The 137,792-nt window shown below is 54.6% G+C and overlaps 1 protein-coding gene and 1 long non-coding RNA gene across 2 annotated transcripts; one reads left to right on the top strand and one right to left on the bottom strand.

Moving 5' to 3' along the window:
• Positions 1-37,502: 37,502 nt before the first annotated feature.
• Positions 37,503-118,528, top strand: LMX1B (LIM homeobox transcription factor 1 beta). Its single transcript, XM_027614701.1, has 11 exons — positions 37,503-37,514; positions 37,821-38,069; positions 38,168-38,252; positions 38,825-38,983; positions 39,088-39,274; positions 112,278-112,510; positions 114,346-114,527; positions 114,740-114,817; positions 114,961-115,027; positions 117,190-117,354; positions 117,651-118,528. The coding sequence occupies exons 1-11, from the start codon at positions 37,503-37,505 to the stop codon at positions 117,806-117,808; spliced, it is 1,575 nt and encodes a 524-aa protein (XP_027470502.1). The 3' UTR covers positions 117,809-118,528.
• LOC118356172 lies at positions 65,799-68,021 on the bottom strand. Its single transcript, XR_004819506.1, has 3 exons — positions 67,587-68,021; positions 67,218-67,265; positions 65,799-66,409 (listed from the first exon to the last, which is right to left on the bottom strand). It is a non-coding gene; the product is annotated as an uncharacterized LOC118356172 (long non-coding RNA).
• Positions 118,529-137,792: the final 19,264 nt, after the last annotated feature.

Genomic DNA, 137,792 nt, shown 5'->3' with positions numbered 1-137,792 from the left:
GTGGCCCCAAGGAAAGTGGTCCCCCTCTGGGGCTTGAGTCCTGTAGCCCCATCCACCCCCTGCCAGTCAGCCAGCGCATCTGACGCCCATGTGTGTGCTCCTCCGACCAGAGGTTTGGGCTCCTTGTTTTATGGCTTTCTAATCCTTACTTGGCAGAAAGGAAGCGGTGGGTCCGCCTAGCCACGCAGAGAGTGGCCAGGGGATCCGCAAATGAAAGATTCATGGACCATCAAATGGGACTTGTACCTCTGAGGCTGCCCCAGCCCTTCACAGGGAGATAAATCACCGTCAGGGAAGGAAGATAAAAGGTGCCGGGATGCAGGGTCTGTCTTATGAGAAACAATGTGCTGAGGGTTTTTTTCCCTGAGCTCCTGCAGCGTCGGGCTGGTGATGTCCCAGGGGCTCCTGAGACCTGTTCCTCACACACCTGCTCCAGACCCAAAAGTTTTTGGGTCCCAAAAGGTATGCAACCTGTACAGTCACACAGAGCCTCCTACTTAGAAGGGCCCCATGCTTGGCTTAATGCTCTGCTGTTGCCACCTTGAAATATGTAATAACTTTTGAGCAGAGGACCCCACATTTTCATTTTGTGCTGGGTTCTGAAAATTAGGTATCCAGCCGTACCTGGCCAGGAGTGGCTTTGGGCACTCTCTGGTGGGTGCTTATCTGGCTCAGCTTGCACACCTCCAGAGACAAGGGTGGGGCTTGTTCTCCTGGGGTGGCCCCCGAGTCTGCTAACAGGCAACTGAAGCTCAGAGATCTTATCTCACGGTGGTTGAGGGAAGGATTCGGGTCTAACAGTCCTGGCTCCCCACTGGCTGTGTGACCTGGGGCATATTATGGCACCTCAGTTTCCTTGTCTGCAGAATGAGGTTAATAATAGGGCTAATGTGAGGGTCCAATGAGATGATGCATATATGATGCCTGGCACATAGTGCTTCGGCACTTCATCAGTGATAGCTATTGTTATCTGCTATTGGAAAAGGCCTCCTTCTCTCGGGTTGGGATATGCGGGCCTGAAGAGTGGTTAGGGGGAGGAGGTAGAAGACAGTACATGCAGCACATGAGAGAGAGAGAGAGAGAACACACACACACACACACACACACACATCCACACACAAGCACCCATGCTCTAAAGTCAAACCTGTGAACTTCACCTGGGCTCCACCCATCAGGTACCTTGTTCTCTGCTGCCATCTGCTGGCATGAATCAGGCACTGCATCACATCCCAACTGGGGCTGCTGGACACCAAGTTGCATTCGTTCTTCTAATAATTAGAAGATAATCAAATCATTTGACAGTTTACAGAAGGCCTGCTCTGTGCCAGGCATGGGGACTTTGCGGTGAACAAAAGACAAAGTCCCTGACCTCTTGGAACTGACATTTTTGTGGAAGAAATGGATAAGTAAGGAAACCAATACTTTGATTTCCGCTGGTGATAAGCACAATGGAAAGGGGGGGTGGCAAAAGGTGGGGCGTAGAGCCAGTGGGCTCTCAGTGGAGCCCGAAGGACAAAGTCCATCCTGGAGCAGGGGCAGGAGGGTGACAGGCTGAAAGGCAGTCAGGCAGGGGGACATGGGGGTAGGCTCTAGGGTTTGTCTGGTCCCATCAGCCTGGCTCCTCAGCCCTGCCCCCACTTCCTGCGTGGCTCCGGGCAACTTCCTCCCTGACCCAAGCCTTAGTTTGCCCATCTGGAGGATGGGGAGAATCACAGCCACTTCTCAAACTAGTGCTGTTGTGAGGATTCAGTGGGATGCTGGAAGAGAAAACATTTTGTGAATTATACTTATTCTTTTTTTTTTCCTCTAAAGATTTCATTCATCTACTTGACAGAGACACAGTGAGAGAGCGAATACAAAGCAGGGGGAGTGGAAGAGGGAGAGCAGACTTCCCGCCGAGCAGGGAGCCCGATGCGGGGCTCGACCCCAGGACCCTGGGATCATGACCTGAGCCGAAGGCAGACACCCAACGATTGAGCCACCCAGGCACCCCGAATTATACTTATTCTTATCCATTATAATCTTCTTTTTGTTAGCTAACATTTGTTATGCACCCACTAAGGAGCTCTGCTAAGCTCTTTCATAAATTACCTCAATGAATCCTTTAAAAAAAAAAAAAAAAGAGCCCCTACTAGGTAGGGACTGTGATTACTCACCGCTTACAGCAGAGGAAATTGAAGCCCAGGGACACCCAACCCAGTGGCAGTAGAGGGGCTTGGGCAAGTGACAGTTTGGGGACAAGGCCTGCGAGGCCAGTGTCTGGTGTTCTCCAGAGTGTCACCTGCACCACCCTTCGGTTTTCACCACCCTGAGGGGAGACGGTGGGAAGAGAAGGTAGGACCTCCCTCATTGCCAGCAGCCCCGGGGGCTCCCACCTCCACTACCCAGGGAAACACTACCTGTTGGGCACGACGCTCCCACACAGCGCCACCCTCCAGACTCGGGTGATTTCCTGTACCCGTGCAATTTTGTCATTCACTCTAAGCCACTCCATCCAATCCTGGATAGGCTGCCTGTTCTCTCCAGCCTCGGTTTTCTCATCTGTAAAGTAGGAGGAATCAGCAGGATCCCTGGCAAGCTTGTGAAGTGCCAGAGTTGAGAGGGGGTGGCAACTGTGAAGTGCGGTGCACACAGGCCCCCGCCATCACTACCCTTTTCTAAGCAGCACGTGAGGTACTTTTCATCCTCACCACAACCCTGCAAGCGACCAACTCACCCTGCTATGTCTGGAACTTTCCAGGTTTTAGCACTGAAAGTCCTGCATCTCAGGAAACCCCTCAGTTCTGGGCAAACCTGTAAGACAGAGAATATTTTTTATGTGTTCCAGGTGAGAAAATGGCGGCTCAGAGTAGATACACACTTGCTTGGCATCCCATAGCCAAGAAGGGGCCCAGGTCTGTGCGCTTCAGAGCTGTCCTCTAACTAAGGCACCTGGCTGGTCCCTGTGGACAGCAGGAGCCATGGAAGGTTCCGGGCAGTGGCAGGCTCATGCCCAGGAGCTCACTGCCCACCCAGGCAGGCCTGTGCTGTGCAGCCATTGAGGTGTCAGCCAGTGATACACTTCAGAGGAGGACAATCTGAACGAACAGCAAAACACCCTGTTACACTCCCTTCCTTGTTTAGGTTTCGACTTTGAAGACACAAATGCCTCAAATAAGTTCAACATGGGCTCGAGGCCCAAGAGACTCAGGCCCCAATTGCTTCCAAATGGAGCAGTAGACCTCACCTCCCCAGAAGCTGTGGTTGACGTACACATGGTTTCAGAGGACTGAGTGTCTCTAGCACAGCAGGATGGGGCCGCATGTGCTCCTAGAAGGCCGGGCCATGGAGTGGGAAGGGAAAGCTCAGACTCAGGGTCGACAGGCCGGGGGCAAACCCCAGCCCCGAGCTTCTATTGTCAGCCACCATTCACTGAGTGATCACTGAGTAAGCCCATAGACATCACTGGATTCTCACTGTGCCTTGGTGAGGTAAGATCAATTATCCCTATTTTACAGATGGAAAAGCTAAGGCTGAGAGACCACATGACTGGTCCCAGGTCCACCCAGTGGTAAGAGCCTGAGCCAGCGTCACCCAGCCTGAAAGCCCCACTGTTGGCCTCCGTATCCTACCTCCTGCCTACTTGAGGTGTGACCTGGTTGGGTCTCTGCCCTGTGTGTCTGGGTTGCTCATCTGGAGGATGGGAGCAAGAGCCCACATCCAAGTGGCTGTTGAGAGGACTCAAAGAGATTGAGATTGTAAAGCGCTCAGGAGGGATGGGGTCATGGCAAAGGCACCACTGACATCCGGGGACAGTTATCTCCAAGTCCAAGTACATGATTTGCTACTATAGTTCTGCTGCCTCTGTGGCACCTGGGAGCAAGGAGGGCTATTTACTGAGCACTTACTATGTGCTGGGTCCTGCTGCATGATGTCTTGTATCATGTACATGATTAACTCATGTAATTCTCACAACACCCCCAAGATAGGCACCCTCAGTACCCTCCCCGGCAATTTACAGGTGCAAGCAGTGAGGCCCTAAGAGAAGGAGCTTATTTGCCTGCACTCACTCAGCTGCTAAGTGGTAGGGCTGGGATCAGAATGCAAGCAGGCTGTGTGGCTCTACACTCCAGGTTTGATTCCATAAGACAGAGGCTTCTGGAGGCTGCTGGGGCCCCAGGGACAAGGGCAGGAAGTTGGAGGCCTCTGTCGGGGCGCCTGGGGCACTGTGGACACTGAGGTTGGCCCACTGTCAGCTGCCGTTGGTTCCTGGGAAGGTGAGGATATCCCCATCTGTTTTCCCTGTAAAGTGGAAGGTGAAGCCCCAAAGGCAAAGAAACCAGGGTACAGCGATGCAGGGTACGTGGGTGCCGGGGGATGGGAAGGAACCGTGTTCTGTCAAGCAGTCAGGACAACCTCACTGAGGGGTGGCACACACACTGAGGCCTACAGGTTGAAATGGAGACAGACCTAGGAAGAACCAGGGATAGTGCACCTGCTCACCAAGCCTCAGTTTCCCCATCTGTAAAGAATGCAGGTGGAGTTGTCCCTGCCCTAGAGGAGGTCACAGACTGGAGACAGTGACTTCCCATCTGTGACTCATGTGATACAGGCAAAGGCTGGGCTGGGCAAGTTCAAGGAGGGAGGGGTGGCCTTTGCTGAGAGGGTCAGAAGGCCTGCAGAAGGGGCCCTGGGACCCAGCCCTCAGGGAGCTAGAGAGGTTGACCAGGGAGCCTGAGAGGTTGAGGGCTGGGTCGGGGCCAGTGGACAGAAGGAAGACCAAGGAAGGGGCTGGGGGCAGGGGCAGGGGCTCAGGGCATGCGGGAGGCTGCTGGCAGGGTCCTCAAGCACAACTCCGAAATCTCCCCTGGAGCTGGAGCCAGGCTGAAACGACAGGACAGGGCCCAGACAGGGGCCAGCGGGCAGGGAGCGGGGGAGGGGCCACAGAGAGGAAGCAGGTGAGGGGTGGGTGGGAGGCAGGAGACAGATGAGGCCTGGACAGGGAGGAAACAGAGAACAAGATGAGAGAGAAGATTTCAAAGGCGCGTCAGACGGTGGCAGCGACAGAGCATGAGGAGTAGCGCCGGGTCTGGGTAAGGCAGGGGTGGGGTGGGTGGGTAGCGTGGAGAGACCTGGGGGGGGGGGTGGATAGGAGGCCTGGGAACAGCTCTAGAACTAGGCTCCTCAGAGCCCTGTCAACACCACTGTGTCCCCTAGGACTGCCCCACTAGAGAGTCCTGTCTTGCTCCCCCCCAGCCATACTCTACTCCTTGACTCAGCCCAGTGGAGAATCATGCCTAGTACCATCCCCTGCATCCCCAGCCACCGTGTGATCTCAGCCTTTCCCCGTCTGTGCCCCCATGGCACTGGTCATGCCATCTGCAGCACCCCTTGCCCAGGGGTGGCGCTCATGCTCCGAGCAGTCAGCATCCCTATGCGGTGAAAGAGGAAGACAAGCCCCGACCTCACTGGGCAGGCCATGGGGGGCTTACCCTTGCTCCTGCAGCCCCTACCTTGCAGAAGCAGACGGAACCCAAAGGGAGGGGCAATGGAAAAACCCATGCAAAGCTGAGTCCCTGGGAGCATCTGGAAGAGCCTGGACATACCTTCACCGCCACCGCCCCCGCCCCCCAGGCCTCTTATTCGCATCTCCTCCTAGGTGGCCTGCAGGTGGCTCTGGGGATGCGGGCGAGTGCAGACCCTGCAGTAGCCCTGACCTGCGGACATCAGCCCAAAGCCCCCGCTTCCCCCCCACCACCGGCCCCGCACGTGCTGGCACGATGCAGCCCAACTCCACCTCGTACTTGCTGGGAGCCCTTGGGCAGGTTGTCTGTGCACCGGGGCTCAAGTGGGGGGACTGATGGCAGTGCCTGCATCCCGGGGTTGACGTTAGGAGACAGCGAAGGCACAGCACACAGCAGCGCTTTGTTGAATTGTCATCTGATCCCCTCCCTGCAACCCTGCAACCTCTGTGGCCCTCCTGGAAGTAATGGAGTACGAAGAACCCAACTGGAGGAGAGGATCCTGGGGTGTCCGGTGGCATCAGGCAGTTGGAACCCAGAGCGGTTGCTGACTTACGCCCTGGGTTGAATGACAAGTGTCACTGTCCTGCCGGTGCCAATTTTGCAGCCAACCAGCGCCAAATCCCTGGATGAATGGGTCCCGGGTGAAGAAAGACCCACATCGAGGGCCACTCTGGACTTTCGGTAACCATGACGATGATGCAGCGAGTGAACCCAGTGCATGGAGCAGGGGAGGACCTGAATCTTAGCCAGTGAATCCAGTGTGGGTCAGGAGTTTCATTTGTGGAACAAGGACAGCTTGTGCCCAGGAAAACATAGCCTAAGCTGTGCATACAGAGGGAGGCAGGCCTTCAGGAAGCATTTACCCAGTCCTGCAATGCACCAGGCACTGTTCTAGGGACACAGCAGGGAGCAACACAGGCCCATATCCCTGTCCTCGTGGCACTCATGTCCTAGTAAGGCGGGGACAGGCACCAGACACAATTAATAAGCAAAGAATATTATAGGTTAGATGGTGCTGGGTGCTCCAGGAGAAACAGAGCAGGGGAGGAGGTGAGGAGTGCTGGGGGGGTAGGGGGGTGCATTACAAAGAGGTTACAAGCACGGAGCCAGTTAGGAGGCCACTGCTGTCCTTTGAGCAGAAGGTGACAGTGCCCTGGACAGGATACAAGTGAAGTGGTCAGGGCGTGGGAGACGTGCTCTGAGTCAGGATATACTTGGAAGAGATTGCTGAGAAGGTTTCCCAATGGAGTGGAGGGTGGAGTGAGAGAAAAAAGCAAGGCCTTTGGTCTGAGCAAGTAGCAGGAAGGACTCCCCATTATAGAGATGAGGAGGCTGTGGAAGGACCGGTGAGGGAGGGGGATCTATGTTGATCTTGAACTTCACACACAGAGAAGAAGATGGGTGCAGTGGAGGGCAGGCTTGTGCGGTGGGTGACAATTTGCAGTGGTTGCAGAAATGCCACTGTCTGTGTGCAGGCAGCATGGGCAGCTTGGGCTGCGCATCACGGCAGAGGGGCTGGACCTCTGAGCGCAGGCGGACAGAGAGCAGCGCCTAGCACAGCCGGTGTTAGGATGTGACCGCCCCGAGGGGCAGGAGAGAGAAGCACAGAGCAGAGGCCAGGCGGGGTGGCTAGAGCCGGCAGGACAGGCGTGAGGGTGGAGAAGGCAGCCTCAGCGTGCTCCTTTGAGGGTCCTGGGACCCATCAGGCCAGCCTCTGACGTCAGGGCGAATGGAGCAACGTGCAGAACCTAGAGTCAGGCCAAATCTGAATCCAGCCCCTCAACTTCCGAGCGGGCAACGCTGGGCAACCCCGTCTGAGACATCTACAGCAGAAGAGTCTATGCTCAGTGATAGTGCACTGGGAGCTCTCAAGCCTCTGCTTTCTGTGCATTAGAGCAAATCCCAACTCACTTTTGTAAGTAACTTTACCTTGGTTAATGTTTAGCAGGTACGTATTACTCGCCAGTCATCTGCTAAACACTGTATGAATCATCATGTTTAACCTTTATCCTAAACTTAACCTTCACCCTCTGTCATTTAAATACTAGTCACTGTAAAATAAATAAATAAAATAAAGACTCATCACTGTAAAGCACTCAGAGCCTGTCTGGCTATGAGCCCTGGGACTTCTACTCAACCATCCAAAGCAGAACGGCTATGAAGGGCCCACCGCGTACACGCGGACAGCCCCCGGCTGCAGGAGGTTATCAGCTAAGTCACAAGATGCCGAGTACGACTCAGCAATAAAAAGTAAGGAGCTATGGATACAGACAATTACTCGGATGCATCTCCAGGGAATTGTGCTGAGCGAAAAAAGCCAGTCCCACAGAGTCATGTCTCCTATGGTTCCATTAATATTTTTGAAATGACAACATTTTAGAAATGAAAAATAGATCAGTGGTTGCCAGAGGTGAAAATGGTAGGTGCAGGAAGGAAGGGTCATGGTTATAAAAGGACACCAGTTTGGTCCTGTGGCAAGGGAACTGTTCTGTACCTTGACAGCGGTGGTGGATACACATGTCTACACATGTGATAAAATTGCACAAAACTAGACACACACCCACACACACACACACACGAGCACAAGTAAAATAGGGGAACTTGAATAAACCCTGTGGATCACAACAATGCCAATTTCCTGGTGGGGATATGTTACCACTGGAGCAAAACTGGGGAAAGGGCATAGGAAGATCGCTTTACTATTTCTTACGTCTAGAGCTAGGCTGTCCAACAAGAGCCACTAGCCACACAGAGCTACTGAACACCTGAAATGCAGCCAGTACCTACCGACATGTCCTGCCAGACACGCCAGATTACATGCCAGGTTTCAAGCACATCATATAATTGAAAGAATATAAACTGTCTCATTAATTTTTTGTATTGACTACATGTTAAAATGATAGCATTTTTATATATTAAATTAAGTAATAAATTTTATTAAAATGACTTTCGTCTGTTTCTTTTTGAAATGCCTCCTAGACAACTTTAAGGTGCGTATATTTTATGCATTTCTATCGGACAGCACTGCTGGAGAGCAACGAGGGAGATGAACGAGGGTGTCATCACGGCATGAAGGTTCCAGCTGGAACTCACCCCCGGGCTTACTCACTGCATGTCTTTGGTTCTGTGTGGTATCAGAAACCAGCGAGGCTCACCAGGCTTGGCCCAGGGTCTCCCCAAAGGCCAAGACGTGACCAGTAAATGCACAACTACATGTTCTTTCTGATGGTAACACAAATCTAGTGGCTACCACTGCATAATGTACAGAATTGCTATGTCGTGTGCCTGAAAATAATATAACATTGTATGTCAACTGTACTCCGATAATTAAAAAATAAAAAATAAAATACTCTACCTTTCTGAAACTCATGGCAAATAAAAAAATAACACTTTTATTTCTTTCTGTCCAAAAAAAAAAAAACCCTACAACCATACGTTCTTTCTAGGTGTCCTCACAGGCGGCCCCGAGGGTCAGGCACACAGCTGATTCATTCTCGCCTTCGGTCCCAGCCCAAATGTCACCTCCTTAGAGATGCCGTTCAGACACCCTGCAGCACTCAGGCGCCAGTGTGCTCTGCAGCCTCTATTCTGGCCCCACAGGGACGACGGGACAAAGCCTCCCTCGAACGGGGCCACGCTTTGCTCACTTCTGACCTTAGCTAAGGCTTCTCCCCGCACACTGTACAGTGAAACCCACTTGGAACTCATGCCTCTGCGACACAAGTGTGCAGGAAGAGGGAACGCCCAGTGGGGTAAACCACTGAGCAGTGAGTGGGCTGAGCCTTTGACCAATGGGGGCTGATGCAGCAAACACACGACACCTCCCCCTGTCCTGCAGGACTGAGCATATGTTGTCCCTTAATGACAGTGCCCAACTTGATGACACATCCTCATGCCGGCTTTCCCTCCTCCCTGATTCACGCTGCGTTCCTTGCTCCCATAAAGTACTTGCACTGAAGCTCTGTCTCAGGCCCGTTCTAGAGGGGCCCTCCCAGCCCCCCAAGTCCCTCCAAGTCAGCACTTGCATCCTCTTTTCACAGAATCTTCTATGATCATGCTCAAGTTCCATGTGCGTTCAATCTCCAACACCTGAAACTGGGCCTAGTACATCCTTGGTGCTCATTGAAAGGCCCTGCCCAAGCCTGACTGCTCCGCTCAGAGCAGGAGGCTGGGAAACCCTGACTCTCCATTTGTCAGCTGGGACCAGGCACTTTTAGCATTGAACATCTAGTAAGCTCATAGGCCTTTATTCTGGGGAGAAAAGATACTGCTCTTCTTAAAAAAAAAGATTTTACCTTTTGGATCCACCCAGACAGGTGCCTCACCCTTGAAGGTGTTAAAGGTCAACAAAGAAGCAACTCTTACAATCCATCAGTCAGCATTTTGAGCCATTCTGGGTACAGTTAACTGCCTCCCACCCCAGCCTGGATTGCCTGGAGCTTCTAAACCCCTGGGATATTAGGAAGTATCACCAGGCCCCAGGGAGCAGCCTGGGGGAGCTGACAACATGGACTTTTTCTTTTGCAAAGTGGCAAAGGTAAGCTGCTCAGGTACGCAGGTGCTGAGCTGCTGTGATCTCATTGACCAGCCTCACAGCATGGGTTTCTCGGGCTTGGAGTGAGGAACAAATAATGCCATAGGCAGGGGCACCTGTCACATGCTTTGTCATCACCATCATCTTCACTGTCCCCCTCTTATGACCCTGAACCTTCACTGTCACAACTAAGAGGCAAGCCCCGGTCCCCTCACACAGACTACCTCTGCCACAAAAGGAGTAAATCCACAGCGGTGGTTCTCTACTGAGGGCAACGTCAGGGCACATGTGGCATTGTCCAGAGGCATTTGTGGTGGTCACAACTGGAGGGAGGTTCTACGGGCATCTAATGGTAGAGGCCAGGGATGCTTCATCCTTCAGTGCATAGGACAGCTCCTCACAATAAAGACTTAATCAGTCCAGTCCCAGATGAAGGGATAAAGAGGAGGTCACACACACACACACACACACACACACACACACACACACACACACACACGTACACACACACGTACACACACATAATGGAATATTACTCAGCCATCAAAAAATGAAATTGTGCCATTTGCAAGGACGTGGATAGAACTAGAGGTTATTATGCTAAGCGAAATAAGTCAATCAGAGAAAGATAATTATCATACGATTTCATTCATATGTGGAATTTAAGAAACAAAACAGAGGAGCATAGGGGAAGGGAGGGCAAAATAAAACAAGACGAAATCAGAGAGGGAGACAAATCATAAGAGACTCTTAATCATGGGAAACAAACTGAGGGTTGCTGGAGGGGAGGGAATGGGGGGTGGGGTAACTGGGTGACGGGCATTAAGGAGGACATATGATGTGATGAGCACTGGGTGTTATGTACAACTGATGACTCACTGACCTCTACCTCTGAAACTAATAATACAGTATATATTAATTGAATTTAAACTTAAAAAATAAATTAATTTCAGGGGTGCCTGGGTGGCTCAGTCAGTTAAATGTCTGCCTTTGGCTCTGGTCATGATCCCAGGGTCCTGGGATGGAGCCCCACATCGGGCTCTCTGCTCAGTTGGGGAGTCTGCTTCTCTCTCTTCCCCTTCCTCTGCCCCTGCTCGTGTGCTGTCTATCTTACTCACTCTCTCTCTCAAATAAATATAAAATCTTTAAAAATAAATAAAATAAATTAATTTTAAAAATAAAAAAAAAAGAATTAATCAGTCCCAAATGTCAGTGAAGCTACGGTTGAGAAGCCCTGAGTTAGCGGGTGTGGAGTGTGTATGGAATGTGTCCTCAGCCCCCTCCTGTACAGGGCAGTGTGGTGGCAGGACCCCAGCAGTCCTGGGTTTGAAGCCCAGATCCCCCTAGAGTGGCTGCATATCCCAGGGCACATGAAGCTCCCCCTTCTGAGCCTCAGCTGTCTCAACTACAAAACGGACAGGACAACACTGACCACTTTAGTTTTCAGGAGGACTAAATGAGGTAATGCACTGCGTTCTTCACAGAGAGAGCTCAAGGAATAGGGGCTGTACTGGGTTGGACAGTAACCCCAAATTCACGTCCAGCAGGAATCTCAACCTGTGATTTTATTTGGAAAAGGGTCTTTGCAGATGTGTAATTAGTTATGCTAAGATGAGGGCACACTGGGTTATGGTGGGCCCTGAATCCAACGACTGGTGTCTTTGTAAGAAAGGAGAGGGACGCAGACCCAGACAAGACACACAGAGGGAGAAGGCCATGGCAGACAGGGGCAGAGATCAGAGTGGTGCAGCTACAAGCCCAGGAGCGCCCAGAACTTCTGGCAGACCCAACGAGAGAGGCAGAAAATAGATTCCCCGGGGGCCTTAGAAGAAACCAATCCTGGGGCGCCTGGCTGGCTCAGTCGGAGGAGCATGCGACTCTTGATCTCGGGGTTGTGAGTTCGAGCCCCACATTGGGTATAGAGATAACTTAAAAATACATAAATAAATCATAAAAAAAGAAAGAAAGAAAGAAAGAAATATAAAGAAAGAAAGAAATAAAGAAAGAAAGAAAGAAAGAAAGAAAGAAAGAAAAGAAAGAAAGAAAGAAAAGAAAGAAAGAAAAAGAAAGAAAGAAAGAAAGAAAAAGAAAGAAAGAAAGAAAGAAAGAAAGAAAGAAAGAAAGAAAGAAAGAAAGAAAGAAAGAAGGAAGGAAGGAAGGAAGGAAGGAAGGAAGGAAGGAAGGAAGGAAGGAAGGAAGGAAGGAAGGAAGGAAAGAAAGAAAGAAAGAAAGAAAAAGAAGGAACCAGTCTTGGCAACATCTTCATTTCAGACCTCTGGTCTCCAAAAACCGTGAGAGAATGAATCTGTTATCTAAGCCACCTTGTTGGAGGTAGTATCTCACGGCAGCCCCAGCAGGCTAAGCCCGGGCAGTGGCCGTCCTGTGGCTGTCATCTGTGGCACACTGAGGGGATGTACCCAGAGAATCAGGTCTCCAGGACACCAAGAGTCCCTGCACGCATTTGCCCTCCAGCATGCTGCACACAACTCGAACACCCAGGATGTGTCTGGAGCTCAGGGGTTTTCTCCACACACTGGGGAGAATATCGAGGTCTCCAGCTACCCAGTTAAAGGGCATGGTCTGTGAAGCCCGAGGAGGATCTCTCGAGCCTCTGGGCTTTACCTACGGTATGCTGTGTGCACCGTCAGCACTCCCGGTGTGCACCGCCCCCGGGTGTGTCCAGGGTGGCACGGTGAGTGTACTGACCCAGCTCCCCACGTGCGTCTGAAAAAGGCCAGCAAATGTGGAAGGACCCAGCCACAGCACACAGAAGCCTCCACCACACACATGTGCAGAGGGAACAGCGGGTGTGACCCACCAACGGCATCCCTGGATGGAGTTTACAGCATGAAGCGAATCTACGACAGCCCGGTGCATCCCCAGCAAGCTGGGGATATCCGCGGCCCTGGGAGGATGCCTCCCCGCAGAGATGGCTCCGAGGACTCAGAGCAGCTATGGCACATGGAAAGCAGAGGAGGAAAATCCATTTGGGGCCAAGAGCTCTGTCTGAACTTTGTCCTTTTCTCAAGCAAAAGAAAATATTATTTCACCCTCTAAAGAACCACACATAATAACAGGCGAAATGTCAAGACCAATGTTGATATAAACCCCCAAGGAAAACAAACATCTCCGTACCTTCTCCGCGGCCTCCCCACCTCACCCTGCTCAGCTAGTTTAAACAGATCTAGCAGTGGGCAGAGGGGAGGTGGGGGTGGGGGGGTAGCAGGCAAAGGCTGCCTGGCTGGGAGAACTATGAGGGAAGCTGAGCCTCACCAGGACCAGGAGCCGTCTGGGCGAGCCTGGCCTGGAAGGACACACAGACCAGACCAGCTGTTAAGAGCCTGGCCTGCTCTCAAATCCCAGCATCTGTCACTGCCTGTGTGACCTTGGGCAAACAGCCTGACCTCTCTGAACCTGAGCTTCGTCACTGGCAAATGGGGAGGACAGGATGGTAGAATTCAGGTAGGACACTGAGCACAGTGCCCGGCACAAGTGGTAAATAAAAGTAGCTACCATGACTGATCATTACCCTCTGCCAGGCCAGGTCTCCCCGGGGGAAGAAGCGGAGGCCCCAAGACTGCATGACTGTGTGAAAGAACATCTCCCGAGCACCCACTAAGTGTCGGCGCTAGTGCAGCTATTAGCCACCTTATTGGAATCCGTGCAGTCCTGGGCCGATGGCCATCCTCCAGCTGCGAGAGGGGAAATAGGTTTAGAGAGGTGAAGGGACTTGCCCAAGGTCATAAAGCTGGGAAGAGGGGCTGAAATTTAAAACCAGGTCCGTCTGGCTTCAAGAGGGGTGACTCCTAAACTCATCCACAAAGCTGGAGCCCCATTTCCAGTCCAAGACTCTGTGGGACTCTCCATACCCCAGGATGGGGGTGAATGTTACGATAGAATAAATGGGGATGCACTCAGTCTGCGGGGCAAATGGGGTGTCCCGGTGAGGACACCAGCAGGCCGTTGGCTATGGTAATCTGGAGGGAAGCCAGGGCTGGGGTGCAGGTTTGGACACTCCCCCCAAGGTCACAGTGACTGACACTTCCCAGGGAGGATGGGGCAGTGCAGGGAATGCTGTAGGCCTGGTTTGGAACACTAGGGCATGCCAGTGTTTAAGACACGGAGCAAAGGAAGAGGTGCCATAAAGTAGCTAGAGAAGGAGCAGCCGGAAGGTGGTGACCCAGAGAAGAGGTATGAGGTAAAGGCCTGACTACCTACATGAAGGCCATGCGTCCCAGCAGGGGAGGGGCGGAGACAGGGGGCAGAGGCCCAAGGGCTGCGGGGTGGGTGCGGGTGAGGAGATGGGCACAGACGGGAGCCACACACTGGCCTTTTAAAAGCTTGGCAGGAAATGGGAAGAGAGATAGAAGATGGTAGCTAGCAGGAGGCTCAAGGTCAAGGAGCGTTTTTATTTCAAAACGGGACACTTCAAGAACCGCTATCAATTCAGAAGTTCACATCCCAGGAGCGGGCAGGTCACTGGAGGCAAGGAGGTCCCGCAGAGCCCGCCGGGTGGAGGGCTGGGCCCATGGGGGTGGCGGAGCTTCTGCACTGCACACCCCATTTGCCCCTCAGACTGAGTGCATCCCCGTTTATTCTATCGTAACATTCACCCCCATCCTGGGGTATGGAGAGTCCCACAGAGTCTTGGACTGGAAATGGGGCTCCAGAGACAGGGACAGAAGTGATGAGTGGGGAGGGCCAACCCGGCGAGAGCAGAGGGAGAAGCAGCGCGGCCGGAGATGGGGGATGTCAGCGCCAGGGCAGGCTGAGGAATCCAGCGGTGCGGCAGGAGGTGGGGAGGCACAGGCTCTGGATTCAGACTGACCTGGGTTTGCATCCCAGCCGCACCACTCGCCAGCTGTGTGACCCTGCCGTCCCCCCACGTGGCTGTTCCCTCATCCCTGAGACCAGGATAGCAACAGTCCCTGCCCCGCGGGAACAAATGCACGAAAGGCATTCAGCACAGGACCCGGCAGCAGAGGACCGCGATAAATGTTAGCGCATAAGAATAATAAATAATGAGGAGCTATCGAAGGGTTTTGAAGCCGGGAAGTGACAAGGTCAAATCTGTATTTTAGAAAGACCCCGCTGGAGGAGGAGGTAGCCTTGGGGAGAAACTAAAAGGTCGTGCACTTCTGGAGGTATTTCTCTGAAGTCTGTGGGAAGTTTGTAGTGTCAGGTTAAAGATTTTATTGGTTCCATGTTTGGTTTTTGATTCGGCTGTTTCCTCGGGTCCTCACACGTCAGATGCTGGTCTTAACTGGCGTGCTCGTAACTGGCCTGGTGAATTGGGTCTATTTGTGGCTTCAAGATGTATTTCAGAAGTGAAATAAACTAACGGGGCACGTAAATAAATAAATAACGTGGAGGGAGGATCTGGGGGAAGGCCTGGGCTGGGGCTGCCAGGGGGACGGCTAGTCTGGTGGTGGCCCGCTGCCCCATGAGGAGAACGCAGTGCGGTGAGGGGTGGTGGCCAAGCAGGGTGGGGCTGGGGTGAGTCCCTGTGAAATCCGGTCTATTCCTCAGGGAAGACCAGCAGCAGGATTTCAGACACCGGTTGGCCCTCCTCTCAGATGCCCTGCAGCCTGGGCAGAAAAAGCTTCCATTTGGGAATAGCATTGACAGGTCTTACAGGAGACTCCTGGAGCCCAAGGCGAGCCCGAGGGTTTAGGACTGCGTGGGATAGAAGGGTAGCAGTAATAATAATATTAGCAATGCTGACGAGTGAGTTCTTACTCCTAATCGATATGCACAGCCCTCTGATGAGACACACGCTGTTATCAACCCCACTATGCAGACAAGACTGAGGCTCAGAGCACACTACTTGCCTAAGGCCTCGGCTTGGATGGGAGCCCCTGGAAGAGAAACCCCACTCTTCTCCACCCTGTTTCCCAGATCCTGGCCTGTGTGGAGCCCTAGGCAGTACTTCCTCCAGGAAACCCCTAGAGAGACTGAGATCCTCTGCCTGTATCTCAGGCATAAGGCAGAAAGAGCCCAGGGGGAACAGTGGCCTCTCCTTCCAGTTCTCTGCTAACCGGCTGTGTGACCTTAGCCAAGTGGTTTCCCTCTCTGCACTGTGGCTGCCTCCGCCTCTGTCAAGTGTGATTCAGAATCTAATCCCTGGGGCTGCTTTGTGGAGTCACTGGCCCCTGCCTACTGACCCCAGCACATAGTAGGCACTCCACAGAGGCTCAAGCCCTCTACCAGGTCTTCCCTGTCAGGCCCGATTATCTCCATGGAATCCACGCTGTGAAAATAAACATGAACTCAAGTGGCCCCAGTCTCCGTGGCAGCCAAGGGGAAGCTAGATCCCCAGCCTGTGTCTGTTCTGGGCAAGAACAAAAGTTTCCCTGTGAAGTTGCCCCCACCCCCGCTTCCCTTCTGGAGCCAGCTGGGATGGTGGGGAGGGAGAGAGAAGGGGGCCAGGCCTGCAGCCCAGTGAGCCCAGTTGCCTGTCAAAACCCAGCTTCCCCCCCACCCAACCCTATCCCAACACCACCCAGGGTGGAGGCAGGGGAAGGGTCTCCAAACTCAGGAGCCCCAGGGTAGAAAGCTGGGTCTGGTAGGAGGTTTTAAGGGAGAAAAGCTTCTCCCGGATGGCCCTGGGGACAGAGTGTGCCAGGACTGGGGCCCAGGCATGTGGATGGGGGAAGCTGTTGTCTTTCTTACAGAGTGCCATGCCATTGACCCCCCAAACACTGCGTCGCCCCCTCCCAGCCTCCCTGTTCAGAGCCTCTTAGACCCTGGGTTTCAGAACCTGGCGGGAAATGGTTGGCCCTGGAAGACACAGCAGAACCAGCACAAAATTCGACGTCGGAGAGAAATGGCACAAATTCTGGCTCCATCATAACTTGCCGTGAGACCTTGGGCAGGTTAGGTCCTCTCTGAACCTCCAGCTCTGCACCTGCACCACCTAACTTGGGCTGAGGGGTAGCCACATCCAAGTTCAGCAACACACTTCAGTTCAGTAGCGATTCGTGCCCACTGAGGACCAGGCAGCGTCCTGGGGTGGATGCGAGGGACACCCAGGGCAGGTTCAAACCTGTGACAACCTGAGGGAACAAGGGAGTTAGGCAATGGGAGCATGGCATCAGGGAGGAGCAGTGACACCTGAGGGCCCCTGAGGGAGAAAAAGAACCAGACTCAGGCCAGGGCTTGAGGAGCAGATGTAGGCATGGGCAGGATGCGGCTGCTCTGGATGGCAGTGTGGCAGTCCTCAGGGTGTGGACACAGATCTCCCGCCAATCTGTGATGTGACTGCTCCCTAAGAAGGACAGGAGCTGTGTGGAAGAAAGGCCCTCTTTACTAAACTCTAGCCTTTCGTGTGCCCAAGCAGCCCTGCAGTGGGGCCCCTAACCAGGCAAAAGCCAGAGGAGTGACCTCTCTTCCCCCTCCAGGGCCATCAGGAAGCCCACCAGGAGAGTGGACGGTGGGCCCAGGTGGAGTCCTGACATGGCCAGGGGCCATGGTAGTGAACTTTGTTCAACAGGACAGTGGCATAGATGAGGGACGATAGAGGCATTGTCAAATGATGACCAGGACTTATGTGAATTACAGCTCAATAACGCTGTTTAAAAAAATTTGTGATTGTTCATTGCTAGTTTGTAGGAATACAATTGATTTTTGTCTTTTGATCTTATATCTTGAAATCTTACCAAACTCACTTATTAGCTTTTTTGTAGATTACACTGGGTTTTCTGCATAGATGATCATGTCATTTGCAAACAAATGCAATTCTAGTTCTTCCTTTTGAAACAAGATGACAACCAGGACTTACCTGTGGGTGCATGTTACACACCCCTTGGGTCTCCCTGAAATACCTGTAAAAATGGGGCTCTACAAGGTGCTAGGTCTCCTGAGTGAAGAGGCTGGTGCTCAGAGCTAGAAAGATCCAGCTTACTGTCACCATAGGCTGATGAAGTCAGTTATGGAGTCCTTCCCCTACAGGAGGATCATAATTCATGACATCAGAACTGTACAGTATCTGAAGCAGAGTAGGACTTGGAGCCCACAGAACTGTGCTCCCTGTTGTCTGGAACAGGCATTTAAATGTTTGATGATGTACTGCTATGGACTGAGTGTGCCCCCTCCCAATATTCATATGTTGAAGGCTAATCCCCAATGTGATGGTATTTGAAGTTGGGGCTTATGAGAGGTGATCAGGCCATGAGGGGGAGCCCTCATGTATGGATTAGTGTCCTTATAAAAGAGACCTAGAGAGTTTCCTACCCCTTCCACCTTACGAGGACACAGGTGTTTGTGAACCAGGAAGCATGTCCTCACCAGACACCAACTCTGCTGGTGCCTTGATCTTGGACTTTTCAGCCTCCAGAACTGTGGGAAATAAATTTCTATTGTTTATAAGCCACTCAGTCTCTGGTGTGCTGTCTTGGCAGCCTAAAAAGACTAAGTGAGACATGTATTTTATTCAATGCAAGCATTTCAATAAAACCTACAAATGTACGTTTTTCAACCTGTAAAACTCTCAATCCTACTTTTAGAAACTGATCATTAGGAAATTATGAAATGCACAAAGATACAGATCAATCGATTGACAGATCATGGAGAATGGCTTCACAACACCGTTTATACAAAAAACAAAAATAACTCAGGGATAATCTGAGTACTCAGCAAAACCATAAAATTCTATGCAGCCACTACGAATGACAGCACCGTGCAGAGATATCTTTATGATGTGTTTGATTTGTATCTGAGTGAAATAAGGTACAATACAGTATTAGAGGAGAATCTCATTGTGGATTTTATAAACACATACACATAGGAAAACGTCTGGAAGAAAATGATTTCAAAACATTTACCTGATTATCCCTAAGGGATGAAATAAAGAATAATGTGCACATTTCCCCTTGATTCTCCTTTTGGTTTCATCTGCATTTTCTTGCAACAATAATATAAACAACTACCATGTATTAAGCATGCTCTTCGTGCCAAGCACTGTATCGAAGGTCTTTCCATACATTTCCTCATCTAATCTTCAAAGTAACTCTGGGACACAGATACTATAGTTTTTGTAGGCAGAATTCTGGCTGTTTAAAGTGACAGAATACCCAACTCAAGCTGATTTTTTTAAGCAAAGAAAGAGGATGAATTACCTTATGTCAGTGGAAAATCATGACTGGCATCATGAAGGGCTCAAAAGTTGTCCACCACAGCTGGGGTTTCTCCTGGGTCTACTCCTCTGGAGCAGGCTCTCATTAGGAAGTTAAAAAAAGGCTTTGCAGCAGGGACACACCCATTCTCACAACCGCAAGGCTATGGAAAAGAGGTGGTTCGCACAAGCCCTAACGGCACGCCATTGGACTGGTTTGGGTCACATGACCACCCGCCAACCAATAGCTGGTCAGGTGATGGATGCACAGATTGGCTTAAGCCCAGGTCACGTGCCCCGACGCACACAGCCCGGGAGTGAAATCGTGGTTCAGAGGGGGCCGGAGTTGGTTCCTCCAAAGCGAAATCAAAAGCAGTGTAATGGATGCTGGCTGCGGATAAACAAACAAAACAACCATCCACTGCAATTATCATCTCCAACTTACTGATGAAGAAGCTGGAGTTCAGAGATGGGAAGTAGTTTGTTCAGAGTCATATAGATAGTAAGTAAGGGCAGAGGGAGGATTTGAACCCTCATTGTCTAACTTGAAAGACCATACACTTATTTACTACGTGTTACTGCTTTCCGTGATTGCTTGTACATTATTTTGATTAATTCAGAAACAAAATCATAAGCCCCTGTCGGTGGTTTTAGGGTCCCTGGCTGCGTAAGGTGCAGATGGGGTCAGAGCATGCCTGAAATGCTTGTGCCAATGCTTCCTTCCAAGATGGTGACCATCCAGTTGCTTCGTACCTTTCCATCAAGACAAGTTGCCAAGAGCAGCCCTGACATCAGCAAATGGCAAGTGCAATTCAGAAAAAAGAGAAAACGCTCCAAACACAAGTTATAATAACAATATCTGATATTTATTGGTGGCTTATCATGTGACAGGCATTGTGCTCTTGAGTCCTCATGACAACCTGTGGACGTAGAAATCGTTGCTATCTTGTGTTAAAAATGAGGGAACTGAGGGGTGACTGGGTGGCTCAGTCAGTTAAGCATCCCACTCTTGGTTTCGGCTCAGGTGGTGATCTCCCATTGTGGAATCAAGCCCCGCTTTGGGCTCCACTTTCAGTCCAAGTCTGCTTGAGATTCTCTCTCCCTCTCCCTCTGCCCCTCCAGCTTGTGTGCTCTCTAAATAAATAAATAAACAAACAAACAAATAAATCTTTTTTTAAAAAACTGAAGGACCTGAAGCACAGAGAAGGGAAGTTCCTTGCCAAGGTCACACAGCCATCTTCGGTAGAGCCAGGATTAGGTTGAGTCTGACTCCAGAGCCAGCCCTTAATCACATGATCTGATGCCTGTCATAGTTCCTCTGTAGCCAATTTTAGTACCTGCAGAGATCAGAACTGTAAAATGCAAATAATAATTTAATTCCAAGTACAAAAGGAGCCAGGTAAGGCTGATGCCTGCAGCTAACATCCTCATGGCATTTCCCTGGGCATTCGCCAGGGAAAGATTGTGCAGTCAGGGCTGAGGCACAGTGCACAGCCTAGAAACCTGCTAAATATTCTTGTTGTTGTGACTTCAGCCTAAATCTTGAGTTTATAATTATTGTATATGGTAAAGAAAGTCATCACCAGTAAAAATAAATCCAACCTTAAGTAGACACTTAAGTTTAAAAGGATGTTCAAGGGCGCCTGGGTGGCTCAGTCGTTAAGCGTCTGCCTTCGGCTCAGGTCATGATCCCAGGGTCCTGGGACCGAGCCCCGCATCAGGCTCCCTGCTCCACGGGAGGCCTGCTTCTCCCCCTCCCACTCCCCCTGCTTGTGTTCCCTCTCTCGCTGTGTCTCTCTCTGTCAGATAGATAAATAAAATCTTTAAAATAAATAATTTATTTCAAATTGGGTAGGTTATGATGGTGTACCAAGTCTGGAGTCAGGCCTTCCTCTGCAGCTATCTGGAGCTTGCCTAGAAAGAAATTTGGTTTAAAATTTGGAGACGAGCATGCAGACTAGACTTCCACTTATCTAAGAAAAGAAGAGGCATTAAATTTTAAAATGAAAGGAAAAGCAAAAAGTTGAAGCAGCAAAAGTTACGGAAGGGGAGAGATAGAAGCTAGGCTGCTCATAATAGTCCATGTTTTCTAGCACTGACTTGGAAACCAGGCGAATATTTCACACAATCATGAAACAATGTCAGCTGTTTCAAAAAGAATCCCAAATATCAAAAGCAAAACAAACAAACAAACAAAAAGCTAACCTATAGTAAGTTGTGATAAGCACATGCAGAGGAATTGCTCCATGACTAAAGCCCAGTAATTTTGACTCTGTCCCTAGTAAGATATTCCCTAAAGGCAAAGCAAAAATGAATAAATAAACTGCAAAAGAAAAAAATCAGTAATTATATTGTTGGTGGTATTGGTGTTCTTATCTGAGAATGTTATGTGGTAGCGGAACTCAGTAAGGATATTTTTCTTCACTGGGAACTGGAGTAAAAGACACCCAGTATGGAAGAAAGGATATACAGCTTTAAAAAAAAAAAAAAACACAGATGTAAAATGGATGAGGTTAAGTAGAAACATTGTAGTCTTGAGTTTGAACTAGAAGTATCAATATGAGGGGCGCCTGGGTGGCTTAGTTGGTTAAGCGTCTGCCTTCGGCTCAGGTCATGATCCCGGGGTCCTGGGATCCCCACAGCATCAGACTCCCTGCTCAACGGGGAGCCTGCTTCTCCCTCTCCCCCTCCTCCCACTCTTACACTCACTCTCTCTCCAATAAATAAAATCTTTTGTTAAAAAAATATTAATATGACCACATGATGTATTTTAATTTTGAGCAGTTTTAGGTTTACAGGAAGTACAGAGAGTTCCCATATCTCCCTTTCTCCCCCAGGTTCCCCTTTTATTAACATCTTGCATTAGTGGGGTACTCTTGTTACAATTGATGAACCAATATTGATATATTATTATTAACTAAAGTCCATAGTTTACATCAGGCTTCACTCTTTGCGTTGTACCTCCTGTGGATTCGCACATATAATGACACGTATCCACCACTGAACCACTGAAAATAGTTTCGATGCCCTAAAAATCCTCTGTACTCTGCCTATTCATCTCTTCCTCTTCCCACCCCTGGCAGCCACTGATCTTTTTACTGTCTTCACAGTTTTGCCTTTTCCAGAATGTCATATAGCTAGAATCATACAGCATGTGGCCTTTTCAGATTGGCTTCTTTCACCTAGGAATATGCATTTAAGATTTCTCTGTGTCTTTTCATGGCTTGATAGCTCATTTCTTTTTAGCACTGAATAACATTCCACCGTGTGGTTGTATCACAGTTTATCTGTTCACCTACTGAAGGGCATCTTGGTTGCTTTCATGTTTTGACAATTACAACTAACAAAATAGTCTATCTTTAAAAAAAAAAAAATGTATTTCCAAGCTCTGTCCACTAAAACTGCCCAGAAACAATGACCAACCCAATAGCAATGAGCATCACTTAAACCTCAATTGTGGTCTCTAAATACCACTCCCCACTCAAAGAACCAGGGTTTCTTGGAGAAATAGCTGATTCCAGGCAGAAAAGAGCTGATTCCAGGTGAGTCTGGGGCATCTTGCTATTCCAAAAAGCAAGGAAGTTATCAAAGTCTTCTGGGGTCAGAAGGCTTCAGGAGCCAACCTAAAAGGCTCTCTCTGGCCACATGAGATCATTTGAGCATTAACAAGAAGAATAACTGCAGAAGATTTAAAAACAGCAAATAACATTAAATCCCTATGTTCATCATGATACTTTCAAAACTCAATAAAAAAAAAAATAACTCCAAGGATGTTAAAAAAAACCAACTCATTATTTGAAAACTATTACAGAGTCAAGGCTTTGTACTGCCTCCATTGTCCATATTGAGTGATATTCAGGGTATCGTACCTCAGGGTAACTAAAGGGCTGGGGAGAAGTTCCCAGTCCAACTAATAAATGAAAAAGGAAGATAGAATTAGGTCATCATTTTGCCATCCCTAATGAAATAGTGAATCTAGGCAATGAACATCAACAACTGCTGACATCACAAAGATCACAGACATTATGGGCCTCCTGACAGAAGGACACAACACCTCCTGTGAAGTATTATGGTCAAAAATTGGGGGCACCTGGGTGGCTCAGTTGGTTAAGCAACTGCCTTCGGCTCAGGTCATGATCCTGGAGTCCCGGGATCGAGTCCCGCATCGGGCTTCCTGCTCGGCAGGGAGTCTGCTTCTCCCTCTGACCCTCCCCCCTCTCATGCTCTCTCTCTCTCTCTCATTTTCTCTCTCTCTCTCAAATAAATAAATAAAATCTTAAAAAAAAATTGAACCTGAATCTGATCAAGCCCCTGGATCTAAGTAGAGGAAATACAGAGGAATGGGAACACTTTAAAGGACCCCTCAGGAATACAAGCAGCATAATCCACACTGGGGGATACTCTATAGGACACACAACCAGGTCCCTCCAACAAATAAATGGCGAGGGGGAGAGGTGAGGACAGAAGGAGGAAGAGAGAGAGAGAAGGAGGGAAGGGGAGAGAGGGAGACTCCAGATTGAAAGAGACTTAGACACATACCGTCTTTTTTTATAAGGCGTAAAAACATTTATGAGATAATCAGGGAAATGTAAACATTGACTAGGAATGTGAGATGATCATTTCTCCAGGTGTGATAATGGTGTTATGGCTATATTTTTTTAGATATCCTTATCATTTGGAAAGATACACCAAAATAGTTATGATTGAAATAGAGTCCAAGATTTGCCACACAATCCATTGGCACATTATTCTCTTTACTTTTATATATGTTTGAAATTTTCCAGAATAAAAAAACTTTACCAAAAGTAAAAAATAAAAGCGCCCCTTAACAAAGGCAGAAGCAGAATCTCTTGTGTCTCTGACGTTTTTGTGTGGTCACCTCTGTGTAAATGTGGCCTGAGTGGCTACATTCTTTCCAGTACTCCTTCTTCCTTCTAAGTGCCTGTTGGTGAGTTAGTTCTAACCTGCCTAAGCAGAGGGGAGGAGGGGCCATGGGCGATGTCCTCCCAGCCTATCAGCGAGGGAGTAAGCACCCTGGGAATAAGCACCAACCACTGGGAGTAAGCACCCTGGGAATAAGCACCAACCACTGGGTAGAGGGAACAAAGCTGGGTTTGGGCTCCAGCACTGAAGCCAACTTTGCATGAGTGAGGTAGGAACATTATAAACCCAACCTTTCAGGGCGGGCTCCTCTCTGGGTCATGTGCAGTGCTGGGTGCTCACAGCCAGGTATGAACCAGGTGGATAAAAGCAGGGTCACGTAATGATTAAGAGTCTGGGCTCTGAAAGACATAGGTTCAAATCCCAGCTCCCCCAGCATGTGCCTTCACCTGGCTGAGTCTCAGTTTCCCCATCTGTAGATTGAGAACAATACGAGTACCTTCTTCATGAGGGCTGTGGTGTGGATTCATCATGAGCATGTGTGTGAGGCACTGAGCTCAGTACCCCAAATACAGTGGTTATTGCTGCTGCTACCCCTGCTGTTGTTATTTTATATTAATTATTAGATAGCCAGAATATAAAGTAGGGCCTTTCCCCCCAAATTATTCCTTATATTTGCTTCCTTACAGAGTATGTTGTATTACAGAGCACTTGCTCAATTATTTCATTTTGACCAATGCAATGCTGTTTGGGAAAGATGCATTATCCTGAAATGACCTCAATTCATGCTCATTTTGGATGTTAATCACAGTAACCCGACAAATGGGCTAAAAGAGATAAAGTAATTTTGTGTAGCTTTAGAATTTCTCCTGGGAGTGTGGCCTTGCACACACGGGGCTGGATGCTGTTGCAAACAAGGCTTTTACAGTCCACTTTATAATGTATTATAGAAACTGTACAGATTATGAATTTATACCAACAAGAAGAGTAAGTACATAACCTAGTGGCACAACATTGGGCAAATAGGTATTTGTGGCGTAGGACAATTACAGCACCACACATGAATTTGTATGTCAAGCAACTTAGAAGTGGAGACAAGTGCTTTGGGAAATAACGATGGTCAAAACAAAGGACACAGATTTAAAACTGCAGGCGAAGCACAGGCAAAAATAAAATAAAAAATAAAAGCACAAGCAAAAATAGACAAATTGGATCTGAAGATTAAAAACTTCTGTTCCTCAAAGGGCACAATCAACAGAGTGAAAAGGCAACCCAACTGCACGGGAGAAAATATTTGCGAATCATATACCCAGAAAGAGGTTAATATCCAGGATATATAAAGAATTCCTACAACTCAACGACACAAAGAACCAAGAAGCATTGACAAAAGACTTGACTAGACATTTGTCCAAAGAAGATACACAAATGGTCAGTGAGCACATGAAAAGATGTGCAGCGTCACTATTCTTTAGGGAAATGCAAATCAAAACTGCAATCAGATACCTCCTCCTGCTCATTAGGATGCTACTAGCAAAAAAATCAGAGGACAAGGAGAAATTGGAACTCTTGTGCCCTGCCAGTGGGAATGTAAAATGGTGCAGCCACTATAAAACACAGTAGGGTGGTTCCTCACAAAATTGAAATAGAACTGCCATATGATCTGGCGATCCCACTTCTGGATATATATTCAAAAGAATGGAAAGCAGGGATTTGAAGAAATATTTGTATACTCATGTTCGTGGTAGCCTTATTCACCACAGCCAAGGGATGGAAGCAACTCAAGTGTCCATCAACAGATGAATGGAAAAACAAAATGTGGTATATACGTATAATGGAATATTATTCGGTCTTTAAAAGAACTTCCAACACATGTTGTAACACAGATGAACCTTGAGGACATTATGTTAAGTGAAATAAGCCAGTCACCAATGAACAAACATGTATGATTCCACCTATACGAGATACCAATAGAGACAAGTAGAATGGTGGTTGCCAGGGGCTGGGAGGAGGAGAGGTTGAGGAGTTAGCGTTTAACAGGAACAGAGTCTCCGTTTTGCAAGATGCAAAGAGCTCTCAAGATGGATGATGGTGATAGTTGCTTAACAAGTGTGACTCTACTTAATGCCCCTGAACTGTACGCTTAAAAATCGTTGGCCGGCTCAGTCAGTTGAGTGTTGGACTCTTGATCTCAGCTCAGGTCTTGATCTCAGGGTCCTGAGTTCAAGCCCCACATTGGGCTCTGCGCTGGGCATGGAGCCTACTTAAAAAAAAAAAGAAAAGTTAAGATAGTAAATTTTATGTCACGTGTCTCTTATCACAAAAAAATAAAAAGGAGGAAATGCAAGTAAAGAACTTAAAATTAAACTAAGAAATTGCAAGAAAAATCATTTATTTATATTTATTATCTCTCTCTCTTTCTCTTTTTAAGAGGGGGAGGCAGAAGGAGAGGGAGAGAGAGAATCCTAAGCGGGCTTCATGCTCAGTGCGGAGCTCAGTCTCATGACCCTGAGATCATGACCTGAGCTGAAATCAAGAGTCAGATGCTTAACCAACTGAGCACCCAGGCGTTCCCCTATTTATTATTTTTTTTTAACCCATCTGTTGGGTTACTGTTCTAAACATACAAAATTATAATAAAAATTGTGATTATAATTTTGCAGGTAATACCCAACTCATAAATGTAATATGTTAAGTAGGCATGCGACAGTTTCAGCATCTGGAATTTATATACTCAAATTGACCAAAAATATTGGGGGGACATCTTTTCACTAGGGAAATACAACCGTGCTTCCCATCCCTTCTCACATGTTCAGGGAACATATGGAATCATCTGGCAACAGCACTGTTTCCCCCACCCAGGCTCTCTTTGGACAGCCCTGGCCCTCTCCAGCCCCTGGGCTGTTCCAGGCTCCTCCACAGCCTAGAACCCAGTGTTTCGGGCCTCACGACTCCCACAAAGTCTGCCCTACTCCCCTGTGGGATGTGTCCTAATCCAGAGAGTATGTGGTGTCTAAAAGGCTGGTGTTGGGGCGCCTGGGTGGCTCAGTCATTAAGCATCTGCCTTCGGCTCTGGTCATGATCCCGGGGTCCTGGGATCGAGCCCCACATCAGTCTCCCTGCTGAGCGGGAAGCCTGTTTCTCCCTCTTCCTCTGCCTGCCGCTCCCCCTGTTTGTGCTCGCTCGCTCTCTGTCAAATAAATAAATAAAATATTTTTTAAAAATAATAAAATAAAATAAAATAAAAATAAATAAAAGGCTGGTGTTTGCGTGCGCCTTGTAGTGTTCTTTTATTAGAAGGAATGATCTACTTAAAAAAATGGCTGGAAATAGATTTTTTATTTTTTTAAGTTTATTCACTTTTAAGTAATCTCTACACCCAACATGGAGCTCGAATTCATGACCCCGAGATCAAGAGTCGCATGCTCTCCCAATTGAGCCAGCCGGATACCCCAGGAAACAGATTTTTTAAATTGTTCCTGCACCCCAACACCCTGAAAACAGTTTTCCTTTCACAGGGTTCCCTGGGGGGGCTATCACCTTCCAATTGGCTCCACAATGAGCTCCCACCATGCGAAGCTGGCCTGAAGGGCCTCTGCTCACAAGTGGCAGACAAGGGGGCCTTGAGGGAGGAATTCTGACAGTCACCACCAGGCACTGGGTGCTTACGAAGAGGGCCAGGTCCCTGGACACATCCGCTCGTCCCCTTGCACGGTGAGACCATCACAAGGCCCCCAGGAGCTGCCATTACAGCTGCCATCAAGAATCCCGAGACCTGTCTCTCTTCCTCACCCTCTCATCCCCACCTCCAGGCCTCTTAGCTCCTCCCAAGCCCCAAGTCCCTGCTGCCTCAGTTTCCCCAGACTGTTCTACCCTCCCCTAGAATCTAGCAGGCCCAAATCTTCCTTTGCATCTTCTCTAGCATGTGCTGTGAATCCAAGCATCTTCAACCCTATCCTTAGTGCTCCTGGGTAGAGGGGAAGGCAGTGAGGGGGACAAAGGAAATGAGATGATCATTCAGGACAAACCATTAGATTCATCTTCTGCCATGAGAATCCGTTCCGTGCCTCGAGTCCTCAGCTGCTCCAAATGGGACAGGCAGATTCCCCACCACCAAGGGAGCACAATGTGGACCATGTTATATTTCAAGGGCACTTGTCTCCTCTGTGTCTTGTAGAACCCCTTCCATTGCTTTGACACTGAGTGGTGCCCTCCCACCACTCCTTCCCGATCCTTCCTGGGTTTCTCTCTGAGACTGCAGGGTGGGTGGGGGTGGAGGACAGATAATTCCATCTCACCGTGAAGGAGAAACATCCGTTGCTGAAAACATCGAGGGAAACCAAAGCTGGTCCAGGAGGCAAAAGAAGGCTTCTGGGAGGTGGTGATGTTTACACCAAGGCAGGAAGGATGAATAGGAGTAAGCAAGGAAAAGGCAGCAGAGAGAGCCTTCCAGGCAAAGAGAACAGCCCATTCAGACCCTGAAGGCAGGAGAGAGTGTACACCGCTTGAGAAGCTCAAATAAGCACAGTGTGGTTGGTGAGTGACACAGAGAGTAAAGGGGGAAGGAGGTGGACATGGTCTAGGAGGCCTTAGGGGCCACTGGGAGGATTTTAGACTTGGAAGCTTTTCCTGGGTTTGGAAAAGCTCTTCCAGGGAGAATAACTCTGCCAGGCAGATTGTGTGCGCTGAAGGGTAGGTGGAAGCCAGGACGGGGTGGGGGGGGTGGAATTTTCTCGCTTCTCTGTGCACTGGGAAGAGTTGCAGGGCTGCCTGGATCCCATGGAGCTCAAGAGCATGCCCAGCTCACCACCCTTCAGAGGCTGCGCAGCACCCACAGGTAGGAGTGTAAGGGCAGTATCTACTGACCTGGCTCTGCCATTCAATGACCTTGAACAAGGCATTTCCCCCACTCTGAGCCTCGCCTTCCCCATCTGCATAATGGGCATCAATGCCAGCTACGTCAGTGGCCTATTTTAGGATTCCATGAGACCACAGATGTTGCAGGCTTTACAAAGGGCCTGGTATAATGAGTCACCAATAAAGGTGAATTTACTATCGTCACTACTATTAGTGTTATTTTTGATGCTTGCAGTCTGTCCCAATTCCTGAACGCTGTTCTGTCTGTTGCTTGCTGGAATGTCTCGGGATCAGCCCTGGGACTGCGTGTGATGCTCTACTTCTTTGCATAAATGTGCATATTGCACTGAGGGGAGCCCCTCCTTCCACAGAGGGTCCGGCGGGGTTGCTCGGGGGACACATTCCAGAAAGAATAACTGTGTAACATGAAACCCTGAATCTGGAAACACAACCTCTATGGGAAATTAGAGGATAAGGTCTGTTCTGAGGACCGCCCAACCTCATTCCATACAAAAGGGATATTGAGACCCAAAGGCCTGGTCACTCGGCCTCCTGCCTATGGTCTCACCCCTCACCACAGCCAGAGGGATCTTCCTAAAAGAAATTAAACTTGGCCATGGCACCATGCTGTTTGAACCCTCCTGTGGCTCCCCACCATCCTCAGGTTCAAGTTTACACTCCTCATCATGACCAACAACGCCATGTGGTCAGGCTTCTGCCCACACCTGCAGCCACATTCTTGTTCTGACCCAGCCATACATGCTTCCCGTGGATCAAGTTCTTTCCAGCCTCAGGATCTTTGCCCTCTTGCCCTCCCTAACAGGCCACTACCAATCCTTCCAGATTCAAAAGCCCACAGACCTTGTTGAACCTCCAAATAGTAATGGGAAGTAATAATATCATCTCCACTTTCCAGCTGAAGAAACTGAGGCCCTGAGAACAATCGTATGGCTCCTGAAACTAAGCCCCAAACCATGCCATCCAGACTCCAGAATGTTTGGTCACGTAAGAGGAAGCACCTGGTTCCACCATCATAACAGGAGAGTGAAGGTGGTTCAGATGAGAAGGCTGAGCCAAGGAGCAGAATGGGACCGATGTGGCACAGAGCAAAGACACTAAAGTCGCAATTAATGCATTCAAAACCCAATATGGCCACTCATACACCTGTGGTTTAAGGTGAGACATCTGACCTCTCCGAAGCTCAGTTTTCTCATCTGTCAAGTGGGGCGCACTGTGAGTATTCAGGAACCACACATAGGAAGTGCCCGGCATGTGGTAGATTCTCAGCAGATGGCATGACGCCACCTTCCCTTGATGCATCTGGGGAGGCCGCACCAGTCCAGACCAGCCCATCCCAGATGAGACTTGCATCACCCGAGGTTAGGCTGCCGGGGCCTGGGAACCATCCCTGCCCTGTTTTCTGTTTTGGGTTTTGTGTTTCCCAGCGTTTCCTTTGGAAGAAGTCCAGCTTCCTCCCCACTGGAAGGAGGCAGGAGGGGATTGTTCACGCCTGGGCCTGGATGCCCAGGGGAGCTGTGTGGGGAGGTGACAAGAGCCTGGGGTTTGGAGTCCGGCCAGTCCAGGTTTGAATGCAGAATCTGACACTTAAATGCTGTGTGACCCCGGGCAAGTGACTTCACCTCTCTGCAGTGCTGATTTCCTCACCTGTTAAGAGGTCTCAGGATTTCTACCTCAGAGAGTATTGGATGCAGATGGAGGGACTGGGATGAGAGAAGATTCTGGATGTACCTCCCCAGTGTACATACAGGGATTCCTTTTGAGGAGGTGTTGAAGATGGGGAAGGAGCTATAGGCTTATATCAGGAGTTACCAACATAAACGCCGCCTGGCAAACCGCACAGGGTGGGTGTCCTATGGCAGGGAGAGGGAAAGTTTCGGGGGGAGGGAGAAAGACACAATTCAGCTCTAGATGATCATCACCCTGCTGGAATGAGGGTCCAAGATGATCACACTTCTGATTTTTCAGGAGAAAAATCTGTATTTTCATCCAAAATCTCATGATCAAGATATGGTAAGGAGCATATATTATATGATTCCATTTACACACAATTCAAAAATAAGGCAAAACTCATGTATGGTGATGGAAACCATACATGAGGTTGGTTTCCTTGGAAGAGGGGTGGGCAGCACCCTGGGAGGGAGCATAAGGAGAGATTCTGGAGAGCTGGAAATAGTTCTTTTGATCTGGGTGTTGGGGATATGAGAGTGTCCCCTTTGTAATTTTATGCTTTGTGCACTTCTCTAGGTGGATATTATACTTCAATAAAAATGCTAAAATAATTTTAGAACAAATCAATCAAGGCTGCAGTGCTGGGAGGAGTCAGTATGGGCCAAACTGAATGCACCTGCAGGTTGCATCCTGCACCCCAGCTGAGGTATGGGCACCTCACTCCTGACACCCCAAACTGGCTCCTCACCGTCCTGGAGCACCCCTGCTTTCCGAGCCACCCAGGAGGAACGCCCATCCTGCCCCGCCCCAGCTGCCTCATCTGGAGAGAGCGGGAAGCCACATCTTTGTTCAACCTGCCTATTTGGCCAGATTCTGCTGAGCTCAAAGTCTAGAGAAAACAGCATAGTCCACCACTTCAATGATAAAGCAACACCCCCAAAACACCTTTACTTATTATCCATCTGATTTCGCCAAGAATACCCAGAGGAGAGTAATCAAAAGGCAGGCAGAGTTCTGTTTCCAAAAAAGCCTTTCTAGAATCTGGATTTCACAAAGCCTGCCTCCCAGCCCTGAGCAGCTCCCCATCCTGAGCGGCAGCAAACTCAATTGGCAGCATCCCTGGCGCCCACGAGCCCTGGCCTGAGAGGGTTGGTGGTTGGCAGTGGGATTGCCCCCCCCTGCTCCGCCCCTCTGCCTAGTCCAGATATCTTAGTTTTATTTTTATTTTCACTCTCATTCTTTTCATTTCTGAGGGCCAAAAGAAGACGCACACGCCTCCTATATAAAGCGCCACTCGCCAAAACAAATGCACATCAAATGCATTTATTTGCACAGACACCCATAAAAACTTTACTAGACACCAAATAATTACAGGAAGGGGCAAAGCTCCAACTCCGCTGATCCCCAGCGTTTTGAAGTGGATTTAAGATAAAGATCAAATAGGATGGGCGCTGGCCTCTGCATCACACCCAGCCCCCCTTCCCCAGCCACGGACCCTCAGGGTGGAGACGAATGAACTTTCTTGCTTTTGTGAATTTGTGTCCAATTCATATAAAATGTTTTCCTGCAAGTTATTCTTAGTGTCCTAATGGGGCTTTTATGGCTCCAAATACAGTCCTTGGCTTTTTCTTTGTTCTGGCTCTGGGCCTCGGTAGGGGAAGCCCCTGGTTATAGATGGGTTGCTGAAATAACCCAGCCCATCCATTTGGCAAGAAACGCAAAGATTCTTGAGGAAAGTGCCTTTTAAAAAAAATAAATATAAATGGCACCTCGAGCGTCCCACACGGTCAGTTTTGATGCACTAGGCTGAAGCCCCTAATTCTGTTGCCTTCCAAAGCTACTGTCCGCCCCAGGCTCCACAGCCAGGGCAACTGGAGAAGGCTGAGGCTGTCTGTGCCGGACATCAGGGCACTGCCCGGGAAGTCTCCTGCACCCAGCCCACAGCTGCCTGGATCTGAGTTTTGCTTGCCCTAGAGGAAGATAAATGGCTCAGCTTGGCGTGTGTCTGTTTCCCTCCTCAGCTCCTGGTTGGGAGGAGGAGGAGGCAGCTGTGATCTCCCCAAGTCCCAGGGATTCCTTTTATCCAATCATTCACCAAGTCCTTATAGGGACCTACTATGCGTCAGGCACCGTAGTGGGCACTTACACTTCATCCTCTCAACAATCCTGTGGGACAGATGCTATTAGTATACCCCCTTTACAGATGAGGAAGCTGAGGTGCAGACAGAGGGCAGCACTTCCTGGAGTCCCACAGCCACAACCTGAATCAGATGTCGGTGACTCCCTGAGACCTGCTCTTGACCACTCCTAGGCACGGCCTGGCCAGTGCAAGACCATAGCTGCGGGCCACCTGGCCAGGGCACTCTCCCTCTCCAGTCCTGAGGACAGACAGAAGGCTTTAGATCTGAGCCTGAGCTCTTAACCCACCAGGGAGGAATTCCATGAGTAATGACCCAGTCTTTGCACTGAAAAGCCATGGGCCTGTGGCCAGAGACCCCGCCAGCTGGTTAAGGTGGGGCCGGGCTGCAGGAGGACAGAAGGGCCTTGCTGGGGCAGCCCCCCACATGGCAGACAGGCATGTACCAGCACACAGCCTCAGAGCTATACACACTCTGTCTCACCAACAAACCCTGCCTAAAATCCTGTCCTCTGCCACCTCCCTCCCACTAGCCTAGAAAACCCCAGATGGGAAAGAAAGTGAGAAGCCACTCTCAGTCCCGAGTCAGAGGGGCCCCAGCTTGGGCCTCTCCCCGTCATTCCTCTTCTTGGACCTCCACCTGCCTCCGGGGCTCTGTGGGCTCTCCACGGGCACAGGAAGGCCATGGAAACTTTTCTCTGGGCTGTGGGAAGGTGACCAGGTTACTTATCACATGCACTCTTCTCTCGTTGAGAAGGGGCCTGAGCCTTTGCCCCACATGTCCTGGGGTCAGGCATGCTGGGGTCCTCAGAAGAGAGTGTGGTCACCACCGGCTCCAAAAGCCGGGACACTCCACCTCTGATGTTGCTGTCCTACCCCACCTCCAGAGCTCTGGGATTTCCAGATCCCAGCTGCCACCAGGGAACAGGGGCCCCCAACTGAGGCCTTGTCCTGGGGTTGCTCTGGTCCAGTCTGCTTCCCGTGGACCTGAGAACTGCCAGGGCCAATGGTGCGGGGGCAGCATGCGATGGGTCTGAGTGCTCTGGCAGCCCTGGCAGCCCTGACTCTCCCCGCAGGGGGAATCGGGCGTCCGTGAAGCCCCTCCTCCGAGCCTTCCTGCTCTGCAGGGCTCTGCTGGGCATCGCCCCTTACTCCATCCCTGCCCAGAATCCTTGCTTCTAACTGTGGTTGTAAACTGGGAGGGGACCTGGGTTTGGCTCTGGTCAGAAGCACAGCCCAGGGGAGGACGGACCGGACTCCACTGTGGGGAGGGGATGGTTACAGGGCCGCATTTGGGAAGACCAGTAGCACAGGCAGGCGCAGGGAGCGCAGGGCCCCTAAAGAGAGGAGCAAGGGGGGTATAGGGAAGGGCTCTGTGGAGATGAGGCATCTGCAGGATTGGGAGAGCTGGGACTCCCGCTGAGCTTCCCTCTCAGTTCTTGCTTCCTTCCAAGAGATTCCAAACAGTCGGCTGGGTCTTTCCTTAGGTGGAGAAAATCTGAAGCTGTTTCTGCGGCTGAAGTCCAAGCCACAGAGAATCCCAGATAGGCGGGAGCATCCGGGTGTGAGCGGCTGGGGGCGTCCTGGGTCCGGGCCGCCGGAGGCTGTGGGGGTGACGGCGGGTGCCGGATCAGGCAGGCTCCATTGTGCGGAGCAAGATGCCGCTAGCCGCCTCTGGACAGTACCTGGCTCGGGGCCTAGGCTTCCCATTTTACCCTCCAGCTGACCGCTTCTTCAGCAGGGGAAGCGGTGGGGAGGGCGGGAGCCGCGACTGTGCTTGAGAGAGACCTGGGTGTTCTGTACGTCTGTGTGCGAAGGACCCGGGACCGCGGGCTCAGCTGGGGGGAAGGAGGACCCGGGAGCCGGGACAAAGGGCAAGGAAAAGGACTTATATGGTGATCTGGAGTGTGGGGACGTGGTGAGGGGATGACTAGACGGAGCAGGAGGACGTAGAGGGGGACCCCAGGTTTGTGGACTGAGCAGCCCCGTTCCCAGACAAGAAAGAGCAGCCAGTGCCTGGGGCAGGCATGCACCCGGCAGCCTCGGGTGACTCTGAGCACCATCCGTGGCCCTCCGAATGTCGGCCCTGGTGGCATGGGCTGTAACGTGGGAAGGGGTGTGGGGGTGAGGTACCAAGATTCTATGTGCCCCAGGACAGACCAACCCAGGACACCAGAGCAGGGCTGCTGGCATGTCCTCCTGCACTGAGACCTTGCTTTTGGGTGGCCCTGGGAACTCGACCCTGGGCACTCCGTGGCCCCGGCTCAGCCCTAGACACCAGCTTGAGGGTCACAGAAGTCACAGAGGCCAGACTGCAGGAGCCCCCATTTGGCTGAAGTGGAGAAATGCGAGAGGAAGAGGCCGGTCACAGGGAAGGTGGGGAGACAGGAAGGGGAAGATGGAACGCTGCACCCGGAATGTGGGGTCTGGGGTGAGTGTGCACGGCCTGAGACGGGAGAGGGTTCCCGAGGGCGCTCTGAAGGAGAAGGCGAGGGTCTGGGCCTGGAACCTGGACCCTCTCGCCTACAGATAGTGGGTGCAGGGACGCAACGCTGCCAGCAGAGGGCAGAATGCGCCCGGTCGGTTTGCCAGCACTGCGCCGGGCTGTGCGCGCCCGAATTTTGCCTGCCCGGCTTCTCCCGCAGCTGCCGCGCCCCCGCCCCAGACGCCGGGGGATGGCGGCCCAGGCCCAGGCCCAACCTTGGGAGCTCAGGGCCTTCCAGGCTGCGCAAGGACGAGGGACCAAGAGCGTATGAGAGAAGCTACAAATCCCCTCTTCCACCGTCCGGGATACAGACACACAAAGACGTGTAGAAATATACGGAGTCACAAAGCCTCGCGCGCGCGCACACACACACACACACACACATACACACACACACACAAAACCCAAAAAACTCCGAGAGACATGCAAGCACACAGACACAGAATCATTCAAAAACTCGAAGATACACTCAAGACACACAAAGATGACACGAAGACACAAAAACAGAAAAGTATCCCATAAACACAAAGACGTCGGCACCCACATACAACGACACGGACACAGGGACACACACAAAGACCTACAAACACACAGAAGATACAGAGGCATGTTAAGACCTGCAGATGCACACACACATGTGCACGGGAATCACACCCAGATACACAGATCATACACTCCGAGACCAGAAAGTCTCAGGCACACAGAAATATTGTATGTGCACAGACCCGGGTGCACAGGCATGCAACAAACTCCGAAGCCGGAGCATCAACGCGCGCGCACACACACAGATACCCACCGACACACAAGCGGATACTGGGATGGGGCGGGAGCTTTCTAATCCTCCACAAAGCCGGGCCCCTCCGCGGGGCCCCGCGGCACAGGGGGCCACTTCTGACCAAGCCTCCGGCAGCCTCCAAATCCGATCCGCCCTCTCGCCTCCAGCGGGGTCAGGGGACCCGCCTCCCATGCCCTCCGCCCCCGCCCCGCTCCGCGCGGCTGCTCCGTTCCGGGAGGGGCCGGGGCCGCCCCGCAGCGGCTCGAGGGGTCAGCCAGCGCCTGCCCCGGGCCCGCACCGGCCCCCCTGCTCCGGGGCGAGCCGCGCCTCTGTGGAGACCCAGGAGCCGAAGACAGAGCCAGCCTAGGCACGGTGTACTGCAGCCGGACGCAGCGGCCTGCGCACCGAGCGCGGGTGCCAGGCCGGGTGGGTGCCAGGCCCACGGGCGCGAGAGTCTGGGGCTCGGTCTTGCCGACCTTTCACTCCCCAGCGTCAAAGCCCACCTTGCCCAGTCTGAGCAGAGCTCTGTCCCTGCCAGGTGCCGCCTAAAGACCCCTAGCCGCCCCCCACCCCCACCCCCCGCCACCAAAAGTTGCCTATCCCAGCTGCCAATCCCGTTTCCATCGAGCAACCGAACACACATCGTCCTGGGCCTACAGTTACCGACCCCAGGGCCACCACCCTCTACCCAAGCAACTACAAATCCTGCGAGGCCAGGTTCTCATCCATGGCCCCCACCTCTACCCAGGGACCCCATTCTTAGACCGAATCGTCCTCTAAACTCTCCGTGCCTAACCTGGGCCTGATCCTCCTCGCCTGCCCAATGTCCCCCGTCCTTGATCCCAGGGCCCTTCCAGGATCTTTGCTCACCCCTATACCCAATCTCTGCCACGCTTGAATCTTTTCCGGACCCCTCACCCCAAATCCGGGGCCCAACCCCCTCTCCCTGGGCCAGGACCCCGTTTGGCCAGTTCCAGGCCAGCAGCCCTTCCCGCCTGACGGTCCCCGTCTCTCAATCCAGCAGCCAGCCTCTCCGAGAACCAAAAGGGCCCCGGGAAGGCGCCGCCGCCCAGGGGACGTCAACTCAGCCCGGAGCGACCTACCTCGGCCGACAGTTGGGGACCCCGGGCGGCCACTCTCGGCCGGCGCCTTCCCCCGGTGGATCCGCTGCGCTCCCCGCCGTTCGTGCAGTCTGGCCTCGCATGGGGCCACTCCTCTTAGCGCTGAAGCTTTAGAAAATATTAATAATAAAGAAAGCGAGCAAGAAAAAAGAAAGCCTTCATTCCCCAACTCCCAAATCAATTTTTCAAAGGGGTGGGGCAGAAGGATTTGTTTCGAAGGTGACCCAAACTTCTGCAAGGGGCCAGCCGGCGCTCGGTCTGGCCGGGGCGCCGGGGCCCACGCTCCAAGCCAGGCGCGGAGCGGGGCGCAAGCTGGGGGCGCGGGGAGCCCTCCCGCGGGGGGGGAGGCGACGGCACTATTTGACGTGGAGCCGCCGGCTCATCCCGGCGCAGGGATACGAGGCGCACCAATGAGTTCAAATGTCAGGAAGTTTGAGGAGGGGTGAGGCGGCTCCCGGCCGGAGTATCCCTCCGCCGCCAGTCCCAGCTCTAAACCCAGCTGCTCCTGCGGCGCACCATGGCACTGGAGTAGTGCGGGGAGCGCGCCTAGAGCCCCGCGGCCCGCTGCGCCCCGCCCGGGACCCCGCTGCGCCGCCCGCGCCCCCCCAGCCCGCGGGGCCGCCCCTGCACCCCCGCCCCCTCCCCCGCCCGCCGCCACCGCCGCCGCCGCCGCCGCCGCCGCCGCCTCCTCCTCCTCCCCGCGGCTCCGTCTGCCGCCGCCGCCGCAGCCCGGCTCCGGGGCTGACAAGCAGGTGACAGAGGAGCCGGCGCGCGTGGCTGCGAGTGCCCGGGAGAACGCGGAGCGGACGGCACCGCCCCGGCCCGCCCGCACGACGCCGGGGCCCGGGGCCAGCGCGTCGGCGATCCACGCTCGCCGGGGGTGCCCGGCGGCCCCTGCTGCAGCCCGAACCCCGCGGGGGCCGCACCTCCCCGACTCCCGGGCCGCGGCGGCGGCGAGCGGGCAGGCGGGCGGGTGGGTGAGCACCCTGGCTGGCGGGGCCCGCGGCGCGCCCCGCGTCCCATGGATATAGCAACAGGTCCCGAGTCGCTGGAGAGGTGCTTCCCCCGTGGGCAGACGGACTGCGCCAAGATGCTGGACGGCATCAAGATGGAGGAGCACGCCCTGCGCCCCGGGCCCGCCACTCTGGGGGTGCTGCTGGGTGAGTGGGGCGTCAGAACGCCCGAGTGGTCATGGGCAGGGGACAGGGGCATCCTCCCGAGATGGACACAGGCGTTCAGATCAACGGAATAAGGAAATGGTTTGCAGGACATGGGGGTGCGGGAGGACACAGACTAGACTCCTGCAGTGATTGCCAGAGGGGCAACAAGCACCCCTAAACAGGCATCGTAAGGACACAGAGGTTTGTAGGGACACCACCTAGGAGGAGGGAGGCCAGGACAGCTCCAGCTGCCACCCACCATCCTCACTGGGCCTTGGTGCTAGAGCTGCCACTCCCGAGGGGGTAGGAGGCGGGAAGCAAGAGTGATGGAGGATCCAAGGAGTCACCTTAGCAAGCTTGGGAGCGGTGCCAGGTCACTTGGTGGGGGGAGCTTCTAAGAGAAAAATGTCCCCTGGGCCACCCAAACTACAGGTTTTGGGGAGATTGGGGACAGAAGACCACGAACGCCACCGTGGGGCGTGTCAGCCAGCAAGCGCCCCAGCCTCTCACCTCGCCTGTCTTGGTCCCAGCCGGCTACCCCGCGCCGTGCCGGTTCATGTAGTAACACCAAGCGCTGGATCTCCGGAGAAAGGGAGAGTGCAGCGCCGAGCCAGGGCTCGAGACCCAAGGCCTCTCCGCGCGGGAGTCCGCGGACTGGGACGAACCAGCTGAGGCTGCCGGGGCCCTGGTGCGGCGGCCAGGGGAGCGCAGGCGGCGGGCGGCGCTCCCGGGTTGCCCTCGCCCTTGGGCCCCGGGCTGCGGGCAGCGCGCGGCCGGGACGCTGGGGCCAGGCTGGTCGGCGCTGACCGCCCGGCTCTCGCCCTGTGCGCTGCAGGCTCCGACTGCCCGCATCCCGCCGTCTGCGAGGGCTGCCAGCGGCCCATCTCCGACCGCTTCCTGATGCGAGTCAACGAGTCGTCCTGGCACGAGGAGTGTTTGCAGTGCGCGGCGTGTCAGCAAGCCCTCACCACCAGCTGCTACTTCCGGGATCGGAAACTGTACTGCAAACAAGACTACCAACAGTAAGCGCCTCTCATTCTCCTCGTTCCCTTGCCGCCGCCCGGCACTTGAGCCCGGCCACCCCCACTGCCCGGCCAGGCCCGCGTCCTCCCAACTGCCGCCTCTGCGCGCCGCTGGGCCCATCAGCTCCCAGGGCTGTGAGGGCTGCGCGACGCCGGGCAGGGACGAACCATCCCAGCCTGGCTGCCACTGCTGAGGTGGCTGGGAGCCTTTGGCGGTCCCTAGTTGCCATCTTTTGTCCGGAAACCTGCACTGGTTGGGGTACAGGACAAGGCCCTTGGCCAAGTAGGGGGATACCATCCCTCTGTGCAGGGACAGGGCCTGACCTCACTAAGGCCTAAATTGGGGACCAAGAATTCATTCCCAAATGAAAACAGTGCTTTAGGGGAGCCAGGCCCTGGTGGTGTGCTCCCCAAAAGTAGGGTTTTATGGAGGTCTGGGGTTCCTGGATCAAGGAAGTGGAGTTGGGGGTGGGTACTGAACTGGCTGAGCAGCTCAGGATGCCCCCTTCCTGCCGTGCTCCCTGTTGTACTTTCAGTCCCTCATAGAAAAGTGTCCATTCCCTCCAAACCGTTCCATGCGGGAATTTTGCACTTAACAATTTTTGCTGGCTGGAGGAGCTGTCTAGGAAGAGGACCTCAAGAGGTGGCAAACCACAGTCTGGGGCTACTGGGGGCGGGGATGAAGAACTGCCCAAATCAGCCTTCCCCAGCAGGCCCTCTTTCTTGCACACTGTTTGTGTTGGAGAGGGGGGTGGCTTGCTCTGCCCTGGTGTAGCCTAAGCCTCAGGGTTGAGTCCAGAGACTATGGGTTGAGCCCTACCTGCTGACTTTTGTTTTTAGCTGAGACTATGGATTTGTCTGGCAAGGTACTGGGACAGATAAGAGCAGATGCGGGCTTTTTCTTTTGACCCTCTGGGTTTTGTGCCTGGCAGTGTGATTGAGAGGGAGGCAGAGAGGAGCAATAGCTGAAAGAAGGGTGTGGGCACCCCCAAGCAGGCATTGCGGAGACAAGTGGGTACATTCGAGAACTTTCTAGTGAAGCCCAAAAGACCCTTTTGGATGGGACTGCAGGATGAGTACGCTCTCAGGTGGTTTGGGGCTCCAGGGGAGCTGTGTGTGCCCAAGCCTCCAGGAAAAGGTTGGGCTGCCAATGCCTGCTGATGATTGCAGCCTACCTGTCTGCCCAGGGACTGTTCCTAAATCCAGGCCCTGATGGGAAGTGGAGCAGCTGGGGTACCCCATCTCCATCTCTCTGGCTGCTTGGCTGAGGCCTGGAAATAGTGGGGCTGTAGGCTAGAGCCCTGGAGAGGGTATTAGGTTCTATTCTGAAAGGTTCTGGCTGAGCCCCACAACAGTACCTAATTTGGCTGTGCTCCCCTGGTCGGGATGGTCCAACAGGACCTGCTCTTTGCACCTTGCTCTTCCTGCCCACTGGGGGCTCTGCGGGAAGTAATTGGGGTACATTTTGGAGAGTCACCTCTTTTGCTGATCCCAGAGTCTTTCTGAGATCTCTCCCTCTGTCTGGAGCACCCCAAATTAGGCACACTGCTGTTGGTAGGGTTTGTGCTATGCCCTGGACTGATACAATTCTAGTTCCAGGAGAACGTGTGGCCGCCAGTCAGTTCGGCCACAAGCAGGCATAGAGCAGCACAAATAAAATGGGGAAAGTAGTTTGGGGTAGACGTGGTTGGGGGCTTTGGTCGGGCCAAGAGGCAGGGATCACCAGCTGCCAGCCCACCCACGTCCTGCCGGCCTGCACCCCTGCCTGCCTGACCCTGAGCTCAGCTCTGGCAGTGCCAGTTCCAACTTAGCCACCGGCCTGGATGACTCAACATGTGGGGGCAGGAGGCCCAGGAAACTGGAAGTGGGCCTCCAAGTCATGTATGCAGATTTTTTGGGGGAAAAATATTTTACATATTGGAAGGACCTTTTCCAACCTCTTATATGTATCTGCCAGGTCTCTTCCCCTACTCCTCAGTCCTTTATGGAGCTTCTGTTTAAAACGAGAGGATGCTCCCTGGTTCTTCGGAGCACAGAACTGTAAAGTCACAAAATTTGAGCAGGATGTTCCCTTACAGCACAGCGGCCAACCCCCTAATTTTACAAAACAATTAAACATTAAACATTTGTGTTTGCTTTGTTGAAAGCCTATTTGTTTTTAAAAAGGAGAGGAAAAAAGGCGCCTCTCTGAGAGCTTGATGCTTCAATTCAGTTGGGATGTCCTTGCGGGTGAATTTTGGCGCTGGGAGAATTTCAGGTCCTGAATTCCGAGTCTGGGTCCTGCAAGGCGGCAGCCTCCAGGCGGGCATTATTCACACCCCTCACGGTGCCCTCCTCCTCCCTCGCCCCCTCTTTCTTCCAATAAGGCCAATTAGGTATCTGCAACTAGGCCGGCCGGTTGGGGGCTGAGCAGAGGTTGTTATCAAGACAATCCTATGGACAAATACCCCCGCGGGTCTCGCCTCAGCGTTTCTCAGGGAGAGCCAGCGCACCGAGGCAGACGGGCTCTCGGGGGAAGCGATGTTCTTTTGCACAATAAAAGTGTATTTCACTATTTTTTTTCTTTGAGGATCGCAGATGCATATTTATTGCATCACTGCGTAAATGCTTTTCAGACGAGAATCCAGGCAAGTGGGCGCAAATACGTGCCTTCTCGATTTTGTCGAGCCTTTGTGTCCGCGGTATAGGGAAATTAACACACACCCCCGCCAATAACTTTTGGAAAATATGCCCTCGGCCCACGAGGAGCTTGCGGGGCTTGGTCCTTAGAAAGAGGTTGCTATTTTTATTAAGCGTCTCTTCTTCCTTTCGATTTGTTTTAAAGATCCGGGACACCCAGAAGCGCAACGTTATTTTACGCACCACGGGGGTGATTAATTGACGTTCGGGCACATTTAATAGCATTTGATAAAATCCACCCGCACGTCCTGGACGGACGAAGCAGAGCGAGGGCCACGGCATTTGGGCATTTTCACGCGTAACTCGAAAAGTTTACTTTTTCTCCGTACGTGTTTTTGGGGGCTCTTTCTTTAAAAAAAAAAAAAAAAAGCGTCGGATCGTTCTGCGCCCGGGACTCTGGCCCCTCGGCAGCCGGAGCTCCTTCTCGGACTCAAACCGGGTTAGAAACCGGGAGGAAACGGGGCCTCCAAACGCAAAATCACGAACACCTCTCTCTCCTTCCTCCACCGGAGAACACATGGAAAAAAAAAAAAAGAAAACATACCCCCCCCGCCCCATTTTTTTTCTTGGTGGCTTGGCCAAATAGAATTATGTAAGTCTTTTTTCTTGCCGTCTGTCGCTCGTCTGGAAAGCGTTTCTATCCTGAGGAGGTGGCGAATTCCTGGAGGAGGCTCCGGAAGGGGGGAGGGTCGGTGGGAGAGTCCAAAAATCTGTCACAAAATGGAGTCTAATCGCTTGTAAGACAGCTCCCAGGCCTGGCGACCCGAGATCCGTTGGTGTGCGCGCGGGAGCCTGCGTGCGCCGAAAGACGCGGCGCTCCAGCTCGGGCCATGCTCCCACCTCGGCGTCCTGGGCTGGCGGCGCCCTTCCGCCCGCCGGGCCTGCCCGGGCGGCCTCGCCTCTCGGCGAGCAGAGTTACAGGGCTCCGCTGAGCCTGCGACGGTCCCCTTGGGCTCGCCTGCCCAGGTAGGGTGCGCCCACCCGCGGAACGGGGCGGGGGGGAGGGCCGCAGCGAGACTTCGAGTTTCAGAAAAAAAACTGTCTGAGTCCTGGGGTGATTTTTTTTTTTTTTTTTTGGTAAATCTACCCCAGCTGGCTGAGGCTCCAGTGGCCCAACCTGGCTCTTCCCAGCACATTCCTTTCCTTCTTTCCTTGGAAGTGTTTACACCGGGAAAGGCCTTCCAGGGAGGCTCACCTCTCCTCAGAGCACTAGCTCTGGCAGAGTAGGGGTGTGGCACGCACGCGGAGAGCAAAGTCAGGCTCCAGCCTTTTTGGCCTGTTGTTTCTCCCAGCTTGCAAGGCCTCCCATAAGGCCTTCCTGCAGGGTGCCAGTTACCAGCAGCACCTCCTCTACCAGTAGGTATCCCAGCTGGCATGGCCCCCATCTGTCTCATTCAGAACTGCAGACATCCCTGCCCACAGCCTGAGGTAGAGGGTCTGTCCTGGAAATGGATCCGCTTGGAAAGAAAAGCCAGCGCTTGGCCTTATAGAAGGGTCTTGGTAGTGCTCTCGCTGGGGGTTTGAGGGCTGAAGGGCTCTCACTCTGCCAGCCCAAGTCTGGGGACCCTCTGGCCCCTGGGATGGCACCCTCCTTTTAACCTGGCTGCAGGTAGCATGGTAAGCAAAGGCCTTAAGCTGCAGTCTTCTGCTGCTGAACGGAGGCATTATTCACAGCTGACTCCTGGCTCACCCTGTATTCCCCAGGCTCTGGGCTAGTATGGCCTCATTTGTTTGCCGGATTTTCTCCGAGTCTGGGAAGAAGGCTGTGAGGATTTCCTCTGGAGTAGGTGATTGTTGACCCTCAGCAACCTCCTACCCTGCCCGTTGGAGCCAGGCTTAGGACGACACAGTCCTGGCATCTACCTGAGCCTCTTCTGTAAAATGGGGACATAGCCACCTGGGGGAAAGGATTCTAATAAGGATTCGAGATAACATGCCCCAAAGGACCTGGCATCTCGCCTGGCATGTTGTTAATACTCTGGAAATTACTGTTGTTACCATTATCACCAGCAGTGTGGCAAGGAATGTCTTGTCTCCAAGGAGACACCAAACTGCCCATGGGTTCCATGCCAGAGAATGGTGCACCTGGCATGGTAGGCTTGCCATGAGCCTCTCTATGCAGGGAAGATGAGGGGCACCCCTGGGAAAATCATTCCCTTTGCCTGAGTGGGGCACTGTGAGGGCCATGCCTCCTTCAATGAGGAGAAGAGCTCTAGACTCAGACAGCTGGGTTCACCTCCCAGCCCCACCATTCAGCAGCCATCTGATCTTAGCCAACTGACTACCTGTTTCAGAGCCCCGGGTTCTCCATCAGCAAATTAGGGGTGATGATACAATTTCCCAGGGTAGTTGTAAGGATGACACAAGGTACCTGGTGGGGCTTCTGTAAATGTTCCATACTCTGTGGGATCCAGAATCCTCTTCACTACCTCCAGAGAGGCAGAAAAACTTCTGATTATATAGATAAGAACAATTGCCAACTGTGCGTTATCAGAAAGGGTAGGTAGCAGGAAGGGCTTGGTGTTCTGGCCTCTTTCTCCTTGGGGGCCGTGAGAGGGAGTGGAATGGGTCCAGAGCAAAGAGCTTAACACTGGGGAGCAATTCGACTCTTCAGGGTCTGAGAATAGCTTGGAAAAGCATACTCAGTAATATAATTTCATATTTGGAAAACTCTTCATGCATACTGTTTTTGTGATTCAAATGACAAGGGGAAAAAAGCTCAACACAACATCTCCGAGGAAGAAGGTGAGGGAGAGATTCAGAAGGAGAGGGGGAGGAAATGGGGTCGAGAGATTCAGGGATCTGTTTGTTTCTCCAAAAGATGAGGTTTAAAAGATGGAGAAACACCAGCTCAGGTGGTCAGAAGAATCCTTCAGCCCACAGAGGTTTGTTCTGTCCAGGATGGGCTGGCTGTGCTTCTCCAGGGAATTTCTTCTGTCCTGTGGCTATGAGGTTTTTAAAACAAAAAAAGGGAGGAAAAAAAAATTTCCCAGTCCTACTTTGGCATTAGTTAGGCTGAGGAATGGAGGATACGTTCAACGACATGAGTTATAACTTCCAATTTGTTGGACACCCACAATCAGGCCTCAGCTTCAAGGGAGGGAGGAAGAAAGGGATGGTCCACTCATCCAGGGAGCCCGTATGAGCTGTCAGTCAACCAGGGGTGCAGGAGGACCCAAAGCCCTTGGCTTTCTGGCTGACCCAGCCCTCTCCAACTCCCAGATTCTGTGCTGATGGCAGCAGAGAGCAAAACCAAAATTATATATATTTATTGCTCCTCCAGTCAGAAGTGGGGAGGTGGTGGTAGTGAAGGGAGGGTAAGGCTGAAAACCATATTTGAAAAAGTTGATTCACGAAAGCAGAGGAAGCAAAGTGGCAGACGTTTGCCATTTCATCGACCGGCTGGTGTTCTCCATTCATGTCATAAATGTCTCCTGTCATTTGAAGCCAAAAGCAACATGATTTGGTTCCCCGGTGGCCTATAGGGTTTTTCTCTTTTTTTTTTTTTGCAGTAAATGTTTATTTGTTAATAATATACTTTAAACAGCCTAGCTTTGACCTCAAGTCTCCCGAAGCATCCATCTTCTCTCAGAAAAATCTTTCAAAGTTTGTGTAATTTTGGGGGGAAGGTGTAACTGACGGGGCAGTGAAGGGTCTGTGTTTGCTTTAACTACCGCTGTGTTGTGGAGTGGTGGGGTATAAGGGGCCACTGTGCTCAGAATGGCAACTTTCTTGGGTTTCAGGCCTGGCCGACAGCACTTCCTCGCTGCCCTTTACCTTTGCTTCGCCTGATCAGAACAAATAAATTTCTGCGTGGGCCCTTCCTTTGTTATTCCCGGGGCAACATTGTATCCATTTTTCTTCAGCTTCTTGACTGGCAGCCACTGGACCTGCCCTGTCGACCCTGGGGCCCCGGAGGGGGGTTGGGGGAGTGTAGGGGTCCCAGGGATATGTGAGTACACTGCAGGGGGCCGGGGAGGGGGGCTTTGTCTCATTCGGGAGCCTGGCTCAGACTGGCCCCGACCGAGTGTGCTGGCTGATGGCAGAGCACCTGGCTTACCCCGCACTTGGTGAACTGAGGGAAGTGTTGCTGAAGGAAAAACCTAGTTCCTGGAGTTTGGTTCCAGAAGAAACAAAGATGTTTGCTTCCTGGCCGGCCCCTGCTTAAGAGGTTTCCCTGGGAACTGTGAGGTGGTTGCCAGCCGGGGAGGGTTCTGAGGGCTGCCCAGAGCAACAGAGGTACCCACCGGGGCTGGCAGGCGTGAGACCACGGAGCTGCGGGCTAGAGGCAGAAAGCTGAGTGAGCATGCTGGAACACTGGATGGCCAGGGGCTCCCCAACCCCCCAGGCGGCTCTGTTGGGCACCGCAGGAGCAGTGACAGGAGAGGAGAGGGGCAGCCCTGGGTCAGGACGAGCTGGGTGTGACTGCTGTCCCCCCTTCTCCCACCTCCTGCTTTCCTCCAGGACTCAGGGACTGTTGTCATGTGATTCTGGAATTGCCATAGTTACGGGGCTGTGGGGTGTGGGCGCCTGCCCAGGCCTGGAGCTGCGGGAGCCTGTGGAGATGGAGAGGACCAAGGTGCTCTGGAAGCCACCTCCTGCAAATGGATGGCCTCCCGGGCGGGTACATTTTCTAAAAGAAAAGAACAAAATTGCAAGCAGAGATCAGAGATCAAGAATGTCTCTGGCTTTTGTGACACAAGCCAAGGGCCTTTAGGGAAGGGCTCATTGCTCTTCTTGAGCCTCGGTTTCCTCCTCTGTGAAATAACGGTGCCAGTTATAATCTCACATGATAGAGTGAATCGCTCTCTGAAAATAAAGTGAAACAAACCCAAAGGTACCAGCCTCCACTGGGCATTCAGTCAATGTGTGTTTCCTTCCTGCCTGCCTGGGGAGTGAGCTGGAGACGCCCTGGCTGGCAGGAATGCATTGTCTGCCTTTCACACAGGCCCAGAGCATGGATCCTCCTAAACAGGCCTCCCGGAGTGGCCTAGCCCACCCTCCTGCTCCATGCCCAGGTCTGGGGCCTGTGTTCTGAATTTTCCCCCTTGAAAGGGGAATGGGGCCGGTCTGGCTGTCAGAAACTGGTCCTTGGAGGCAGGCAGTCAGCAGCCAGTGGATGCCCCCCCCCCCATTACTACTGAGGCACGTAGGTCCTGTTTTTATCCAACTTACTCTTGAGCATGGCCAGTGTAGATAGGAACTCACAGGAACAGAGTCTTATTGACCTAGAGGGGCAGGCCACAGTAGTACATCTAGAAAGAAAAGAAATTGACATTTCTTGAGTGCTTTGATGTGTGCTGGCCTTCATTGCTTTAGGTCCCTTGTATAGGTGAGAAGACCCAGGTAGAGGGAGTTAAAGTAACTTCTTTCAGGCTCAGAGTTACTCTGTAGCAGATTTTTCCTGGGTGGGTCTAACTCCCAAAGCGGATGGGATCCCTTCGTCCTCGATTTCTGCTCTTCCCAAAGCCCCAGATTCTGCTCTGGGCAGTTGTGATTCACCTTAGAGCGCCCAGCTGGAAAGGTGTGTGTGTTGAGGGGGGGGGGGCGGTGGTTACCGCCCCAGGGTTGGAAGGGGTGGGGGTGGGGGTCATCGCCCTCTTCGCACCAGAATGCCCGGGCAGGGCCAGCCCTTGCCAGAGAAGAAAAAAGGTTAGGGTAACTGCCTTTCCCCCCGCGGTGAACTTCCTTCGCTGCTCGTCGCGCGCGCGCGCACGCGGGCGGGGCGGCTCTCAGAGGTCTCCACCCGTGCCCTCCTCCAGGCCCACCTCTCCGATGGCTCCTGCTCCTCGTTCTTTTCCCCAAGTGGGGCAGCGCGGTGCACAGGCTCCTCGGCTCTGGGGCTCCTCGGCCACGCCACGGGCGCCGGCAGCGGTTGATGAATTTCGGTGTCACCAGGGGTTTAGCCCGGATTTGGGAACCGCGCGCTCTAATACGCGCACACGGTCCTGCCCTTTCTAAAGCGCAGCCCTTTCACCCAGCCGCTGATTTATGAAGGAATCCGATCCCGGGACGGGCTGGGCTGGAGCCGGGAACCGGGGCCCCTCCGCAACCTTCGGACTCCTTCGTGTTTCGGGGGCCCTTGGCGGCTCCCGGCGATCTCCTGGGCTGGACTCGAGGCGCCCTGCTGGGTCGCATCTCCCACGACCCAGGAGGAGCGAGTCCTCTCGGAGCCACTTAAACCTGCTGGAAGGGTGCTAAGCGGGTGGAGAGAATTTTCTTTCGGGAATTGAGCAAAGCCTTCGCCCCTCCCCAAGCCCTCCCGCCGACCCCCTCGGGCAGGCCCAAAAGCAGCGGGTCCGAGAGGTTTGTTTATCGAGAGCACAGAAAATTGAAAAAAGAGTAAGACCTTTCTCCCGCCTGAGAAATGTGCAAAGTCCCTCGGCTCCTGGAGGCGGCGAGGCGACCCGAACGCAAGGTTCCCGGTGCAAACGCTGGGGCCGACCCCAGCCCCCTCCCTCCTGCGCCCCGGCTGCGCGGCGGGAGGGCAGATTTTTTTCAGATTTGGTTTGTAGGGGGGAAATGTGGTCGTATCAATCCACAAATATTTACTCTTAACAGACTTGTATCTGTGGAGATTTCGAACAAAGACAGTTTAGGGGGATTACAAAAACCCTAAACCCCGTTTTTCTCTCGGACTTGGTGCTTTAAATGCCAATTACAGGCGAGCCATATCCAACAGCAACGGGAGGAGGCGGGCAGGGTCGGGAGGGGTTGGGGGGCGAGTCCAGCCATTAAATGTAACTTTTCATTATGGAAAGGATTTCGCTGGTTTTATCTTCTAATAAGATTATGTCACGAACACAAGTACCTAGGATGGTGCTGAGTGACAGGGCTCTGTCGTTTAATCAGAGGCTGTGCCGCTCTGACCGCGGGGCCCTTTGTCCGTCGGAGTGAACGACGGAAACTTGCCGTCCTAATCCCCTTATTCATGTCAAGCAGAGAAAAGAAGCCGAGCACCTTACAACCGTGTCCCCTCCACCCCTTCCGAGGGCAGCAGGAGGAGGGGAGCTCTGGCCCTGTCGCCCCCGGGGGCGACTTTCGTTTCCGAGGGCGCTTGGGTCTCCCGAGCCCGCCAAGCATTGCAGCAGGGGTGGGGGAAGGGGTTGCTTTTTGGGAGCCTCAATTGTCAGCTTCTGGAAAATGGGGGCAACGGCCCCACGACCAGAGGATGCCGATTGGGAGGGGTGGGGGACTTTTTGCCTCCACTGACGGAAAGCACGGGCCGCTCTGTCCCCTCTTCCCAGGAAAGGTGGCGCTGGGGGGTGCACACCCACCATCCCCATGAAAGCGGGATTGACGAGAAGGGAGAGGCCGAATGGAGATGCCAGGCTGGGGTCCTGCGCGGGGCGGATTTCGTTGGATCCCTGGGACTGATGTCGCCACGCTCGTACTCCTGCGAGACTCCGGGGTTGACCACTCCCGGCTGCTCGCTCGGCCCCTTTCTTCTGAGGGCGAATTCCTTTGTTCGACCCCCGCGGAAACCCGCTTCTCTGCCGGGCCCGTGGCGCCTTTATTCTCGCCACTGCTGCTGCCGCCACTCCTGTCCCACAGTGTGCGGATCTGTCCTGTGGCCGGCCCCCGTCCCCCCTCCCCCGCCCCGGCAGCACAGACCCAGCTGGGTCTCCCAACCGGCCCCTCGACGTCGCCGCGGCCTTGCCCCAGCCCCAGCCGCCTGCTCCGACAACTAGAACTCCAGCCCGCACAGCGGGGGCCGCGGGCGCGGACTTTAGCCGCCGGCGTTCACCTCCGGGCACAGTCGGAAGCCGCGGGCGTCGGAGAAACGGCCGGGCGCGGTTCCGGGTCGCTGCACCAGCTGAAAAAACCAAAAGCAAAACCAACACCCAGCAAATGAAACCTGCGTGCCCCCCAGGGCTCCACTCTGCACCCCTCCAGAGGACCAGGCCGGCTACCTCCTAGCCAGTTTCTAGGATCTCAGACCGAAGGCCCCAGAGTCAATGGAGCCGGAGAGGAGACTTTGGACGAATTTGTCTCTAATGTACCTGGCTCCTTAGCCTCCTTTTAAAGCTCTTAGTCTGTCCTCTGGGGCAGCCTCCCAGGGACCCCAGTGTGTCCTGGGAGCTCTCTGGAGACGCCTGACTGCTCAGTCTCCTCCCTCCTGAGCCCAGGCTCCGGTGCGGGAGGATCGGGCTGAGAGCAGGGTGTCACCTCGTAAAAGCGACAGGCGAGGGCTGTTTTATGGGGAGGGAGAAGGGGCAGGAAGTGATGCTTCCATCTCTGGCCCCACAGGGATGGAGAGCCACGATGGAAAGAGCACTATCTGGGCACGAGACCACGGGGACAGGGCAGGGTCAGAGACAGTTGGGTTTGCGACCATTAACCACGGGACGGGAACCGACAGAGCTGGGAGCCGGGAGCTCACCTCCCGCGGGTTCCCTCCCCGAGCCCTCTCTGCAATCCCGGGCTCAGCCAACAGCTCTGGCCCTTCCTCCCAAGCTGGGGCGGGGGAGAGACTTTCTCCCTCGAAACACTTGATACCAACTTTGGTTTTTTGGCAAGAAAAATAAGCCTTGTTTGGAAAGGGGGGGGTGGTCGAGTGAGCGAGGGAAGGAGCGAGCTGGCGGCACAGCAAACTTTGCGGATTAGGTTTCAGCGCCTCCGCCCCACCCCCAGCCCCGCGGCGGTGATTTGTGTGCGGGGGTCTGTGACCCTACGAGGCATCAAACGGCCCGCGGGAACCGGCCGAGTTCAGAGGGACAGTGGGCAGAGGGGCGGCCTAAGACAACGCAGATGGTTCATATCAGCCCGGCCTGGCCGAGCCCTGGGCCCGCGGCCTGGGCTGCTCAGCAGGGAAGAGGTCTGGGGTATTCCGGGGAGACCAGTGCCTGAGCAGTAAGAGGGGGCCAGAAATGTGGCAAAGCCCAGTCAGTCCCAGCTGAAAGGAGGCCAGGGGGCCTGTGACAGAGTTCCTCCTCCAGGTGGTCCTGACCCCATCCAGCTTAGGAGGAGCCTGACCCTCCTTGTTTCCCCAGAGTAGCCTTTGGTCCAGAAGGGAGATCCTCCAGCCTCTGCCAAGTGGCCAGAGTTTACCCCACCCCTGCCCTGCAGGCAGCTGGGGCTCATCCAGGTCATAGTACCCCTACCCCAGGGACCCCTAGTGGCCTTTTTCTTTTCAGGGAGGTGCCCTGCCCTCAGCCTGCCTGCTGTAGTGGGTTTGGGAGGCCCTCACCTCCCTCTGACATACATTCATGCATTCTTTCGTTCATCCATGCATTCATTCCTTCCTTCCTTCATTCATTCTACCACTGTGGTAGAATACCCTTCCCCTCTCTGCCCACTTGAGCCCTTCTGCCTGGCCTTGGCTAACTCTGAGGGACTCCTCCTTTCTCCCTCCTAACCCCAGGGGAAAGCCGAGAAGTAGGCTCACTCATACCTTAACCCAGAGCTTTGCTTTGGGGGTGGGGGGCGGGGGTCCTGCTTGGTCAGACTGGGAGGGGCTCTTGCCGCAGAGACTGCTGCCCCCTCTCCCCAGAGCTGGAGCTTGGCTGACTGTCAACACCAACAGGCCCAGGCTTCCCTGCCCTATTTCCAGGGCCTGGCTTTTCCTGCAGCTTCCAAGAACCCTCTTCAGTGACCATAGAGAGGGTGCACCTGGATGATACCCACCACCCAGACCTTGGGCTGCTTTAGCGGGTCCCAGCTGAAGAGCTCTTCAAGATCCTTGTAGAAACAGGAAAACCGAGGCTCAAGTGTGGCTAGTATTTGCCCTAAAGCTCACTCAGTTGTGGCAGAATGGAGACAGGAACCCCAGTCTACTCACTGCCAAGTTAGGGGCCTGTGTGGCAACGCCACAATTCTTTCTAGAACCCGCTCCCAGACTCTGGCTTTAGCACTGCCTTACTCTTTTCTTCCGAGGCTGAGGTCACTGGAGGGGAAGGCCCTTCAATCCTGGTTCCTGAGGGGGGAACAGGCATGTCTCCATGATGGAATGAGCTTGAGAACTTTCTGGATAGCATGGAGCCATGCACATTGAGCAATTTTATCTTCTAAGTTGGGACATTGAAGGACAAGAGCCAGGTGACCACATCCCTCTGTCCTAATATCTGACTCCCAAACACCCTGGGCTTGGCCCTTCCTCTCTACAGTGGGTCATGGGGAGGCCAACGGCCGGGCCAGGGGACTGCCAGGACGTCTCAGGGTTCCGTCTCCCAGGGTCCCTGCCTCAGGGGAGCAGCCGGCTGGGTCATCTGTACACGGAAGACACATCTGTACTCCACATGTGAGAGGCCGAGCAGAGGACATGTGGCTTGGGATGTGTTATCTTAATCATATTTATTGGCCAATCCTGAAATTTTAAAGAAGAGTTTGATATTGTTAGCATTGGGAAAAGATCCCCAAATCTACACGGCGACAGATCAGCAGAGGCGGCCAGCAACAGCCAGGTTTCTTTCAGCTGGGATCAGGATGCAGCTCTGGAAGTTCTTTGGGTTGTTCTAGTGTGATGAAATCTCTGTGCTATGAAACAACACTTACTGCTTTCATTTTCCCAAGCAGAGATCTGAAGCAAAATTAATTACCCCGCCTTGACTGATAGTTGTTCTGTTGGAGTATGGTTCTAATCCTTATTAACATTCTCGAAAGTCAGGCATGAAATACGACTTTTGCACCACACTCTTTGGCATATGTTTTTCTTTTCCAGGATATTTTTCAGACTATCTCCAAGCCTCACCGCTGTTCATTATTTTTGCCATAGGTCTAAAGTTGCCAGCCCCAAAACCAGCCCCGCGCAGAGCACAGCCAAGGGGGTGGGGAGTGGGAGCAACATCTCCGCTCACGATGCAAATTGCTTCTGATTATTGAGCTTTGAATGTTTTCCTCCATCATGTTTTTATTAAAAACTCCAGCATATTTACGCTTGATGGTGTCTTCAATTAGGTTAAAAGAAAAAAAAAGCAGGGGGTTCCCCTTTCCATAGCAGTATGTAAAGAAAATAGTTATGACCGCAGAATTATCGTCCAAAGCTGGTTCTAGTAAAGCTAGCCCTGCTTTGACAAGCCCAGCAGGCTGGGAGCTTTTTTCTAAGTGTTCCAGCTGCTGGGGAAACAGACCAGAGAGGAAGCCCACAGAAGCCTCCCTCTGTTCTGCAGGGCACTCGGGCCGCCTCGCAGGAGCTAACACTTCCCAAGTTTCTGAGCTGCAGAAGGGGGCCCGGCTGGCTGCAGGGGGCTTGCTGATGGGCAGGCCTGGCCCGGAGAGAGCAAACAGCTCCCGCCACAGTAAGAATCACACAGCTGATGCTTGCTGAGTGCTCATGGTTTGTCAGGAACTGCTTTAAGCACTTCATGATTTTTAAAGGCGCTGTGGCTGTGACGTGGGTGTTGTGATCATTTACAGATAAGACGACTGAGACACAGAGAGGTTGAGTAATTTGCCCAAGGTCACACAGCTAGTTAAGTGGAACTGGGATTGGAGCCCAGGCATTGGGTCAGGAGAAAACTTTCAGAGATCCTTTGGGAGGGCAGAATCTGGCCCCCTGCTGGGTTCAGTGTCCTTTGGTGGCCCGGGGCCCAGAGCTCAATGTTATTTGTTTCTTTTTTTTGAAGATTTTTTATTTGTTTGAGAGAGAGAATGAGATAGAGAGAGAGCATGAGAAGGGGGAGGGTCAGAGGGAGAAGCAGACTCCCAGAGCCCGATGCGGGACTCAAACCTGGGACTCCAGGATCATGACCTGAGCCGAAGGCAGTCACCCAACCAACTGAGCCACCTAGGCGCCCTCGATGTTATTTGTTGAATGAAAGCCTCATAATTAATGGCCAGTGTTTATTGCACACTGCCTGTGGGTTTGACGGGGATTAGCTCATTGAATCTTCTCACTGCCCTGGGGCAGGCATTCTTATTATCATTTCTCATTCTGCAACATTGAAGCTTGACCTGAGAGGTGCCCTGATATCCCCAAGGTCACACGGCATAAGGTAGCAATGATAAGCTACCATGTACTGGGCACATGTTGTGTCTAAGCTCAGGGCTAAGCCCTTGGCACTCCAGACCTCGGTGAGAGTTCCTAAAAGGACCATTGTTTACCCAGGTTTCCACGTGACAGAACTGGGGCTCAGAGAGGTATTACCATTCACCTGGGATCACACAGCCAGTGGGGAGCTGCACCAGCATGCCTCTACGCTCTGCTGGTGTGAAGACTTGTTCTCTTGACCACTTCTCAGCCTTGGGGGGAGCATGTGAACAGCGCCTTCTTGGTGGGTCTCACTTGGCTTGAACGATGATCCTGGCAGTAGGTGGCCATAGTTTGGCATTGAGGGGGGGGATGGGTGTGTCTGTGGCTACTTGGCATGAGGCGTCATCCCCTCCTAGCCCTGTTTTACAGATGGAGAAACCAAAGCAGAGAGAACTTAAGTGACTTGCCCTGCGTCACACAGCTAGGGAACAGCTGATGGGAATCACGCTCAGGTGTTCTGGCTTTGGGGTATTGTTTCTCAGAGAGACTGAGTCATCATCTTTATTGTCGGCATTGTCAGCCTCATGCATGACCGTCCCTGAGCGCCTTCTGAGTGCTCTGCAAATACACAGTGACCGCAGGGAAGTTCAGAGAGGGAAGGTGATTTTCCCAGGATCTCATTGCAATGTCTAAGCTGCTGGCGTGGGTCCTGCTCAGGACAGGGCACAGAGAAGCAGGCCCAACCCACGGATGGAAGTTGACTAGCCCTCGCAGGGCCACCTTTACCCCTGCCCTGCGGGTACAGCAGCTCAGGGCAGGCGCTGTCTGCCCTTTGAAGGGGACAGCGCCTGAGTGTGTCACTTTGAACTGCAAAGGGGCCTGTGGCGAGGGCTTGGCCCCCTCCCACAGGCCCCCGCCCGCTCACCCCTCCAGGTCTGGTTCCAGTCGGCAGGCCTGGAGCCGGAGGGGCGGGCAGGACGGCGGCCCCCCTGCGGGATGTCAGCCTGATAAGTGAGCCGCGGCGGAGCCCTGAAGGAGGATGGAGCTGGCCGCCCACTGGTCCGGCTGTCCCACGTGGCAAGAGTTCAGGCCAGTCACCGAAGTGCCAGCCTCCCACAGACATGCCCTTGTGGCTGCAGAGAAACATCTCCCTGAATGTCAGAGGTTTAAATTAAAATAACAGTAATGATGGTAATAACAAGAACTTGTGAAAGGAAACATCTCGCTCTGGGGCACAGGGAGTATCATGGACACAAGCATGTGCTCCACTTGGTGAGTGCTCATGGCACCAGGTCACGAGGGGTGTTAGGTAAGAGACTGTGCGTCTGCGCAGCTAATTATCAGAGACCCGGCTGGGGAACTTGTAGTTGCTCAGCCAAGTCCTGGCTAAGCTGGGCTAGGACGGGGTAGCCCCTGGGCGAAGTGGGTGGGGTGACAGGGCAGAGTGAAGCAGAAATCATGCCAGCTCCGTCCCCATACCTGGGCATGTTGACCTCCTCTCTGATTTCGTGACCCCAGAACGGGTTCCTTGGGAGGCCAAGAACTTAACCAGATTCTTTGTCAGGTAGACAGAGAAAAGATGCCAGTGCTTTGCAACCTCAGGGTTCAGAGTTTGATCCGGCTCTGCCACTTACCGGCTATGTGACCTTGGGTTTGATGCTCTACCGCTCTGTGTGCAGTTCTCTTACAGTCTGTTGAGGACCAATACCTGCCTGAGAGCAATGATGAGATTTAGAAGAGAAAGCAGATGCAATGTCTTCAGATTAGGTCTGTGTTCTTGCTGATACTGTTGCTGGTTCTCCCACTGTCCTTTGTGTTGGGCCTGAGCAGATGTCTGGCTTTGGTTATATGTGCCAGGCAGTATCTTTCCTAGAGTTCTCTGTGCGCACTATGCCTTGGCTAGAACAGGGCATGATACCTAGTAGGTGCTCAGTTAATACTGAAAGGAGAATATAGAGAAATAGCTCAGGAGCTCAACTGGCTGGGCTGGACACGAGGTTCAGCCTCTTTCTAGCTGGGCAACCCTTGGCGAGTTCCTCAGCCTCTCTGAGCCTCTGTTCCCTCATTCGTAAAATGGAGGTACTCGAAGAACCTGGCTTCTAGGGCTGTCCTGAGGATTAAATGAAATAGCGCGTGCCAGGAGCCGTACCAGTTTGTGTGAGCTGTTTTGTTCATTGCCCATTAAGGGCAATGGGCAGGGGTCTGATTACTAACACAAGACAGCAGGAGTCTGTGCTGGGTTACCGGACAGGTGCCTTGTGAGATGGGAGGTAGGAGCTGAAAGGATCTGGGGAGGGCATTCCAGGTAGGGACACAGGAAGCAGGAATATTAGGGGTTAAATTGGTGGGCTGTGAAAGTGGGCTGGGACAGTGAGTCTGGCTGGAGAGGCTGCCTAGGGGCTGCTGGGATGCAGGGCTGCAGGGGGGGCAGGGGCTGGTAGCTATGCAACGGCGTTTGGCTTTTATCCTGTGGGCAGAAGGGAGCCATCGAAGATTATTGTACAGGTGGGTGGCAGGGCGGTAGAGGCACTTCATGGAGCTGACATTGGCAGCACGTGCGTGGGACTGGGGACTGGAAACTGGCAGGAGGGGGCAGCCGCCTCATCGGAGGTGAGGCCAGTAGAGTTGGCTGGAGAAGGGACAGGTTCAAGGCAAAGTTAGGAGGCAGTTCTGGGGGTTGAGGGGAGGAGATGGGGCAAAGGGAGAGTCAGAGAGGCCTGGGGCTGGGAGCTGGGGTGACCGGAAGCCCCAGGTCCTGGGTTGCCTGGCTAAGGCCTTGGGGTCCTGAGCTCTCTGGGCTGGTCCCAGCAAGAGTGACCCACTTGTCTGGGTCATTCACGGGTCTGGTTTCATGGGCATGTGACCTATGTAGTCTCCCAGGACCTCACACTCAGAAGGGCCCTGTGCTTGGTTTGATGCTTTGCTGTCGCCCTCTTGAAATTCCTAATATGGTCCGACCAAGTACCCTGCGTTTTCATTTTGCCCTGGGCCCTTCAAATCCTGTAGCCAGCCAGCCCCAGTCCCTGAGTCTCTCGCTGGGGGCCTGGGCTTGGAATGGAGGCCTGGGTGGCTTGAGCTGGAACCAAGCCTGCTGGGATTAAGGAGACCTCCCTGCTCTACCATTGACCTGAGGCTTGTCCTCAGATGGCTTCTTCCTCCTGGCTCCCAGCTTCCTTGGTCAGGCCCTGCCCCCCATCCTCCGTGCTCGGCCACCAGCTCACCTGCTGTTCCCCAGACACTCAGACGTTTGTCCATATCTGGGTCTTACTCAGGCTGTGACAGTTGTGCAGGATATATTCTCTGGCCTCCATCATCCCTTCTTCTTCAGGAAAAGTCTTCTTCCTTTGAAGCTTGGCATAAAAATCATCAGCTTCATGAAATCTCTCTGGCTCCATATTCCCTCCTGCCTGCCCCGCGAGCTTGGGTCTGTCTTACAGTGCTTATTAAACATGCAGATTCCTAGCTCTGCGGAAGGACTCAACCTCTCGGGGTGAAGCCTATGAATCCTCATTCCTAGCTGCCCCATTCCGGGGAAATCTGTGTACACTGAGGTTGGAGAACTTCTGCCCAGGGTACACCCTGGACTTGCACGGGGCCTTGTACTGAGTAGGTGCTCGGCTTGCATGTACTGAGTGAACGAATGAGCTGTGGTCGTCTGTCTGTCTTGGTGCACGCAGCCTCCCTGCAGCAGGGCGCATGGCCTGGCATGGTGTGGCATCGGTGGGTGGGTGACTGGATGGATGGTGGGATCGCAGCACGTGTGGTCTCTGGCGGGGCCAGGGTTCTTCTCTCCCTGAAACCCCAGGATATGAGGGTCAGGCTGCCTACAGTGGGGACCAGAATGGGGGGTGGGGGCAAAATTAGTGCCCTCTGGGGGGCAGGAAGTGGGCAAAGGTCATGGGCACATCCTCTCTCCAGCTCTCTCCCTCCCTTTGCTCCTGAAGGGCTGCCGGCTCCAAATGTGGTTCTCTCTGTACACATAACAGCACAATGGAAGTAAACGGTTTTATTTTTTATTTTTTATACCGTGTAGGCACTGAGCGAAGGACTTGAGTTATCTCATGAAGCCCATATAAGTCTGCAAGGCAGGGTCTGTTATTATCCCCATTTCAGAGATGTGGAAACCGAGGCACAGAAAGGGGAAGTCCGCCGTCCAAGGTCACATAGCTTAGCTCAACCACTCCACCAGGTGGCCTCTGAGAGGCTTATCCTCCCATGGCCCCTGCTCATAAGGCCCCAGGTAAGTGTTCAATATACGCTGAAGGCAGGGAGGGAGGGAAGAAGGAAGCCTAGCCCAGCCCTGCAACCAGAAGGACCCCTGCTCTCCAAGCAGCGCTGGGCTGACACCAGCAGGCCAAGGTGAGCAGGATTGTCCCAGCCCTGTATGCCCAGGGATGAAGAGCAGGCAGAGGACCTCAGAGGACACCCTGGCAGAATGGGCTGCGGAGGGGCGTCTAGAAAGCTCCATGGTAGAGACCAGGAATGCCTCCTTGTCCGGGAGTGATGGAACTCTGTCGAGAATCCTAGATGGGCCAGTCTCCAAAGGTGGCATTCCGGAGTTACGTGTAGAGCCCCCTCTCTGTCAGGCCCTGTCTGGGCATTAGGGAGGCCTGGGAACAAGACGGATGCAGGCCTTGCCCTGCATCGTGAGCCCTTGGGGAGCTCATGATGAAGGGGGCAGGCGGCCCAGAGGAGACCCAGTCAGATGGGCCCTGGGGGGCGCTGAGCCGGGCGGGGTCTAGCCAAGGGAAGACAGATGCCAGGAGCAGGCCCAGCACATAGTAGGGGCTCAGGGATTGTCCCCATCATGATTTCCAGTTGCCCATCTAATGCAGCAGTCCGCCCCTGTTTGTCAGCACCCCAGAGTGCCAGGCTCTGAACACACCCTAATGCTGTCTGTGAGCTGCTGTCTTAGACGAGTCTAAGTCTCTTGACCTTTCTGATCCTCAGTTTCCTCATCTGTACAAGGGGTACAACTGTTCCTTTTCTCCAGGTCATTGGAAGGATTAACAGTAGGAGGATGTGAAGCATTTAGCACAAAGCTCATTATTCAAAAAACAACAAGGGAAAGAAATGTGTCCTGTACAGCTGTTATTACTGTAGTGTGGTCATTAGTATTTTTGTTACTAAAAAGAGTTCTGACAGAATAAGCCCCAGGAAGGCCAGTTGACACCAACCCCCCCCACCCCGGCCAGGCCTCCAGAGCCTGATTTGCCCCCTTCTTTTCCCTCTCCCCCACCTCCTTGGGGCCGGCCCCCGCCTCCCCCCTCCTCCACCCAGTCCACAGGGAGCCAGAAGCAGAGGTCGCTCAGCTGGTCCAGTCTTGCTGGCGCTGCAGCCTCACAGAGGACAGAAGCAGGGAAAGGCCGGGTGGTGGGGCTAATCCCGTGGGTGAAGGGTCGTGATGAAGGGAAGGGTGCTTAGGGAGGGGATGCCTGGAGGAAGGGGTAGTGAAGACTGCCTGGGAAGGCTGAAAAGCTTGTATCAGGCAGGAGATGTTTGGACAGAGTCAGGGAAGGCAAGGAGGAGGGTGTAGACCGGCCCAAAGTCATGGAAGACAGTGGCCTGTGAGGAGAAAGCGTTCCCTCCCGTCCGCTCCCCTCCCAGCTCCGTCCCTGTCCGGGATCTCCTCAGGGTCACCACAGTTCAGCAGACCTGTTCAGAGTCCTAGCACCTGCTCCGTACCAACCCCTGGCTGAGCTTGTCACACGAACCGCACCGTGTGAAGCCCCTAACAGGCCTGAGACGTGGAAGTGATTATCATTCCCATTTTACAGATAAGGAGACTGAGGCTCAGAAGGGGGAGGCAGCCTGCCCAAGGCCACGCAGCCACCTCACAGCCAGGTCTGACTGGAGCCCCTGCCCCTCCCCAATCCCCCCGCACTCCTCTTCCAGGCAACTGCTTGTCATCTGCTCGTTCATCGCCCACATGTCACGTGGGGAGCAGGCAGAGCGTCCTGGCGCTCACACGAAAGGCAAGGGGGCGGATCACTGGGTCCTGAGGAGACTGGGCACAGGTACAAGGAGGAGGGGGGTGGGAGAAGATTTTGAAAACCCTGAGTAATTGGAGGAGATGCTGTGACCAGGGCACTCCAGGCTTAGAGGCTGACACGCCCAGAGGGTCTTAGTCATTCTCTACACGGGACTCGTGACACAACACAGTCACACCCATGACCTTGGAGGCTCAGAGGAATGAATGTGTGTTTCAGAGACCGGTGGTCCCAATCATGCTTCTGTCACTTTTCTGCCACTTAACCCCAACTTCTTCCCCTATAAATTGGGCCATCTGAAAACCCCAACCAAGATCCCCCGCAAATGAAGAAATGGAAGCAGCCGTTTGTCATGATTGCTCCTACTAGTATTAAAATTGCATGAGATTGCATCTGAGGAAACCGGAGCCCAGAGAGGCTGCTCAGAGGTCACCCAGCTGGGAAGGGGGTGGGTTAGACTCAGGCCCGCCTGCTGGAAGCTCCTAGGACTGCACCGCTTGGTTGTGTGGGCTGCTGCCTTCTGGGGGAGACGGGGGAGAGCCCGAGCCCAAGCCTGCCCCCTGGGCTGCTGGCCCTTCAGCGCTGGGCAGTGGGGAGGCCTCCCCCTCCACGGCTCAGGGACGGGTACTGGGGATGGTAAGTGACGCAGTGACAGCCATTTCCTGCAGAAGGGCAGCCTGATGACAGCCCAAGAGTTCTCTGGGTGTCCTTGATGCCGGCACCTTCTCCAACACCCCTTTCAGCCCCAGCCCTTCTGAGGCCTTGGTCTCACATAGGACCTAGGACCACACTTGGGGCTTCCTCCCTCCTTTCTGGTGTTTACTGCGAGGCTGCTGTGTGTGGCCTTGTCCCAGGCACTGAGGACACAAGTCAGACACAGCCCTGTCCGCAAAGAGCTCACTGTCCAGGGTGGGGGGAGCATGTCCCTGGCGGTACCTTGGTCAGGGCTCTGATGGAGAAAGCATGGAACATTGTAGACCACAGGAACGGGGCTCCTCTCCCAGACTGAGGGATGTGGAGCAGGGTGCTTCCTGGAGGAAGAGCTATCCACCCTGAGGGCAGGGGGATTATCCTGGTAAAGAGGGGAGTGGAGCAGTTTTGGGGCAGAGGGACCAGCATGTGCAAGGCCTGGAAGTGGGCCATGGTGGGGGTGCAGAGAGAGGTCAGATCATGCAAGGTCTTGAAGACTGTGCTGGGAAATCTGGCCTTTACTCTAGGGGCCACTGGAAGCCATTGAAGAATTCTAAGCAGGAGAGTGTCGAGGTCAGATTTGAGCCTGAAACTCACTCTGCTGTGTGGATTACAGGGGGAGCAGGGCAGGACCAGAGAGGAAGGGGCCCTGCAAGGCTGTGTTGAGGTGTGAGTGCAAATGGCTGTAAGTACAAGTGTGCATGGGTGTCTGTGTGGGTGTCACCAGACCTGGCCTATGGTGGGGACTCAGTGAGTATGTATGGGACTCACACGTCAGTGGGCGCTGGGCATCCATGTCTGTGTCTCTGTTGGGTGCACGTGGGCATGCGTCTCTGTGGGTCCATCAGCAATGGTGCTGTGTGTCCCTGTGTGTCTCTGTGTTTTCAAGGGTATGAGTGTGTGTGTGTGTGTGTGTGTGTGTGTGCGCGCGCGCGCGTGCGTGCACAGCTCTCTGTCCAGCTGTTCTGTCCCGGAGAAGCCCAGGGAGCCTCCGGCCAGAGCGCAGGAAGCTGCTGGCCTCAGCTGGACCAGCCCACTCTGGCCTGGTTACCACCTGGTCTTGACACCCGGTCCATGGCCGGGGGCTGCCGTCCCCACCCCTGCCTAGCTTTCCTGCCCTGCCGGCGGGGGGTGGGGGGGATGGGGGGGTGGTTATCACTGCTGTAAATCATCCCCAACAGTTTCATCCCTGCAGTACCTACCCAGCTCACTGCGTCGGAGCTGATGGCAGGCGGGTGGTGGGTGCGGGTGGTGGGCACAGCGCTCAGAACAGGCAGCATCTGGAGAGGCAGGTTCAGTGCCTCGTCGGGGGACTGGCTTATCCTGTCGCATCTGAATGGGGACTGGCTTATCCTGTCGCATCTGAATGCTGGCGCAGACGCTGGAGGGCTGGTGGTGGTGGGGACGCCTGTGCTGGTGTGTGGGTCCCTGCGAGCGCTACTGTGTGTGCGTGCTGCTCTGTGGGTGTGCCCGTGTGTCCGCATTCATCCTGTGTGCCTGCCTGTCTGTGAGCTCACGTCTCGGTGCACACGCATGTTTGTACCGTCTGCCTGTATCTGTGTGTGTCAGCAAGCGGGGGAGTGTGTGTGTGTGTGTGTGTGTGTGTGTGTGTGTGTGGACATGGGTAATTCCGCGGTATGTGTGAGTGTCCGTGTTAGGGTCGCTGTGCGCGCACTCGCGCGTCAGCCATTGTGCGCTGGTAATAGCGGGGCGGGGGAGGGTGCACACACACGTGTCGGTGAGGGCACTACGTGTGTGTGCGTGTGTCGGGGGGGTACGGACACAGGGGTTGGGTATGACGAGTGGAGCCGCAGATGGCTCCTCCTGGACTGTGACGTGTGTGGCCACAGCTCCAAGAGCCCAGCCCAGGTTCCAGCAGGAATTTTGTCACCTTTATTGTAGGATGAAGGGTGCAGGGCGGGCTGGGATGGTAGAAGACTGTTCTGGGACTGGTGCAGCAGCCAGCAGGCCAGCCCCCTCCCCACTCCCTCTCAGAGGTAGGAGCAGGCGGCAGGCCCTCCCCCATCCCTCCGTCCCCCCTCCCTCCTCTACCGCCTCATCTTCTGCCTCTCTGTCTTCTCAGATGCTGGGCCCAGGCTTAGCTTTATGGCCACAGGTGTGGACACTTAGGAACTTAGGACGCCGTCCCCCGAGGTGGAACCCAGACCCTGGGAGGAGACAGACACTCCTCCCTCCTCTTCCGCGGCCCCTACTAGGGGCCTCCTTTGGGCCTGTGGTCAAGGAGCCTCATCAGTGTGCCCAAGCTGGGGTCCCAGGGGTCTCAGGGCCTGGAAGCTCATGGAGAGGGGCCAAGATGGTACAGTGCTGGGTCGGGGGGGGCAGGTTCCTGAAAGCCCGAGGAGCCCCCAGCCCAGGTGAGCCCCCTGCTAGTGTCCCGGACAGGTGTGTTCCAGTGGATGTGCCCTGGCTGGCATATCCTCACAGGTGTGCCCCAACCCAGGGCCCCCAACAGGTGTGCCAGTTTTCCTGGGAGGAATGAGCAGAGCTGGCTCGCTGGGCCCAACAGGGGTGAGTGGCCGGGGCCTCCAGGGTTCTGCGGGCTCCCTGCCGACTGCACCCACCCCCAGCCCGGAGGCCAGTGCCCTGCCGCCGCCGCCACTGCTGCCCTGCCCAGGGGCCCTGCCACCCGAGGGAGCTGACCCCGACCCCAGCCGGCCCCCCACATCCCCCCACGTCCCCAGCTTGGGGGCTCACAAAGGGAGAGGAGGGAAAAGAAAAATCGCAGAGATTTGTCTTGTCTGGGGCTGACAGCGGAGCGAGTGATTGCCAGGCCCGCTTGGCAGTTTTTAATCATTTTATCTCTGTTCTCGGCTCTCCGGGGAGACAGCCAGTGCTTAGCAGTCTGCTCAGAAAGACCTCGGGGCGCGTGGCGCAGCGGCGGCTCCGAGCTCCCATTATTAGCTGTGCTCTTCGGAGCGCGCTCCGATCTCTCCCGGGGGAGCCGGTGAAAAATTAACACGGGCCGGCGGCGCGGGCGCCCGATGTAACTGTAATTACTCCATTGATATTCCTCACACAATAGCGCTGTCATCAGTCATTTACATAAACTTTCTCTCGCAAAGACGGGCGGAGGTGCCTAATCCTATTGGGTGCTTCCACTGCATGCATTATACATGGCGGCGGGGCTCCTAGGTGAGGAGAGGGGAGGGAGGGGAGGAGAGAAGCAAGGGAGGGGAAGAGGCGGGAAGGAGAATCGGAGAGGGAAGGAATGAGGGGGGAAGGAGAGGAGCTAAGGGGCGAGCACAGGGCCAGCTGGGTGGGGCAGGGTCCCCCCACCCCCACCCCGAGCCAGCAGCCACCCTACCCTGCAGAGGGTAGGATAGCCAAGGCCTGGAGGGTGGGGGTTCCAACAAAGCCTCGCGCCGCCCCCTTGTCCCCCTCCCCGCCCCTTTACCCACCCCGGGGGCCAGGCCCCAGCCCCACTGGGCATCTGGGCTCTGGCTGGAGGCTCTTCAGCTGCTAAGGAGTTAAAACCTCTCTGGAAATTACCCCCGTAATGACCTAATTAAAGACTTCAGGGCCACCTACTCCAGGGTGAAAGCTAATAACAGCCGCCCAACAATAATAACCCGATGGAGCCCCCCTGTTATTATAGCAGCCTCACCCCCCCTTCCCACCGCCCTCGCCTGACCCCCTCCTCTGGTCCTGCCTGCACAAGCTGCTGGTGGCTGGGGAGGGCCAGGGTCTGAGCCCCCAGCTGGGCAGAGAAGGGCTCAGGATGGGACCAAGGGGAGAGGCCTGGGATAGTCAAATTTCCGTTGCTGAATATTTAATGAAGCCTGCACGGTTTATTTGGTTGGCCTGTCGATTTTTATTCCTCTGTCAATAGCTTCTCATATGTGGGGCTGCGATGATCTTTAGCAGGGCCTCTCCAGGGACGGCTGCCACTAAATGCAATTATGGATTTTATACCTCAATGTGTTTGATATTTCCACTGATCTAATTTGCAGCCTGGTAGTTTATTGTTTGGCATTTTAATGGCGTTCAAATGCTATGGGAAATTTGATTTCTTTTTATAATTCCTCCTTAACGCAGTTAATGTGGGTGGCGGGATGGCCCAGATTTTAGAGCCCAATGTATAGAAAGAAGAAGGGAGAAGAGAACACACCCTTGTATATATTTAAGGATATGTCCATTGAAGGGAGCTCTCCCTCTGCGCCGTGGGGCCCAGGTGCCTGTCTGCCTGCCTCCGGGTCAGGGATCTCTGCCGGCTGCTGTCGGAGCTGGGGCCGAGGTGTGGGGAAGCTGACTGTGGCACCCAGGGTGAGGCAGAGGGGCCAGCAGACAGCCCATTGCTCCCGCTGTCTTGAGCTCTGTGGCCTGCAAGCCTTGTCACAGGACCTCTCCATGTGGCTTTTGGGTCACTGCCCTGTCCTGTTTTGAGCAGCTGCAGAGTCAGGGAGGCCAGGCCTCCCACTGCCCCTGGCTTTTGTGGCCTGCATCTGAGGGCAGGGGCTACCTCGGTCCTGGGCGTTTGAGACTGGGGGTGACTCTGACATGCCTTGTCATCTGAGTGACAAGTCCTTGCGGGGCCCTCGGCCACATTCACCAAATGTATCCACTTCCAGGTCCCAGGTCGGGGATGTCCCCGACATCCCCTGCCTATACCTCTCCTTGCCCTTCTGTCTTACTTGGAAAAGCTAAGCTTGGGGACATGGCCAGGGCAGGCCTTGGCTGCTCCATATCCCAGACCTGGGTTCCGGGAGGCTGTGCTGGTTCTTTTCTAGGCCGGACGAGAGAACACAGAGTAAGCTCAAGTCCACAGAGCAAGGTGGAGGTGTCCCCCGCCTCCTGGGGGTAGCTCCCCTGAGCGGAGCCACCTTCTTCTCTGACAGTGAGTGCTCAGGCTGGGCAGCCAGCCAGGAGTGGCCTTCTGCCCTTGGTTAGCAGGGTGGGGCCACAGAGGACACTTGGAGAGCCTGCTCCCAGGACCTCCCTGCCCGTGGCAAGACAACTTGGGCCTGACTACCAACAGTTGTTCCAGATTTTCTAAAACATCTTCTGGGAAAAAGGAGTCCAGAAAAGCTCAGGAAACTTTCCCAAGCGGCCTTCCTGGGAAGTGAGCAGGGAAAATGGTCCTGGGTCCCAGGGCTCCCCTGGGCAGGCAGCCTGGCATGAGGCACAAAAGGGAACTCATCTGTAGGCCTTCCAGGGAGGGTCTGTCCAGGCTCCCCATGGCCTGCAGATTCCAAGTTCTGGTTTGGAAGTTCACCTTTCCTGAACACAAGGGAGCCTGGAGTCCAGGACTCTGGGGATGCAGAAGTAATTCCAACTGCTCTTTACTGGACACTCACACTCACTGTGTGCCCAGCAGCATGCTAAATGCTTTGAACACACATTATCTTGTTGCATTCTCAGGAAACGTAGGTGTTATTATTATCCCCATTTCACAGACTGAGGCTCTGAGAGATATATAACACTTGCCTCGGGTCATAGCCAGGACATGAACCCAAGTGTGTGTCGCTTCCGAGGTCCTGCTCTTAACCTTGGTGCCTGATAGTATGGTCTTCCCAGTGCTGGGCTGGGCGTGCCTGCTCAGCGAGAGATGGTCACCCCTTAGCTGGGACACCTCCTCCTTCCTTTCCCCTCCCCCTCCTCAGTATCACTGGCCCCAGTTTTTCTGTCCCTGGGCCAGTCCACTACATAACCCACCAGGCTGCTGGCTTAGCCACAATGGGTGGTTTCTGTTTTGGAGGGAATTGTGCATTTCTTGGGAAGGATTGGCTGTCCTTTCCATCTTCTGGGGGATTCTCACCCCGCCATGTTTCCCAGGCTTCTGCTGTGTTCAGTCCATTTTCCACATGGCTGCTATTCTCAATACCAGTCCCACCAGCTCCTTGCCCCCTGAAATATAAGCAGTTGTGGTGACTGCTCACACTCCCGGGCCAGGCCCTGGGCGAGCACTTCACACACATGCTCGCACAACTCCGTGAGATAGGGAGCTGGTCATCCCCATTTTACAGATGAGGAAGCTGAGGCTCAGAGAGCACACATTCCTGCTAGGGTCATAGTGAGACTCGAGAGCTTCCCCTTGACATCCCCTGCCCCCCCCCCGCCCCGACTAGAACAGTTCTATTATCCCTCATGCCACCTAATGCCATGGCAGTCTATGTTCAAATGTGTCCCCGGCCAGCTCAGGGGGCCTAACAGGGCAGGGGCTAGACTGTCCTGCTCAGAGCCTGTCTCCTGCTGCAAAGGGCCTGGCACACCCCGGATCACAGAAAGACTGTTGAACAAATGACTGAGTGAATGAGTGAAGCCCCAAAGCCCATGCTTCGACCTCTCCTTACAGCCATTCTGAGATCTGGGACCTTCAGGAGAGATTCCGGTCTGCATGCCAGGTGCCAAGGTTGTTCACGGCTTTCTTCCCACGTACCCCTCACATCCCATCACCAGATGCCCAGTTCTCCCAATTCTCACTTTCCCGGACACACAACTGTCTTTCTTGCGTCCGTATGCCCGTCCCCTCCACCAAGAATAGCTTTCCTTTCCCTTCACTAGGCAAACTCTGCTCATCCTTATAAGACCCAGCTCTGGGGTCTGTCCCCTGGCAGCCTCTGTCGTCGCCCTGGTGGGCTAGTCCTGCCCCCCCGGGGTGCCCCAGCCACCTCAGCCCTCCTCACACTGCCTTGCCACCATCCTCGCCACTGACCCTGGCCGTAGCTGGAGATGAGCCGTCCTGTTAGACACCGGGGAGGATCTGTTGAATGAATGAACGAGTGAGTGAGTGAAGGTAGGAAGCAAGGAGAAGGAACACTTCCCTTGGTCCTCTCAGGTTCCCTGTCCGGTTCCTGTCCATCCTGGAGGTTTGAGACAAATTGGGCTCTGGCTGACTCAGAAACTCCCACCCTGGGGGGGAAGGGACAACGGAGTGAACCATCCAGCCTAAGTGTGGACGGGACACTGTCAGCAGGTGATGGATAAGCAGCCCCCTCGGGTAGCCTCACCCTGTCCTGAGAGCTGTCTGAGTGTTAAGTGCTCCCCTCCCTCCCCCCCCCCCCAATCAGCAGTGAAATCAGACCTGAGTAATCTGATGTTCCACTTAGGAAAGAAAACAGGATTCCCCAGCCTGGGAGAAGGCTGAGGCTGTGGTGGGCAGGGGGACAGCCCGCTAGCATCAGCATCAGCATCAGCATCAGCATCAGGGGCCTGATAAGATCTTCACAGCTTGTTATCCTGGTAAGGCTGACTTGTGTGCACGGCTGGCGGGGAGCTCTCCAGGTAGCCGGGTCTGCTGTCTGGAACCTGCCTGTGCAGAGGTATGTGTGGAGACAGCTGCAGGAGGGACTTTGGTCCCAAGGCCTCCGTCTGCCCCCAAGAGGGCCAACTTTCCATCCTTGAGCCTTCGCCTGCATGTCCCAATAGAGCCCAGGAGAATGGATCAACATGGGCAGTACGGTGGGCCACACAGACCTGGGATCAGCCTGAGCCTAGCTCGGCCACTTCCCTGCTGTGTACCCTTGGGCAAGTCATACACCCTCTCTGAACCTCAGTTGCCTACTCTGTAACTGGAGCACAACGCCTACCCCTGGACTGTTGACAAGATTTAGTGACATCCCATTTGTCCCTAATACAGCTGAGCAGATCAACCAATTAGGTGACTGTGTCATTCACTGTCTAAACCAGGGATACTTTCAGAGTAAAAGGGGATGTTATTCTTAATTATGCTGGGGCCACAGGTATAAACCAGGATTGTCCCAGGCATCCTAGGATCTACAGTCACCTGTCTGCAGATCAGGAACAGGTATGACAAAGTGTGTCATGGGTGCTCCCTTATCCTTCCCCAGTGCTGGTTGGTAGGCAAGGGCTCCTGGGGTCTTAAAAAAGGGATTAGCTAGGGGCGCCCCGGGGGAGCTCGGATGGTTAAGCATCTGCCTTCAGCTCAGGTCATGATCTCTGGGTCCTGGGATCGAGCCCCGCGTCAGGCTCCCGCCTCAGCGAGAAGTCTGCTTCTCCCTCTCCCTCTGCCTCTCTGCCCTGCTCATGTTGTCTCTCTGCCTCTGTCTTAAATGAAAAAAAAAATCTTTAAAAAAGGGGGTGTTAGCTAGAAACAATACAGCGTAACACTTATGGAGCACTTACTGCAGACCAGGCACTGTGTTTCCTCATGGAATTGTCACAATAGCCCTATGAGGTAGACACCACTTCACAGGTGAGGAAACAGGCTCAGAGGAGACAAGTGACTTGCCAACGTCTCACAGCCAGGAAGGGGCAGAAGTGGGGCCCGGAAACAGGGCTACTGGGCTGCCAAGCTGGAGACGCATCTGCTCGCCCCCGCTGCCCACTTCCCACCAGGGCAGGCCAGGCCGTCTGTCCCAGCCGCACAGAGGGACCCGGCTCATCCTGCCAGGTAACGGGGCTGCCGGCTCTCGGGGGTTCAGGCCCCGGGCCTTCCACGTCCTGTGTCCCACCAGCAGGGCATCCGCAGCGTCGGGTCTCCCAGGCTGGAGAGTCTCCCCCATCAGCTCAGCAGCTGTCAGGATTAAAGAATGAGATGGGGAGAGAAATCCATAAACTGCGGGTTTTGAAAAACCTGTTTGTTGGGTGAGCTATTGATTGACCGAAGGCCCCTCCCAAGTCACCATTTAAGCTTAATGGCCGACAGAGGATGGTGAGGTCAGGCAGGGAGAAGGGAGAGGGAAGATGTGTGTCTCCCCCCACTCCGCCCATCCCCCATCCCCATCACGGCCTCCTGCCTACTGCCCTCCCAGAATTCCCAGAATAACTTGCTTGGGCATCCCATGGCAGTCCCCTTCTCCCGTACTTTGGGGATCAGCTGTTCCCTAAATCTGAAGCTCCCGGTTTCCACCTCCTCATAGTGAGATTGTGGTGTGAAATGCACAGAGTGGTGCCCTTGATGAAGCATCAGGGGAAGAGAGTGGCTTTGCCCCCCAGCTGAACGGAGTAAGGCTCCTACCCTGCCACTTCCTAGCCATGGGAGCTTGGGCGAGTGACTGCTCCTCCCTAAGCTTCCACTTCCTCTGTAAAATGCGACTACCAAACTCCTTGCAGGGTTCAAGGAGACTCAGATTTCCTCTTGGCCGGTCTTGACACTGAGGGAAGTTCTGGGTGCATCTTTCTGAGTCAGGAGCTGGTGGAGACGGGCATGTTTCACTTGGGATTCTCTGGAGCAAGACAGGCCCTCTCAGTGATTATGCTGAGTTCCTCAGAATCCCTGCCAAGAGCTGTCAGGCACTGGGGGTCCTGGGGGCTTCTCCTGCCCCCCCCCCAGCCCACCTGCTGTCAGTCTTACCCCAGAGAGGCCCTCTGCTCCCCTCCCACCTGGTCCCAGCAGCAGCAAGCATCCTACCTCACTGTGTTCTTCCAGCTCGCTCCTGATTTGTGTTCATCTGGCAGGGTCCCCTCCACCCCACCGGAGGTCCCTGGTGAGGAGCCTTCCTTAGACCGGGGAGCCCACCTCTCAAATAGACACCCCCTCCACATCACATGGGCACATTTCCCCAGAACTCTGCATTTGACCCTCAGCAGACCCTTCGCTGGCACCTCCTCTGGGCCTGTCAGCCCTGTGGAAGGGCACAGGGAGGATTCATACCTGGACCCTGTCCTTAGGGAGCACTCAGTGTGATAAGGGAGACAGATGTGGACACCAGGGATACAAAGCTAGGGTGATCCCTACTGTGCTTGAGGGAAGTCCTAGGGCCCGACAGGGAGCAGAATGACTTCTAATGCAGCCCTCCCCGCAGGGTACCCGGCTTGGCAAGCTGAGCAGGGACTGAATTTCAACCGATTACCCCTCTGAAGAGCATCTTGTTCAGTGAAAAACCTATACAACCATACAGAGCAGGCTAGAAGAAAGCAAGATCCATGGAGAGGACAGTCCTGTAGACCCTTTGAGTCAGAGTCGGTGCTCACAAGGTGGAAGGCGGAGGATCTGCCCTGCAGGGCCCTTGAGCACACACGGAGAGGGCAGGGGATGATGTCATTTGAGAGTGGACCCAAGGAAAGGAAGTGGAGCTTGTCCTCAGAATTCTCAGATTCTGTGTTTAAGAGTTTTGAGTTGAGACTAGAGTCCAAAGGGAGCCACAGCAAGGTTTTAAGCAAGGGAGCAGTGACATCCCAACTGCTTCTTGGGGAGTGGGTTAGTGGGGAAAAGCTGATGAGGGAGGATGTTTAAGGAAACAGTCCCGCTGTACTCTGGGATGGAAGAGCAGTGAAGGGTGGGCCTGCCCTGGCTCGTTCAGAACGCTTAGTACAGTATCTGGTGCCCAGCAGACACTCAACTATGAGTGGATTATTGACCCAGGGCACAGAGGGTTAGAATCTTGGCTTGGTTCTCCTTCTTTGAGACCTGAGATCCCTGGCTTCTTGACCAGGGGCAAAACATTGGGCTAACCTCTTTTCTTCCTTTTGAGAAGAGAAAGAGACCCTCAGTTTGCTTCCATGTGACATGGGGTGATGCCCCAGAGTAGAACGTGAATGACAAAAGGAATGTCTGAGTGCCTAGAAAGGCAGGAAGGTGTGCCGACCCCCCCTTACCCATTTGTCCAGCCACCACACCCTTTCCACCCATCCACCCATCCACCCGCCCATTCATCTAGCCATCCATCTGTCCACCCATCCATCTGTTCATCTACTCATCCACCCATCCATCCATCTCTCTACCACCTATCCGTTTAACCCATCTACCCTTCATTTGTCCATCCATCCATCCACTCATCCACCCATCCCTCTGTTCACCCGCCCACCCATCCTCCCATCTCCCTCTTCATCTATCCATCCACCTACCTGACCATCTACCTGTCTGTCTGTCCATCCATCCGCCCACTCATCCAGCCGGCCAGTAGTCACTGAGGGTCTACTCCATACCAGACCCCGTGTTAGACAAATGAAGATGTAACAGTGAAACATACAGACACAGCCTGCCCTCGTGGGCTCACAGTCCGGCGCAGGAGACAGACAAGTAGTCAGATAACTAGGTGCAGCATACTCTACTCCAATGGCACCAGGGCCGGTTTGCACATTTGTAGGATAAGCCCCTTAGCTCCTGGGTTCCATTTCTGGGGGATGAGCAGAGTCTAGCTCTTAGAGACAGTGTTCCCGGAATCACTCTTGGTCCAGTCCAAGTGTCTTTCTTGAGCTCCTCCCCTGTGCCAGACCCTGTTCTAATGCTGGGCCACTGCAGGCAAGGTCCTTGCCCTGGGGGTTGGGGGGCGGGGGGCGGGCAGGGTGTTCGCTCACACTGTGTGCTGGCTTTAGAGTTGCTGAGGGGCATTGAGCAAAGTCATGGCCTAAAGGGCGGGGGGAGGGATGTAGGTGGGGGGGGGGGATACGCACAGAACACAATACTTGCCCTAAAAGCTCTAGAGTCAAGGTTCAGGGGTCTGCTAAAAGGAAGGACTAACATATTTTGCTTTGGTGGGTCTGGAAGGTCTTACTTAGGTAAGAGGCGACAAATAAACTCACTCTTCAATAAATATCCTTTTTCTTATTATTACTCCCAAAGCAACGCATGCTAGGAAAAATTCAGCTGATAGAGAATATAAACTGTACAAACAAAAATGGGAATCATCCCTTCCCTCCCCATCCCCAGCCAGGACCAGTCCCTGGAGATAGACTCCTGCAGAGGATGAGATAAATTCCTCCAGACATTGTTCTGCACATTCACTTCCAGTTCTCCATGCATAACTTTTGGACAGAATGGGATTATGCTGCATGTGCTGTTTGGCAACTTGCAGTTCCTGAACAGTGCTTTTCATGTCAGCGTATCAGTGCCTCTTCATTGTCCACTGGCCCAGTTCCCACGTGATGGACAGGGGGTTTTCGTCAGATTTTCACTGTGACGCCCACTTCCACGGTGAACGGCCTTGCACAACAACCCAGATGCGCAAGAACTGGGTTAGGATGTGGACTGGAAGCCCATGGGACGGACCCAAGGGGAAAGGCTTTGACAGTAGACAGCAGATGCAAACACCCAGAAACGCGGGGCACCGTCTGCCTGGTCTGGGGAGCGGTCAGTGGCCCCGGGGTGGCTCAAGCGCTGTGTGCCTGGATGACCCTCTCAGGAAGCCACTCAGGGAGGAGGCTCAGAGCTGGTGGGGGAGAGGAAGGCAGCTCTTCAGCATGTGGCCCTGACTCTATGCGGTATGCATTTATATTTTTTCTGCACGTTGTGAAATTCATAACACTCGGTAATGACTTCCTCACTGTAGTGGGTAAAGAGAAGGAAAGGGAAAAAAAAGGCCCTTGAAGAAAAATGAACCGTGGCGGGTGTGGACTCCATTTGTAACAATATGGAAATTGATTGTTGAGTCCGAGGAATATTTTGTAGTTTGCTTAGCTGTGCTTGGCACTAATAGCAGGGAACATTAGTGAACCCAGGGAATGAGTTATGGGCACATTAAGGAGGCCTCGAGGCAGGCCCCAGCCCCTCGGGTCTGCCTGCCATGGGCACCAGCCCCCTCCTGCCCTGGGAGAACCGGGTGGGGCTGGAGCCCTGCAGCTGGAGAAGAACACAGGTGCCATCTGGGCAGAGTGGTGGGGACAGGACTTGGGTTCCAATCTCAACTCCTCTCACGTGCTTGCTGTATTACCTTGTGCAGGTGACTTGGCCTCTCTCAGTCTTCGATTTCTCATCTGTACAATGGTGCTAATCATCCCTCGCCCAGGGGAGTTTGGGAATATTGGGGAAAATAATGAATATAAAGCGAGGAGCACAGCGATGGGCGCGGTGGGGGCTCAGCAAGCCAGAGGGATAGGTGACTGCACTGACGTGTGGATGGATGCCTCTCCAACCGAAGATAGTGGCTGGAAGCTGGCAGGATTGATGCTGGGCTGCCGGTGGGCGGCGTTAGGAATGAGTAACAGGCTGCCCGGGACCATAAAGGCCACCAGGACTGAAGAGGCTGCAACAGTAGGGACCCCAAATTGGGACCAAGTAACTGGGTGGAGGGAGGCAATGATTCCAGCCCTGTCTACATTCGAGCAACTTCCAGACTCGGAGCTCCCCTGGGTGGGGCATCAACCACATACGTCCTAACTGGCTCGTGTGAGGGCTCTGCAGGCCCCTCAGGCTCTGCTGACCCGAAGTCATGGTTCCCGCCCATCCAGAACCTTACTTCTTTGGTGAGAGGCACGCATCATCCTCATGGGTATTTAGGTCAGCTTCTTCGATGCCTCTCTGTCCCTCACCTCCTATATCCTGCCTGTTTGACCCCTGGACTGTCACTCAGATCTGTCCCCTTCCCCCTGTACCTTCAGCCATCCCCCAATCCAGACCTCTCCGTCCTTCCCCTGAACAACTGCACAGACCTCCCCTTAGCCTCCCTGACCTCCAGCTGCCACTCCCCCCTAAAGTCAGAGTGCACTTCTTAAAATGTCAACCTGACCTTGTCACTTCCTTGCTTAAAAGCCTTCCGTGCTCTTCAGCACCCTTCCAAGGGATTCAAGACCTTCTAGGAGTTTCCCAGGGGCAGCTCCCCTGCTGAATCCCCTGCATCCTCTCAGCCTCCCCACCTCACGGATGCTCTAGCACCAGAGTTCTCAAAGACAAGCAGCCATCGGAATCCCCAGAGGGCTTGTTAAACTACAGATTGCTACTTCCACTTCCCCAGAGTTCTTGGTTCAGTAAACCGAGGGTAGGGCCCGAGGACTTGCGTTTCTAATAAGATTCTCGTTGACGCTGAGGCCACTATTCTGGGGAACCTCACTTTGAGAACCACTATTCGAAGCACACAAAATGTTTTTACTATGTTCAAACATCAGTTTTATCCCTACCTCCAAAGCTTTGCACCCTGCCCTACCTGCGGGCAAGAATGTTCTTCCTTCCTTTTCTCAGCCTGGGGGAACTCTCCTGTTCATCGTCTCCCCATGTCCCCAGGCAGAGGCCCACTGGGAGCCCTCCATCATGACACCCCTTTGTCCCTGTGGGTCCTGCACAGCTGGGAACTCTTGTCTGACCACCTCTGCATCTCTGTGCCCAGCTGCTGAACGCTGTGCAGGCAGGCCTCAGATAGAGGTCTCTCTGCTGTCAAGCACCGGGCCTGGCTGCCAGGGGCATGGGCCATTTGTAGGGATGCAGACCCGGGCAGCCCCCCTGGAGGCCAGAGAGAGCAGAGGCCTCCGGGAAGACAAACCAGAGCAGCTCTGACAGGTCAGCTGAAAGACAGGCGGGGCTCCGAGGGGGCAGCCGGGTGTTTTGTTTTAATCACGAGTGAGATGCTGACGTGGGCCTCCCTGGGGATGACGAGGGGGAGACCAGCCCCACGGGCGGTGGAGGCGTTTCTGCAAACAGTGAGGAAAGCCCAAGTCAGCAGCCACGGGGGAGGGGGCCTGGTTGTCCAGGGAAAGAGAACATTCGTTATGCCCGCGGAGAGGCCCGTGATGGCCCTTCGGCCCCTCCCTGGCTGCCTGGCTGCCGGGGCTGCCCACTCTCGGGCCTGGCCCCGCACGCCCCGCCCTGCCCGCCCTGCCCGCGGACCGCGTTGCCAGGGCCTCACAGGATCCCCGTTAGGAGCCTCCAAGCAACTGCAAGTTGTTGGTCGCAGCAAAACTTCGAGCGCATCCTTTCCGTGGGTGCCCTGGGCGGCCCTCGGCGGGCCGGGAAACTGCTCGCCACACCTATTTTAAACACCAGTGTAATGGTTTATGGCCCATGGAGGGATAATTACGGAGTGCAGAACCCGGCTTTTATGGCCCCTCCTCCCCGGGGCGCACTTAGAGAAACAGTATGTGTCATGTAGCCAATTTAGGTAATGATTCTGATAAAGATAAACGGAATTGTTTATTATAAGTAATTGGGTCTGCTAAGGCCCAGATGAGGCAGTGATGGGGGAAAGATGCACTTGGATGTGGGGGTGTGAGGACAGGGCCCTGGATGGGGCTCCAGGGTGGAGACAGGCCTGCTTCCCTCGCACTCTGTGTGTTTGTCTCTCTTCCCTCTCCCCCGTCTCCCTCTCTTCTCTGGGGCTGAATGGATCCTCCTCCATCTGCATCCTGGGCAGAGGCTGCTCCTGGGCATAAATAAATCATGGGGTTTTCTGTTGAGTCAGCTGAGTGGCAGGGAGGCACCTGGAAGGAGGGCTGGGAGGGGCAGGAGGGGGTTCCGACCCGCACTGGGCTCTAGGGCAACCTGGCCTCTCGGCTACAGACCCCATGCAGGTCCCTCGACCCCTGAGGGTTGGCGTCCTCCTGGCAGGCTGCCGGCAGGTGCAAGGGGGGTGGGGTGCAGGGAACTGGGGCAGCCCAGAGCTCAGACTGCAGAGCTGTCTCAAGGGGGGGGACGGTGGCCCCCTGTTGGGGGGTCTTTGTGAAGGATAAACAATGCGCGCGAAGGCCCTCTGAGCCCACCCCCGCCCCACAACACACACACCTGAGACCTCTAATTACGCCTCAGCCCCAGGCGGGGCCGTGGGAACTCTGCCCCTTTAACCTACCCACCTGACCCCTCTCCCCTAGGTCCAGGTCCTTCTGCCGAGGCCTCCTGGGTCTCAGCGCCTGGCCCTTTGGGGAGGAAAGGGGTCCTGAAGACCTGGATTCTGGAACTCTAGAGCCAGGGTCTCGAGGATTCCCCAGAAGCCAGGCCCTCAGCTGAGGGTTCAACAAGCAGGGATGTGCACCCACGGATCCTCTAAACCAGTGCCTTTGAGGGGGGTGGGGACTTACAAGCCAGAATCTTGGATGGAAGTTCCCGCATACTGGTTTGAGTGGGAGCCCCCCAACCAAGATTTGAGCTCAGGTGATCCCACAAAAGAGGGGACGCCTATAGCCCAGGGTTCTTGAGGTAGAGGACCCTACATGCCAGGGCTATTGAGACAAAAAGCAAAACCACAAGCCAGGGTGCCTGAGGTGTGGGGGGGGGGGCTTAGGTGGATACCCCATGAGGCTCCGGACGTCCCCACAAGCCAGGACCTTTGAGGCAGGGTCCCCATAACAGAGGCCCCCCAGTTGGCCCATCAGATCCAGGTGTAGGGGCCCCAGCTTGGCTGCCTGCGGCTGCGGCTCCCCCGGATCGAAACCCAAACCGGAGGAGCGACCTGTCACTGTGCCTGTGATCCGCGGCGTGATTGAGAGGGGGCGAGGCGGGGCGGGGCGGGGCGCAGGCCCCCAGGCAGCCCCTCTGTGTGGAGCGGCAGCACAGCAGGAGTCTGAGGAGGAGAAAAAGCGGGGATTTTCTCTTTCTTCCCGGCCTGCTTATCTGATCACAGCGGAGGGAAGGGCTCCGGTTCAAAGGCAGTGTCCTTATCAGCTGGGATTTGTTCGGGGCGTGATCCGTGCACCTGGCAGGGAAGCCTTCCTGCAGGTGGGGGGCGGGGCTCCAGATCTGTTCGCGCGCGCGCGCATCTTTGCGCGCGTCCACGGTCTCCGTGTCTCCGTGCGCGCAGGTCTGTGTGCCTGTGTGTGTGTGTGTGTGTGTGTGTGTGTGTGTGTGTGTGTGTGTGTGTGTGTGTGTCCATGTGTGCCCCGTCGGTCACTGTATCACTGCGCCAGTCCACGCACAGCTCCCTCCCGTTGCGTGACTTGGTGCGTTTGGGTGGGCTCAAAACGGAGCTGCTCTGCGCGGGGTCGCGGGAGGGACAAGAGGAAGGGGCTCAGGTCTGGCCTCGGGTGCTGGTCCCGGGAGCCGCGCCGGCCTGTGGGAACGAGGGGATGGAATGGTTGAGTGAGGTCACAGGTCACCCATGGGTACAGCAGGGACAGGAGGAGGAGGGTGGGGCACGACGTTGAGGTGTGACCCTGGTGATGTTTATGGGAAAGAAAGAACCTGTGGGAGAGGCCAGATTAGGTGAGCAGGGCTAATCCAGCCCAGGGCCAGGGAGGACGGAGGAGGAACACCAGCTAGAGGGCCAGGGTGCCCAAAGGCAGGGACCTGGCGGTGGGCGCCAGAGTGCCGCAGGGCCTGGCTCTTTTTGTGCTGGGAGTCGACTTAGCTTGAGACCCTTACCCTACCCCAAACCCATCCCCCCGCCCCACCTCCGTGGGGAGATCCCAAGCAACTGTCTTTTTAATTCATCTTTTTATTTTGAGGGAATTGTAGATTCGTGTGCAGTTGTAAGGCAAAATATAAAAAGATCCCTGTACCATTGGCCCAGTTTGTCCCAATGGAAACATCTCCTGTAACTAAAGTACAATATCGCAACTAGGACATTGACATCAATCCAGTGTCCCCATCGTATTCAGATTTCGCCTGCATTACATGTGTGCGTTGGTGTGTGAGCACTCGCATGCACACGCGTGCCTGTAGGTCGGTGTCAGTTTACCTCCTGTGCAGGCTCCTGTATCCACCACCACAGATGAGATACAGTCCAGATCTCTCTCAGACATGCGTCCCGTGGCCCTTTTATAACCATACCCCTCTCCCAACTCCCCCCACTGACCCCCACCCCTAACCCCTTGGGTTTTTTTTCGCTTGTTTAATCTTAGTGAATGACACCTCTATCTACCAGGCTTCCAAGCTGAAAATCAGGGCACTGTCCTGGTACATCTCTCCATTCCTGCCACCGAGCATCCAATCATCAATGCCTGGCCATTCACCTAATTCTTTTTTTGGGGGGGGGGCGGGGAGGGATTGAGAGAGAAATCTCGAGAAAAGGGAGTGGGGAGGGGGAGAGGGAGACAGAGAATCTCAAGCAGACTCCCCGCTGAGCACAGAGCCCGTCGCAGGGCTTGATCTCATGACCCTGACATCATGACCTGAGCCAAAATCCAGAGTCAGACACCTAACTGAGCCACCCAGGCGCCCCTCACCTCATCCTCATCATTTCTGGAACTCTTTCCTCTCCATCCTCCCGTCACTGCCCTGGCTCCTGGCTCCATTTTACCTGGCTTCTCCCCCTCCAGGCTTGGCCCCGCCAACCCACCCACTGTGCTGAACCTTCTCAAACGCAGCCTTCGCCGCATCACTGCAGACCCCAGATGTGTCCCAGCTCCACCGTTAGGACAGAAACACAAAACCCGCTGCTAGCTCTGCCTTGCCCACCTCCTTGGCCCCCACTTGCTTTGCCTCTGCATTCCAGCCATTCCGGGCTATGTGCCGGCCCTAGGATGCATCCCCACCCCTGGGGTCCAGCACCCACCCCTGCTTCTTCCTCTAGGGTCACTCCTTTCCCTCCTGCAGGTTTCAGCCGGGCTACACTATCTGGGGAGCCTTCCCCAACACTCTGCATTCGCTGCCCCTTGGCTAGGCTTCGGCAACCCCCTGTGCTTCCCCCGCCCCAGCTCCGATCCCACCGTATTGTCATGGTCTGTTTACTCGCTGGTCTTCCCCAGAGACGGCAAATAACTCGAAGGCAGGGACTGTGTCTGGTTCAGCACTGTGAGCCTTGTGTCTACATGGCAGGAAGCAGGCGCCCAAATCTAGTTTGCATGAATGATGAACACATGGGTGGGCGGGCGCTGGGTACGCAGGTTGGCCTGGTGTCCCCGCTAGGGGTGATGACAGGCAGCGAGGGACTGGAGCTGGTGGAGGAGGAGGCTGCTTCGCTCTTGCCAAACTGCAGCCACGTGTCCCAGTTTTAGAGCCTTCCCCCTCGTGACCTCTGCATTTCCCCCCATGCCTTGAGTGCCAAGGCCTGAGCAGCTGACTGTAGAGAGAGAAATAAAGGAACAACTATTGAGTGCCTTCTGAATGCCAGGCCCAGAGCTTGCCACAGGGAACAGGGTGGGCCAGTGGGAAGAGCAGGGACACAGTTCTGGGTCTGTTTTTTGCCAGCTGTGTGACCTTGGACAAGTCGCTTCACCCTGTGAGATGGGGAGGTGACGATAACGTTTTCCACATGCAGCTCCCGGGAGGAGCCAGGGAAGCCATAGGTGTGCAAGTGATAAAGCCGTGCTTTTGTTGTGAGAGCACTACCTTTTTGGGAGGCCCTCCAAGGTGCCCTGGCCTGGAGCTGAAGCCAGGAGGGCCGGCTAGCTCTGTCTTTCAGCCCTCCTGTGGTGGGGCCCTTTGATGAGAATATCTAAGCGTCCTCCCTGTGCAAGACAGTGGGGACACGCTGGTTCTCCTGAGGGGACAAGCCAGTTGGGCCGCTGGTGGGTGAGGCTGAGGGAGCTCGCCAGAGCGTTAGAAGTTGGGGGTCCTGCCCAGGACAGAGTTGTTCTGTCCCAATAGTGAAGACAGGCAGGCAGCTGGGAAGCGGGGGCGGCCTCAGGATGACTGGTGTCCTCCGGCGGAATCCTGGCTCTGTCTCCTACCAGCTGAGAAGCCCCCCACAGCATAAGCAGTTTTGTTCACTGTTTTGTTCACCAGTGTACCGCTGGTGTTTGGCACACGGTTGCTGCCCCCCCAAAAATTTGTTCAATGACTGAATCGACCTGGGGCAAGTCCTTTGCCTTCTCAAGCCTCCGTCGGAAATGAGGATATACCGTTGTTTTGTTTTAGATGTAAATTCACGTTACATAAAAATTCACCATTTCAAAGTATACAAAACCAGTGGTTTTTAGCATGTGCACAAGGTGTGGGATGCTGCTCTTTTGGTCATTGAAAGTGACAACATGGGGCAAGCAGTCCACAAAGCGGTTCCTGCTGCTCCGGGGATGGTTGTGTTGGTCCCTGTTTGTGGTATATACACCTACTACTTTCTAAAAAGGTGGGAGGCAGCTCCCAAGATTTTTTTTTTTTTCTGAGAAAGAGCATAAGTGGGGGGGGAGGGGCCGAGGCAGAGAATCCTCAAGCAGACTCCCCACCGATTGCAGAGCCAGATGCAGGGCTCGATCCCATGACCCACGAGATAATGACCTGAGCTGAAATCAAGAGTCCCGATGTTCAACTGACTGGGCCACCCAGGCTCCCTCCAAGATTCTTAAAATAAAAACAGTGGGTCAAATTCGTGGAGAGTACACGGGAAGTAAATCAAGTACCCAAGCTAACATCTTACCAAGATGAAGATTACATTGAACTCTGAGCATCCTAGCAGCCAAGGCAGAAGAGGAACTAGGACAGAGTAGAGGAGTCCCGTTGTCTGACCACAGGAGGTTGTCAACTGCAGCGGCAGAGATTTTTGGTTGTTTTTTTTTTTTTTTAATTTCCTGTTACCAGATTCATTTTTTGCAGGTGTCTTATATGAGGAATGGAAAACAGGCAGGTGTCAAATCCCCCAATCCTTGCCTGATGCCTGCCCATCAGAGGCTCTCATTAAATCTTTCAATGAAGTAAAATAGGAAGATCATCAGCAGAGGCTGTGTCCCACAGCTCATGGTTTCATACAAGGGTGAAGAGCTCAGAAGCTGCTCGGAGAAAGCATATCTGGGGTAATCTGCCAAGGAAGGAAGAGATGTGATGCTCCAGGGAGCTCAAGAGACATGGGGGCAGGTAGGACTTAGGAGCCCAACAGGAGGGAGGTGGCACGTTGCTACTGTCCATGCCTCAAGCCTCTGTGTGCCTTGGGCTGGTTAGAGCGGAACTCTCACAGGAGATGGCAGTGTTGCTCAGCCCCGGTGCATCGACCTGGCCCAGGTCATCCTGTTGTGTGGGGGGCTGGCCTGCGCATTGAGAGCATCTCAGCTCTACCCACAAGACGCCACTGGCACCCCGCCCGCAGTCATGACACCCAAAAATGCCTTCGGATACTACCGAAGTTCCCCAGGGCTGGGGTGTAGGATCGTCCCTGGGTGAGAACCACTGAGTTGGGGGGACGCCAGGCCTTCTGACCTTGCGCTTGTGTGTGGCCACATTTGGAGATGTTATGCACCCATACCCCCAGACTGTCCTCCATCCTGGAGCCAGCATTTGCCCGTCACCTGATGAAAGGAGGAATCACCCCCTTCTGGGGTGGCACTGGCACCTGCCAGCCACTCACCTGGCCCCATTGCTACCTTTGAAGCAACATGAATGGATGTTTTTGAGTGTTTTATTACATTTTATTCCAAGCTTTTAAAAAAAAGTAAAATAAGTGGGAAATTGGCCAGATGAAAGCACCAGAGTAAGAGATTCTTCCCACTGAGGAAAGGACCGCCGGCCTGACAAAGTGGACATAAGACTGCCTCTGGGAAGAAAGATGAGAAATTGAAAAGCATGAACACAGTCGTGTGCAAAAAGCACTGCAGGGGCGGGGGGGGCGTTTTTAGAGACTGGGCAGGTGTTTTCTGTGACACACGAAACAGATAGAACAGGCGAAGTGCACTTGGGAATCTCATCATGCTTCTAGTTCTCTGCAAACAGAACTCTGCTTATAAGGCGAACGTTGCTACCCCAACGTGACTTATCTCCAGGCTCACCTTATGCATGGAAGCAGGGCTGCCTGCACGTACCGGGGGCAGGGAGGGAGGGAAAGGCCCATGGGCTTTGGGTCCCAGAAGCCTCCTGAGGGAGGGTGGCCGGGCATCCTCCCCACAGAGCCCTTGACACTTCCACGGGGATATGGATGACCTAGTCTTGCAACACCCAGGCTGGAGGTTTTGAAGTGGGATGATCGCGATGCTTTTGTCCATTCAGTCAGGCAGGCATTCAGCAAGCAACTAGGGTAGGCTCTGGGCCAGCCACATTATCAGGCATGGAACATACAAAGACAAGTAAGGGAACCCCAGGGAGCTCGCAGTTTTGTGAGAGCACCTAAGACTCTTTAGGTACTGTTGTTCAGGCTGTTCACTGCACAAGGGCACCCAGCCAAGGGAGTGAGTCGGAGACTGAAGTCCATCTTGGACTTTGTTCACCTGGTACAGAACTATGTCTGGGCCAGAAGGGGTGCTGCCTTCGTTTAGCATCAAGGTCCAGCATGGGCTAGCAGTCTGGTGAAGGGATGAACAGGGGCCTTGGGGCCTCACTTGGGGGAAGTAGCAGTAAGATGGGAGAAAGCTTCTCAAAAGAGGGGCTAAGTTGGAGATTCCTACATGTGGAGGGCAGAGAGGGAATTCTTAGGGAGGCATGAATAAGAACACTGTCTTTAGGAAGAGTGGTGGCTGGGTTATAGGATTTGGGAGAGGGATAAGAGATCAGACCAGAGGGCAGGAGGGGTTGAGCCTGCCACGGGTACCAAATGCCAGGTTTGGAGTTTGGGGGAAGAGAGTCAGGAAGGACCTACAGCCAGGAAGGGACTTGTCAGCTCTCCATCTCTGGCCAGGGCACAGGAGTGGGCCAGAAGCAAGCCAGTCTTCTAGTTTGGGCTGCCCCCTCCCCCAGGCAGCCAGGCCTCCAGGGGCCTGGGGGCACCCCGCCTGCTGACCCTCTGCCCTCCTTGCCGCCTGCCAGCCCCTCCCTGCTGTCCAAATTCCCACCTCCTGATTAGATTTGGGAAGGTCTAATTAGATATAATTCATTATCCTCAAAAATGAGATCAGAAATCAGGAGCTCTACTCAGAAGAAGGTGGCCTCGCCCCTCATCCATCATGCCTCTAAGTAACCAATTTAAAGTCAGGCGGACGCACACGGCAGCATTATTACCTTGTCATAAATAGTTAGGAAAAGGCCCCCAAACGAGGCAGCTTTATAAATGGTTTTTATCACATTAGTTTGCAGTTATTTGTCATCCACTTTGCTTAAGATAAATGCCGAACAAATAATCAAATTATCAAGCCAAAACCTTGGAAAATCATTTGCATTAATTGCAGCAGGAGAGGCCAGGCATCCCGATCCAGAAGCCCCTTGCCCATCTCAGGCCTTAGTTTGGTGGGTGGGGAGGGAGGACTTCCTGGCAGAGGCGGGACGTCTGTACTGGGGGCCAGAGGTATTCGGAAGCCTCACCATGGGATGGGATGGGCCAGGCCAGACCTGGGGCTGGGGTGCAGGATGGGGAGGACCTTTCCAGAGGCTAAGAGGCTGTGCTTTCCTGGGGCTGGGGCTGGGGCTGGCATGTTTGAGAGTGGGTCTGCTGGGGCCTCTTCTCCCTCATATACACACAGGCAGACACACACAAACGCAGACAGACACACAGAGATGCATGCAAAATACACACACACACACACACACACACACACACACACACACACACACACACAGGCACGCTCCTTACTCTCTGTTGCTGGGAGCTGGTGCCTTTTGTCTGGCCCCAGAAGGGCCCTGTCACAGGCTTGAATGGACCCCCTGCCCCACAGAGCATGACAGTTTCAGGCAACTCATGCCCCAGGCTTGTCTGGTTCCTGTCCTGGCCACCAGTGCTGGGCAGGTGGTGAGGAGGGTCCTGGGCCTGGGCGGAACATGTCCAGGGGCGCCCACTGACCCCCGTCCCAGCTGGGCCCGGAAGCCTCCCTCTAGCAGCAGCCCCTCAGTAGAGAATGGCAATTTCACGCCTCCCCCAGGAGGCCCTCCTGTGCCCCAGCTGGGCCAGGGATGGGCCAGCCCTGCAGGCGCTTACCCGCCCCCCCTACCCCCGCCCCCGCAGGGCTGGCCCTGGCCCGTCCAACCTCCTCCACATTCGGGTCAGTACAGGGACTCTGCTCCATCTTCTGGCTGTGGACACTGGCCTGCTTTCAGAGATTGTCCTGCATGTTTGCACTGACCTTAGAGGTTGTCCTAGAAGGAAGGGGGCTATTGATACTGGCCGCACAGGTGGTTCTGTGTGGGGTGGTCTACACTAACCTCAGAGGCTGTCCTGTGTGTGTCTGTACTGACCTTAGAGGTTGTCCTGGTGTGGCCAAGGCAATATAAGCTTTCTTTGGCCAAGGTAGACCCTCTTGGCGTTGCCCAAGAAGTAATTTCTGAGGCCGGTGTAATAGTGCAGCAATTAGTACGGACATAGGAGACAGGTGGCCTGGGTCGGACCCCAGCTCCACCACTGAGACTCTGAGCAAGTAACGTAATCTCTCTGGAAACTGGGAGCGGTAACAGTTGTACCCACCTCCACAGGTCACGGTGAGGGTTCGCTGCGTTACGACTGGTAAAGCGCAGGTACCAAAGCCTAGAACACACGAGATGCCGTGGCGGGGCTTGAAATGCAGTAGGTCAGCTCGATCGCAGGGCGGCTGTGAGACTTGGGGGGACGTTCACTTAATTGCATCTTTCTGTCCCTTCCTTCATCAGACACGAGGGTTCCCCGAGCACCTGTACCCCAAGCCAGCCCCCGTCCGTGCCTGCTGTGGCTCTTTGGGAGGGCGGAGGACACGGACAACAAAACAGACGGCGTTGGGGCCTTTGGTGGGGCCGTGGTCATGATGAGGGACACACAAGCCGCTGCTGGCGAGGCAGAGCCGGGGCACTTAACCCACAGAAGGCGTCCCCAGAAAACCAAGATCTAAGATCTGGGTTGGGAAAGGGGCAGCCTGGGGAAGAAGCGTGGAAGGACTTGTCCACGCAGAACCTCTGAGGCCACGGGGGTGGACACCCCACGCAGGGTGACCTCTAAGGCCAGTGTGGACACACCAATGCAGGGCGACCTGAGGCCGGTGTAGACACTCGATGCAGCCGTGCCTTCAGGGCCCCCTTGGCCCCTCACTAGGAGCTCCAGCGGGGCCAGGGCGGGCTTCTGAGCAGGACGGGAGAGACAGCCTGGGATGGGGCCGGCAGACAGCTCCAGGGCAGCTGCTCCGGGTGGTGGGCGGAGGGCTGGTGTGTGGGGGGCACTGAAGCTGAGCCGAAGCACATGGTTGCTGTCTGTTTATTGGGCAGTGGGGCAGGTTTAATGGGCCAGCCCGGAGGCCATGGAGAGGCAGCCCTCAGAGGAGCCATAGACCAAGGAGGCCCCTCCCGCTCATCCCAACTGCCGCAGCTCAGCTGGGCAAGCCAGAAGCCTGGGGCTCCGTGGGGCCGGGAGGGGCCCCGGCCTGCCCCTCCCCACCTGCCAGCCCGAGGTGGAGCTGTGGTCCGGCATCTTCGAGCAGACACCTGGAAATGCCAGGCCCCCGGTGGGAGGGGCTGGGCCTGCCCCCTCACTGTCCTCAGAACCCCCAGGGGTCCCTGCAAGGTGTGGCCGCCATCGCAGGGTGGGAGGACACCTGGCCAGGCACGACCTTTGCCCCAGCCCGGGCAGGCTGCTGCGCCCCCCGCCCAGGGGCCCCCACGGCCCCCCTCGCCGCCTCAATCAGTCATCTCTCCACCCTCCGAACAGCTGGTGCTTCCAGGGAAATTACCTAATGAATCAACAATGCGGGGATTGTGGAGGCGGAATGGCTCCGGAGTGGGCTTTTCTCCCAGCACTAGGCCCACTGGGCACAGAGGGCACCTGCGGGGCAGCAGAGCCCCCTGCCCGCCGCCTCCTCCCACAGGCTGATACCCCCAGGATCCTGAGGGTTAAAGAAACCTGGAGTCAGACAGACCTGGGTGACTGCCAGTCCCTGCTTTGCCACTTGCCGGCTGTGTGGCCTGACGAACATCACTTTTCCTCTCTCAGCTGGCGTTTTTCTCATCTGAACAAATGGGGTTAATACGGTACCTGTGCTCAGAGGTTGTGCCGCCTGAGAGATGTCCCGTGTGCAGTGCTTAGCGTGGGCCTGGCACACGTGACTGCTCAGTACATGGAAGCATGGGAGTTCCCTTTCGGCCTCAGTTGCCCTCGCTGTAAAATGGGGCCAGGAGCCTCTTTGCTTGAGGGTGGTGGCAGGGACTGAAATGTCACAGCCTGTGTATGGCGTCCGGTCTGGTTCCTGCCCCTGGAGACCTCCTGGCTCCCAGCCTGGGAGCACAGCCCAGGGAATTCTGCAGAACCAGTTCCCTGGTCTAGCTGCGTGTGACTCCCACGCCCTGCCCTCGGGGGGAAGGATGCTTGCTCCCAGGGTGGGCACAGGGGCCTGGGGAGGTATGGCGGAAGTATGTGGGGCTGGCTGGGGCTGGGCTGGGAACCGGTGGGCGGCCTGTTGAAGCAGGCCCCGAGCTGGGCACAGAGGGCCCATTGTTGCCGGGCCCAGCCAGGCCGGGCCCTTGAGAGCGGCCACCGTTGCCGAGTTTCGAGAAGTGTCTAGACAGGGCAGCCCCAGGCCCTGGCCTGGCCTTCCTCTGGGCGGGGCTGTGCCACAGGGGACAGGCAGCGAGGCTGGTACCCTCAGTTCAGACAGACAGACAAGACAGAGGAGGCTGGAGTGGGGGCAGGGCTGCCAAGTGGAAAGAACAAAAGGGCACAGTCCAAACACTTTTGGCAGGGAGGATGGCATCCGCTGTGGTGACTCACTTGGGACCTGGAGAGGGGCCTGGGACCTGGAAGTCAGAAAACCCTGGGTTCCAATCCTAGCTCAGTTGCTGTGTGACCTGGGGCAGGTGAATGCCCCTCTCTGGGCCTTGCCGGCCTCAGCTAAACAGCCCAAGGTTTAAAAACTCTGGAGTCAGGCGCCTGGGTGGCTCAGTTGGTTGAGCCACTGCCTTCGGCTCAGGTCATGATCCTGGAGTCCCGGGATCGAGTCCCGCATCGGGCTCCCTGCTCAGCAGGGAGTCTGCTTCTCCCTCGGACCCTCCCCCCCTCATGCTCTCTCTCTCTATCTCATTCTCTCTCTCAAATAAATAAATAAAATCTTAAAAAAAAAAAAAAAACACTCTGGAGTCAGAGAGACTTGACTTCAAATCCCAGCTCTGCCACTTCCCACAGCTGTGTGACTTTGGCAAGGGACCTCTGTGAGCCTCGGTTTTCTCATCTGGGAAGTGGGGACAGTTATCGTTTCTTCCCCATTTCTGAAATGGGACAGAACACATGAGATGTTGAGAATGGTACCTGGCAGAGGACGAGTGTGCAAGAAGTTAACAACTCTAGCTATTGTTACTACCATCATCATCATCCCCATTTGTTTTGGAAGAAACTAAACTGATCATGTGCCGAGCAGTACCTGGCGCAGAGCCAGCACTCATACTTGTGAGTGCCTTTTCCAAGACAGCATGCGAGTGCCCTCGGCCTGTCCTTGGCCTCGGTTGCCCTGCCTGAGAGATGGGCCCGTCCCCAAGAGGGCCACCCATGGCGCAGGGGCAGTGGGCCAGGCTGTCCGCGGGGAATCCCCCTCCTGGCCTCTCTGCCTCCCAGCGTGGGGCTATTTTTAGCCTGGTGGGTAGGAGCTACGCTCTTATCTCTGCCTGGTATTTTTGGCATGTCCTGACTGACAGGGCTCCTCCGCCCTCCCTTGCCAGCAGTGCCCACGGAGCCCGGCCCGAGTCCTGTGCCAGGGTCTTGCCTCCCACCCCAGCCCAGGGAGACACCAGGTGGAAGGGATGCCTGTCCAGCCACCCCTCATTTGCCTCCAGCGGCCTCCAGGCCACCCACAGCTGGCCCCAGGTCTGAGGCTGTGGGGGTCTTATATCTGTAAAGGGGAGCCTAGCGCCAGGCTCCCCTCCCCCCCACGCTCTATGTGGTTTCCATGGCAATGAGCACAAATCCCCCAGCCCTTCACAGAGGAGCCTTGTTTGTTTTGCCCGCATAACTCCGGAGACCAAGTCACAGGCCCTGGCCCCCCAAATCCACCCCCCACCCCACCCCCGCGCAGCCCAGCACACTCCCCGATCTGATCCAATGGACAGGCTCAGGGCAGGGAGCAGCACATTCCCCCTTCTCTGTTCCAGGCCGAGGGGCCACCGACAGGGAGCCGGGATAGAGCAGTGATATGGCCTTGTACTAGGTGCTTAATAAATGCCCAGGTTGTGCAAAATTGTTCCTGTCTTTGACCAAAGCAATGCCCCTTCCTGATCCTCAGGTTCTCTACCTGCAAAATGGGGATCGAGGTCTCTGCCTTAAAGAGGGTGAAGCGTTAAATAAAATGTCGCGTGTGCAAGACTTAGCCCCGTGCTTGGCACCAAGCAAGTGCCCATTCAGCGGGGGATTGCTTTCTCCTTCCCGCCGCTCTTGTTACAGTTGTTGTCCTTGTTGTTGTCCGCCCGTGGGGGCGGGGTGTTCCCACCTTGCCTGCCTGTCTCTCTGGCTTCCTCTAGCTCCAGGGAGCTGCCGGCTGAGTCCAGCACCACCACCCGCCCCCCCCACCCCCCGCCACTGGTAACCTGATTTGGGGGGAGGGGTGGTGCAGCCTGGCAAGGCCCTTTGCTCAGCCTCCCCCTTGGAGCTGGGGCTGGGGCCACGGGGGCGGGGCTGCCCGCTGTGCGGTGACATTCCGCAGCCCTGCTCTGCTAACCACTGTTCCTGACTGGTGGCTAAATTGAGTCTCGGTTTCCTTAAAATGACTATTTATTGCCTTAATGCAGTATTGAGTATTTACTGAGTGTTGGCAAAAAGGCTGGTCCGGCGTGGGGCTCGCAGTGGCCGCCGGCCGGTGGGGCTGCTCCAGGAGGGCTCCTCCTGGGCCAAGGGAGGCAGCCCCTCTTTTCCAGAGGAACAAAGCCTCCTCCAGCACTCCCAGTGCTGGGCTGCGGAGCCGGGGTCGCTGAGTCTCTGATCCGACCACCTCCCTCCCCTGGGTGGTGAGTGTTCCGGAGGAGGGGGCCTATCTGACCCCCTACCCTCCCTTCGCCAGCCGTGGAGAATTGCTGGCCTTTGAACAGAGCAGGCACCAGCTGCCCCCCACCCGCCCCCGGGATGCCAGCCTGGGGCATCTCAGCTGTGTCCCCCCACACAGACACCCCCCCCCCCCGCAAGGAGCGGAGTACAGGCCCTCCCTGAGGGCTGCACCATTGTCTCTGGGGTTAATGCAAAAGCTGACCAAAAACCAGACAGAACTTGCCTTGAGAGGCTGCAGCGTGCTCCTGAGATAAAGATGGGAAGGAGAATCGTTTTCGGGGTACCCGCGCCTCTGCGCTGAGTGCTACGCCCTGGAGCTCAGTAATCCTGGACCAACCTATGAGGTAGCAACCGTATTTGCCCTATTTTACAGATGAGAAAACTGAGGATTGGCAGACTTGATCTGAACCCAGGTCTTCTGCTGGGCTCCCCACCTTCCAGGGGCCCACAGGAGGATGCCTGCCGGGCATAGGCAGGCTCCGTGGAGGAAGCACACGGTTGAATCTAGCCCATCTAGCCCGAAGGATAGAAAGCATTCACAGACAGCCCCGGGGTGGCGGTGAGGGGCAGCAGGCAGGCTGGGAGGAGGGATGGGTGGGGACAGAGGCACAGAGGTGGGGGCGCAGAGGAGCTGAGCCCTTGCGTGAGGCGGATCAAGCAAGCGAGGTGGGCCAGATCAGGGGGAGCCTGCCTTTGTGTGCCTGGAGCCTCAAATCCACCTCTGGAAAGAGGAAGGGGAGGCGGCAAGAGAGGGTGGCCGGGGATTGAGGGCAGAGAAAGAAGGGAGCTGGGAGGGAGCTGCCAGGGTACCAGCCCTGATGACAGCGGCTGTGCCTGCGGTACCCGCCCCCCCCCCCCACCGGCTGGCACCATCTCTGGGCCTTCACAGACGTAAATGTGGAAGGAAGGCTCTGGCTGGCCAGGGAGGACAGTGAGGCCGCACATAAGACGTCAGGGCTGCTCTGCCCTGTTGCTGAGGGGACATACTCTGTCATTCCCAGAGAGCCAGGAGGCGGGCAGAGGGACCAGGAGGCCAGAGGAAGGGCCAGCAGGGTGGGTAGACAGGGATGGGGGGTGCCGGCGGGGGGAGAGCAGGAGAGGAATAGGAGTCCGCGTGAGCAGGCCTGCACCTCAGCCTGGGGGTGCAGCATGGGGGCTGGCCCGGCCAGAAGAAGAGCCGGCCACAGGGAGCTCAGCCGCAGGGAAGTGACAAACCCGGGTTGGGGCGTTTTCTCTCTTTTTCATTATAGAAGTCACTCTTGCTCATTGTGAAATAAATTCAGACGAAGCAGAAGTAAGGCCAGCAAAATGGGACAGTCCCCATCCCTTCCCCTAACTCCTTCCTAGAGGTGGTCAGGGGACTGAGGGGTAACCTTCCAGACCTTTCTTACGTGTGTGTGTGAGCATGTTCTGTGCACATGCCATTGATTTTCGTTTTTACGGGATCCATATTTGCTCTGCTCGGCTCCGCCCTGCCCGTGCGTGCTCCGCTGAGCCACATTCTAGGGACGTCTGCCCGTGTCCACGCACGTGGATGTACCTCCATCTCTGCAGCCACGACGTAGCAGTCCAGGAAATGGGTGAGCTATGATTTATTGACCCGTCTGCCCCAACCCCCCACTGACAGCCCTTTGGGCTGGAGCCAGTGCCTCGCTGTCACACGCACACAATATCTCAGCAAATGTCCCGGCACATATATCTTTGTGTACATGTGCTGTGTGACGGGAACGAGGCTGTAAGCACATTGAGCTGCGCTGCCCTGGGGGCACCCACTCAGAGCAGCCCAGGAGGCAGGTGGGTAAAGGCGTCTAGAGCCCAGGGGAGAAAGGGGGGTGCCTGAAGGACGGGATCAGTGCGACAGAACAGGAACGGGCTGGCTTGAGAGCTTTTGGCATCAAAGCGAACATCGAAGCCGTAAGAGGACAGAGCCCTAGAGTCCTGGCATTTCAGAGGTGGAGAACCAGGAACATGCAAATATGCCGGGGCAGAGGCCAAGACCGTGTCCCTTCATAGTTTCCAGAAGAGAGGGATGGCTGAATGTGGCAAATGGCCGAGGAGGGTCTGAGCTTAGACGTCCAGCCCCTTCCACAGTCCTGGCACCCAGTAGCTGCTCAGAAAACATGGTGGGCTGGTGGAACGAATGGATGAATGGATGGATGGGTGGGACCCTCGGGTCTGGAAGGTGCTGGGTGCTTTTCAGCTGAATGGTGATTTGGGAAAGTAAAGGAGGCACAGGTGAACATGTAGTGGTGGGTAAGGACAGTCTCCTCAGAGCACGGCTGGCCAGGATGTGAGAGCTGAGCAGGTTGAGGAAGTGAAAGGGAGCTTAGTGTCCTGGCAGGTTAGGGGACGGAGGGCAAGGAAGGGGTACTGAGGGAATTCTTTGGTGTTTGGGGTTCAGGGACAGGAACTCTTGGGCCAAGGGCCTGCAGGGCCCTCAGGATTGGGGGATGGTTAAGGCTTTGGAGGGGGATGGGAGCACTTCCTGAGTACTGGCCCAGGCTCTCTGCATTCACCATCTCACTGTGTCTTCACCAGAGTCCTGCAAAGGCAGATCGTAACCTCCCAATTTACAGATGACAAAACTGAGCCCCAGGAGGTGAAGTCATGGGCCTAAGGTCACAACCCTGAGAGGAATCCACATCTTCCAGACACCTAAGAAGCCCACCACTCTGGGCCCCCCGCTCTCACCCCGCCCAGGCCCTCCTGGGGTGGTGCTTAGCAGGGGGTGATCCTCAGCCAGGGAGCCAGAAGCCCTCCGGGGGCTGGTTCCTTTTGCTCACAGGGTGGGCAAAGCGTTTGCTTGTTCTCTCCTTTGTTAAACCATCGCGGATGCTTTACTGGGTAAGGACACCGAGATGCGGTCCGACTTGTGTGCCACTCAGAATGGGACGTGGAGGCTGTGACAGGCCTGGGTCCAGCCCAGTCAAGGGGCTCTCCGGGAACTTGAGCTCTGAGCAGCCCTGGCCCCGGCAACCAGAGGGGGAGAGGAAGGGCAGGCAGGGGTGAGAGGTAGGGAGGAAGAATCTGGTTTGCACTGGCCGTGAAGATGGGAGGGCATTCCGGGCGGCAGACCAGCAGGAGTAAGGGCGCATAGGTGACAGTGCCCGTGCCTTTGTTTCCCTGGGTGAGTAGATAGCGTTCCGGTCACCCTATATATGTGTCACATGTGTGCCCATGCGTTATAGGCGCATCCCTGTGTTTATGTACTTGTGAGGTCATGTGGCTCTGCGGCTAGGGGTCAGTTGTATCTAGGGCAGGGTAGAAAGGGAGGTCATTGGAGCCCAAAGTCTGGGCTCAAATCTGGGCATCCCCCTTCCCTGCCCCTGCGCCCAAGATGACCCTCCCCAAGCATCCCAGGCTACGAGGCAGGACAGGAACCCCAGTGACCATGGCAGAGGTGGGGGAGGCATAAGGAAGGGATGATTCCTTCAGAGGAAGCTGAAGGCTGGGCTCCTGAGCCAGGGATTGAGAACACCTGTGGGCAGAGTGCCCAGCCCCCCCCCCCCCCAGCCCCTCCCTGGACCTCAGCCTGGCAGCTTTTCTAGAAAACTTCGCTCTGAGAGGTCTCCCAAATCTGAATTCCCAAGAGTATCTCTGGCCTATGCCTTAGCCTCCCACAATGTAGACCAGCAGGACCGGGTTCCCAGAACAGTCACCTGCCCCTGGATCTGGGTGACGTCCCTCTAAGGGGCAGACCCCCGACCCCGCCCCAGCAGCCTCCCGTGGCCGGACATATGCCTACGTGAGTAGAGGCAGTGGGCGTCCCCACGGGTGGAAACATATATGCCTCTCTGTGTGCTCACGGGTGTGTAAGCAGTTGTATGTGGGTATAAACGTGGGAACTTGCCCAGAATTAGCCTGTAGATGCGGTTGTACACATGTGTGGTCCTCAAAGGCGGCATGTGTTAGTGTGCACGTGAGAATGTGTGGACAGCATGTGTGTGCACACGGGTGCGGACCCTCACATTTGTATATCTGGGCCAAGAGCAGGGTTTGGCAGAAACATTCAGGTGGGTGTGAGTGGCTGCCACTGTGTGTGTACGGGTGTGTCCACATGTAAGGCCAACATGCACACAAGTATTGGCAGACACATGTGGGTGGGTATGGGGGGCCTGTAGGCGGTGCGCATGTGCAGTCCAGAGGTGCACACAGGCGCGTGTAGAAAGGTATTTATGGGTGCAGTCCTGTGTACCCCTGGTGGAAGTCACGCATGTGAGAACGAGTGAGTAGTAGTGAGTAGGCATGGGAATCAGGAGGCTGGTACACACACAGACCCCTTCTCCCTAACCACGCTGGCTGCTGCTACTCCTGTTGCCTGGAGGGGCGTGCAGGACAGACAGAGAGCATTAGAGGTGGCAGAGTGGGGGACAAAGGAAGCGTGAGTTGAGGGTACCTGTTCAGCTGTCCCAGAGCTCAGCATCCCAGGCAAGGCGCCCACACCCAGTTTACCCATGCCATGCACAGGATTCAGTCCCACCCAGTAAACCCAGCTCTACTCCGCCACCACCGCCCCGCCATGAGCTGGGGGGAGGGGCCCCACTCGGAAATCGGCCATAAATTTCTTGAGATGCTTTAATTTTTTAAAAGCCCCACGTAGATGCTTTGCATTGCAAAACCCCACAAATATTGGCTAAATGAGGTGCGCCAGCAGAAGGCCTGGCCAGGCCCGCAGCCCTCCCCTCCCAGCAGCTGGGCCCGGGCTCAGCTGGGGCCCTTGGCCTGGCCAGCGGGGCCGAGGGGCCCATCTTTGTTCCGAGCAGGGCTCAGACTGCAGAGTGGCTGGGTAAATAGTCGTTGCAGTAATCGCAGGCTGATTCCAACTAATTAAATCCTGCGCCAAGAGCCCACTCCAGCCAGTATCCCGAGAGGCCAGGAAAACACAGACACCCCAGACGGGGCTTTGCTCCAGGTCGGGTCTGGCTCTCTAATCCCGTATCTTTTGAAAGATAGGCGCGTCCCGGGATGAGGGGTCAGCGGGCCTGCCCTGCACCGAGCGGTGGAATTTTTCAATAACCAGCAGCTGGGTCACCAGGCACACAAAGGCAGTGTAATATCCTGTGGGCTTACGCGGGGAGAGAGTGCGGGCCGTGCAGAGCCAGCTCCCTCCAGGCCTGGGGTGGTAGCCCCCCACAGCCCAGGCCCCCAGCAGCCAGCAGAGAGGCCACTGGGCCAAGCCTCTGCCCCCCTCCCACCAGAAGGGCAGAGAGAGCCTCAGTCGGCCCCCCGAACCTGGGGCTTCCAAGAAAATTCATCTTCCTTATTAAAAACCAGCCTTGGTGCTCTCAGGCCCCAGCTGTGGGGCGGGGGGGGGGGGGGGGGGGGGGGGGGGGGGGGGGGGGGGGGGGGGGGGAGAGGGGGGGAGGGGGGGGGACCTGCCCAGGGCAGAGCTGCTGGGACCAGGCCCTTTTCAAGGAGCAGCGGATGCTCCTCACCTGGGGAGGCCACACTGCAAAGTGCAAAGGTCTCCAGCTCTGGAGTCAGGAGGGCTGGGGTTCAAATTCCACAGGGTCTGTCTGCCCAAGGAGATCCTGGCTGATGACCGTGAGCAAGGCGCTCACTTGTCCTCTCTGTGAAATGGGGATCATCAGTCAATGTGAGATTATTGGGGAATTAAATTAGAGCCAGTGTCTGGCATGAAATGGGTGGGGGACCAGGGCAGGTAGCTCTCTGTTCTCTCCCCCCAGCCTCAGTTTCTTTCCCTGTATAATGGGGATCCAGGGCCTCCTTCACAGGCTCTGGGGAGAAGCAGGGTCTGTGCCCATGAGGGGCTCCTACACTGTAGAGGGCTGTCCTCGGTGGGAACCACACAGCACATGTGAGAGTGATTAGAAGCTGCAGAGACCCGGTTTATTTTATTTTATTTTTTCCCAGAGAAACAATAGTTGCCCCCTCTCCCAAGTCTGGAATGCTTTACGCCCAGGGTCTGGGACCCCTCATTTAAATTGACTGCGAAGGGACAGGCGCTGTGAGCCCCGGGAGGAGGTTGTTAGGGATGGAAAGCCGGGGGCCCAGGAATTTACAGTCCGTTACTTGAGAGGTGTCCTGGCTCCCCCTCACCCCATCCAGGCCTTCGCAGACCCAGCATGTGCCGTAAAGATGTCACATTGGGTGGGGGTTGCTGAGGAGAGGTCCAGGACCTGGCCTCAGGGGTGGGGGGTACACAGCCCAGGACAGAATCCTGGCCGCAGCACCATGTCCCAGCTGGGTGAGTGTGGACAAGAGCTTCCCTCTCTGAGCCTCAGTGCCCCTCTGTAAAGCGGGACACAGAAAGCCCCAGGGAAGGGGGACCATTTGTATTGCCCCCCGCCAATAATGCCAGGACAGCCATGAGACAGGTGATGGCCTGGTAGTGGTGAGGTCCACAGATCCACGGGTCACTTTTGCAACAGGGACTCAGTCAAAACTGTGCCCCTCTCACTGCCCCCCTGTGCCAGGCACCACACTAGGAACTCTGCTCACATACCAAGCAAGGGGCTCTGTTTCTTGACCAAATCACACACTGCCCTTCTCTCTTGACACTTATTTTATCTGACACTTCGTAGCTGTGAGGCATGGCATAAGGCATGGGGCCTCTCTGAGCCTCAGTTTCCTCATCTGTGAAATGGCTGATCATTTCCCCTGCCTTACAGGGTTGAAGGGAAAAGGAGTAATGCATGAGCTCTGGAGCCAGGCACACAGCAGGAGCTCAATACATAGTGCCGGAGCAGGTGGGGAGCCTGACATTGTGGGGGGGGGTTGTCTCCCAAGGGAAGGAGCATCTGAAGGAACCTGGGGAAGGGAGTGGGGACACTGATAAAGGGGGAGGGCGTGGCATGCTGGTGGCTGGGCATCGTGGGCACGTCACACACCCCAGCCCCACAGGCATCTCCACCAGTGGGGAGGGTCAGATTAGAGAGCCACTTAAGGGCCTGATGATGGGTCAAATGTGGGGACAGGTGTCAAGGAAGAGGGGGACCCCGGCGTCGCTCAGGCAGAGGTGAGAGTGGCTATTGGTGGCCTCAGGCAGATGGAGACAGTGGAGGAGACACCTGTCTGGAGGCCAGTGGAGGAGGTCAGCTTCTCCTGAGGCAGAAGTGTGGACACACTGACGTGGAGCTGTCCAGGGGGCCTGGCATGGGGCCCTAGAAGCCCCGAGAGTCCCCACTGGGAGCCATGTCCACCCTGAGCAGACATTCCCAGGAAGTGATCTGAGATGGTGATGCTCCAGGCGCCTCAATTTCACCAGGTCTCCCGGCTTCAAGGCACTCAGTTTTTGCTCTTCGCAGAGAGTGGGCTTTAGAAAGCATTGCTCGCTGGGCCTGCCAGCCGTTTCAGCCCCCAAGCCTTAGAGACACCACCACACCACCACCCCCACCACCACCCCCCGCCCAGCCCAGAGCCCTGAGCAAGGACATTTCCTAGTCTCAGAGAGCAACATTTAGGAACCTTCTGACCCAGGAGTGGAGGGTGCATCCCCAAGGCCAGATTGCAGGGAAATGCCCTGCCGGGGTGTGTGGGTGTGTGAGTGTGTGTGGGTGTGTGTGAGTGTGAGACTGTGGGGGAGGGTAGCAGAGTAAACAGCCACCGCCCTGTCCTCTCTGCGGCTGTGACCAGGTACACAGGCCTGTTTGGACAGCTGCCTTGTCCATCCGTCTGTTTGGGAGATGCTGGCTGATAAATGGGGGTGGGCAGGCTGTTAACCCCTGGCTGCCCGAAGTGCCGCATGCACACTGCCTCCTGTGGCCTACAACAGAGGCAGGGGGTGCTCCTCTCTGGGAGGACACCTCTAGCTCTGAGCCAGGGACGGTGGCTAAGTGACAAAGGTGAGAGGAGCTCCAGCACATGGACAGTCTGCTCCCCACCCCCACCAGGGAACCGGGGAGCCCAGAGCAGAGAAGGGCATCTCTTCCAGTGGTGCCCAGGGGCAAAATCTGTCCCTCTGGCCAGAGCCCTCCTCCTCACCCCCACACCCATGCCCCAGGGAGCCTCCTCTATATTTATTAAAAAAGCCAACTGCCAGTGTTTCTCAGGGCTTCACAAACACCAGCTCAGCCTGGAGTAGAGGAAGGGGGATTCTGGGCCACTCGCTGTAGGCCTCTCTGAAGAGTGAGCAGGCAGACATGGGGCTTGGGGCCGGCTGGGGCAGAACGAGGCTCAGATCTGGAGAGCTTGACCTGGGGGGAGATCCCAGACCCAGTGATGAATTGGACACCACGCAGGCTGAAGTGCAGTGAGATGGGGCTTACTGCAGACCTGGAGTCTCCACGTGGTCCCTCAACTGCTACCGTGTGTCCCCATCTCAGTCACTGCTCACCCATCCAGCAGCCACCCAGGGCTACTCCCACCCACCCCAATGTCTAGGCCATCGCTACATCGCTCTCTTGATGACCTACCCCTTCTCCCACTTCTGCAGGCCCCCCCCCAGCCCCCCCACCTCTCCCCTGCAGGGCACCACCAGCGATCCACTTAGCTGGTCTTCCAGATTCCACTCTGTGCTTCCCCCACCCCTGGTCCCTGCTCTGCAGCCAAAGTGATCTTTTAAAAATGTAAATCGCTCAAGCTACTCCCCACTTAAAACATTTCAATGGCTTCCCATGGCTCTTGAGATTAAGACAAAAATCCTTTAAATGGCCCACAAGGCTATCAACAGGGCACGGGTTAAATAAATTAGGGTTTGCCTGTACAATAGAATATCAGGCTGCTGTAAAAGGAGGTGCTCCAGGCCAAGGTGTGGAGTCCTCTCCCAGTTTCGCGGCGGGAAGGGGGTGCATGGAGAACAATTTTAGAGTAAATTTGTGTTTATGCAAAAAAAAAGAGTGGACAAAACCCGAACCAGTCCTCATTTAAAAAAAAGTCAGGGGGAGGGGATTATGGTATACACACGGGTATAGGTATTGCATATCTTGGAAAGAGGGCTCAAATGGAAGACTCTGGTTGCCTCTGGGTACGGGGCCTGAATGGCTAGGGATGCAATGGAGGAGACCGAAGCCAGCACCTTTTTGTACATTTGAACATTAAACCATGCAATGCATTACCTATTCAAAGATAAGTTCAATTATTTTTTTTTTAAATAACACATTTTTTAAGTGGGGGTCTGCAAGAAGACCCTGTACCATCAAGCTGGCTCCTGAAACTCTTCAGCCTTCTCTTGTTTCACACACACCCTCTGCACCTTTTATTTCTGGTTAGTTCTGGTCCTGTCTCTGGGCCTTTGCATTCACTGTCACCTGTCCACCGCTTCCCATCCTGGTCTGGCTGATTCTCCCACCTCTGTCTGTACCCAAACCTGTCTTCAGGCAAGTCTTCTCGGATGTGCCCCCCAGCGTGGGCTGGAGCAAGAGCAGCTGTGCCTATCTTCACCTCGGCGTGTGTCCCTTCCCGGTGGGTAGGTCCGTGTGGGCTGAGCCCCACTTCTGGCTTGGTCACCGCTTCCCCAGCGCCCAGCACTGAGCCTGACACACAGTATTTGGGGTACAGGTGAACCAGCAGGGAGGAGAGGATGCCTTGAGAATTCCCAAGGGGCTGTTGCCATGGGGCGGGGAGGTGCCCACACAGGGCCTTGAAGCGCAAGAAGGATTTTGCCAGACTCGTAAGGTGGACAGCGCTCCAGGCAGAGCTCAAGCAGCTGGATTTCTCTAGCAATCTGTCTACCAATCCCTGCTCCCCCGTGCTCGAGCTGTGCGTCTTGGGCAAGTTACCTCCCCTCTCTGCGCCTCAGTTTGCTCCTCGGCAAAATGGAGTCATTGGCAGAGACCTCTCCAAGTTGCCAGAGGCGGGGTCTGCGAAGCCCACCGGGCAGGTGCACACACAGTCGGCACTGGATAAATGCTGGGGGGGAACTGCTGCGGGCGCGGGGAAAGGGTTAAAGCCGGGCGCTTTTTAATTGTCAAATGACTGCGGGCGATTAGCGCTGGCAGCTTCCTCAATAATCGCTCTTCTCTGTACCTGCTGGGAGCTTAATTAAAAAACAAAGAGGCTCAATTTAAAGGCCATTACTATGCTAATGCGGCCGGGCGGGCGGTGATTAAGCGGCTCCGGCGGGCAGCGGGCGGCTGGGGCGGGGCGCGGGGCGATCAGTTACCCACTAAACGGCCGGGCAGGCGGCGGGGGGCCCGCGAGCGGCCGTATGCGGCAGTGCCCAGCCCGGGCGCCGGGCCCTGATCTGCGGGGCTCGCCCCTCGCCCGTCCTCCGCCGGCCCAGCCGAGGGCGGAGACCCAGGGAGGCGGTCTCCCAGCACCTCTTCTAACTCCCTACCAAAGGGTCCGGCTGTGGGTAGGAAATCATGCCAGCCACACCTCCAAGGGCTTCCTCTTCCAGAATTCCCCTCCTGCCTCCCACCGGCACTGAGTCCTGTTGGCTCTGGTGCCCCCACTTGTCGGCTTACTCTCCCAGGCCCCTCAGCTGGGGAACGTGTTCTGCCCATGCACTATGATTGTGTCCTGGCACCCACAGGTCTCAAGTCTCCCAAACCACTGGGGCATTTGCTCCCCTGTCCCCAACCACCTTCCCAACCTCCAGGAAGGCAGGAGAATGTGGTGGTCACCAGCCAGGCTAACCTCGGGTGAGGCCCTGGCTCTACCTGACCAGCTGGGTGACCTGTGTAAGGAAGGGTGACCGACCTGCCAGGTTGGTCATGAGGTCCACCTACACGTGAGGCCCCTACACATGGGGAGGGGCTACACGAGAAGCACTGAGCACACGGCTAGCCTGGTTCCTGTGAGTTTGACATTTAGTAGCAAAGTCTGTCAGGGTAGGTAGGGCTCAAAAACTTGACTGCACAGGTGTGGGGGCGGGATGGGGAGGGGTACTTAGCCCCAGATCTCGCAAGAGAGACTGGGCAGTGAGGTCCTCAGTGATTGGGCTGACAAAGTTATTGTTCTCTCTGGTTACATTAAGAGGAGCATAAAGTGGGGAATAAGGGAGGAGATGGCTCTTCTTGCCCAGGAGGCCCAAGCTGCTGGGTGTCAGGCTGTCCTTGCTATTTGGACAAACTCAGGCTTGTGACCGGAGTGTGGAAAACCAGCCACCAGAACCTGGGGGAAGGGGAGAAGTAACCAGGAGAGGGAGATGTCAGGGGAGGGGTCACTGTCTTTGAGTCTGTGAAGGGCAAGAAGGAGTACACTTAACCTATAGTGTCTCAGCTGAAGCTGGACATTTGCGCCCAGCCTAGTACACCCACAAAGCTGTCTTGACCCCATGGTTTTGACCCTGAGCATGTTTTCACTGACTGCCTGATAAAACGTGTGATCATAAGCTTTGGTGATTTTGTTGGTAACACGGAAAACCAGCCACCCTACGTGAGCCTGGGGGATATTTTAACTTGGTAAACTAACCGGTAGTAAATACAATTGACAACAGTGAAACTACCCATGGTAAAGGACTGTACAGATTAACTGAAAAGTCAGATCTCTACAATCAGTAAGATGCAATTCGAGCACAAACCTGATGGTAGAGCAAAACTTTATTGAAAATTTTTCATGGAAAATCATTTATCTCAATGAAAATAATTTCAGTAAAATAAAAACGGAAATGGAAAAAGTTGTAAATTATTTAACTGCACTAGAAAGAAAATTGATCAAAAAATTAAATTGCCTTAATGGAGGTTGTTCCAGAAAACACTTACTCAAAGGAAGTGTACCAGTGTCGTTATAACCCTAATTAAAATGCTGTGGTCTGTGTCCAGGGAGTCCAAATCCTTTGGGGTCAGAATGATGAGGCCAAAATGTCAGCCGGTCAGCGTTAGGCTGTCCAGCGGTGCCTTGGATTTCTCCTTCTGAGACCTCCTTTCTCCTGGAAAACCTTGTTCCCCGTCACACCAGGAGCTCACAGAGGGGAAGTGACCTTCTCTCTTCTCCCCCACTAATTCCTCATCACCTAGCACAGTGCAGGGTCATGGCGGGTGTCTGGTCAATGCTGACAGAATCAACAAGTCTTATAGCCAAAGCCTTAAAAGGCAGTTTCTGCTTTCAAGAGGAGGAGTCATGGCACAAGATTTGGCACTGAGCGAGTGCCTGAGTATGTGTGCAATGGTTGGATGGGTGCAGCGGATGGACAGGTGGGTGGCTGAGAGGGTGGCTGGATGGGCGATGGGTGGATAGTTGGGCAGGTGCTAGCTGGCTGGATAGGTGGATGGATAGATAGACAGACAGACAGATAGATAGACAGATAGATGATAGATAGATAGATAGATAGATAGAGGGATAGCAGGCTGAGTGGGTGGGTGGGCCTGTGGGTGGACGAGTAGGTGGAAACGAAAAAAACCTGATCTGTCTTCTTTAGCCCAACATTCAAGGCTTCCAGCCTGACCCTTCCCCTTTCTCACTTCCAACATGACTGACCCACTATCTCCCTATCCCTGAAAATGGTTCCTAACAGAGCCCAGACTCTGGAATCAGACACCCCCCCCCAAGTTCCCATCCCAGCCCTACCACTACCCCCTTTCAATCCTTTGCATTCTTTATGGCCCCTTCCTCCAGGAAGTCTTCCGTGACTCTTCCCTACCCCTCCCCACCCCAGTGGAGTTTGTACCTCAGCAGGCCCTGCCCTGGATCTGGCAGCCCTTCCTGGGCACACAGGAGTGGGCCTGGCCTATTCTGAACACTCAGGACCCTGGAGAGAAATCCAGAGGCCTCTGCATCCCGTGGTGTAGAGTCTCCCCTCTTTCACCAGCATGTCAGCCCCTCGCCTCTTTGTAACCTCCCAGCCCAGGTCATGGGCCCAACAGCTCTGAGCTGACAGCAAATGCAAAGCCGTTCCCAGTGGTGGACAGGGGAGGAGGAGGCTGCGGCAACAGAGGGCTTCAAGCGCAGGGAGGTCCAGGAAACCATGCAGTGAGGCAGGGAGAACGAGCAGGCGCTCTGGAGCCCAACATCCCAGCCGTGATCCCAGCTCTGACTCTGAGCGGTTGTGTTACCCTGAGAGCCACTTTCCTCCTTTGTGAAAAGGAAGTGGTGGTGCCTACCTGTGAGGGGTCTTATAGGAGAAGGGTCTGTGGGCAAATAAGGCACAGGGCCTGCTATGTAGGAAACAGTAGATTCTTAGTCATAGTAACAGTAGCAATGGCTGCTGGATTTGGCAGCCAGGTGCTGGTGACTCAGTGGGAGTGGGAGGAGGGAAGCTGGAATCAGCTCAGAGGGATCTGATAAGCCAGTGGGAGGAGAAGGTTTCTACTGTGAGCTCAGCATGGGGCCTGGCTCATAGTAGGTGCTCAATGAATGTTAGATGAATGAATGACTGAAAGAATCATCAAATGAATTCGTCAGTGAAGGGCAGAAAAAAGAGGGAAGAGCTTCAGCCCAAGGATTAATAAAGCAATACAGGTGGAGCCCTTAGCTTGGGGCCTCGCCTGGAGCCCACAGACCCTCTGATTGCTGCCCAGGCTAGAAGGCAGGAAAAGGGGCATGTGGGAGGATGCTCAGAGGAGGTGATGCTCTGCCTTCCACCTGCCCAGCCCTGCCATATTGTCTCTACCTGATGTCCCTGGGCGAGGTCTGATCCCCAGAGAAGCCACAGTACCCCCGATGGAAAAGAGCCTCCTGAGGCAGAGGCTGGGCCTTGCCTCTACCCACCGCAGGGGTCATAGCCCCAAAGGGGAGAGGCTAGTTATCAGGTGCCAAGCCACGTGCACACAGCAGCTTACTCTTAGGAGTGTATACGTGTGAGTGTGTGTGTGTGTATGTGTATTTTAGCAGCTTTCAAACAGTATCTCCAGCCTGGGCCTCTCTCTGAACTCCAGACTCCTATATACAGCTGCCCCTGGACGCATCCACATGGCTGTTAGAAGGCAAATCACATGTCACACGTGCAGAATTTCACCCGCCCCCCCCGCCATTCTCTCTTCCTCCACCTGGCTTTCCTCTCCATTTCGTTTAATGGCAGCTCTGTCCTGCCCATTGCCCAGGCATCCAAATCACATGTCCAGCCTTTCTCTGTCATCCTCTCGTGTCCCTGTCTACCTGTAAAACACATTCCAGCTCAGACCACTTCTCAGCACCTCCCTGGGTCTGAGCAGACATTATCTTTTGCCTGGATTATTGAGATAACCTCCCAACCCATCTCCCTGCTCCCACTCCCACTGATACACAGCTCTGCCTGAGAAATTTGGTTAAGATGTCAGATCAGATGCCCCCTCTGCTCAGAACCCTCACACAAAGCCAAAGCCCCACAAGATGTGCCTCCTGCTTCTATTTGCACATCCTAGCCCCCCCCCCCCGCCCCATCCCTGCTGCTCACCTGCTTTAGCAACAAGGGCCTCCTTGTCATTTCTCCCAACATCCCAGATCCGCTCAGCCTCAGGCCCTTTGCACTTGCTGCTCCCTCTGTTGGGATCCCCTCCCCCCCCCCCCCCCCCCCGCAGAGATTTCAGTAAGGCCTCTCACTGTTCTTTCTAAAACCCCTGGCCACCTGCATTGCCCTTACCCCTCCATTTTTCTTCATCATATTATCACCAGTTGTTACACTCTGTATGCTAGGGTTTTAACTTGCCTGTCCCCTCACCCATTAGAATGGAAGCTGGGGGTGAGGGTGGGGTTGGGGGTGGGGGTGGGAGGGACTGTCCATTTGCCTCACTGCTCTATTCCCAGCCTCCAGACAGTGCCTGGCACATAGTAGGCACTCCATAAACGTGTGTGGAGTCACGGGATGTGTGCCTGCCTGGCCAGGCTGGCCCCTGGATGGTACCCATGGCTCCCGGCTGTGCCCATCCCTCCCTGCCCCTGGCCCGTGACCTCCAGCCCTGGCCGCGGGCTCCTGACAGCGCCCCGGGCTGGATCAAAGGGCCTTGGAGCCGGCGGCCCCGCACAGCTGGGTCTGCGTGCCCGCAGGAAGCTCCGGGGCAGCCCTCGCTGCAGGCCCGGCCCGCAGAGAGGCCCTGCGAGGCCCACGCTCTGGAGGCCGCCGGTCCGAGCGCCCGGCCACGCCGCGCATTCCAGCCGCGTGATTGACGCGCGCACCGGGGCCCCTGCCTGCGGCTCCCGCCGCCCGCCTGGCCCGCCGCCGCCGCCGCATCAAAGCAGATGTTTGCAGCTGGTTTGAGTTGGATCCCCATCAACAGGCCCCTTTTTGTCTCAAAATAAAAAACAGCTACGCCCGGAATGATAAGGACGCGGCAGGCACGTGGGGGAGATGTCAACGAGTCGGGGCGGGAGGAGGCCGGGCAGCTCCCTCTGTCTGCTCTCACCCCATCAGCTCCTCCAAGTGACAGGCAAACGCTAGCAGGAGCAGCTGGGCCCCCACGAGTGTCTAGGGTTCTGTTCCCTGGGCCCCTGTGAACTCCAGCTTATCACTCGACCACATCATCACAGAAAGCCCAGCCCTAGACCGTGATATGTTGGCCACCGTTTGGAGCACTAAGAGTGTAGGAGCCCGCCCTAAGTGCTCTGCGACCATGCCATCCTGGGATCCTCGCCACCAGCCTATGAAAGCTAAACACATCACAGTGAATACCTGTAAGGTGGGGACTGCACTCCTTGCCCCAAGGTCAGTTAGTGAGAGGCGGAGCTGGGATGCAGACTCTTTACACCATCCTTCTTTTTCTTTTTTTTTTTTTTTAAGATTTTATTTATTCATTTGAGAGAGAGAGAGAGACAAGCAAGGAGAGAGGCAGAGGGAGAGGGAGAAGCAGACTCCCCGCCGAGCAGGGAGCCTGATGTGGGACTCATCCCAGGACTCTGGGATCATGACCTGAGCCGAAGGCGGATGTTTAACCATCTGAGCCACCCAGGCGCCCCTACACCATTCTTTCTGACTCCAGAACCAGCTTCTTAATTATGTGGCATGTCACCTTTCCCAGGAAGTCCCCAGCTCTCTTCCAGATTGACTGTCATGATTTTCTGTGCCCCCCAGGTGTAGCCTGTCAAAGCACATGTCATGCTATGCCAGCCCCCATGGGACCAGATTTGGCCCCACTCTGTCCCTCAAGCATCTTGCACGAGCCTGTTTGGGAGTCAGCCTCCATGGGTGTTTGCTGGGTGAGCAGGAGAAGGTAGAGCCAGAGGGACGGAGGGCTGCGGTTCCCTCCCCATGGAGGGAATGTGTCCAAGGACTGTGGGACTTGGGCCCAGAGAGACCCTAAAGGAAGCCGGGAGCAAATCTTCCTGATCCCCAGTATGGCCCTGGGCAAGAATCTGACGGAAACCTGTGCCTCAGAGGCACAGCCAGACCCCGTGATGTGATCGGGGGCTTCACATCATGAAGTTGGAGGTGAGGAGAGACGGTTCCAGAGCCTGTGTACCGGCACGATGGTGAGACTCAGACTGGGGACGGAGTGGGTTGTGCACCTGGCAGGATGCCCTCTGTGCCTGGCACTGGGCTAGACCCTCCCACACAGGCGAAAAGTCAGCGGGTTCTCAGTCACCAGGTGAGGGAAGATCAGCACTCCCTTTTCATTTTTTTTAATTTTTTTTAAGATTTTATTTATTTATTTGAGAGAGAGAGAGAACGAGAGAGCACATGAGAGGGGGGAGGGTCAAGGGAGAAGCAGACTCCCTGCCGAGCAGGGAGCCCGATGCGGGACTCCATCCAGGGACTCCATCCAGGGACTCCAGGATCATGACCTGAGCCGAAGGCAGTCGCTTAACCAACTGAGCCACCCAGGCGCCCAGCACTCCCTTTTTATAAAAGAGGAAACTGAGGCTCAAGAAAAGGATGTGAGGGGCGCCTGGGTGGCTTAGTTGGTTGAGCGTCCAACTCTTGATTTCGGCTCAGGTCATGATCTCAGGGTCCTGGGATCAAGCCCCACGTCGGGCTCTGGGCTCATCGGGGAGTCTGCTTAAGATTCTCTCTTTTCTTCTCCCTGCGCCCTCTTTCTCTCTCTCAAATAAATAAATAAATCTTAAAAAGGGGGGAGGGATGTGAATGACCCAGGGCCACATAGCTGGTGCTGGAGATGTAGAAAGTGCACCTATAAGCCCAGGGGGCTGACAGAAAGCTCTTGATGAGCAGGAGAAGGGACAGAGAATGGACTGGTTCACCTTGATCCAGGTGTCCAGGCCTGACCCAGTCACCTATGGCCAGGGGAGTCACTGAGTTAGCAACGTGGCCCTCCCACCCCGGGGGCTTTCCCTGCGTGCTAGAGATGAGGGTGCAGTTGGAACCCAGCCCGACAGGAGGTGTGTAAAGAACTTAAGCGAGATACAAGTTAGGAATTGGCCTCCAGGTTGTATCTCCGTGAAGGGGGCCATGGGCCAAGAGCGGTGAGTTCGTTTATCTTGCGACCTGGTGGCCTTCTTAAACTCCTAGAAGCAGAATGGCCGGTGTTCTCTTGCCCTACCTGGCTGCCTATTTCATTTCTCACAAGGTTATTCACTCATTCATCAGACACTCACTGGTCGCCTCCTCAATGCCAGAACCCAGCGTGGGAGGTGTGTGTGTGAATCAGACCCCGTTTCTGATTTTTAGGTCAGTGAGGGCTTCAGACACACAAGTATCTGGGTCTCAGGGAAGGCTTCACGGAGGAGTTTACCCTTGAATTGGGTCTTGAACGTGAAGTCCGACAAGAAGCAAAAGAAAGGGGGTGAGAAGACAGGCAGGTGGAATTTTAAATGTTAAGGGGGCAGGAAGGGCTGGCTGTTTTCAGGGAGCAGTGAGAGGCCTGGCGGCTGGAGCAGAGGGTCTGAGACCGGGTGTGTCCGCGCTGGAGTGAGCCCTTGAGTGCCATAATGAGGTCTTTGGGCTTATCCCGAAAGTGGTGGGCGCTCTTGGACTGAGGCCCCGGTGGGGGGCTCCATGAACTGTAAGGTGCAGCCATGGGCTATGGGAATGGCAGTACAGTGAGGAGGAGACAGAGGAGCTTCCACTCAGCGAGGACGGGGAACAGGTGCCAGTAGTTTTGAAGAGATGATGACAGCAATCATGGTGCCTACTTACTACGCCTGCCTCGTGGTGCCCAGCCAGTATCCCCATTGAACAGAGGGGGCCGCTGAGGCTCAGAGACAAGGGGCCTGTGTATTGTTCCTGTGCTAGGAAGGGACAGAGCCACGATTCCAAGCCTAGGGCATGCTTATGGGCTCAAAAACCCACAGGGAGAGGCAGGAGGGTCCCCAGGACATTAGGAAGCCAATTTTATTGGAGGTAAAAGAATCAGACCTAGAGGGGCGCCTGGGTGGCTCAGTCGGTTAAGAGTCTGCCTTTGGCTCAGGTCATGATCTCAGGGTCCTGGGATCGAGCCCCATATCGGGCTCCCTGCTCGGCGGGGAGTTTGCCTCTCCCTCTCTCTCTGACCCTCCTCCACGTGTGCTCTCTCTCTCTGTCTCAAATAAATCAATAAAATCTTATAAAAAAAAAAAAGAATCAGACGTAAGCATTACCTGTCTGCAGTTGTCAGTGGCTTAAGAGAAATTAATTAATCAGATTTGTAATCCATGTTCAAATGCTCCAGAAAAAAAATGGGTTTTCAGAGTTTTGTTTATTAGCTTTATGAGTTTAATAAATTGAGCATTAAACAAACCAATAAAAACTCAGAGGAGACAGAGATGTGTCCTCATGGCTGGGGACTCTTCACAGGAAGGACATCCCTAGAAAGGGAATTTCTTACTCCAAAATCACAGATGATCCTGGGGGAGGGAGGATGGGTTTGTGACGGGGAGGTGTTCAGTTTGGTTTAAGAAAAACCCACTCAGCTGCACCTACTGGGTGTTGGGCTTATGCTGAGCAATCAGAAATTGGGCGTTCAGAGCCTTGAGGACAGACAGACCTGGGCACGGTACCCCCAGCAAAGGACAAGGGTGATTGGTGGGCAGAGAAATACTTGGATGCACAGAGCAGGGAGAGGGTATATGGTGGTGCTGCTATGTGACCTTGAACCTGCCCTCTGCACTTTGGTGTCCTCATCTGTAAAATGGGAATGGAAACAGTGTCTTCCATTTAGGGTTCTTTGCGGACTTAATGAGGTGATGCAGGTGATGATAATTGAGCTCAGTAACATTAGTGAGACGGACAGACACACAGAGAATTGAGCCAGGAGTGCTTGGTCTAGTTCAGGCCAGACAGAAGCTAGACGGACCCAGAACCCAGGGTGGTCATGAGGGGGATGCTTGGTTGGGACCTGTAAACCTGGTGTCACTCCTGCACCCAAGAGTGACGGAGACCCCAGTGAGGGTGATCTAGAAGGGCAATAAAAGAAGAGAAAGGCAGCTCCGTGGGGTGCCTTCTCCATGCCCGGCACAGTGCCAAGGGCTTTGCATGCAGAAGGCCCTTCCAACAACCCTGTAGGAAGGTACCACCAGTCCCATTTCATAGATGAAGAAACTGAGGCTCAGAGAGGTTAAATGGCCTGACCAAAGTCACACAGGGACAAAGTTATGGAGTCAGGATGGAACCCTGGGCTGCCAGTTCCAGCGTCCCCCACACACTGCTCTCCTGCAGGTGGCACTGCCTTCCCGGGGCAGGGGGTGGGTGCTCCCGCCAGACCAGGCTGGGGGTAGGGACCCACCTGCCCTTCCTCACAGGTGGAATAGTCTGTATTGGTTGGTTCAGCATTCATTGCACAAACGTTTGCCGCTCACCTTTGTGTGTCTGGGACCTTGTGCTCAGCTCCGAAGATAGAGGTGGAAGATAGAGGAAGAAGAGGGAAAAGTGGACCTGGAAACAGGGAAAGTGGATTCCATAATGGAGAGGAGATGTGAGGATGGGGAACTCAGCGAGAAGAAGTCTAAGACTGGAGAGGAGAAGGAGGGGACTTCCTGGAGGAAGGGATATCCAAGCTGAATCCTTCAGAATAAGCAGGTGTTTGGCTGTCAAAGGTTGAGGGTGGAGGAATGGTGTTCTAGACACTAGGGACAGCAGGAGGAAAGGCTTGGCGGTTTACATGGAGATGCGGGGAGGGGGGGGCGGGGGGAGGCTTGCCAGCAACCTGTATGCCTGTGGTGTGGCCATGAAACTGCCCTCTGGATCTGGAGCTCTTGGAGGAGCTGGACCAGGGGATTGGCACCGAGGGGTGCCAGGCAGCTGGAGGGGAAGCCACAGGGGGCTTCCTTCCCCACCATCCCTCGACCTCAAGTGTGGGAAGCAGAAACACATCCATCTGGAACGCCCAGCACAATTCTGGGGAGTTGGGACTACTGTCCCCATCTTACAGATGAGGACACAGACTCAGACTTGCCCAAGGTCACAGAGCCAGTGAGTGGCTGAGTCAGGATTGAGATCATGACCTGGGCTCCAAATCCAGTGCCTTGGATGCTGGCAGGGCCTTTTGCATCAGGCTCCAGGGCCCCTGCGGGGCAGGAAGGCTCGGAGCTCCCCAGCCTGAGCAACTTTGTCTCTGGTCAGTACTTGCAGCTTCTGTGCAGCATTCCTGGAGAGGCCCACTCCTGGCCTCAAAGGGCCTGCCTAGCTTACTGACCTCTCCCTCTGTGCTCACTGCTTTACACTGACAACTCGCTGCCTCTTCACATGGAGAAGCAGGCAGTGTTGTTGAGCCCATTATACAGATAAGTCAGCTGAGGCTCAGAGAGAGGAAATTACTTGTCCAGTCACTAGCCAGGGAGTGGTGGAACCAGGCATTGAACTCAAGCCCTTCCAGTCCCAGTGCCACTCCCCGTGGCTGGGCCTGCTTCTCAGTGGTGGGTTCCACAAGCCCTTCTCGACGGGAGGGGTTGAGGAGGGAGGGGGCTGGCAGAGAGGAGGGGACCCCGCTGGCACCCCCAAGCCCCTCCCACACATGCGCTCGTCGCGCTCACCCCAGCTCCATAGACAAAGGCAGCCCCATAATTGGGAGTATTTCATGCATCCCCCCCCCCGATGTTTTATTGGGTGGAGAGATGCTTGGAGACCAAGCGGATGGCACATTCCGTTTATAAAGTGTGCGCAGTTTGTTTTATATCCCAAGTTTTTGCAATCTAGATAACAGATGACGCCCCGAGTGGCTGGCACTGCCTCCGTAATGGCGGCACCGAGCCTTTGGAGAAGTATTAATAATAGATTGTGTTGATGAGTTTGGAGAAAGTAGCAATCGACCCCCTGCTGCCAAGGCATTAGCACGGCTGTTCCGAATGCAGCCTGCATGGTGGCAGGCGCCTGCAAATGCAGGTCACCCCTCCCACTGCCCCCCTCCCCTACCTAAGAGAGCTTCCTCTCCAGGAGCCGCTCCGAGGTGCGCTGACCCCGGCCTGGGCCCCTGGCCCCGCCAGGCTGGCACAGAGATCAGCCAGTGCCTGTCTGCTCATGGGCCACTGAGGCCGGGCTGCAGACCTTAGGGTGGCACCTAGATCAGGAGGTAGGAGTGTGGGGAGGGGACAGAGGGGCGGGGGCGGGGGGTGGCAGGTAGAGAAGGCAGACGCATCCTCCGTGTCAGAGCATCAAGTTCTGGAAACCTGGCTCCTTCCCCAGTCCCTTGGCAGAGCTGGACAGCCAGCCAGATTCCTAGGGGCCTCTGCCAAAGGCTGCTGTGGACAGTTGGGTAGGTTGTACCTCGAACAAAGTTATCCAGCCAAAGGGCCAAATCGGAGCTGAAATCCGGCTCACGTTCCCCTTGCAAAGCCATGCACTATGTGGGCTAGCAGGGTCGAGCTGACAGCCGGCCTTAGCCTCAGCCCACCCCAAGCCTTCACTCACCTGCTTTGCAAACACTCACCGAGGTCTTTTTGGGGGTCAGGTAGAGCCAGGCCCTGCCCTGTGGAACCCCTGCAGAATTGGAAGCTGACAGGGGCATGTGCTGTCACTGATGTGATGCTTATGCACCAAGGTACAGGCTCAGTATCATCGAATCCTGACAACAGCCCTTAGGGGGAGGTCCTGTTGACATCCCCATTTCACAGTAGAGGAACCTGAGGCCCGGGGGAAGCTCAGGTGAGCATACAGGGGGCCACTTCCCCCTGACTGGGGCATCAAAGAAGCCTTCCCAGAGGAGGTGGCATTAGAGTTGGGTACTGCAGGATGAGTAGGAGCCTCCTTGTTAGATAGAGGCGGATGGCAGGGGTTGCTGGGGATGCCCCCAATTTGAGCGCCCCGGCCGGTGCCAGGGCAGCAGGCAGAGCTCAGATCGGCCCTGTCCACCGCGCCCCACTAGCTCGTCGTGGGCGGCGCTGATGGCAGCCCCGGGAAGGGAGGCAGGCCGAGTGCCTTGCATTTATGGCCATTTCTGTTCCAGAACCGATTAGTAGAGAATTGCAGCTGTAATCTGTGCCTGTGATGGCGGGCCATAAAGAGGGATGGGATGCGCACAGCGCTCCCAAGGTGGCGCCCGCAGACGTGGCCCAGGGACGTGGGGAATGAAAAATGGTTTTAATTCCCTCCCAGCAGCAATAATTTGATTCTTCATAAATTTTTCCATCAAAGTGTTGTTGAGGCTGAGTTCCCACAGAGCAGGGCACGTGACTGGGAGGGGGGAGCCAGGGGGGAGCGGTCAGTAGGTGAGGGCAGAGGAGGGGGCATGCTGCTCAGACCCTTCTGCACACACGCTCGCTGGAGGCAGGGACACCCCCCGCCAGGCTTTGTCTCCAGAGATGGAAGATGGATCCTGTTTGTCATGCAGGGGCTGGAGCAGGCCCAGGCTCCCAGTCGGCCCCATCACTTACTACCACGTGACCCCGAGCAAGTGACTTCGCCTCTCGGTACCTCAGTTTCCTTATCTCTAAGATGGGGTTAACGTTCATCACTGTCTCATCTGGTCGTTGCAAGGATTAAATGCACTTCTGCCTGCAGAGTGCTTAGAGCCGTGCCTGGCTCTCTGTCCGTGCTCAGTAAATGTCTGCGCGTGGTAAAGGTACTTAAGCCGAAATGAGGGATAATCAGTAGGGGTTAGCCCAGCCACGGGGCAGAAAAAGAACATGCTGAAGGGCCAGTGGGAAGGAGCTCTGGAGAAACCACAGGCTGTTCCATCGGGCCACAGCCTGTGGGAGCAAAGACAGGAAGGGTGTGAAGAGCCTTGAGGCACCAAGGAGTCATGGAAGAGTCTGGAGCAGGGGAGAAGTGTGAGCAGAGGTGTGTTTTAGACAGCTTCCTCTGGCTCTCATCCTGGAGGGTGAACTGAAGGGTTAGAGGAGCCAGGAGCCCAGGAAGGGGACTGGGGCAGGCGCTCAGGCAGGAGAGGAGCGGCCCAGCCTGGGCGGTGGGCTGGACAGGGCTCAGGATTGCTTGGGTGGGTGGGAGGGGGGGGGAGCAGAGAGGAGGCGGAGCAGTTCCTGGAGTGAGGGGAGATGGGACCAGGGGGTCGCCTGCCCTTCTCAGCCCCAGAACCCACTGGGCGTCTGGGGAAAGTTGAGGCTGACCTTGTGCTCTGCCCTCTAGTGGCCACGGTGTCTCTGAGCAGGAAGGGCCCTGAGCTGATACACCCAGGAGAGGGCACCTCTGGGCAGGATGCCCAGCACCCACTCTTGGGCCACCAGGGCCCTGGGGCGCCAGAAGAGTAGGGCCAGGGACCCTCCTACTGTCTGGCTCTGAGCCCAGGGTGGGCCTCTCCTACCTGGGGTGGAAGGTCAGGGTGGTAGGAGGAAGACGACCTTGGTGGACCCCCGAGCCGAGCCAATGCGCCCACCCTGTGCACCTGCAGGCTCTTCGCAGCCAAGTGCAGCGGCTGCATGGAGAAGATCGCCCCCACGGAGTTCGTGATGCGGGCGCTGGAATGTGTGTACCACCTGGGCTGCTTCTGCTGCTGCGTGTGTGAGCGGCAGCTACGCAAGGGCGACGAGTTCGTGCTCAAGGAGGGTCAGCTGCTGTGCAAGGGTGACTACGAGAAGGAGAAGGACCTGCTCAGCTCCGTGAGTCCCGACGAGTCCGACTCTGGTGAGCCATGGCTGGAGTTGGGGGGCAGCCGGGGGACGGGGAGGGGGCCCTGCTGGAGAAGCCCGATCCTGACCCCGGGACCTGAGCTACGTCCAGACATCCGACGCCCATGGCCCTGATGTGTTCACACGCATGTGTGCAGGTGCACACGGACACCGATGTGTGCACGCCCCCAGGCACACAAATGCTCGTGCGGACACTGCCACTGAGGCACGCATGCTCACGCACCAGCGTACGTGCATGGGACCACAGATGTACACACACAAGCACACACGATGCGTTGTGTGGATACCCGTGCCCAGCAGCACATATGCACGGACACAGGTACATCTGTAGACGTGTGCTGAGATGCCCAAGCACGCACGAACCCACATGTGCGCGCACACTTAAACACACGTACCTGTGCACACATGACCCAGCTCACACATCATATATGCACTGAGCAGCTATGCATATGGCCACACACATGTTTATCCACATGCTCGCATGGACTGCGGTTTAGACACATGCGCACACACGCGTACCTCGCCCTCCCTTCGCCTTGCTGTGGCCCCCTCCGGGGCATGGCCCCCCAGCTGTCTCTGCCTGCCCCAGGTCTGCAGGCTGCTGGTGGCCAAGAGGCAAGGCTCTGACACATTCTTCAGCAGCCTGAGCTCTTCCGTTTCCCGGCTGGGGGTTGGGGAGGAACCGGAGCCTTCTGTGGTGGAGGCAAAGACCCCCTTTTCCAGGATGAAGGCACCTCTCTACTCTGCTCCAGCCCCCAAAAGGACTGTGCCAGCTTAGAGGCCTCCTGGCAGAAGGGCGGGTACAGCGAGGAATGAGTCTTAGAAAGGAAAAGCCAGGGAGAAGGCTGGGGCCCTGTCATTCCCGGATAGTGGGGAAGGACTGGCGCAGAGGGCTTGGAGAGGAGATGCGCTGGTCTTCTGAGCCCTTTGGGGTAACCTAGAGCCCGCGGTCACAGGACCTGCCCATCTGCAAGAGCTTTGTCACCGTCGGGGCCCTGGGAGGAAGCAGTGAGCTCCCCATCTGTCCATCCCTCTGTCCACCCATGGGCCAGGGCACCGTGGTGGCTGCCTGGACTCGTATGGCAGGGCAGACACTGGCCAGGTGCCACTGGCCCATTCATAGCAGGGGGCGGAGGTCTCGGAGGGAGGAGACCCACCCCCGGGGCTCTGAGGAAGATGGGCCTGGGAAAAGGAGACCAGTTCAGACTTGGGGGCAGCGGGAGGGGCACAGTGTCTGCCTGGGGCTGGCATCTCTAAGACCCACAGTTCTGGGGCATGAAAGTGGCCGTGTGTGCATGGTGGGCATGGGTGTGTCTGGGGGGGAAGACATACGCTTCTGCGTCGTGTGTGTGCGCTCGCACGCGCGCGCGTGTGTGTGCAGGTGTGCTCTCGCCTGTGTGTCCCCACCTGTGAGCATGCACCTGTGTGCGCGTGAATACGTCTGTGAGCGGCGTGTGCGCAGTCCCATGCGGGCTCATGTGCCGTGCGCATGTGCGTGTGTCCGTGGTTGAGTGTGTAACTGTGTGTGTGGCGTGCGTGCCACCGTCATGTCTGATGGGTATGAGGATGTCTCGGGGCATGTGTTCGCCTGACAGTTCTTAGTCCCCGGAAGCTTCCAAGACAGAAGGCTCCCTGGAGTGTCCTCGCTGGGCCGGGGGACCCGCTGGCCCTGGGCTGGTGCAGCGGGAGCCAGTTTTCTCAAGGGCTGACATGCTGCCCTGGGGTCTCCCGAGTGCCGGGGGCCGGTGTTGGCAGGAGGTGACGGGGTCCCGCCAGGCAACGGATGGCCTCAGGGTACGAGGCTGACGGGCCGGGTGTGTCCTCCCACAGTGAAGAGTGAGGACGAGGACGGGGACCTGAAGCCGGCCAAGGGGCAGGGCAGCCAGAGTAAAGGCAGTGGGGACGACGGGAAGGACCCCCGGAGGCCCAAGCGACCCCGGACCATCCTCACTACACAGCAACGAAGAGCCTTCAAGGCCTCCTTTGAGGTGTCGTCCAAGCCCTGCCGCAAGGTGAGGGGCCGCGGGGCTGGGGCGGGGCTGACCCCCCACACCCGCCGCCTTCCCAGACAGTGCCCCCCACTCTTGCCGGGGACGGGGGGCCTCCCTCCCCCTCCCGCCCCCCAACCCCTCAGTCCCCCCAAACCACCGCCCCCCTGGCCGGCTGCTCCGCCCTCCCCCCCCCCCCCCCCCCCCCGCCTGATCCGTGTCCCTCCACCGGGCAGGTCCGCGAGACGCTGGCGGCAGAGACGGGCCTCAGCGTGCGTGTGGTCCAGGTCTGGTTTCAGAACCAAAGAGCCAAGGTGAGAGGCCACGTGTCACCCCCCGCTGGGCAGGGCTGGGGGCTGGGGGGTTGTGTGCAGGCAGAAGACAGGGTCCCGCTGGAGGGGCCGGGGCCGACCGGGGGCAGGGAGGTGGGGACTGGCACGACGTGTGTCCCCTACAGATGAAGAAGTTGGCGCGGCGGCACCAGCAGCAGCAGGAGCAGCAGAACTCGCAGCGGCTGGGCCAAGGTGAGCCGGGACCAGGGCGACAGGGCCCGGGCTCAGCCTCTGGAAACAACACCCCCCACCCCCACCCCCGAGCCCCGGACCCCTTCCACCAGGGCCGTCAGGGCTCTGGGAGCTGCCGCCACGGAACCTGCCAGGATGGAGAGAGGCAGTGGGGACCACGGGCGGGGCCCGGGAGGAGAGATGGCGGCATGGGCTGCCCAGAAGGGTGGCAGAATTTTCGCCCCTGGGGCGCCTGGCTGGGTCAGTTGGTGGAGCGTGCGACTCTTGATCTCAGCGTCAGGAGTTCAAGCCCCGCGTTTGGCGTAGAGCTTACTTAGAAAACAAAAATAGAAACACCTGCAACCGTCTCCCACCCTCACGGTGTGTTAGGCACGGTTGTCACCACTGGCCATGCTCCGCCTCACGGAATGCCCACCGATTCCGGAGGGGAAGGGCATTGTCACAGCCCGTTTCACAGCCAAGGAGGCTGAGACTCAGACCAGAGGACTGACTTACTGGGATCCCGCAGCTAGTAAGGGGCAAAGCCGGCCTCGGCCCCACGTGTGGCGCCCCAAGCCCGTGGTTTTAACATGACCATACCTACACCCCACGGCCCACAATAGAATTCAGCAGAAATCTCCAGAGAGTCTCTGCAGGGTTTTGCGGAGTTCAGGGTGGGCTCCTGCTGGGTGGCAAGGAGCCAGTTTGAGGGGCGGCAGCCAGGCCCCCGAACACTGGGCTTTGCCAAAATCCTGTTACCACTTCTTGGGCCGGCGGGTGGGGGGAGGGGGGAGGCTGGCCTCCCAAGCGCTGTGGGGACATTGAGCCTTAAAGGGAGGGCACAGGGAGCTTCTTGGGACTGCCCAAGAGGAGTGGGGGCCCCAGGGCTGCCTGTTCCCAGGTGAGACGGGGGCTCTGGGGCAGGTGCCAGGGCACTGATGGGCAGCGCTGCCTTCTCCTCAGGGCTCGGGGCCAGGCCCGTGTGCCTGGCTGCACCGGAGCCTTGGAGCCCAGTTCTTTTTGCCCCCACTGCTCCCTTTTCCTAAGACAGCCTGGCCTCCTGGGGCTGTGGCCACTGTCTCTGGTCGCCCAGCCACCTCCCGTGTTCCTAGCTGCCTCTGAGAATGTTCCACAGTCCCCCTTGAGCTCATCACAGCCCTTACAGTACTCCATACACCAGCCCCTGCTACCACGTTCACACAACACCCTCTGCTTCTCCCCACCCCATCTCAGCAAATGGCACCCTGGGAGTCACCTCTGACCCTTCCTGTCCTCCATTCACTATGTCTGCTCAGTTGCCAAGTAGGGCAGTGGTTGCCGGTCCTGTGTCCCTCATGCCCCCCCCAGGAGTTGTCATTCCCACACCCACCTGCATAGGGACCCCAGCCCCTGCCTCAATTTCCTCAGTGGTCCCTGCCTTCAGCCTCCGCCCTACCATCTTCCTCCACAGCCTCTCCCGGCTAAGACCCTCTGGGGACTTCCTACAGCCTCAGGGAGAACCACACTGAGCTCAGGCCCCCCAGGGGACCATCTTCTTCCCCACCCCTGGCCATCTCTCATCCTCACACTATAGCCCCATGCACGGGGCTCCCTGCTCCCCCTGGCTAGTTTCTCCCCTCCCTGCCTTTGCTGCCTGCGGCAGGGCACGCCTGCCCCCTGACATGGTTGAACCCCTGCTGCTTCTTTAAGTAACATGGAGTCAGGGGGTCCCTTCCTCCAGGAAGTCTTCCCTGAGCCTCTTTGGCCTGGGCCGCACCTTGATGCTCCCAGACACAGGGAGCTCATTGCACCCACATGTTGAATCTTTACTGCCCGCTTAGGGTCTGTGTCCCCCAGGCAGTGAGCGTCTGGAGGGCAGGGCCACTGGAGGAAGGGAGGAGGCGAGGAGGGCAGGTCTCTGGCTTTCGATAAACTGATTCCTGAAGAGGAGCTGGAGGGTGTGTCTGGGGAGAGGGGCCGGGGGCCAGATACCTGGGTTCAGTGGCCTGAATCACTGTAGGCAGCCTGGGGAAGTCCAGAGGCAGGCAGAGTCAGGGGGACTGCAGTGGGCCCCGTGGCCTAGGGCGCCACGTGGGAGGTCAGCGGGAACTCCTGAGGTACGTCCGGGAGGGCTCCCCGGGGGCGGGCTGGGCTCCAGGACAGGGTGGACAGGGCCGGTCAGTGAAGGTGTGCTCTGTCCCCAGAGGTCCTGTCGAGTCGCATGGAGGGCATGATGGCCTCCTACACGCCGCTGGCCCCACCGCAACAGCAGATCGTGGCCATGGAGCAGAGTCCCTACGGCAGCAGCGACCCCTTCCAGCAGGGCCTCACGCCGCCCCAAATGCCAGGTGACCACATGAACCCCTATGGTAAGCCGCCCCGCCCCCTGCGCACCCCAGCACCGCCCCCGCCCGCTGCCTGACCCGGCAGGCCTGGGGCCAGGACGGCCACATCCCGCCCCAGGGCCCAGGCAGGCCCCGCCCACACAGCCCTGCTGCTGCCCGACGAGGCCCCGCCCGCCGCCCTCAGCACCTCTGGCCCCGGGGGCCGCCGCCGCAGGTCATCCCGTCCCTCCTCACCTCTGGCCACACAGCCTGAAGGGCTGACAGCCCCGCCCCCCGGAGCTCCTGCCTGCCCCGGCTCCTGACACCCCCTCTGCCCTCAGGGAACGACTCCATCTTCCACGACATCGACAGCGATACCTCCTTAACCAGCCTCAGTGACTGCTTCCTGGGCTCCTCGGATGTGGGCTCCCTGCAGGCCCGTGTGGGGAACCCCATCGACCGGCTCTACTCCATGCAGAGTTCCTACTTCGCCTCCTGAGAGCCAGCCGGCCGCATGGACGCTTGCGCCAGGGTCCTGGGGTGGGCCTGCGGCCGCCGCACCCACCCCACCGCCCGCACAGACTACACACAGCCATACGGTGCCCTTGCCCTGGGCCAGCCGGGCAGGCAGATGGGCGCAGCCTGGGCAGGGCCGCGTCCTGCCCACAGAGACCGTGTCACCCCAGGGACCCAGAGTTTCGGAAAGCCACTCGCCTCCCAGCCCCACCTCGGCCTCCATCGCCTCCTTCTCCCTACCCATCTCTTTTTTGGGAAGCTTAAATTCTCTCTATTTTTTTAAACGTCCTCTCTGTGTCCAGCCAACCTCCAGGGGCCGGGCCTAGCCCCAGGCAGGGCCCCCACCGCCCCCATCCCCCCCACCACCGCATGCCCCAAGGCGATGATGTTGTGTGCGGTGCCTGTTACCTTTGAGGAGCTGGTGCCCAGCTCCCCCACCTCCGCCAGCCTGGGTTCACCCGTCCCAGTCCGAACCTGGAACAGAAGTGGGGAAGAGTCTGGCAGGTGTGCCAAGCCCACCTCGGCTCTGCCCTGAGGGGGAGTCCCTGGCGGGGGGACAGACTGAGCCTCACTTGCAAACGCATGCACACTCGAAGGCACACCCATGCGGATAAGCACACAGGTACATAGACAAGCTAAAGAGACACAGAGGCGCTCTGTGGGCCAGCCCTGCCACGTCAGGAAGGGGAAAGAGGCCAGAGCGGGGCAGGGACCCCCTCTTCTTACAGCAATAGGGGAGAAGGAAGGAGGGGAGGGAGGGGAGAGTTTGGGGCTTGAAACACACGGACCCAGATGTATCCTAGCCTCAGCCTAAATGGGCCTGCCTGAGGAGGCAGGGCAGGAACAGAGCCCCCAGAACCAGATAGGACAAATGGCAGAACCTCCAGGGGGAAAGGGACCCTCCCAAGTCACCCACGTGGCACATCATCTGAAGTTTGGCCCCCTCTGCCTCGCACACCTCCAGCAGCGAGGAGCCCGCTGCTTCATCGGGCCCCGGGTCAGCTGCCGTTCTCTGCTGATTTTGCCTCTGCCTCTTTGAGCCCCGAGTCTTCACTTCTCAAAGCCAGGCTCTTCCAGTTTCTCCAGCTCTTTCTCTTAAAACTGTACCCTCAGCTGGGCTCCAGCTTTCCCTCCAAAGGTGGAACAGATATAACCCAATCTCCCCACTGACATCAGCCAGCCACCTCCCCGGCTTTAGGCGCCCTGCCTCTGTTAATGTGGCCCAAAGTGCAGTGAACAGCTGAGGCCACATTACCTGGAAACTCACCCTGCCCTTCTGTAACTGAATCCCCTGACCCTCACACACGTGACCGCTAAGCCACATCTTTCTTCTGTGTATATGTGGCGGAGGGGACATTTATTGTTTAGATCCAGCGAAGGACCTTGACTTTTTTACTTGCTCCATTTCTTCTTAATCTGATTCAGTCCGGCCTGTGGAGTTTCTCTGCACCCGCAGCTCTGTGACCACGGCTTGCTGTCCCTGCGATGTCAGGAGGCAGCCCTGTGTTTCTCACCCGAGGCACGGGAACCGTTTGGGCCTCTCCTGGTCTGGTATTGGCCCATGAACCAGTCCTCCTTGGATGACGCATTCCAGTGCACTTCCAGCCCCGTTTTGTCAGCTGCCCTGCTGGAAGCCAGATAGGCTGCGTCAGCCCCCACCCCGGATCCGCTCAGCTCTCACTCTGTCAAAAGAGGAAGTGAGGTCAGGCTGATGGACCCCGTTCTCAGTGACCCCTCGCTGGGCTCTGGTGGCCACTGTATCCTCAGCCAGGTGCTCAGAGCCCTGCCTTTAATTCTGACACCAAGCCCTAGGCCGCCACCCTGAGATCTGCCCGGTCCAGCCCTTGAGCGAACAGGACGATGGGTGTCTGTCTCTCTCTGCCTTGGGGCCCCTCCGCCTGGCTCTCTCTGGGATCCTCACAGTTCTCCAGCCTGCTGCGTATGTTTGCTCCTCCTTCCAGTGGGGAGACCTTGGCTGCTCCAGAGCGTCCGGTGCTCTTCACCAGAGCCGTCAGTGGGGCGATGCGGCTCAGCAGCCCCCCCACCCCCACCCCGGACAGAGCAGCCAGCCTGGCCCTTCCTCCTTGTTTGATCTTGGCTGCTGCTTCGGTTTTCTGCAAACTCAGCCCCCCCGGGCTCGGTCCCAGCTCTTGTCCTGGGCCACCAGTGGTCCCTTAGGCAGCCATGCTGGTTTCTTGAGAGATGCTCCCCTTCTTCTTCTTGGCTCACATGGTCCAAATCATGCTGGGGCCACTTGGGGCCGGCCCAGGGGCAGATCCCCCAGACTCTTTCAGTTGAAAGGAAGCTCAGAAGTGGGCATCTGGTGCACTTCCTTTATCCCAGCCTGGAAAGCCTGCGTTGGGACGGGGGAGGGAGTAGGGATGCCATGCCAGCCCCTCATCCTCTTGGTCTGGCAGATGGCCTCTAGGTCGGGAGGGGATGGGGGGGCAGGATTTGTCTTAGGAAACTCTTGGCAGCCCCCGGGGGGCACCTCTTCCCACTTGGGGGCCTCACAACCTCCCAAGTCCAGCCCAGGCTCTGTCCCCACTGGGCACTGCTCCTTGCCAGCAGCTGGTTCAGAGACACCCGCACTCATATCCCACGGATGGTCAAAGCCAGAGAAACTTCAGAGAGCCCTATGGGCCAGAGACACCCCATCAGCCGTGGTTTAAGTGATTGCTGTATGCTATGGCTCACTGCCCTCAGTTCCCTCAGGCTCCCCCAGGCTCCCCCAGACCCTGATGTCCACCCTGCCCAGCCCTGGACTGGGTGTGGAGACAGATGAACAAGATGTGGGGCCCATCCTTGAGGGGCTTTCTTCTAGAAGGAGAGGCATTCACACCGACCCAGCTCTGTCCAAATGTTAGCGGGGACCCATTTCTCAGATGAGGAACCCGAGGCTCAGAGAAAGGAGGCAAGTGTTCAGGGTCACCCAGCAGAAGCACGCAGAGGCACGCAGGCTCGCTGGGGTCTGAGGTGAGCTGAGATAAGCGGGCTCTTCCCACTTCATGCGGGAAGAAGTGCAGCCTTGACTTGGGGGTGCAGTGAGTAGCCAGGAGCACCCCCCACCCCAACCATCAGACCGTCGTCCGTGGTGGCTGGGATGGGAAGCCCAAGGGAAGAGCGAGGTAAAGGTCTTGTCGAGAGGAAGAGGCAGAAAGTGTGAGGTGGGCAGAGGGAGTGTTAGAGAAAAACCGACTTCCGTTTCCCTGTTGGGGAAGGTGAGGCTCAGAGAGAGGAAGGAATCTGCCTCAGGTAACACAGCAAATGAGGCAGAAGAGGGACACGAAGGTGGGGTCCTGCCCCCAGCCAGAGCCTCATCTGCCTGTGCCATGGAGCCTCCTGGGGGGCCACACAGACAAAGGGACCCTATGGTTCCAAAGGTCCGACCGTAGGGCAGGCAGAGCCCGTAGGGGAAGGGGTCCTACAAGGCGGGCTGGGCATGTTGGGAGGCTTCCCAGGAGGGGGAGGAGAGGAGTCCACTGCCTCTGGGCGAACAGGGCCCAGGCAAGGTCAGGCCCCCGTCGCAGGGCTGCGGGGGGCTTCTTCTCCTCTAGGGGGCTCAGCTGCCCCCTAGCAGCGAGGCTGCCTCACCCACCCCTGGGGAGCCAGCGCCCAGGGAGCCTGGGGGTGGGGGGGCCCGAACCAGCTGACCCCCTGCTTGGCCTGAGCTCGGGGCACCACCTGGGGTGAGGACCTCACCTCCGATCTGGGAGAACCTGCAGCTCTGGGGCTCACTCCGCCCTGCCGGGGAGAGGGTCCACACTCACATGCACGCACACAAGACACACACTCACACCCGGACGCACACGGAGGCTCACATACCTACCCACATTCCCGGGCACATGAGGCCTGAGGGCTAGGGGAGCAGGCAAGACCCTCCAACATTTGGCCCTTGGAAGATGCAGTTTGCAATGAGCCTGTCTGCTGGTGCCCCCACCCCACCGAGGGCCCCACAGGAGCCCAGCCCAGCTGGGCGTGGGGACCGGCCATCGGCCATTCCTCTGTTTTCCTTGTACAGACTCTCACTGCCCACCCGCCATCCCCAGACACATTTTATTTAATAACTTGTCATTGTTAAATTATTTATTAGCGTTTACCACATCACCACCCCCACCCTGCCCTCCACGCTCACCTTCTGCCTCCTCCCACAAAAGCAGAAAATGGAAACACCAACAAAAGATGAGACATCAGTATATTTGTAAATAAACCAACCTGTACACACCTGTGCTGCCTCTACTTGGGGGTTGGGGAGGGGCCGGGCCGGAGCCAGTCCTGTGCGAGGCGTGGGGGAACTCCTCCATGGGCATCAGGGACAGCAGGTCAAGAAGGAGGGAGGGCTCAGGGTCCCTGTTCTTACCCCAACCCATTCCTTGTCACATCCCATAATCTTCACCCTCCCATCCTTGGCCCATCCCAACCCCGAACCACCTCCATGCTTCAGTGCATCCATCCCAACACATTCATTCATTCAACCAACCACATTTAAGTGCCAGCTACCGGACTGAGAACCAGGGCTCAGTGGTCTGTGCCTCAAGGAGGTAGACTATGACATAAGCTCAGTTGAGGTTCGGAGAGGCCTTGTGGCAGGGGTACCCAACCTCACCGGGAGGGGTAAAACATCAAGGAGGGCCTCCTGGAAGAAGCTACATATTAAGCTGCGATCAGAAGTTAGCCAGCATGGAGAAGACTATGTGGGGAGGAGTGTCTGGCAGTGCTTCTGTCTTGTGCAAAATCTCAGGGCAGGCAAAACCTTGTAACTCTCCTAAACTAGAAGAGCTCAGTTTGGGGGTGGGGGAGAAGCAATGAGACTGGGGGCAGGGCCTCACATCCACAGATCTGAGCTTCTAATGTTCTCTCCCTTTCCCCACCTCTCTGGTTGCTCCTTCTCAGCCTCCTGTCCCCACTCCTGTGGCCAGGGTTACCTGGAAGCCACCTGTAGCCGCTTTCCCTCTGCCCACGGGCGCCAGGGCCCCCTATGGGGCATGCTCCACCCCGCACCCACTTCAGCCTCTGGGTGATTCTCAACCACGTGGCTTCTAGGAGTCTAGACAAGTTGAGGTGCTCCCGTTCATTTCTTCCTTTGCACACCGCAACACCCTAAGCAGCAAGTATTAAGGTCCCATTTTTCAGAAGGGAACCCAAGGCTCAGAAGGAGGTAGTGACCATGCTCGATATGACAAAGGTCACAAGGGGTGGCAGAACCAAGGTTCAAAATCAGGTTTGGCTGCAAATCCGTGGCCTCACCGGCACACCACACTCTTTGGCCCTCTGATCTGGTCCTCCAAGGTCAAGCTCAGGGACCTGGGGATTAAGGAAACGCCTACCTTCAGAGTGGCCTCACTGAGGCCCAGAGAAATTAAGTCACTCAGCCCAACTGCGCAGCACAGAGACAGGACTCAACCGGGTCTTCACGTCCAAGCCCCAGGCCCAGGCTCCTCTAAGAGGGGCCTCCAAGCTCCACCCCTCCCCACCCCCAGCAGTGGGCTGCCAACTCTCTTGCCTACAGCAACTGTTTAAAATCCTGTCATTAAAAAATGTGGGGGGGAGGGAGGAGGAGCTGTGCTCATCCAGTGCTCCCCTGTCTCCTGCCTGTCTTCTCCCCCCAGCCCAGAAGGTGAAGGCACTGGAGGCAGGGGAGACGCAGGCTGGGTCCCTGGGGAGAAAGAGGGTGTGGGAGGAGGTCTCCCTCCAGGCCCCCTCTTTTCCAGGGCAGATTCAAACAGGACAAACACCAGCCGTTGCCACCACTGCCAGTCACAGACTTCATTCAGCCCACTGACCGTCACAGCAACCCAGAACGGCTCTCATCTCATTGCACAGATGAGAAAACCAAGGCTCGGAGAGAAGCAACGTGCTCCAGGGTGATTTCTCCCAGGAACTTGGGGTGGGAGAGGGTCTTGAGAAGGGGGTGGTCCCAGGAGAGGAACATGATCGTGAGCCTACCCTATAAAACTTGTCTTCAAGAGCCCCTGGGCAGTCCTGCCTCCGGAATTCCCCACTGCTCCCAGGCCCCCAGCTTTCCTCAAGAATCCTGCTGGGCTGTGAGCCCCGGAAATGGAGAAGGTGAGGGATGTGCGCTGCTACACAGAACGGGCATCCGCCTGGACAGATGGGCGGTTAGGCGGCATTAGGAGGATGGTCAAAAGGAGGGTCACCACACGCAGCTCTGCAGCTCCCCGCCCCCAGCATGATGAGAACAGCGCCCCTGGACCTGGGCAGTGAAGCCAGCATGCTCTCCAGCGGCTGCCTGCCGGACGGTCCGTGCCCCATGCACCGTGCTGAACCTTGCACACTTTGTTTCACTCCTCCCAGCCCTTTGAGGCAGGAAGGACTGTGATGTCCACCTGACAGATGAGGACACTGCTCTCCCAGTTCCTCCCAGGAGTCCCCATCCTGCAGCCAGCTCTGCTCTGCTTCAGATGTCCTCTTTGCCTCTAGCGTCCTGGGACCCCATACCAGGCAGATCTTGACCCCGGGCACAGACAGACAGACAGTGGGACTCTATTTATGGCTTTGACTTCAGAGCAACCCCTGGGGCTTGACTGGAGAACGGGGATAGCCCCCTGATTGCTCCTTACCTTTGATCTTCATCTCTTGCCTGGCAGGTCTCCCAGGATGCATGTCCGCCTGGGCAGAGCTTAAGCAGGAGCTACAAGAGAGGCATAAAGCGGGGGCGGATGGGGGGGGGGGGTGCTTGTCAGCTGTAGCTGAAAATTTAGGGAAAACCTCCTAGGGGAGGGAAAAATCAGAGCAAGTGCTCAGAGGTGGGAGTAGCGAGGCAGCGCGCGGGGCCGGGGGGTGCACAATTGGGTTGAATTCAGAATCCAAAGGCCAGAGATGGCAGGAGCCAAGGTCCCTGGTGCTGGACACGCCAGGGGCAGTCATTTGGGTCCTTGGCATTGGAAGAACACCTGACACAAACCGCTCTGCTTAGCTGAGAATGAAGTCAGCACACGATGAGATTTTTGAATAACACAGAAGAGGCTATGCAATGTATCTATTTGTGGCTGAAAGAGGAATAATAAACAAAAGCCCCTGTACCCACTCGACAGATAAAGCAAATACACATGCCGATGGCTTGGAACCTTTGATGTGCCCACAGTGGCTCCAGGGACCTTTATTTGTTCACTTGGAAAACTCTGATCCAAATCAGAGCCAAATCAGTAACAATGTGACGCACGGAAAGGTCTCAGCACAGAATCTGGTTGGAATGGGCCCAATGGTAGGCAGCCCCTCGTGCGTCTTTCCCCTGCGACAGAACACCTAGGACCTTTCTGTGAGCAGTGCCTCCCTTAACAAAGCTGGGGGTATTTTGCTACTCAATTCCGGAGACCAGAGCTTTCTGAACATGCAGTCACCTGTCAGGCCACTAGGTGGCGGTCGGGAGTCAGGCAGGTGAGAGCCGAAGCGGTGGCTGGACTGGGTGGTGATGCGGGGATGGCTTCAGATTAAAGCCAGAGAAAGAGGGAAGAAATCCCCTTCCTCCTCAGAGGCTTTTGTGCGCCAGGCCCTGTGTGGGAGCTTTACAGGGATGATGCCGTGCATTCTTCATCACAACCCTGAGAAGCAGGTGTGAGCATTCCCATCTTACAGAACACCAACATGGGTTCAGAGATGTCAAGCAACCTGCCTGAGGCCACACAGCTAGGAAATGGCAGATCTGGGATTTGAACAGAGCTGGGGCAGTGACAAAGACACAGGAGGAGGAAAACAAGGAGAGGTGGAAGGGGGTAAAAATATCAACCTGTTCTTGCTGTAGCCACTCCCAGCTGTATTGTGCCCATCTCACCAACTCCTCACACTGACCTGTGAGGCAGGTGCTGTCACTACCCCCATTTTATGGATAAGGAAAATAAGGCTCAGGGAGGCTAAAAGCCAGAAAGACTACTTATTGTCAGTGCCCTAGCTCCTGGGGAATCCGCCCTCCCTGAGCCCTGCAGGAGAACCACAAGGGTGGGTGCAGAACTGCTGAACTCCCCTTCCCCCCACACACACGTGCACAGTCCGACCCTCACTCCAGAAAGGAGAGCAGGTTCAGGCCCTGCCCAGGACCCGGGGCAGCCTCAGCTTCCCCAGGGACATGGGGGTGCTCCCTCACTGGGCAAGATCCAGGTCTACCCCACAGAACACAGGCCCCTATGGGTGCTTCCAGAACAGGGGATTCAAGTCACAGTTGGAAGCCCCTGATTGGGAGCCAGGGTTTCATTCTGATCATTTCAGTCCCTAGGGCTCTGGGGTTTGGGGGCACTCTGCCCCCCTCTTCCAGCTTTGGGGAGTGTACAACGCAGTGTTATCAAGCTCCAGTCCCAACTCTGCTCTTCACTGGCCATGTAACCTTGGACAAGTCACTTAACCATCCCAAGCCTCGGTTTCTTTATAAACTGAGGGGTGAGTACAGGGCCATCATGAAGGTCACATTAGCAAGTGAGCCGGTCACAGGGTTCAGCCAAACCCAGGCATTCAAACAATGTGGCTAAGAGTATTTGTGGGTGCCCCTCGCGTCTGCCTACCCAGGAAGCTAACTCTCAGCCCAGAACACTGAGCCAGGAGAGCCCAAGGGCCCTGGAGGGAGTGTTTGGGGTTGTCCTTGGCACTGGCAATGGCAAGGCTTCTCCCAACCCTTTTAGGCCAGGGAAGCTTCTGGGAGCTGTGTTCCTGAGACACCAGCTTGAGGCATGGGCAGTGGGAACATGTCCCCTGCCAGTCAGCCTGAGTCTTGTGGCCTAGACCTCCTGGCCAGAATACTCCATTACCTGTGACCGGTCCAAGGATGATGTCGGGGCACCTTCTTGGATCACAAGTAACTGAGATGCTGGCAGCTCTGCTTCATACCACTGGGGGGAGCCCTAGAGACCGTGGCCAGTTCACGGACCGCAGGTAAAAGGGAAGCCAGACAGGGAGACAGACCAAGGCTTCAGTTTATGGAGGCATTAAGAGGCTAACAAATAAATGGCTAATAAAGCCCTTTACTGCTTGAGCTAGTTAGAGTTAAGTCTCTGTCACTTGCCACCAAAGAGTCCCGACTAAAACCCATACCATCTCACAGAGTTATTGGGCAAATAAATGAGATCACATTTCCAAGTTTCTGGCATAAAAGTCAGTGCTCAAAAAGAATAGCTAAGATGGTTCTCAACAGGACACAGTAAGGACCCCTGGACCTCCCCCACCCCCAGTTCTGCAACATCGCCCCACTTTGTTTATACAAATACAGTTTGTGAGAACTCTACCTAACATGTACACAGATTTTGAGCTGGCATTTAAGAGGAGATATTGTTTGCGGGGCATTTTTTCCCCTGCGGACTCCATTCAACTGGATATTGTCCGAGATTCCTGAGAACAAATGAAACCGATCGTTGTTGGCATAAAATACACATACCGTCGCTGCAAGAACAGTTCCTGCCATCAGAGCTCTTGTGGCCGTGAGCATCTGCCGGGTGTGGGGTCCCCTCGGGTTCCCCCACGCATGGGACTTGGGCCAGGTGGTGGGGTACACCGTAAGCCACAGAGCTCAATTGAAAAAGTGAATTACTGGGGCTGAGCTGCTAATGAGCAAATAATCAGGTTATATCCATCCTCAAAATGTCCAGCAACAGAGCGCTTTGGACAAGGGCAGAAAACTGCATTCATGCTCTGTGAGGCAAAGGGAAGCGGCAGCTCTAAAAGAGGTCAGCTCACTGCAAAGGATCCTGTGGTTTGTAAAATGCCCCGCCAACACCTAGAAATATGGTCCTGGCAGCGACGGCCAGGACAGTTATAATAGCTGCTCCTTGCGGTTACTTATGCCAGGCCAGCACCTCTAGGCATGATCTCATTTCATTGTCACTCAAGGTGTTATTATTATCATCCCCATTCTACAGGTGAAAACACTGAGGCTCTGAGGGGTAAAGGAGCTTGTTCAGGGAGTGGCAGATCCGGAGAGCGGGTTACCAGTATAAACAAGCAGCTCTGCCCAGAAGGCAGGCTGGGACGGACAGGAAAAGCTCCCAATTTTTTGCAACTCTGTCCTTCTGAGCGGGCTTCACCAGACTAGGCTGCAGGCCAAGAAGTGAGTTGGAATGGCCCCAGGGACGATGAGGCGGGCCTCTTCCCAGGGGAACTGGAGCGAGACTTCAAAGGCAAGGCGGAGGGGTGCGGCCCATCCTAAGCTGCCTCCCAAGCACTGGCAGCTTCTCAGGACAAGAGAAGCAGGGAGAAAGGGAGAAAGCCACCCTCCCTCTCCGGAGCCCACCCAGCCCTGTTGCAGGCACGACCTGTGGCTCTGACATCATTGCCTTGCGCTGTTTAGAGGGGAAGCCAGAGTTCCGAGTCGTTAGCGGCTTGCCAAGTTCACACAGCCCGTAGGCACAGACAGGAACATGGGAAGGGGGAGGGAGAAGAATGGGTTCATTTTCACACACTAAAGCCCCCCCATCCCCACCACACCCGCCTCCCCCCACCCACCGCCAGAAGAGCCCTGGAAGAAATCCTGGCGATTAGAAACCTAGGACGTTGATAAAGAGCACACAGGTAAGGATGAGCAAGAGCTCATCCACAGGGGGAGGCTGGATCTAGCAGCAGGTGCAGGACCTGGGGCTGGGAGACTGGACAAGGCCAGACTGGGACCCCTGGGAGCCTGGCCACACTCTCTGAGCCCTTTCCAAATCGCTGGAGAAGGGGAGCCTCTGTCCCAGTGGTGACTCCCCTGAAGCCAGGGCAGTGCTCCGGGGGGGAGCCCAGCCAGCCATACCCTCGTGGGGAGGACTCTCCGATCACCGTGCAGGAGGAGTCTGACAAGCTCCTGCGATTGTGTTTTTCCTGGATTTTTTGCTTTATTATAGGTATAGGCGGTTTATGATTGTTCTATCCTCCTAGCAAATGTGTCTTCCTTCATTAAATAATGTTCCTCTTTGTCCCGTGTAATGCTTTTAGACTCGAATTCTACTTGGACAGCAATGTTGGTGCTCCCACATCGTGTTTTGTTTGCCTTTGCCCTGTTATCTTTATCTTTGTCCAGGCTTTTATTTTGCTGTCTCTCTTTTTTGGTTATTTCTTGCTTTTTATTTTTTTTAAAGTTTTCATTTATTTATTTGACAGAGCAAGAGAGCACAAGCAGGGGGAGCAGTAGAGGGGGAGGGAGAAGCAGACTCCCTGCTGAGCAGGGAGCCCGATGCGGGGTTCAATCCTAGGACCCCAGGATCATGGCCTGAGCCGAAGGCAGCCGCTTAACTGATTGAGCCACCCAGGTGCCCCATTTCTTGTTTTTTAAAAAGGCATATAAATGGGATTCATTTTTATTTTCATTACGTTCTATTTGATCCATACACGAAGCAAATATATGACTCATAAAAGTGATGCCGCACAAGATGAACACCTATGAACATGACCAAAGATAAGAACTTGAACATTACCAAAACCACTGAGTCTTCCTCTGTTTTCCAACCCATCCCTTCCCCTACCTCACTCCTGAAGATAACCAACATCTTGTATTCTGTGTTTATTACTGCTTTCCTTAAAAAAAACTAAATAAATCCTAGGGGTGCCTAGGTGCCTCAATTGGTTGAGCATCGGATTTTTTATTTCAGCTCAGATCATGATCTCAGGGTCCTGGGATCCATCCCCACATGGGGCTCCGAGCTCAGCAGGGAGTCGGTTTGAGGATTCTCTCTCCCTCTCCCTCTGCCCCTCCCCTCGCTCACACTTGCTCCACCCCCCAACAAATAAATAAATCTTTTTTAAAAATCCTAATCCCCCAAATTATATATCATTCAATATTGCTTCTTTTTGAGCTTTTTACAAGAGATATGGTACTATGCATAGCCTTCTACTAGTTACCTTTTAAAAATCAGTATCATTGGGACGCCTGGGTGGCTCAGTCGGTTAAGCGGCTACCTTCGGCCCGGGTCACGATACCAGGGTCCTGAGATCAAGTCCCACATTGGGCTCCTTGCTCAGCAGGGAGCCTGCTTCTCCTTCTCTCCCCCTCTGCTTGTGCTCTGTCAAATAAATAAAATCTTTAAAAAAAAATCAGAATCATTGCCAGCATTCATCCGCAGTGTTGCATGTAGCCTCCGTTTGTTCCAGTATAACATGCCATTTATTTATTAATTCTCCTGGTCCAGATATTTGGTTTTTTCCAGCTTTTCACTAGAATGAACAATGCTGCAATGAGCATCCAGCTACAAGGCTCCTAATGCACACATGCCCGACAGAGTCTTTCTGGAACATAAGCTGGTAGGGGTGTGGCTGGGTTGTCAGAATACGCACAGAGTCAGCTTTATAAGACAAAGTCAGTGTTTTCCAAAGTGATTTTACTATTCACCTTCCCACCAGCATTGAATAAGAGTTCCTGTTGCTCCCTATCCTTGATAGCACTTACCAATTTTGACCTGCCCCAAATGATTTGAATTTGCTACTTACTACCTTACTGTTAATGACATTGAGCATCTTTTCATTTGTATATTCTCCATTGGTGTTTCCTCTTCTGGGAAATGCTTCTTTGTGTCTTTTGCTCAATTTTCTTTTGGGTTATTTGTCTTTTTCTTATTTACTTCTAGGGTTGTTAGTTTTTGTTTTTGTTTTTCAAATATATTCTGGATACACATCCTTTGCTAATTATATGTTGTAAGTAATTTCTTCCAGTTTGTGAAAAAGAAGTTCTTCATTTTAATGTAGACTAGTTTATTATACATTTTAGGGTTTGATTTTTTTTTTGGTCTTATTTACGAAATCCTTCCCTACCCGAATCATAAAGATATTTTCTTATATATTTCTTCTTAAATTTTGAAGTTTTCACTTTCACATTTAAAATTTTTAATCCATTAAGAATTTATTTTCGGGGGGAGTGTGCCTGGCTGGCTCAGTTGATAGAACGTGTGACTCTTGATCTCAGGGTTGTGAGTACAAGCCTCACGTTGTGTGTAGAGATTACTTAAAAATAAAATCTTAAAAAAATAATTTATTGGGGTGCCTGTGTGGCTCAGTCAGTAAGCGTCTGCCTTCTGCTCAGGTCATGGTCCCAGACTCCCAGGATAGAGCCCTGTACCGGGCTCCCTGCTCAGCAGGGAATCTGCTTCCCCCTCTCCCCCCTGCTCCTTCTTTCTCTCTACCTTGCTCACTCTCTCTCTCAAATAAATAAATAAAAGCTTTAAGAAAAAAAAAATTTTTTTAACTCTTAAAAAAATAATTTATTCTGTGGTACAGGTGAGATAAAGATCCAATTTCATATTTTTTCATATGGATAACCAATTATTCAGGCATCTTGCGTTGAATAGTTAATCCTTACCCAATGGTCTGAAGAGCTGGTTCTATTGTATGTCAGGTTTTCATGCATGTGAGCATTTACTACTGTCGCATTGGTCTGTTGGGCTAATCCCGTGCCAGTACTGCACTATCTTAAGCATTTAGGGCATGTTTTACCACCATTTCTTCTTCGGGATTGTATGCTAGTTCTTGGCCTTTTGTTCTTCCACATAGATTTTAGAATCAGCTTGTAAAGTACTTTTCAATGTCTTGTTGGGATTTTGATCAGAATTACAATCCTTCTATAGATCAATAAGGGGAGAATTGATAAAATATGGATGGTGAGTCTTTCCCTCTTTGAACAAAATCCACTTCCCTGTTTATTTAGGTCTTCTTTAATATCTTTCAACACAGTTGTAGGATTTTCTGCATATCAGGTCCGACACACCTTTTATTAGCTTTAGTTTTAGAGTCCTTTCTTTCTGTCACTTACCTAAATGTTGTCTTTTTCTGAATCATTTTATAAGCAAGCATAGAGAAAGGCAATTTAGTTTTAAATATTATCATATATCCTGCCATCTTGATAAGCTCTTATTAATTCTAATAGTCTCTCAGTATATTATTTTGGTTTTTTAATGTAGATAATCATATCTGGAAATGATAGTTTCACTTCTTTCTATTCATAACATATAATACATGATACTCTAATATGTAATATAAAATAGATATATGATTATTATATATGGTATTACAATATATATTAATGATACTAGTATTATATTCATATATATATTATATATTCATGTCAAACTACCCTTACATTCATGGCATAAAGCCAGTTTGACCATGATTTTAAATATTTTGTTGGATTCAGTTTTCTCCTCTTCTTTCTTGATTTTTTTTGGAGGCACATGAGGTTGTCCTGGTTTGGATATTCAAGTTAGACTGGTTTCTCAAAGTGAGATGAGAAGTGCTTCCTCTTTTTTATCCTCTGGATGAGTTTGTATAAAATTGTAATATCTGTTCTTAGGATGTTTGGAATCATTTGGGCTTGGTATTTTCTATGTGGAACTATTTTAGCTATATATTCAATCATGTATGTAATAATGGGACTATTCAGGATTTTTATTTCTTCTTGAGTCAGTTTTGATTAGGCATGTGTTTCAAGGAATTTGTGCACTTTGCCTGTTTTAAAATTTACTAGTACAAAGCTGTATAGGACATTCTCTTTTTTATCTTTGTTTTTAAAAAGTTTTATTTAAGCAATCTCCACACCCAATGTGGGACTCAAACTCACAACCCTAAGATCAAGAATCACATGCTCTTCTGACTGAGCCAGCCAGGTGACTCTTATTTTTATGTTTTAATCTCTGCTCTATCTGTAGCAATATTTCCTTTCTCACTCTTAATATTATTGATTTATTACTGTGTCTTTTTACTTTTTAAATTTTGCCAATATTTATCTGTTTTATTCATCTTTCAAAGAACCAATTTTGTCCTTGTTGAGTCTATGTATCTTTATTTTTCTAATTTATTAATTTATGGTATCCTTTCTTCTATTTTCACCAAATTCTGTTGTTCTTTTCCTAATTTTGTGGGATGGTTGCTTAGCTCATGGTCAACCTTTTTTTTCTCCCCCCTAATATAAGTATTTTAGACTCTATATTTCCCTCAAACTACCACTTTTGCTGCATTCCACAAGTTTGGATATGTAATCTTTTCCATTCAGTTCTAAGTACGTTAAAAATTTCTGGTGTGATTTTTTTTCTAATTTACCAACATATGGAAATTTTTTTCACTCATCGTTTTATCATTGACTTTTAACCTACTTGCATCATAGATTATGGAAACATGATTTGTACGATACCAGTTATTATAATTTGTTGAGAATTGCATTATATTCTAATATGAGCACTTCTTACAAATTTCCCATGTGTGCATGAAAACATGTATTCTCTAATTGTTGGATTTAGGATATTATCTACAGCCACTTGCTCAGGGTTTTTAATTGTGTAGTTTAAATCCTCTATATCTTAATTTTTGTCTTTGCTTGACATATCAATAATTGCAAGAGATATGTTGAAATCTTTCATAATAATTACAGATTTATCAGTTTTTCTCTGTAGTTCTTCCATTCTTGCTTTGTATATTTTGAGGCTGTTTTACTCATTCAATTGTTTTATTCTCCAGATGCACTAAAACCTTTATTGTCTTTATCTCTTACAATAATATTTAACTTAATCTCTATTTTTTTTTGATACTAACAAAGCCACTCCAACTTTCCTTTGGTTGATATTTCCCTGATGTATCATTATGTATAACTTTATTTTCAGCCTTTCAGTGTCCTTATGTTTTAGGAGTGGGTCTTGTAGACCACATATGGCTGGTTTTAAAAAATATGTGGGGGCGTCTGGCTGGCTCAGTGAGAAGAGCATGCAACTGTTGATCTGCGGGTCATGAGTTTGAGCCCCATGTTGGGTGTAGAGATTACTTTAAAATAAATAAATAAACTTTAAAAGAGAAAAAATATATCTGATAATTTCTAGTCTTTTAACTAAAGAATTTAGCACATTTGCATTTTTTTAAGATTAGTGATAAATTTTGGACTTGTATCTGCTATCTAATTTTGTGCTTCTTTTTGACCTACCATCTTTTCCACGGTTCTCATTTCTCTTTTCTTACGTTTTTAAAAATTGAGGGTTTTCCCCCTTTTTTTCCATTTCTTTTCCTCTACAGTTGGTAAATGCATACTCTTTTCCTATTCTTTTAGTAATTGCCCTTAAAATTATATCTTTCAATCTTAAAGAAGTCTACAGTTAATAATGATCTTATTCCATCACCCCCCAAATAATTCAAGGACCTTCAACCACATCAACTCCAATTACCTCTCCAACCTTATATAATTGATGTCCAGTATTTGAGTTTTGCCCACAAAATAGACATTATTATTACTATTGATACTATTTTATATTTTTATTTAGATTCACCTACATGTTTATCCCTTCTTTACTCTCCATTTCTTCTTTCTTTTTTTTTTTAATTATTTATTTAAGTAATCTCACATCCAATGTGGGGTTTGAACTCACGACCCTGAGATCAAGAGTCGCATGCTCTTCTGACTGAGCGGGCCAGGCACCCTCCATTTCTTTTTCTTTTGAGATCATTTTCCTTTACTTTCCTTTAATGAAAGTCTAACAGTGCTGAATTCCCTTGGGTTTTATTTTGTTCTCATTTTCAAAAGATATGAGTACCCAAGCCTTAGGTCAATAATTGTTTTGCACTCCATCTTGAATTTCTTTTTTTTTTAAGATTTTATTTATTTATTTGACAGAGAGAGAGACACAGCGAGAGAGGGAACCCAAGCAGGGGAAGTGGGAGAGGGAGAAGCAGGCTTCCCACTGAGCAGGGAGCCCGATGCGGGGCTCGATCCCAGGACCCTGGGATCATGAGCTGGGCTGAAGGCTGACGCTTAATGACTGAGCCACCCAGGCGCCCCTATCTTGAATTTCTTTGAATATTTTATACATGATTGTTTTATATTCTGTATTTAGTAATTCCAATAGCCAAAGTATTTGGGAAAGGTATCCAAGTATAGTGTCTATTATATTGCTGACTCTCACTCATAATGGCTTGTTTCCTTGCAGTTTGGTAATCACTAATTGTGAGCTCATGTTTTGTTAATTTAATTTAATTTAATTTAAATATTTTTAGAGAGAGAGAGAGAGCGCGCGCGCGCACACACACACACACACATGTGAGCGGGGAGGGGGGTGTGGCAAGGGGTAGGAGAGGTAGAGGAAGAGGGAGAGAGAATCTTAAGCAGGCTCCAAGCTCAGCACAGAGCCAGATGCGGGGCTTGATCTCAAGACCCTGAGACCATGATCAGAGCAGAAACCAAGAGTCAGATGCTTAATTGACTGAGCCACCCAAGTGCCCCATGTTTTGTTGATTTTAATCTGTGAGAATCTGGGGGCCTACGTTGCAGGCGCCTTCCTCCTGGGATGCACTTGTTTCTGCCAGGAGTCAGGGGCTGCTATTAACCTGGAGCTACTTCAACCACCTTTAAGAGACCCTGGCTCAATGCGGGAGTCTCATGCTAAGTTTTCTCACCTTGCTTCTGCCCTTGACTTAATTTGCCTATCATGGCACTTATTTCAACATCCAGCTTAATTTTCCTATTAACCTTTCATTCACCACTCCAACGCTTTAGTTTCAGTTCCCCATTGTCTTGTGCTTTTCTTGGCAGAGGGTATTTAGGGGAGATTTCCCATACTTTCCAACAAAGCCAGCAATGCATTAAAAATGCTAGTTTATCTGTTTTGTTTTGTTTTAGTAATTCATGCAGAATCTAGTTGAATTTTAGTGGGAGGGCCTTTCAGAGCACTACTTCACCATCTGGCCAAAAGAAATCCCATGATGCTACTATTACCCCATTTTATAGATGAGGAAACTGAGGCTCAGAACATTAAACGTCTTGCTCAAGACTATACAGCCATCCAGTGGCAGAGGCAAGGCTAGAAGGGATTCTGTCTGACTCCAGAGCCCAAGCATGAGTATTTGACCAGAGGGTTGCTGGTCCCCAAAGGAAAAGAAACATATTTACAGGGTTGCCGCCCTGGAGCATGTGGTGCGGGCCCAGGCCAACACCCTGGGGTGAGCTCCCAAGCTTCTGCTGGGGAAAGAATGAGGAGACCCCGTCTGGTTCAGAGTGAGCAGGTCCCAGTCATCCAGCACCATCTCACACTGGCTCAACCAGCATCGTGTACAGGGCACTCAGCCGGCAGCTCCCACCCTGGGAAGGGAGCCAGCAGGCACGTCCTGCGCTCAGGTTGCCATGACAACCAGTCATCCTATGAGATGCAAAAGCCACAGGCCGGGAGTGAACGTTTCTGAATCTTGAGACCTCATTACAGGTAGGTCTTCTGCAGCCTTAAGGGGCAGTGTGAGGGAGGCTCAGAGGAAAGAAAATTTGTGTGAAGCAGTAATGTTCAAACTCACCAGCCCCTTTCTCCTCACCCACACCCCAATTAGGGGGACCTCAGGGCCCCAGGTCCAAGCAAGTCTAGAAACAGGCTGGGGGCAGCCTGGTATTAGGTCCCAAACAATACCAGTTTCCCTTTTCTCGTTTGACAGCAACCCCTCATGCGTTCTTCCGCCAGGTACTCGGCCTCTTGTGATAAATGAGGACTCCTGCCCTCAGTGAGCAATCAGTCTAGCGCAAGAGCCAGACATGCCCTAACAGCCAATTATAACCAGCGGACAAGGGAACACAGCAGTCAGGAGAGTACAGAAAAGGCTTTCTCTCCAGGAAGGCTTCCCTGAGCAGCAGGATGCATGTGAGCCAGGCCTCAAAGGGTGACGAGAATCCAGTCCCGTAGAGAAAGGAGGGAAGGACACCCGGCAGGCAGAGGAAGTCACATGCAATGGGTTCAGAAGCAGGCAAGATCAAAGTGACTTTAGGAAAGCCAGGCGAGGAAAGCAGGAAAGGTGGCCTCAGAGGGGAGTCAGGCCAGAGCTTGGAGACCTTGAACGGAATGCTGAGAACTCTGGCTTTATCCTGGGAGCAACAGGCAGCCCTTAAAGAGTTTTACGAGGGTATGACATGGCCCAGCTGTCATCACAGTATGGAGGATGGATGGGAGCTGGGGACGATGACTGTAGTGGCAGGGATGAGGGAGAAGGGGACAGATCTGAGAGATGTTTAGAAGGGTGAATCAATGGGATGTGGTGAGAGATTGTACATGAGGAGCGTGAAGAAGATGGACCATTAACCAGCAGACCCACGGAATGCAGGAGCAGGGGTGGGAATAGGGGAGGGGCGGCCATATCAGTCCTTGGCTGGGTCATGGGGAGGTGACCAATTTTCCTCATAAAGATGCTGGTGGTTGAGCTCCCTAGAGTGTGATATCCAGGACATTTCCTCTCCAGGTCAATAGAGGGGGGAAAAAAATGTCTCAGAGCCTTCTTCAGCCTGGAAGCTTCCAGCAGACTTCAGCCACCAGGTGGTGAGTTCCGGCTGCAGCTCTGCCCCCACAGCCCCCCCTCCCCCCCCCCGCTCTGAACTGCACCAGTCCTGGGGTCCCCAGGCCCCTGCAAGGGGCATCCTGGGCAGCTGGTGTCTCCCACTGCTGGGCCCATCTCCCAGGCCAGTGGAGCCAAATTTGTTTTGTGCCTTGTTTCCTTCTGGTTATGTACTTGTCACAGTGGCGTGGGTGGCTGGCGGTGCAGACTGGGGCTCTATTAATAAGGAGTGGATTGTTGGGAAGTCAAGGTGATGACTGCAAATCTAAGAAAGGTGGCTCTGGAGTCAGACAGAACTGTGTGCAAATCCTGACTCTCCCTGAATTGGCTGTTTGTATGGGCAGTGTCTCCCCCACTTAATGGGATCCACAGGTACTCCACACCCTCACACACACTGCTCACACTTCTCTCTCCCTCACACCCCCTCTCTTGTTCACAGTCATCTGCTGTTCCTGCTCCCCGCTTCTCCCTCACCCCCCCCCCCGCCCCCGCAAGCAGGGCCACACTCCTTCCCCTCCCTCAGACTGACCCTGGGAGGGAGTCATCTCAGTCTCCTGAGGGAATCCTGTGGGGGGCCAGTGGCCTCTTCACTCTCCTCCCTTCATCTCCAGCCCCCAGCCTCGTCTCCAAGCAGGTGCTGGGCCCGGCCCTCGGCGACCAGAAGTTTGTGTACTTGACCCTGCTTCTGGACTTGGGGGCACCATCCTGCTTCCAGGGGAATCTGG

The sequence above is a fragment of the Zalophus californianus genome, chromosome 13 (assembly GCF_009762305.2).
Source record: "Zalophus californianus isolate mZalCal1 chromosome 13, mZalCal1.pri.v2, whole genome shotgun sequence".
In the NCBI taxonomy this organism is placed as follows: Eukaryota; Metazoa; Chordata; class Mammalia; order Carnivora; family Otariidae; genus Zalophus; species Zalophus californianus.
Note: the sequence above shows the minus strand (reverse complement) of the source record. Positions and strands in the feature narration are given on the sequence as shown.

Coding starts and splice junctions, on each gene's coding strand:
- LMX1B (XM_027614701.1), top strand. Junction 38,070..38,167: donor GCGGGCAGGCGGGCGGGTGG/GTGAGCACCCTG, acceptor CCCCGTGGGCAG/ACGGACTGCGCCAAGATGCT. Junction 114,528..114,739: donor CGTCCAAGCCCTGCCGCAAG/GTGAGGGGCCGC, acceptor TCCACCGGGCAG/GTCCGCGAGACGCTGGCGGC.